Consider the following 131443-nt stretch of genomic DNA (forward strand, 5'->3'; position numbering starts at 1 on the left):
AGGGAACAGAATAAAGCTATGTGAAATCTGAGGACTGGATGTCTGGTCTCACCAGCATTACTGGAGAGAGCTACTCCACCGAGGTAGCTGTGTTAGCGATCGATCGATCGCCATGGTCCTTTGCTATTATCAAGGCTCCTTGGGGGTGGCCCCTAAACCATTTCCAATGAGAAAGGACTCCAATCACTCTTCAAGCCCAGTAGCCGCATCCTAAGAGGGCTGGTTCTCCTGAATCATTCGATAGGCTTTTCGGGTTAAAGTTGCCTTTCCTCCAGAGGGAAGGAGAATGCTCAAGGTCAGGTTCCCAGGAAGAATGAGCAAAGAACTGGGGTGGGGGTGAGAGGAAGAGTGGGGGATGGGGAGGGTGGGGTGTGAGAGTGGGGGATGGGAAGGGTGGGGTTGGGGGGCGGGGCATGGGGTTGGGGGTGAGGGTAGTGGTAAAAAAGAATAAGCATGAGATTCCAAGATTCATAGCTTAGATTTTTTTTCCTATTAACCCCACGAAAGCTCTCTGTGGACATTTTGAATTTACCACCCTAGGCTGTTCACAGCCGATCCTCCACCATGCCCCCCTCACCTAAGAGGCATCTCCTGAGTGCCCAGCACAGAGTTAGACACAGTGACTGGCCAGCCAAGACTCCTGAGGCAGCCATCTTCAACTTTTCCATCCTTTCTGTGCTGGCCAGAGGCATGTGGTCTGCCCACATCCCGTTCAGATTGGCATCGCACAAGATGAAAGGCTGCCCTGCCCTAATTCCCCACCCACCCCATCTCTCTCTCTCTCTCTCTCTCTCTCTCTCTCTCTCTCTCTCTCTCTCTCTCTCTCTCACACACACACACACACACACACACACACACACACACACACGGACTCATGCACATGTCGGGGTGGGTGGGGGTGGGGGGAAAACTCCTCCTGAGTAGAAACCAGCATTTTTTTCCCTGTTGCCCCAGAACCCAGAGCAACGAGACCTCGCACACTCGGTACTCCGTCAATGCCCCCTGTCAACTGAGGCCACCAGCTTCAACTCAAGGAGCAGCTATTCTCCCAGATGACTGAACAGGTCTCTGACACTCACTCTCACCCTTAGGCAAGACACCCTACCTCTCCAACCCACATTTCCTGGCTCTCCAGTAAAGGGCATGAAGTTGCGGCTGAAGGAAGAGTTGACAGAAAGTCCATCCTAGCTGGTTACTGGGACAATCAGAAGGAATCACTTGGCTAACAAAACTAGGACCTGTAGTGTTTGTTACCTGACAGGGAAAGTTCTGGAGAAAAGAGAGATTCACAGAGAGCTACCTGCTCTCTTCCGTGAAATTTTCCGGGTAGAGAAGGTGAATGTAAAGAGATATGGTGTCTGTGGGGAGATGTTTCTGGGATCCAGGATGCGAGCGGTGAGATGGACAGAGATGTCCCTTAGAGCCAAGTACCTGTCTGTATTTTTCCTCTAGTTCCCCGGTTCCTTCCCAACGTTTGACTCCTCCCTTTTTCCTCGTTCCACCCCCTCACCCCCTCAGCCAAGAAGGAATTGGCCGGCTCCACCCAGTCAGCCCCCCAGAGCTCCGCCCCTGCTGGTGGGCCAAAAGTTAACATCTGCACCTGCTGTGCTCTACCTGCAGTCGGCACCTGTGCTTCCAGCCAATCAGCGCCACCGCCGCAGGGGACCGCTGTCAGCAAAATCTCAACATCCGAAGCGCGACGTAGTGCAAACGCTTCCCCGGGCAGGGAGGGGATGTCTGTGTCAGAGGAGAATTAGAGACAAGCGGTCAGCGGCGCCTGCGAGCCAACAGGAGACGGATCGCTGGAACCTCGGAGAAGGAAGATGTCGAATGAACTTGAGTGAGTAAAGCCGCGGATGCCTGGCCTCCCGATCTCCCCAGCACACCGAGGCTGGCTGGGGTTTCCTGCAGAGGGAAGAGCAAGGGAGGCCCGGCGCCCGGATTCACACGGCAATTTGTAAGGGTGAATGAATGGGCTGCCGATCCTGCCTCGGCGTGTTGAGGCACGTTCGGCTCTCTATCTAGAGCTGAGTGTTTCCCTGGGAAAATAGTTTTTCTTTCTCTCTGCGCTGAGCAGTTTCGAGGAAGGCAAACACCGGGCTGCCTGAAACCGTGAATCTTGGCATCGCTTTTTGATACTCTGGGGGGGCCTTGGAAATCAGAGACACTCCCGCCCTAGGGAAGCGTTCTCTCCTCTTGCCAAAGGGAACGTCCTGGAGGTGGTTCTCAGAGCTGTCTCAGGCAAAGAGTTGAGTTTCTCTGAAGGTCCTGTATGTTGAGTTGGAACAGTCCCAAGCGATCTGGCTACTACAGTGTAGTGGCTGTGTATACGGACTCTGTAGTGACTTTCCTTAGGTTCAAACCCAGGCTCGGCCTCTCCTCTGCTGTTCATTCTTAAAGAGTCGTTGAACTTATCTGAGCTAAATTTTCCTCGTCTGGGGGGAAAATTGGAACATGAATGCTTTGTAGGGTTCCTAAGTGTGCTGAAACTGTAAAACACTTACCAAAGAGACAGGTCTGAAGTTGCGTTCAATAAAATGTGGTCAGTTTTATCCAGAGGTAGTTCTAACGCTGGGGAAGCCGAGGACTACATTTTGGTGAGGTCATCTGTGTTGCCTGGCAGGAGGCAGGTGCATTCCTGCCCACATCTGGGATTCAGAATCCCTTGACTGGCTGACGCTGACCTCACTCTCAGCCTCTGCTTCGGGTCCAGATGCAGGAGAAGACAGAAGTCAAGGGTGTGAGTCTCTTTAAATTGTGGGCAAGGAGCTAGCAGGGAAGTCATGGATTTCTGTCTTCTCCCCTCTTTAGCATGGACCCTTTCATTGTTTCCTCTCCTCTGTCTCTCTCTTCGGAGGAGCTTTTCCTCAGCAGGTTAAGAACTCAAACACTTACAGGCAGAAAAATTGATGGGTCCTGCTGAGCAGTGGTGGCGCATGCCTTTAATCCCAGCACTTGGGAGGCAGAGGCAGATGGATTTCTGAGTTCGTGGCCAGCCTGGTCTACAGCGTGAGTTCCAGGACAGCCAGGGTTACACAGAGAAACTCTGTCTTGAAAAACAAAAAAAACAAAAACAAAGCAAAAAAGAATTAATGGGTCCTAACTGCAGAGAGGAGCCTGTGTACTGGCTACCTCCTGGGCATGTCTGGCTTGGCTAGCCACGTCCACTGTCCAACCGCTATAGTTACAAGCATCAGATGTCTTTTTAAATAGATTCGCAGGACAATGTTTTGTCAGCTGGACCCCAACTAAAGTAAACTAAGAACACAGTGCTAGAGACTGGATTCAAGTCCCATCCCCTGCACTTAGCACCTGAGTGACTTTGGGTCAGTCACTTTACCCATCTCCGGAACCGTGTGACCAGTATTTACAGGGTTCAATTTTCTAACAGCGATTGATGTAAAACCTGGGAGGAGCGTGCTAATTGTGCCTTTCTCACTTCATGGAGAAATTACTATTTGGGCAGTTCTGAGGCTTCTTGCTTTTTATTTTTCTATACTTTGAAAACACACACACACACACACACACACACACACACACACCCCTCCAGCACACTTTGACATGCCAATTACAGCTTCTGAGGCTGCAGAGAATCTCTTCAGGTTACTCCTTAGTGGGTATGTGGAAGCTGGCTTACTTGAACAGGTTTTCTGCTTGTGTCCTGGATGGTTTGAAGTCAGATGGGCTGACAGTAGAAGCTTCTCCATTCAGGAAAGCCTGGAGCTGCTGAGTAATTGCAGGCCAACTTTGAAGCTACCATTTGTGCTTACAATGATTGACCCTGAGGGTGTTCGTGGGTGTCTGTGAGTGTGTATGAGTGTGTGTGTGTGTGTGTAAGAGAGAGAGTGAGAACATGTTGTGGGCATGTGTGAGTGTGTGTGCATATACTTACGTGTGTATGGGTGTGTACAAGTGTGTTGTAAGTACCTGTGTGTGCCTGGAATATCCTACTAAGCCAAGCAGACATCTCCAGCCCTCAGAGAATAAACAACTTGTCAGCCCTGGGGCAGCAATGAAAAGTCAGGTTTGTGTCTGCTTCAAGTCAGATTGAATGAGTCTGCCCTCCCTGACTCTCATGTCCACTGCGAACACACCTGCCTGACAGGGACACACTGAGCTCTGGTAGTGGGCCACCTGGCCCCCAGTCCCATTCCTAGGCCTCCACTGGGAGGTGGCCCAAGAAAGGCTGGCCAATGTAAGTCAGAAACCAGCTCCAGGCAGCTGGTGGGTGGTGAGCACCTGGCCTTTCATGTGGTCAGACCCAGCGCCTGGCACCTCTGCCAGCCGCCCTGGATGCTTCCAGCCCACAGCTTAGCAGTACCCCGTGGCAGAAGCTGGCTGCAGGGGTTCCTGGAGCTCCAGCTTCTGACTTCCCGGGAAAAACAGCCTAAACCTCCACACTGCCCACCATGGGCCTGGCTATGTGAGCTGGCTGGCACAGGCCCTGACCTAGTCTGAAGACTGTGGCTCTCTTGAGAGTCAGATTCTTGGTGACCACTGGCCTATTCAGACTCTCAGGAAGCGTCCTACTGTGTACAAGGCTGTCTAAGACACCTGTTGAAGGATGGAAGGTTTCACTACCATTCATACACAGTAGGTCCATTCCGTGGACGCCATGCCTTGGCGCCCTGGCCTCTGCATCCCACCAGCCCGGACCCTCTGCCATTGGTAACAGAGATTGGAGAGTGGCCACTGAGGGTGGCCCAAGGCTAAAGGGCTCACAACGCCTCCCCCTCCCAGGCCTGCAGCGCTGAAAGAGTTAACTCGGAGCGCCTCCCCGCTGCGGTTTTGTGGTCGAAACCATGATTGCCAGGAGCAAATTTTTGTCGTGCAGGAGGTGTGTTATTAAAAGTCGGAGTTACGCGGCTGGTGAATGAAAAGTTAAAAGCCCTCATTAAGCTTGGGCTGTAAAACGGGGCGGAGCGGGGGCGGGAGCTAGAGAGGCAGGGGATGGTGGCGGTGGTAACGGAGGCAGATGCCTGTGTGCTTGGTCTGGGAAGCTTGCTAGCCCCTTGCAGTCCGAACCAACTTCTGAACCCTGTGCTGGGTTCAGACAAAAAGAGGGACAGTGGCCCCGATCCCGGAGACCCTGACTGCACATTAGACGCTCTTGCAAGCGCTTAATCAGCTTTTGTTCTTCTTGGTAATCCCAAGAGAGGATGGGTGTGTATCAGGTGACTGATTAGCCAAGATTTCATGGAAGAGCCGGGCTCTCTTCTGGACCCCAACCGGGCTTAAGTTTCTAAGTCTAGACGTTAGGTATAAGACATAGATCGAGCCCCTGCTTTTCATTCTTCCTGTGGGCTCCTTGCTATGTGTGTATGTATGGTATGGGATGTATGTATGTATGTGTGTATGTATGTATGTATGTGTATGTATGTATGTGTGTATGTAAAAGAGGCCTTGCCTCTGTGCAACCTGTCTGGAATTCAAGTAGCTCAGACTGACTTTCAACTCATGATCCTCCTGCCTCGGCTTCTTCAGGGTTGGGATTACAGGTGTGCACCACCACACCCGACTCACATTTTATATACTTGAGTTTCACAAGCCTGCGTAACTTTTGAAATGAGGCAAGGGAAGACAGAGTTATTATTTGTGAGAAATAATTATTATTGGCTCATCCAGAACGCTATTCTCCAAATGTACTTGCTGTGAGAAGGGGGATTAGCTCAGTTAGAGCTTTTGCCTCGCACCTATAGGTGCTAAGGTCAAATCCTAGCCCCCTTCCCCCCCCCCGCCCCCCACTAAAAGTAAGTAAATAAATAAAAGAGGCCCCTGGCTCATCCTCCTGTGAGAACTTGGATATGCAAATTCTTAGCCCTGCCCTAGATGTACTGAATCCGAAACTCTGGGGGCGGGGCTGGCCATTCTTTGTTTTAACAGGCCTTCCAGGTGATTCTCACTAGTACTCAAGTTTTAAAACCTCCGGCCTGGGAGACCAAGTAGAGGACGGGAAAGAAGTCTCCCAGTCAGTCAGCCTCTGACCTGCTGTGTCATTGCTGAGTCAGCTGACCCAGAGCCCTGCGGCAGGGTCACACCTGTGTTAAAGCCCAGCTCCTCACAGATCTCAGATTGACGACTTCTCCCCCAAGTGCTTCGTATCAGTGTCTGCCTATATAAAAAGCGACAAGAATACCCACCTCTCAGGCTGTGGGTGAGGAGGCCAGGGGCTGGTTGTGTCAATCATTCACCTTTTTTTCCCTTTTCTTATCTCCCCTCCCCCTCTATCCTGTCTGCCTCCACCAAAAGCTCAATGAGCTAAGGCCTGAGTAGGATTCCTGAGCACAGATGGAAGAAGAGAATGCCTGTCACTGACCTCTGCCTACAGATGACATTGCACAGCAGGGGTGCGCATGCACACTCATATGCACACTTATATACACACATATGCATACAAGTAAAGAGTTACTCCCTAGTGTCTTCTCAGGGAGCCATCAAGAACTGGGGACGCCGGAGGATAGACTCAGGGAAAGAGTGTCCCCAGTCCTCTGCACACGCTCCATCACAGAGTAACCCTCCGTGACTGCTAACGCACCCATGCATAACTGAAGAGAGGCAGTTCTCTGTGAGGTAGAGCTCAATTTTTTTTTCTCATCCCTATTGAACGGTAGAGAAAGAAAGAAAACACAGTCAAGACAAGCAGCCAAGGGACTAGGGCGTAAAAGAAAAATTCCCACACGGGGGGGCGGGGCAGTTTTCAAAGGGCAGAAATGGAGTTTCTGGCATAATTAGGAAATGGCATGTAATTAACTCAGATGCAGCCAGCAGTGTTATCTGGAGCCTGGCCACAAGCAGCCTGCCCGCCTGGATCCAGAGGAGGAGGCTGCCTGGGCTCTAGCCACTTAGTACCAAGCTAAGGGCTAGGAAGGGATGGCCCCGTTTGACGGGCAGGGAGAAAGTGAGGCCGTGACTGGGCTGGGCTGGCCGCTCAAAGCCAGCATTCAGAGTGATAATATCGGAGCAATAGTTTGCATCTTATATGCTAGTGCTTGACCTACAGGATCCTGTTAGTGACGCTTCACAGAGTCGAGGTAAAAATGAAGACTGAGTAGAGGTTATTTAGCCGGTACTTGGTGCTTAGTGATCCCTGAATGAAGGATGCCTATCCTTCCTTCTCAGAGAGATTCTCACTTTCTTCCTACAGAGGCACAGAGGTGACAGGTGATGTGCTGAAAGTCACACAATGAGGAAGTAGCAAGTTTCCAAGGCTGGAACCCTCCTGTGTAGCACTGGGGCACACCCTCCACCCAGATACGCCTGCTGCCTCCTTCCAACTGGGGCCACCACACTGTCAGGTCCCGCACTCCGACTGAGAGCATCCCCAGAGATCCCCCTGGTTCATGTGGCAGGGCACATTTCACAACATAGGTAGCCAGAAAACTGGATGGTCCACTGGCAAGCACAAGAACCCTGGAGCGCCCCTGTCATCCTCAGAAACACTTTGCGTGGGGCTGCCTGAAAAATATTTCCTCTGTGAGCAGCCGTGGAGGCTGTCCCTGTGGGTGACGACTCTGAGTGTGATTGATCACAGCTGATGAAGCTGGGTGGATCACAGCTGGGTTTGGCAAGTCACTGACTGGGTGTATCTGGGTGTCGACACCCAGATCAGGTGGCCCCTGGAACTCTTCCTCCTTAGGCTTCAGGGAACTGGAACCCAGCTTGCCCAATCGATCCCGAGCTAGGTATCTCCAGAGGTGAGGCTTGAGGATGCCGGCTTTGGCAGTGGCCTCCCTCCTGCTTTGCTAAATGAAACACTGTATTACTGAGATGCTGGTAACGTGTACAGTTATTGATCTCAGAGCTAGGTAGGATGCTTGGGGCTCCTGCTCCGTGGTCTGTGTTTTAGGTCTCCCCACCGCTTCTTTGGGGCATCATGTCTAAGGTCTGTCAGTGCTCAGAATTGCCAGGATTCTAATAGTAGGAAATGAGATAAGAAAAGTCTAACCTAGCAGCCGGGGTGGGGGTCTACTTAGTCTCACTGGAAATCTGAAGCGGCTCAGCCCCAATACAGCGGCTGCTGAGTCAGAGCACAGCTGGGATGAAACCCCCCCGCTTCTCCACTCAGCTTCCTCTGGGTTGGAATGGGCTGGAGTCAAGACACGAGGCTGACTGGGCATGAGACAGCTGATACTGCACCCCTCCCATGCCAGGGAAAGGCTCCTTTCGCCTAGCCCCACCCCCACCTGGGAAGTTTGCACATCCCTGCTCCACAGAGACAGAGGTCTAGTTCCACCCTCTTGATCTGCTTCCCAGCTCTCTCTTCCGTGAAGTTGATACACTGGGAGGCTGTGGGATGGCAGCTTTGGGAAGGCTCCTGATACTGTGAGCTGGCGATCCCAGTTCCAGGCCTGATGTGTCAGTACCAACCGGTGGCCTTAGGTAAATCGGTAGCCTAGTCCGTGGGTGTTTTTCATGCTATCAAACAGGGACAGTCATCTCTTCCCTCCCTACCTCACAGGCACGTTGCGGGACTTCAGATATGACAGACAGATGACAGATACATGCTGGGAAAAAAAAACACGCTATGCAAATGAGAGGGATTGTCAAATCCTGGACTCCAGGTTCCTCCTCAGTCAGCTGGCCTTCCCTAAATCAGGATGATACATGCAAAGCACCTGCCTCACACCCAGCACACAGTAGGCCAGGCCCAAGCTGACACCTTTGCCTTTGGCTCTCAGTTGGAAGGTCTCCGGCCTTCCCACCCATCTCTCTCCACCTCTTTCTCAATAAACACCCACCTGTAGCAGGGCCTCTGGCTTCTTCACTCTCTTGATCTATTTGGTATTAGCTGTCTGTTTGAGGAGGGGGTCATGTCTGTCACCATCCTCCCTGATGACAAGGACAACCCTGTCTTGCTGTCCTAAGACAGGGGCTAGACCACAGCAGTCACTTGAGAAGTATTTACTACAGTGACCTGGAATACCTCGAGGGCTCCCTGGGCCCTGGCTTTTTCCCTCCGTCGCCTGGTGTAAAGGTGACTTATCACGAAATTCCCAGGCCAGATTCCCAGATCTCCTCCTGTCTCCGCTGTCTATTCTAGGGTCTTTAAATTAGAAATAATAACCACCATGTGTGTTGGGAGCCTCCACCAGATAAGGACCGTGAAAGTCAAGGCAAGGGGTTATTACACTGTCTCCATTGTCTTTTGACTAGAGCCTGTTCACAGCCCAAGGCTTGGAGGGGTGTGATCATTCAGGGACCTTAGGCAGAGTCTCCCCTTTACTCTCATTCTAGAGTGCTGGGAGGATGATGATGGTGGTGGGGATGATGGTGGTGATGATGATAATGGCCTATTTACAGTGACATTATTACTGACAGGCTCATAAGCACATTTCTTATGTTAATGCATGTAATTCCCCTAACAACCCCGGAGAGATTAACTCTGCCTTAAAGTAGCCACCCCTGGTGACTCTGATAGTACCGAGTTCTCATTAATATTCTTCCCAGCACTTATCAGGAACTAAAATTAACTCCCCAGCATGTTTACGGTCTGTCTGCTCCAATTAGACAGAAAGTCCCATGGGAGCGAGCCTTATCTCCCTTGGACTTGGCCGATTTCCCAGGGGCTAGACGAGCCCTTGATTGGCACGTTAGAAACATTCAGTCGGTCCATTTAACAGATGGGAAAACCAACTAAGGAAGCTAAGGGCCTCAAGAACACACAGTTCCCCAACGTATGAGCTTGTGTTACTTCTTCCCATGGTGCACTGTGCTCTCAGCCCTGTGCCCTAACTGGGATCTGAGGTCATCATACATGTGGCCCTAGGCCCAGTTCTTTCCCAACCAGCTCCCAGCTCCTGCTCTCCTCCCACTTTCAGGGGTTTTGTCCTAGACAAGGACACCAACTGGGAACCTGGGCAGAACCTAGGGAAGGTGACCTAACAGGATAGGTATCACTCCTTTTGTTCTAAGCTGTCATTCATTCATGAATAGGCCTAATTCCTTCTCGGAATCCCTGTCCATTGAGCTTGTAGCTCCTGAGATGTTTGACTCTGCCTCACCCACTGAGCTCTTGGTTTGAGTCTTTCAAAGAGCACAGACCCCAGTTCCTGATTTCAGGATTTGACCCAGAACTCTGCTGACCTTGTGCACAGTCAAGACTTCGAAGAAGCTAAATGCTTAGCCTTAAAGCACGAGGAGAACCGGTGGCAAAAGTGGGCACGAGTGCCAGGACTCCCTGGCTCTCAACTCCTGCCCAGAAAGCCCTCTTGTTACTGCCTCAGCTGCCCATGCCCCTAGCCTGTGTGGGTGGGAAATTCCTCTGCGCCTTGCCTTGTGGAGAACAGGTTCAGTGTATTCCAGAGGAGGGAACTCTCCAGATAGGAAAGGCATCTTGAGCCGGGCGGTGGTGGCGCACACCTTTAATCCCAGCACTTGGGAGGCAGAGGCAGGCGGATTTCTGAGTTCGAGGCCAGCCTGGTCTACAGAGTGAGTTCCAGGACAGCCAGGACTACACAGAGAAACCCTGTCTCGAAAAACCAAAAAAAAAAAAAAAAAAAAAAAAAAAAGGAAAGGAAAGGCATCTTGAAAGGTGATCAGGGGATTCAGAGCTGATACTTGGAGTTCAAGAGGTCTGAGTTCAAGTTGAGCTACTGGCACCTCCTGGCCTGGTGGTCCTTAGTAGATGACGATTGTTTGAGTCTCAGTTTCCCATTCTGTAAAAAGGGATGGTGACATCTGGGTCTCAGGGCTGCGGTGTGCGACAGGTGAGGCGCCACCCAGAAACTGTTAGCACAGTGTCTGCCTGTGGTAGACGCTTAAGCTACCTAATGGGGTTGTTTATAAGGGAACCAGACTCCAGGATGCAGAAAGAAGCACTAGAGACTTGTGAGCCTGCAAAGGCCCCCATTTAGAAACTCTGTTCTTTTGTTTGGGATATGACTCCATTGTCTTTTCAATTCTATTTTACAAAAGGGGTCGGGAGATAGATAGTCCAACCAAACTGAGACTGGCCATTTCTTAGTCAGCAGATCAAAGGCAGAAGTCTAGACGTGTGTAAGACCAGGCTGGTAACACAGCTGACTCTCAGCATCTAGCTCCAAGCCAGCCCTGAGCATTGGTATGGTATGCATACATTAGGCGCTTGTTATGTGCCGACAGGGTGTGTATGCATTAAGCATCTGTTACGTACCAGCCAGGGTTCTAAGCATTTTCTTATGAGTGTCAATCAAGGCACCCAGACTGCATAATCCTCCCTTTCTGACCCTTATTCAGAGATTAGAAACATTGTGAACCCAGGAGGATTTGTTGACCAGCAAGGGGAACAAGGAAGGTGGGGTCCCTCAGACACCCCTTGCTTTTCCCATGCCCCTGTAGTTAGGGAGTCGCCTATAGCCTGGAGCCTAACAGGGGAGGGGCTGTTCACTTAGTTCCTCTAACCCCAGGCTCAGGGGGCAGTGAGGAGTGGCCTCTTCACACCCCTTCGTCTTGAGGCCTCTTGATTTATAGCAACAGAAACTGGGGTGTGGCTCACTCTTCATGCTCCTTACAGCAGGAAGGTTTCTGTCATTTCTCTTTCCTGTGTGACAGTTCCTTCTACCTCCCTCTCACAGCCCAGTGAGAAGGCAGACAGTGGGGCAGTAGACACTCTTCCGGACAAAACTGCAGAACTGTCCCGTAGTCCCTACTGCCTGGGCACAGCTTGGCTGATGGTTCCATTCTGAGTGGAAGCCTGTACCAGGAGCCTCAGGCAGCAAGGTGCACACACTTCCTGCAAGTGGCTTCTGGAGGTCCCCACCCAGCTGTCTGGCCCCGTGCCTGCCACTTCTTCACCAGGGTAACCTCCCACTCAGGAAAAGACTAGCCACATGGCTTGGGAGCTAGATAAGCCTGAAGTGAAATCCTGGTCGTGGGCTGGCTATGTGGTTCAGTTAGTAGGGTGCTTGCTTTCCATACACAAGGCCCTGGGTTCGGCCTGGTGCCACAGAAGCCAGGTGTGGTGGTGCACGCCTGCAGTCCCAGCATTTAGGAGGTAAATGAAGGATTAGAAATTGAAGGTCGCTCCCAGCTACCTAGTAAGTTTGAGACCAACCTGGGTTACATGAGGCTCTGTAAATAATAATAGTCTTGGTTGGGTAGTTGACTGGCTGCTTGATCAGAAGCATTTTCTTTTGTGCTCCGATTCTCAAGTCTCTACACCTGTACAGGGGAGGCAAGATCATCCCGGGAGAGTGTCTTGTCAGGGGCAGAGCTGAGTGGGGACAGTAAAGATACGGTGGCTCACAGCATCTGGTGCAGTTCCTGTGACCATAGCATGGTGCATCAGTCAGACCCATGTGACCCTTATAGACAGGGATGCTCTGGGATGCCAGGAGACGGAGTAGGGGGAGCTCCCCACTTATCTTAGAGCTGGGCAGCCATTTTCTCACTCGCCACCTCTTCCATGTGCTCCGTGTCCTAAAATAATCACGAGAGCTTCCCAGGCAACTGCACGTGCACATTCCCAGACATTCTGCAAGTGTGGTCCCCGGCTGTGGCGGCTGTGGTGGCAGCAGCAGCAACAACAACAAGGGTGCTGTAACATATTCACTTCTCAGCTACTCTGACAGAGGGAATCAGAAAGTCTTGGGCTGGGGAGGAAGCTCAGTTATCGAGGTGAAACCCTGGCTTTTATCCTCAACAACACCTGACCTAGGCACACAGCTATCATCCCAATACTTGGGAGGTGAGGGTAAGAAGATCAGACATTGAAGGTCATCCTTAGATACATAAGTTTGAGGTCAGCCTGAGCGATATGAGACCCTTTCTCAAAAAAAAAAAAAAAAAAGACTCTTGGGATGGGCCCAGCAGTTGCATTTTAACCAAAAAGCCACCTCTTTCTCCCTGGTTTGAGTGTGGGAGTGTGAGGCCCTCAGTGCAGGGACCCTGGGAGGCTCCTCCACCCCCTCTGAGCCCTTGTTTCCTCCATGAATAAAAACATCAGCTTGCCATGAGGGGACACTGCATGGGGACACTGCAGGGACCCACCGTGCTTAGGAGTGCTTTGGCTCAGTGCCCAAAACATGTCCAGGGCAGAGCAAAGACAATATGGCATTGTCTTTTGTTTTTGGAAACAGGGTCTCACTCCATAGTCCAGGCTGTCCTGGAATTGCAATCCTCCTGCCTCAGCCTCCTGAGAACGGAGATTGTATGTTTGTACCTCCCACCATCCCCTGGTAGAGGCTAACTTTGCAATCATCACTATCCTCTGTAAGTCTCTGTCTCTTTCTTTGAGCCCATGCCATGCATACAGCTTGGCCCGGGGCTACAATGCCTTGTATTTAGTTATCTGCCCATCTCAACACAGTGTGGGGCTTCCCCTGCCTCTGTCTGGCCACTCAGGAACCTACACTACATGTCAGTCCAAAAAAACGCCACTTCCTAGGACCAGTCTCTGCCCATCGGCTCTCTGGCTCTGACATCCTGTCCTTTATTGCATTTTTCTCTGATTTGATAATGTGCCTTTCATGGTCTCAGGGAAATCCCAGTAGGCTTGCCGCACTGTCTGGAAGTTTCATTTTTCTGGAGACTGTTGCCATGGTTCCCTGTGGACAGTAAGTGCCACAGCAGCAGTCTGTGGAATTTTCTCAGAGCCCTTCTGAGGTTGGTCAATCCTATGGTCCTTGTGCAGGTGGTAAGGGGATCAGACCCAGGTCTGCAGCTTCTGCGTGGCAGTTTGGCATTGATCTGTATTTGATTCCTTCCTTTTCGTCAAGAGGCAGAGGAAGAAGTCTCCCATGCCTAGGGCTGGCACCTCTGAATTCCTATCAATGGCAGGAGCTGTGTCTTGAGGACTTTCTTCTGAGTCTAAAAGAGACACTTCTTATTCATGTGTGTGTGCTTGCACACATATATGCATATGTGTGTATGCATGTATATAGACATGTATGTGTATGTGCAGGTATATGTGTATATGCAGATACATGTGTATGTACATGTGTACAAAGGCCAGATGACAACCTTACCTGTTGTTCCTCAGAAGCTCCCCATTTTGCATTTTTTGAGGTACTTACCTGGAACCATTCCCACTAGGGAGTCCCAGGGACCTCCCTGTCTCTGCCTCCTCAGCACTGGAATTACAAGACCATACCACTAGCTGGGCATACTCTTACCTGGGGACTAGAGTCAACTCTTCATACTTATGTGGCAAGCACTTGACCGGTTCTCTGTCCCCAAGTGACCCTCCTTATCTGCCTGCAGTTTCAGATCTGTGCGGCTGCTGAAGAATGACCCTGTGGGCTTCCAGAAGTTTCCCTACAATAATGAGGATGAGGCCTGGAAGACATACCTGGAGAACCCTTTGACAGCTGCCACCAAGGCCATGATGAGAGTCAATGGGGACGATGAGAGTGTGGCCGCTCTGAGCTTTCTCTACGACTACTATATGGTAGGCTTGCCCCCTCAGACCAGGTACATGGCAGCTAAGTGTGTCTCCCGCTGTCAGGACTCTGGGCTTGGCAGCCCCTTCACCCTGGGCCTTTGCACATGCCGTTCCTCTCAGCCTGGGCCTCAGTCCAAATGTACCCTCATTTTCTCATGACACGGGGAGTCCAGAGGGTCTCCTGGGTCTCAGTTCTGCATCACCAGATCCTTCCACCCTTCTCTCCACCCCTCTCCTCAGAACACTGTGTGCCCACACATTTCTGTCTTCCTACAACACAGCTCCTGGAGCGTGGCTATCCATCATGGCCATGGCTGACATCCCAGCAGCCCATACAACCCGACACCTGGTGTACAGCACACATTGCTTGAATGGATTCCTGGCTTGGCCCAGCACGTTGTATCTCAGCTGTCCCCAGTAGCCATCCTTTCTGCCCTGTCCCTTGGGTCATCCTAGCCTCCTGCTATCCACATCCGCTGTTCTAATCCCACCACCTGTAACAGCCTCTCCTTGTCCCTAGTGTCTTCCTTTCCTTCCACCTCTGCCACCAGGCTACCTTTTCTTGTCCCTATTTCCAGGTCTTGGCTTTGACTCTGGGGACGATGTTTCTCACTCGTAGATGGGCGTTGGGAGCTTTTACCTCAGAACCAGTTTATCAGTCACCAGTCACCGATAGGAACTCACAACATACCACCCCCACCCCTGCAGTGATGGCACCTATGGCCAGACATTGCTAGTAGATTGCAGCTTACTTCCTCACAGAGCATCCATGAGACCTCAGTGGCTTTGCTAATGCAGAGCTCTGGGCAGCCCTGCCTGTTTGAGTATCTGAATTGCCACAGCGAGTAATGCTGTCCTGCACTGGGGGTGTAGGGGGTTGCTCCAATAAATCTGCCTGGATTTGTTGAGACAACAGCCTTGAATGTGAACATCCAAAGCCTCATGCAGGGGTTAAAGGTGGAAGTGTTTGTCCACCCTAATGTGGGAAAGAAAGTGAATTCTCTGCATGACTTCAGAGGTCCAGAGAAACCAAAGTTTACAGTTCCTGACAGAGAAGGCCCCAGGCTGTCTCTGGTCCTCATCCCAGGAGAGCTTGGCCCCCCTGCCTGCTGTCTACTTGTAGACTGGCAGTTTCTGGATCCTGTCTAGCTCAGGCCAACAGAATAGAATTTGATCGGCTACAGGGTCCTGATGGAAGCCAGGATTCTCCATCCATCTTCAGATCCCAGCTTGGCGTTCATAGGGTGAGGCTAGATTATAAAATAAACTCCATGCACGAGGTCATCTACAGGGCTGTGCCCCTGTCCCTCGATCCTGTTCTGTGTACCAACAGTTTTCTTTGAGGCTGGCACAAGGTCCAGAGGTGTTTAGTGCCTTGCCCACCGACACATAGTGCCAAGCCAGTATGTGGGTAGATCTGGGGAGGGAAATGGACTTAGAGTCTGTGTAGAAATGAGATGTGGAATCTACACTTCTTGAAGCAGAGTCTCTGCCCCTCGCTCTCCCTGCCTAGGTCAAACGAGTGACATTAATAGAAGTTCAGGGTAATGAGCGACATTAAATTAGAAAGCATTTTGTACAAGGTCTCACTTATAGGAAGTGGGTTTATTTTATTTTATTTTGTTTTGGAAAAAGCAACTGGTTTTGTTTTGTTTTTTAATCTATAGCTTTATGCTTTCCTTGAAGCAGGAGTTATAATCCCCTATTTAATGTTTGAAGGAACTGGGTCTCAGAGAGGTGCAGTCATTTAGCCAGAGTCACACAGCACTCTTAAGTGGTGAAGCACTGTCAGCCAGGCTAGTCTGACACCCAGTAGCAAGCTCTCAACTAGAATACGCAATGAGGTGCTGTCCAGCCCATAACCTGGGGCTCTGTCTCTGTGGTGGCCAGAAGCACCTGCCAGGTGCCAAGGCCTGGCCTCAGGCCCTGGAGGATGGGAGGGTCTTGATAGCCAAGCCTCAGCCAAGAGCCACCCATCAATCTGTCCCTCTTCTCCTCCCAGGGTCCCAAGGAGAAGCGGATACTGTCCTCCAGCACTGGTGGCCGAAATGACCAAGGAAAGAAGTAAGCTACTCAGGGCGATCTCTGTCTCTTTAGACCCTTACCTTCTCTGCTCCACTGGGAACCTCTGAATGCTGGTGTGCCTGCCTGTTAAGCATAAGGGGTACGGTGCTGGAACCCACTTATATTTTAACTATATTTTAACTTCCTTTAAGATCAGAAGGAAACAGTATGTACAACCCAGCCTGAATCCTGCCTATCTTTATGCTGGTACAATAGCAAGGTTTCGGAACAACCGATACTCAGCTGGAGGTACAGCTCGGTTGATAGAGTGCTTGTCTAGCAAGCATTAGGCCCTGGGTTTGATCCCCAGCACCCCATCAATCCCAGGTATGCTAGTGTACACCTTCGTGCCTGTCACCTCAGCATTTGAGAGGTAGAGGCAGGAGAATCAGGAGTTCAAGGTCATCCTCAGCTACAAAGTGAATTTGAGGCTAGACTGGACCACCCCATCTCCAAAACAACAACAACAAACCCTGATGATATCAAAAGAAGAGTTTTGCTAAGTTAAAATAAGGCTGTGGTTGAACACGTTATAAATACACATACATACACACACACACACACACACACACACACACACACACACACACTGTGGCCAACTGGCCTGCTGCAGAGTCCTGTTTAGAGTCTAGCTTCTCACATGCTGGGAGGGCCTAAATCTCACACAGGATCAGCATCAGTCCAGCCTAGAGAGATGGAGCATGCTCACTTTTATGGTCTCTCCCCAGGTACTACCACAGCATGGACTATGAGCCGGATCTTGCCCCCCTTGAGAGCCCCACACACCTCATGAAATTTTTGACAGAGAACGTGTCTGGAAGCCTAGACTACACAGACCAGCTCAAGAAGAACAACCTGCTAGGCTTGGAAGGGGCTCTACCCACCCCCGGCAAAACCAACACCGTCCCCCCAGGTCCAAGTAAGCTGGAAGCCAGCTCCATGGACAGCTACCTCTTGCCCACCAGCGACATGTATGACAATGGCTCCCTCAACTCATTATTTGAGACCATTCATGGGGTCCCACCCATACAGCGCTGGCAGCCAGACAGTACCTTCAAAGATGACCCACAGGAGGTGAGGGCCTGCCCCCGAACCCCTCCCTCATAGCACCCCTGGATATGTATATGCATGCACAGAAGGAGAAAAGACAGTATGAAGGTCAGAACTTTGCCGTGGATGGGAGAAAGTTCTAGACCTAAGGCCGGGCTGCCATGTATTGCCGTCCATTGTACCCTGAACAGCCTGTGCAGCTGTGTGTGTAGCCCTGGGCTGAGCCCCCTGCAGCCTGAATGTGGCCACTTATTTTCTTGTGTTTATGTTTCTCTATAGTCGCTGCTCTTCCCTGATATCCTGAAGACATCCCCGGAACCCCCATGTCCAGAGGATTATCCAAGCCTCAAGAGGTAACTTGGTTTCCTAGAACCCTTGACCTAGGACCTCTGAGCACGAGGCTGAAGACAGAACTCCATAGTAACCCCTAGAACATAGCAGAACCCACAGCCTGTTCCTGGGCAGGCAGGGGCTGTGGGCCCAGTACCCTGTTAGGAACACACATACCTGTAAGCTCAGTCCTTGAGAGTAGAAACAGGAGGATCACTGCTAGTTTGAGGGCTTTGTAGTATGTCTGAGGTCAGCCTGGACTATATACTGAGTTCCTAGCCAGCCTGGGCTACATAGTAAGATCATCTCTCAACACCCCTAGTCTCTCTGAAAAGGAAAACTGAGGTTCAATTGTATTGAGCCGCCCCCCCCCAACCCCCATGGCTCTGTCCCTACCCTGCATCTCCCTGGTTTCCTTTAGTGTCGTTTGTTCAGTTAGAATGTGATTCAACAGAAACCATCCCAGGTCAGGAGAATGACTTACTTAGGTCACACAGCAAGCCCGCCTCACACCCAGACCCCTACCCCATGCTCCCAGGACACCTCCAGCCATAGCCTGTCTCACCATCCTCTCGATCCCCACAGTGACTTCGAGTACACCCTGGGTTCCCCCAAAGCCATTCACATCAAAGCGGGGGAGTCACCCATGGCCTACCTCAACAAGGGTCAGTTCTACCCGGTTACCCTACGGACCCCAGCGGGAGGGAAAGGCCTCGCTCTGTCCTCCAGCAAAGTCAAGGTGTGTGGGGCAGCTTGGGGAGGGGTCACTGGTGAGCTTTGCTGGGGGATGCTTGTCAATTGAGAGGTGGGGTACAAGGAGGATCAAGCGGGACAGCCGGGCCATGCTCTGGGAGGGAGCCTGGTGCCTGGGCCTCCAGACCAGGGTGACATGACCGCTGTACTTACAGAGCGTGGTGATGGTCGTGTTTGATAACGACAAGGTCCCCGTAGAGCAGCTGCGCTTCTGGAGGCATTGGCATTCCCGGCAGCCCACCGCTAAGCAGCGTGTCATCGACGTAGGTGAGAGAGAACCCCGTGCCTCTCCTGTACCCCTTCCCTCTCCTACCCCAGATCAAACTCAGCAGGGCTCAGGAAACATCTTTCCTGCTGTGTTCTGGGATAGATGGGGCATGGGGCCCTGACAGTGTCAGTGAATGGGCCACCATGGGGTTTGGCACAGAACTGGACTGGACGGTCAGATGATTGAGTCAGATGCAGGAAGCCCTGCGTTGTGTCCCCAGCACTTCACAAAACTGGCATGGTGACACAGACTTGTAATTCCTGCACTTGGGAGTGGAGGCAGGAGCATCAGTTTAGGTCATCTTGAGTACACAGAATTCAAAGCCAGCCTGGGCTACATAAGACCCTGTCTTAAAAAAGAAGCAGGGGACGCCGGGCGGTGGTGGCACACGCCTTTAGAGGCAGAGGCAGGCGGATTTCTGAGTTCGAGGTCAGCCTGGTCTACAGAGTGAGTTCCAGGACAGCCAGGGCTACACAGAGAAACCCTATCTCGGAAAAAAAAAAAAAAAAAAAAAAAAAAGAAGAAGAAGAAGAAGCAGGGGGTGGAGGGGGCGTGTTCCTGGGCCATCCCATCCAGCTAGAGATCCAGCCCAAGTCCCGACTCCATCCTTTTCTGTCTGCCTTTATGACTTATGTCCCCTCCCCTCCCTATGCCTCAGTTTATCCAACTGTCAAATGTCAAGTGGCTAGCGGCTTGGCTGTGTGCAGGTTTGGGACTGGTCAAGGACTTGGCTGAGAGGCTGGACAATGGAGCAATTAGGAGACTGGACTTAAGAACCAAATAATATGCTCCTCGCTCAGCTTCTCATTTGCTGTGTGACCTTGGGCGAGAGACCCAACCTCTCTGAGTTCTAGTTTCCTCCTATGTAAACTGAGTGAGGCTTGCCCTGTATCAGTATTGCATTAATGACAGCTGCCAGGGTCCCTGCTCCTATACCTGCTGCCCCACTGCACACCCCTTGCCATGTGGTCCTTGCTGAATTACCTCAGAGACCATCTGTCACATGGCACGCATGTCCTTGTCTGGAGTGAGGCGTGGCTCATAGCACCCCTCCCCACAGTGCCCCGGTCTCTTTCCCACTGACCCTCTGGTCTCCTCCACTTCCAGCTGACTGTAAGGAAAACTTCAACACAGTTCAGCACATTGAGGAGGTGGCTTATAACGCGCTGTCCTTTGTGTGGAATGTTAACGAGGAGGCCAAGGTCAGTATGGGCTTGGGTAGGGTGACTGTGTCTGAGAAAGGCTTGAGGGGCCCAAGGGTGGTGGCACCCAGGTGGTGGTATTCATAGGCATCAGAAGCACAGGCTCTTGGCTGACAAGCTGGGCTGCACCCAACCCTTCCCCTCAGAAGCCATGTCACTGTGTTAGACTATGGCCCCAGCTGGCTGGTTGTCATGGAGATGGGGTGACTGGCAGATGTCAGCTTGTCAGCACAGCATCCCTGTTCTTCAGATAACTGAGCCTCACTGGAAGGGGCTCAAAGCTCCTGGTTGCATGCTGACACAGGCTCAGAAGTAGCAGGGGAGGGCTTGATCCCCAAAACTGCTTCTTAGATGCTGCTGGCTGTGTTGAGCTCCTGTTGCCATGTCTAAGAGATGAGAACAAGGCCTTGGGGTTGGTCGAGGGAGAAGCCAAGGAAAGGAAGCCCCACTGGCTTCCTTCATGGCGGCTTGAACCCCGAGCATTCTCTCTACCCAGGTGCCTGTGCCTGTCACAAGCCGGGCACTTATGGCTTTTCTGTGTTATAGAAATAGCACCAGCTTGGCCCTCAGGAGCTGGGTGACCTTTCTCCAGTCAGTCCTTCTACACCCTGAACAGGCTTACCACACCCACTAAGCCTGGGACCACTCATCCCAAAGGCATCTGTGGACCTCTGCTTCCCCTGGGGGGACATAGAGAAGATATGGGAGCAGGTCCAGCTGACATGGTTGTTATTCAAACAGAACTAGGGGCTAGAGGAGGAGCCTGCCAGTCATGGGAGGTGGGAGAGTTTCATGGGAAGGGAGAGGTGGGTTTCGATGGGGATTTTTTCTCACAGCTTTCATACCCTCAGGCCTGGGTCTCAGCACTAGCTGGGAGCCTGCGGGGGCTGCATCAGGTGAGGGGAGCTCCCACAAAGCCTGTGACCAGGGGGTCTGTGGAGATGCACCCCCTCACCCCCACCCCCACTGTTCAGGTCTAAGGAGAAATATCCCAGAGACTAAGCCCAGACTGGGGCAGTGGAGTCTGACCCTGAGCCTGCCAGGACTGAGACAGGCCTCAGGCTGGCCTTTGAGAAAACACAGGCTGGCTGTAGACTTTGAACCAAATCCTCATCAGACTTTCCAGCGTCCCTGATTGACAAGAAGAAGTATGAACTCTCCCAGCCTCCACGGGATATGTTTACCCATCCCCATCTGCAGATAAAGCAAACGGGGTCTGAGGAAGTCCATAGCATCTGTCCAAGCACAAGTCACAAGCTGCAAACTTCTCCCTGCAGATCAAGAGGTTCAGGTCCAAGCTCAGGTCCTGACTCCCTAGGGAACGGGCCGCAACAATTCTTTCAGCTCAGCCGCTATAGCTGTAGAATAGAGATAACCTGGGTGGCCCCTGGCCACTACTGACACAGGGCGATTGAATGGCAAGAACTGGGATCTCATGCCGGCTGTAACTGGTCGTTAGCGTGAAGTGTCGCCTCCTGTGTGCCTCAGTCAGCAGGGAAACTGTGTCCCTAACTTATTGCAAGCTGCACAGAAATAAACCTTCAGACCTACAGACCTCAAAGGATCCTTAGTGTCCCCCCCCCAGGTTGGGGTGACCCCAGTGAGTTAGAAGGGGGACACCAGCCTGGTTCCAGCTGTACCCCATCTTGTCTGTGAAAGGGAAGCAGGTAGTGATGCCTGCCCGCAGGGCCCAAGATGGCTGAAGGGTAGTCATTGAACTTTCAGATCTGAGTAGACCACTTATCCGCTCCCTGCTTTGTCCCCAGGTGTTCATCGGTGTCAATTGTCTGAGCACAGACTTCTCCTCGCAGAAGGGGGTGAAGGGAGTCCCCTTGAACCTGCAAATTGACACCTACGACTGTGGAGCAGGGACTGAGCGCCTGGTACATCGTGCTGTCTGCCAGATCAAGATCTTCTGTGATAAGGTGTGTGTGTGTGTGTGCGAGCACACGTGCATGTACGTGTGCATGTGTGCACTTTCGTGTGTGCGCGTGTGTCTATGCGTGTGTGTGTGTGTGTATGTGTGCGTGTGCTTCCTTGTGCATGTGCATGTCTGTGCGTGTGTGTGTGCGTGTGTGTGTGCGTGTGTGTGTGTGTGCGCGCGTGCATGCGTGCATGTGTTTGGAGGAGCATGACACACTACCTGCTTCTCTGAGAAGCCAGTCCCTCCGTGTACTCATCCTGTGCGTTCCTCTCAGTATCTCTCTCCACATCTGTATTTCTGCGCCCTTCTGCAGGGTCTGTAAATCTGGCTTTGTGGCTCCATTTTCTCCCCTAGTCCTCCTCATTCCTGCTCATTTCCCTCTTCCTTCCCTCCCAGCCCCCTCTATAAGCTTCCTTCTTCATCTCTCTCAAGACCTGAGCTGACTTCAGGGAGGCTGAGCCTTAGGGCGATACTGGTCCATTTCCCGCTTTCCCTGTGGCCTGGCCCATATTCAGGATGCAAAGCAGCAGCTGTGGACATGGCCAGCCCCTCTCCTGGCCCTTGATGAGCACCACCTCTCTTTGCAGGGAGCCGAGAGGAAGATGCGTGATGATGAGCGGAAGCAGTTCAGAAGGAAAGTCAAGTGCCCAGACTCCAGTAACAATGGTCAGTCAACAGTGGACGGTGGCCAGCTGGGGTAGGCCGAAGGAAGGAGGACAGAGAAGATGGTCAGGGGCTTGTGTGAAGGGACATCAGGGCTCAGTGACTTCTTTTTTTCCCAGCAGGCATCAAGGGCTGCCTGCTGTCAGGCTTCAGGGGCAATGAGACCACATACTTGCGGCCAGAAGCTGACCTGGAGACCCAACCTGTGTTGTTTATTCCCAACCTGCATTTCTCCAGCCTACAGCGACCAGGAGGGGTGAGGAGAGGGCAGGTGGGAGAGGGACTAGGTGGGCCCTGGATCCAGATAGGGCCTGTCTAACCACACCACTGGGTGTTAGAGTGTTTCCTGGTTCTGCTATTGAAAAGCAAAAAGAAAACTGCTTCTGTCGAACAGCAAAGTGGTTTAAAAATGCCCATTGACCATGTGGGTATATAGCCCCAGGGACCTGTCACAAGGAAAAGAGAAATGGATTCTCTATCCTGGAAACTCTCTGAGTTTGGGCTCACATGGAAGATGTCAGTTGGAGCCACACCCCAGCTGGGTGGCTGGTCCCTGGCACAGACATTACAAGAGCCCAGCAAACCTACAACATCTTGACCCTGTCTGCACCTCCATGAGTCACCAATATTGGGTCCAAGGGTCGGGATCCTTGGCCATGCCTGCCTCCCCAGCCAGGGATACCATCACAAAGCATCTGTAGCGGGAGGCTCTAGGCCTTACTGAGCTGTGTTATCTCCGCCTTTCGTGCCCGTCCTTTTTGAGGGAAACCAATCTGTTCCCTTTGCCAGACAAGGTCAAGAGCCGACTTCACTCTGCTCTGCTTCCGTCACTCTCGGCTGGCCACTTTCTTCCCTCAAAGGCTCAGCTCCATGGTTCCTTGGGAGCATTTGGAGGCCAGGCCATGGTGCCTGATTAAGTCCTCAGTGTGTGACATAGGAGGTGCATCACAGAGCTGGATATGGCTGCCAGCCCAGAGTAGCTCACACACACACATAAGCATATCCCTTCCTTTCTGTTCTCCTGGAAGCAGCCTGGTGGTCCCCACTGCCTGGGCAGTGGTATTTGCCCTTCTATAGTGGTTCCATCTATAGCCTGAGGCCCCAGGAAGAAAGGTGTTCACTTAGTGGCCTCACTAAGTGCTGGGCAGGCAGCTATTCTGTGGGAAACCAGCATGTGCACACAGTGGGGAAGAGTTGGTCCTGGGGAAAGAAACAGAACGAAGGGTGACCCTGAGCCATCTCCTGCCCTCTCTGGCCCTGAGTGCTCACCCCACAGGACCACACAGATGATGCCCAATGGGCAGCGCAGTGACAGTAGCACCAGGCATGCAGTGTGCTCAGAGGCATTGCTTCAGCTCCATCTTCCCATTATCACTGGTCCCCAGCTGCAGGCCCAGTAGCTGCAGCTCTCTCTGCCTCTGGGCTTGCTGGAATCAGGATGGGTCACCAGCCTGCCGGCAGCACTGCAGCAATTCCATTGAGTCACAGTTCAGCAGCCTGATGTGGATGGTTCCTGACTTGAGACGCCATCCCCCACCCCCCCAACTCACATAGGGAGTCCTCTGTGCAGAACAGAGACAGCTCTGATGTAGTACCCATCCCCCTTCCTTCCCAGGCTGCTCTATTTCTTTCTTCTTGTCCCTGACCAGAAATGTCTATTCTCTTTGTTACAGGTTGTCTCCTCAGCAGGACACAGCAGCTCTGACAGGTACAGGAACAGCAGCCAGGGGTCCTGTCCTTACCTAATCCTGTATGTCTCATATCGCCTCCTGTCTTTCCCCTGCTGCCTGGAGCCAGGCCTGGGTCCTCCCTCCACACTGAAACCACCTGGGTTTTTATGGGCTTGCTTTACATGGAAAGTTGGCAAATCTCTGGTTGAGGCACCTGCTTGTAAAAAAAAATAAATAAAGGCAAAGAAAAGCCTCTGAGATGGGGAGACACATTTGGGGGATGACAAAAGGGAGCTATGCTGGACACCCCTCTCCCCAACACATCACCTCCAGAGGCCACAGTCACCCATGCCCTTCCCTCTGTCAGTCAGAGCCTCTGTCCCAGCAACTTTGGAGGACCCCCAAATGTTTATAGAGGGTGAGGCAGAAGGGCGGGGCAGCGTGATTATGTAGCTGTAACTGGCTTGGCTTTGCACTCAAGCCGTCTGCCGGAATCCATTTCTCCCTTATAAACAGCATGTATGTTTCATATGAAGCTTTTCTCCAGATTCTCTCACCATGAGTAGTACAACTCACCCATATTCTCCAGCTACTAAGTCACAGGGACAGGACTTGAACCAAAGCCAGCTTGCTCCAGACCCCACGGTCCCCATTCCTTCCAAGGCTCTACCCCTCCCTGGCTTGCTTCTTCTAGAAGACATAATGTGGATGGAGCTAACAGTTTGCTTTGATTACGGCCACACACGCCTCGTGCCGTCTCCTAAAGCTCATGACAGCTCTCTCCATGGCCGGCTTCTCTAATGTATCACCTGAGGTTAAGAAACCCAGCCTGGCATGCTACCAGCGTGTATCAGGGCTGGGGTCTGACTCAGACCTGCTCCCAGTCTCAGGACTCCCCCTCTATCCTAACACTTTGTTACTCTTTCCTGGGTCCTTCCCTTCCCTAAGGGTCACGGGGTGGGGGATGGGGTCAGCTGTCCTCACCAGTCTCTCTCTGCTGCCCTACAGGCTGCCTCTGAAGCGGACCTGCTCACCCTTTGCTGAGGAGTTTGAGCCTCTTCCCTCCAAACAGGCCAAGGAAGATGACCTTCAGCGAGGTACACGGCGTCTCAGAGTCCCTCAGAGCCCTCCAGAAGCCCCCACCCACCCCATAAAAAAGTCATCCCTGAAGTCCCCCACCCAAGGCCTGATTCACTCCTTGGAGAGTGTTTAGGCCAAGATTTGGGGTTGCCTGAGAACACTCCAGGGCTTAGACAGATGTCACAAAGATGAGAGGACATCTGTGGCTTTGACCCTGTTTGGACACAGCTCTCCCAGGGCAGCTAGCACAGGTAACAAGCTTGTTAGGCTGGAAGAGGCTCTTGGTTCTCTAAGTAGATAAGAGTTGGATGGACTTCTATGTCTGATTGTCTGGCTTTGACATTCCTAAGTTTGTGACCGGAAGGATCCTGGGGGGTGAGGAACAGAAGCCCCTGGAGGCTTAGCCCACCTTAGGAAAGAGTCCACCAGCAGCCAAAATCCAAGGCCTCCAATGAGTCAGCAACCAAGCTTAGCAATGCGCTCAGGGTTCCCAGACACTGTTTCTGATTTCAGAAGCGGCTCTGAAGTACAGGGCAACGACCCCAATTCACATACACAATAAAGGAAACGGTGTTGAAATGACCGTTCCAAGGTCACTGGCTGCCAGGTCATAGAGCCAGACCCAAGATTCAAAGCAGGGCCGTTTAGGAAGTGCTGGATGCAAGCTCAACCCCCCCCCCCCATGAAGGCCGTGCCTTTTATGAGCCTTCTCCATCCTCCCAGATTCCTCCACCCCCCCACCCCCACCCTGTGCTCAACCTCCACTGTTCTTGGTTCTCAGTTCTGTTGTATGTGAGGAGGGAGACAGAGGAGGTGTTTGACGCACTCATGTTGAAGACCCCGGACCTGAAGGGCCTGAGGAATGCGGTAAGGTGCCTCACCTCCCACCGGAGGGCTCTGGTGGGGTCTGCTCTTCCCACCCCACAGGGGGCCAGGGCCCTGCCAGGGGGTGTGCCTCCAGATCTTATCACCCCGTCAGAACCCTGCTCCACCCTGAGAGTCACTCACACCATAAATCCTCCTTAATCTGATGGCTGCTGTCTGACAGCCCAGGGCTTTTGTTGGCTTTGCAAACCTGTTTCTGTTTTAATGGGAGTGAAAACCCCTCCACAGAAAGGCCAGGCCCCAGAGACGCTCATTTTTTTCCCTCCCAGGGTGGCCTCATTCCTTGGGCTTGCAGGACTCCAGGGTGGCTGAGGGTGAGGGCGGGACAGTATCTGGACAAGGAGACCTTCCCCACCCCCAGCCATCTGAGCACAGCTCAGTGGGGGCAAGTTGAGGGTCACCAGGGCTTTGGACTTGAAGGTGAAATCTCTTAGGATGCTATAAGCATGTGTAGCTGGGGGATCCTGGACAAGCTGCTTAATGGAGACCCACAGGCCTGGGTTTTGTTCTGTCTGCCATGCATGACTGCCTCCTCCCTTTCTCCACTGGGCACTGTTCAGCATCGCCTCACTCTGAGAACCAGGGACTGGCAAAGGTGGCATAAGAGCCAGGCAAGCCCCAGTTGCCTGCCCTCTGGACCGTCCTGCTCTGTGACAGGCTGCCAGTCTGCTTGGCATCAGCCCCAGGAAGTTGGGCTCACAAAAAGTCATTAATGTCACTTGAAAACAGATAGACTCTTTGGATTAAACGGCAACTCACAGCCGACTAGCTCCATCGGCTCCCGCTCTAGACTTCTCCGTCTCCAGGGGAGCAGAGCTTGCCACGTTTTCAGACAGTCCTGGCAGCTCCTGACTACGCTGCCATTAGAATAAAATCTAAGGGCATTTCTAGTTTGGAGGGATCTCTGAAAAATACCCAGGACACTGAACTCTTCCTCTTTCTTAGCCGCCCAGAGAGGACCACCTGCCACTGGCGTCCCCAGGCCTGGGCTTCACTGCAGCTCTAAAGCCAAAAGCCTCCTCCTGTTCCACCAGGCACCAGTATTTGTCTGAGGCTGACAGTGGGCCCCACGGGGTCCTTTCTTTTCATTGACTAAAAGTGAACTAAAAGGCACAGGAACACAGTTCTACAACTCCCTCAGTATGGTGGCACTCACTTTTTTTTTTTAAGATTTATTTATTTATTTATTTATTTATTTATTTATTTATTTATTTTATGTATATGAGAACACTGTAGCCATCTTCAGACACACCAGAAGAGGGCATCAAATCACATTGCAGATGGTTGTGAACCACCACGTGGTTGCTGGGAATTGAACTCAGGACTTTTGGGAGAGCAGTCAGTGCTCTCAACCACTGAGCCATCTCTCCAGGACCCACCCCACCCCTTTAACACCCCCCCCCCCCATGGCACACACTTTTAACCTCAGCATTCCAGAGGTAGGAACAGGCAGATCTCTTAAGTTTGAGGCCAGCTTGGTCTACATAGTAAGTTCCGGGGACAGGCAGGGTAATGTAGAGAGACCCTGTCTCAAACAAACAACAATAAAAAGTTATTTAACTCTAGGGCAGGGACCACTTGCCTTGGCTCAGCCAAGGTGCTCAGCCAAGCTTGGAGCCACGGCTGTCTCATCTACAGAGGAAGCTCTCATGTGGACCTAATGGGCTTTTAGGCTCTGAGCCAGGCTTGGGCACTTGGCGCTCAGTGGGCCAACCCCATCAACTGCAATTATTAACTCCTGCCCAGGAGAGGGACATGCTGGGTACTCTACCGTGCAGGTCCAGGAACATGCCCATTGCACCCAAGACAGTGACAGTGACACTCATGAGGGGCTTTGGTATGTGGCAGGAGCTGGCGTGAATGCATTATGCCATCAGCCAATCATTTAATTCTCTTGGCAGTCCTCTGGGGTGGGCATTCTTGCTGTCCCCACAAAGAGTCTGTATAAGGTCACCAACCAGTGGAAGTCAATCCTTAAACACAGATTCAAATGTCAGACCCTAGGTGAGAACCAGAGGAAACAGTAGATGCTTAACCAGGTATTTTATAGACACTAAAATGCAGTTTGCTAAGTGTTTCTTGTGATTTGACTTATCATAAGACAATACAAAATAATATCAAACCCCCTACGTGTGGTGTGCACGTATGCGTATGCGCCGATGCATGGCACACAGAGGGGAAGGTACCCAGAGGCCAATGATGCTTGGCCTAGGGAAACAGGATCATTGTAATTCTCTTTGTTTCCCCACAATGCTGATACATATCACTTTTTATAGCCACCAAAGTAAAAGGCGGTAGTATAAAGTGTATATAAACCCAGTTTTGGCCACAGGCAGTGAAACCCTACCATTTCCTTCCAGATCTCTGAGAAGTATGGCCTTCCTGAGGAGAATATTTGTAAAGTCTACAAGAAATGCAAGCGAGGGTAAGTGCCCCTTCAGCCCTCCCGTGGGCTACTCGGAACTACCAAGGCTGTGCTTGGCCTTGGAGTTACAGAGAGCATGCTCTGTGAGGGTGGAGAGTCCCCAAGTCAGGCCACAGTCATAGTCACCACTCCACCTGCAGGAACCAGGGTGAGGGGAGGAGGGAGGTGCAAGGGTCTTCTCACAAGTGACCCTCCTGGCATAGAGGGGGTGTGTCGGTCACTTTTCAGAAGACCCAGGTTTAAGTCCCAAAGCATTGGAGACCAAAGTTCCTTTCTTATTCTGATGTTAACTGTAGCATCTGCCATTCACCTGACTCTCCTGCTTCAGACATCAGACTGAGTCTATCTCATTTAACCCTCGAGTCACACTGGCACCCCCCTCCTCCGCCCCCCCCTCCACATTTTACACACAGGGAAACTGAGGCTCGGAGGTGATAAGCAGGGGTGGGTACAGGAGTGGTGAGCAAGGAGCCAGAGGCAAGAAGGCCCAGAGGAGCCTCCCCAGGCAGAGGGTGACAATAAGGGTGGTCGCACATTCTCTCATTGAGAAGGCCTTGCACCCCAGGCATGGCTTCCTCTAGCCCCGCCCCCTTTTCCTTCCTCTGTGGCTCCCAGCTAGCCTCCCAGGCAAAAGGCTGGAGTGTAGAAAAGGATCCATTTGGTTTGGGTTGCATGAGAATCAAGAGGGTTTTGTCTGTGTGTGGGGTCTCCCCCTCCCACCAGCCCACCCCCACCCCCCATCCCACCAAGTTTCGGTTTCATACAGGGGCTCACACTCTGTCTGGAGTAGACTGCTTCATGTCTGCTTTGCCCAGACAAGCCCGGCCCCACTTCTCCTTGAGTGCCATACCCACGTGCCCTGCTTCCTGCCCCTCCTGTGCAGGGCTCCCCTGCAAATGCTATCCCAGGCCAGACGGAGGGGCCAGGGATAGTCTGTGTACAAAGGGAAGCTGTGCGGCTCCTGGCTCGTTCGCTGGAGGTCTTCCCATCAATCCAGACAGCTGCTCAAACTGTAATTGTAATGACTTCCATCACGGAAGTTTTTCCCTCGGGCCAGATACTGTCCCCCGTGATGCCTGACATCATCCCACCAGCCCTTGAGCTTGGTGGGATCCTCCCCCTTTGAAGCTGAGGTTAGGGACTAGCAAAAGAGATTCTCAGTGGCCTAAAGTGCACTCCTCACAGTTTAATCACACACACACACACACACACACACACACACACACACACACACACACCCTGTTCTCCTGACCTCTAAGAAACATGCAAATATTCTTTGCTCGGCGCTATAGACCACATCACTCCATAGCCATGAAAACTTCAGCTCAAAGATGGTCTGTCTGTCAGGTCCAAAAGAACATATTTCCAAATACACATTCATTCAAATAAATGTCCACATCAGAGAAAGGTGGATATTCTAACCTAAAGCCTAGTTTATTCTTACAAACCCTCTCCAAAGTCCTCCAGACCAAGGTAGATAAAATCAATTTTACAAGCATCGAGGAGTGCTTGAAAGATTAACCAATACACTGTTTTTGCTGGCAGCAGGCCAGGGGGCTAACTTAATACAGGCAGAAGTGAGCTAAGAAGTAACAATAGCTGTTGACAAGCTCCTGCCACTGGCTGGGGACCCAGGTGGCACTGACCTCTTGCTGGAGGGCCACTTTCACACCACTGCCCTGCAGGCACTCTTACACAGCCCAACACCCTGAGGCTGACTCTCCGGGAAACAGACAAGCCAGCCCTGAAGTTGTCAGAGCACAACTCTCCTCCCCACCCAGCCCTGCTCTCTGGCTTGTCTCCAGCCTCCAGCCCCCAGGATAAAGATTACCTGGAATGAAGAGTCCTGCTAGCCAGCCCCCAGCCTCTGGGAGCCCCAGCTCCAACCTTTTTCCCAAAAGAAGGTGCTGCCAGCTGATGCTCCCAGAGGTGACAGAGGTAGCCCGTGGGTGGGTGTCTCAGGTTTCCTACTTTCCCCACCGCCCTCCTGGAGTCCTCCCAAAGGCTGGTGTCTACTGAGCTCTTGCGCAGCCATAGATGTTGGCTGCCTTCGGCCTCTCACTAACTGGTGTTTATAGGATTTTGTGGCTCCTCTCCTGAAAAGTGATATCATAGAAATGCAAAGGTCTGGATTAGATCCTGAGCTCTGCCATCTACTAACTGTGGCTATAAAAGCATTGCTTTATGTCTTTGAACCTTAGCGTCTCCATTCTATGAACTGGCATGGCATAGCTGTTAAGAACCCAGTCCTCCTTTCTGTGTGAAATTCTGGAGGACAGAATTCAGGTCCAGTTAATGTGTGTGCAGGAGCCGGGCAGTGGTGGCGCACGCCTTTAATCCCAGCACTTGGGAGGCAGAGGCAGGCGGATTTCTGAGTTTGAGGCCAGCCTGGTCTACAGAGTGAGTTCCAGGACAGCCAGGGATATACAGAGAAACCCTGTCTCGAAAAACAAAAAAAAAACAAAAACAAAAATTGTGTGCAGGAGCAATGTCCTGCACATGAAAGTGTCCAGCAAAGACTGAGGGACAGAGATGAATGGATATATAGAGGGTGGGTGGAGAAAGGAGATGGGGGGATAGATAGGGGGATGGATGGATGGGTGGATGGATGGATGGGCAAATAGATGGATGGGCAGATGGATGGATGGATGGATGGATGGATGGATAGATGGATGGATGGGCAGATGGATAGATGAATGGATGGGCAGATGGATGGATGGATGGATGGATGGATGGATGGATGGATGGATGGACAGATAGATGGATGGGCAGATGAATTGATAGATGGCAGGCGGATTTCTGAGTTCAAGGCCAGCCTGGTCTACAGAGTGAGTTCCAGGACAGCCAGGGCTACACAGAGAAACCCTGTCTCAAAAAAAAACCAAAAAAAAAAAAAAAAAAGATAGATGGATGGATGGATGGATGGATAGATGGATGAATGGATGAATGTGTGGGTGAACAGATGAATGCATGGGCAGATGGATGGATGGATGGATGGATGGATGGACAGACAGACAGACAATGAATGGTTGGACAGAGAGATGGTAAGTGGTTGACTGCATATGCCCAATTCTATTATCTGTTCAGAAGCTTAGCAGGGAAGGGACAAAGTGAAGCTTAGGTCACCTCTGGGTGACTTTTCATCAGAGAGGCAGCTTTTACAGGGTACTCTTGACATAAACTGACTTTGCCCCTTTCAGAGACTATAGCCATGGAGAGTATGCTTCTTGAGCTTCAAGACTCTCAAGGATCCTCTGACTTGAGGATGGGGGCTACATCCTTCCAGTCTATTATATAATCCTCTTGAGATTTTAGCTTGACAGAAATCAACTGAGAGGGGTGTTATATGGCCCCTGCCTCTAGCTTAGGCCAGCACACCCGAGTGGTTCAGTGTAGCCTTTTGTTAAACTCAGATTATTACACCTCCTGAACTTGAATTTACAGTCCGAGCCCCCAGTCTAATGACTGAGAACATAGCATCTTTCCCAGAGTTTCACGTTAGTCACTCAAAAGCATCCTCATTCAGCTCAGAAGGGAAGCAACCCAGCAGCAGGCATCAGTGTGGTATGGCTGGCAGGCTAGGCTCTGAGTTAAGACTTGGCCGCTGGGAGTCTTCATCTTCCAGCCTGGTCTTGAGGGTCACAGAAAGCTACTGAGGTGCCTGCAGCATTGCCATCAAACTTGTTGCTCTGAGACCACAACAGGGGACCTTGCCACACTGCAACCAACTCTCCCCTCCTCTCTCTTCCAGAATCCTGGTCAACATGGACAACAACATCATCCAGCATTACAGCAACCATGTGGCCTTCCTGCTGGAAATGGGTGAGCTGGATGGCAAGATCCAGATCATCCTGAAGGAGCTATGAGGGCCCAGCCTCAAGCACCCCATACACCGGGCTCAGCTCACACCACGTACAACCTCTTCTGTGTCAGCTGTTACTTGAAATGCCTTTCTCGGGGGAAGAGGTCTCCTCACAAGCAACAAACTCGGTGATGTCTGAGCCAGGGAGAGACTAAGAAGGTTCCAGGATCTAAATGTCCCACCCAGGCTTGAAGCCACTCCAGAGCTTCCTGCAACCCAGCAGAGATGGGGAGTCTGATCCACAGACCCAGCTGCCTGCTTTCTCGTCTAAGTCCTGCCACAAAGACCCTTACAGGGGATAGGGATGACACCATCCTCTCTCCAGGGCTATAAGAGCTGTCTTGATTGGTTCTGATGCTCACTCTGTATCCTTCCACCAACTTTAGACCAAAGAGTTCTCACACTTTGGCTAATTGACGTGAAAACTCGTGAGTTTCAGATCAAATGTCCTTGTGAGGCCTTTGGAAACTCTTCTTGACTTCCATGGTACAAGATATAAATCACCATCATTAAGCAAGAACAAATCCCCTTGCCACTTACTGTTGTACACATTTCTTATTTTACAGTTTTCATCATGTGATATATATATATATATATATAAGTATATATTGTGTACATATATGCAATATTTTGTATGTTCGTGTTACATTTTTATCATTTCAAAAATATGTATTTCATATTTCTTGAACTATTTTTTTAGCTGTTATTCGACTATGCATTTTGTATATCATAGGGTTTAGTAATAAAAGCCTACCTGTGCACACTTCCCTGGCTTTCAGGCGCTCTTTCCTTCTGTGAGACTCCAGCGAGTCTCAAAGACTCAGAAGAAGGGCTCAGGTGGAGGAGGCTCTTCCTCTTTCTTTCTTCACTGTGGCCTTGTCTCAAGGGCTTCTTGTCCTAGATGTGAAGGCTGGCAACGGGCGTGGCATATTCACCCCGACAGGCCACAGAATCCACATGTGGCCTCACAAGAGTCATGAGCAAGGCCTGGGAAGGTTCATAATGGCAGTGACGAGTCCCTCATAGCTGACCCAGTGGACAGAGCTCAAAGCCTGGGACCCATGTGACCAAGACCTGGGCCAATTCTGTCCCTACTCCTCAGGCTAACCCTTTCTCTGGATTCAACCCAAACTGCCCCCAACGGCAACTACACATCACTTCCCAACTGTACGGTAGTGACATCCTATTGGTATCTTGTATAGAGTCATGTGCCAGCGTCTAGGCCTCTGGGGAGGGGACAAGTTCAAACCAAGCCTTGAATCCTCCTAGGAACAGACCAAAAGGACAGCCTTCCTGCATCCCTCCTTCCCTCCCTTTCCTTCCTTCCTTCCTTCCTTCCTTCCTTCCTTCCTCCCTCCCTCCCTCTCTTCCTCCCTTCCTTCCTTCCTTCCTTCCTTCCTTCCTCCCTCCCTCCCTCCCTCCCTCTCTTCCTCCCTCCCTCCCTCCCTTCCTTCCTTCCTTCCTTCCTTCCTTCCTTCCTTCCTTCTTTCCCACAGCTGTATCTACTCCATTTCCTTAGCAATAAAATGTAGTGTTGTCCTCACTGGTCTCAGTGTCCCTCAGAGCCTCAGGCTCTCCAGTGAGTCTCAGAGATCCAGGCTGTGGGGAAGGTCAGCATCCCTGCCTTCAGTCCCAGAAGCTCCGCTTCCTATGAATTCGATTTTCCTATGACTGTCTGAACAAGACTTTTTAAAAATGTTATGCGTATGGGTGTTTTGTCTGCATGGATGTCTTTGTACGACGTTAGTGTACTTTTTTGTTTATTGGTTTGTTTTTAAAGTTCAAGAACCAAGATCCATTCCTTAAGAACTCCCAATTCCAACAGACTCCGTGGTCAGAGATCACAAGCCCTACCTACAGTCACACTGGGATGCAGGCTACCCAAGTGAGGAGCTGGCCTCGGGCATCAAGGACAGGATGCCAAAGGACTCAGCAATGCAGTTAGGTGATAGTTTAACACACTGGGGAGATAGTTGCTCTTTTGTTTTGTTATTAGACAGGGCCTCACTGCATGGTTCAAGCTCATCTTAAACTCACTATTCATAGCACATGGAGGGTGAGCCCACACAACCAATCCCAATCTAAAATCTTTTGAACATTCAGGCTGAAGATCTCGATGAACAAAATCTCAAGATTTTAAAGACAGACTCCCCAGTACTAACGCTTCCTCGTGCTTCAACATGGTTGGTATGCCCTGCTCAAGGGACACTGCAGCATTAGGGTTGCATCCTCCCAGTCCGGCCTCCCTGCTGCTGGGACAACCGCACTATGCATCTGAGCAGAGTCATGTATGAAGGTGACATGACAGGAGAACAAAGCAGCTGATAGTGCCAAGCACACCCGGGACTCCTAACTTCCTGTAACTGTTTCTGCCCAGAGCAAGGAGGAAACCCGGGCAGGGCAAGGGGGTGCTGCTAATCTCACTGGCTATTGGAATCATCTGGGCAGCCTCTACCCTGCCCTTGAATCTAAATCAGCGTTCTAGATCAAGGCCCAGGCAATGGCACCTTTTGAAGCTCCCTAGGTGATCATAGTGTGTAATCGAGGCTTGAGGGTCACTGTTCCAAGGAGGCAGTGATGCCTTTGGGTTTCTGCGGCTGCCACCTGTGCACAGCAGAATCGGCAGCCTTGGAACATGCCTGCTGCAAAGCATAGGACAGGTATTGGAAGCTTCTGCACTCTTTATTACAGCCTCCAGCGAGACACCGGGACAGAACTGAGGGTTCTCAAACTACAAAAGCTACTTAGTCCCCAAGGACAGCGCTCTACCAGCTTTGAAAAGATTGGTCCTGCCCTTCAATAAAGTCGGGCCTGTGGGGGACAGGGTGTCAATTGCAAGACTGCCATTCACTCCCTGAAACGAGAAACTAGGAAGAATGAAGTGAGCCAGGGGTGGTTTCTACAACTTTCATTTTTTTTTTTTGTTTGTTTGTTTTTGTTTTGTTTTTCGAGACAGGGTTTCTCTGTGTAGCCCTGGCTGTCCTGGAACTCACTCTGTAGACCAGGCTGGCCTTGAACTCAGAAATCCATCTGCCTCTGCCTCCCAAGTGCTGGGATTAAAGGTGTGTGCCACCTCTGCCCGGTCAGCTTTCCCTTTCAGAGAGCAGTTGTTGCCAGTGGGGAGAACACTACCTGTCTGCAGGAACCTGGAGGCAAGAGCTGATGCAGAGGCCACGGAGGGGCGCTGCTTACTGGCTTGTTCTCCACAGTTTGGTCACCCGGCTTTCTTATAGAACCCAGGACCACCAGTCCAGGGATTGCCCCATCCACACTGGGCGGGACCTTCCCACATCAATCACTAATTAAGAAAATGTCCTGCAGGCTTGCCCGCTGCCTGAGTTTTATGGAGGCGTTGAGGTTCCCATCTCTCAAATGACGCTAGCTTATGTCAAGTTGACGTAAAACTAGCCAGCACAGGTGTGTGTGGAGACAGGGATGGGGAGAGGGAAGGGGAGGAATTAACGAAAGGACGGATGAACACGTGAGAAAAGCAAGATGAAGAACCGAGTGCATATCTGACCCAGCTACTCTGAGCACTGCTCTCTTTAAGCTTGAAGCACTGAGGCATACGGAAGTGTAGTCTCTCTGGCCCCGCCCAGACCCATGACGTCAGTATCCGACTGCTACCCAAGGGATTTGCGTGTGCATTATCATTTGGGAAGCACATTGATAAAAGAGCCGTGTATCCCAGTTCTGGCTCACTCCACCCAGTCCCACACAAGACTTTTTAGATCAGCAATGCTGCTGCAGGGCTGTGATCCCGGCTACAGCGGCAAGAGGCTCTGGAGTTCAAGGATAGTTGGACTACAGAGGGAGGCCTTGTATTAGAAAATCAAAACCAAATAAGGGGAAAAAAGAACAACAACCTCTAACAGCTTTAAGAACACGGACAAGCCGGGCGGTGGTGGCGCACGCCTTTAATCCCAGCACTTGGGAGGCAGAGGCAGGCGGATTTCTGAGTTCAAGGCCAGCCTGGTCTACAGAGTGAGTTCCAGGACAGTCAAAGCTACACAGAGAAACTCTGCTCTGTCTCAAAAAACAAAAAACAAAAAAAAAAAAAACAAAAACAAAAAAAACAAAAAACAAACAAACAAACAAAAGAACACGGACAGTTCAAGCGTGTCTGTGAGGCTTGACCTGAAGATGGAAGCCTCGTCCTGAATGTGACAGCACCATCCCATGGACTGGAGGACCAGAGGACCAGACGGAATAAGAAGGGAGGAGAAAGCCAGCTGGGGGCCAGCATTCCGGTCTCTCTGCTTCCGGTGCCATCCTTAGCCTCCTTAGCATAGCCATCTTATGCTCACCCCTGCTAACACACCCTGAGTTGTCCTGACCATCCCATGGCCCCCACCATGGTGGACTGTACCCTCACACTCTGAGCCAAGATTCGCCCTTCCTCCTACAAGTTACCTCAGTCAGATAATGTCAACTGACAAGAAAAGTAGCTAATCCCATGCCCCAAATCAATTACGTCAGAACTTTGAGATTCAAGCTTAGTGTGATCTTGGTGTTAGAACTCTATCTGCTCTTAAGATAAGCCTACCGTCCGTCTGAAGGTTGAGGCAGAATCCTGACCAGCCTAGGACATCTTCTGGATGTATGAAGACTGTCACATGGACCATCTGAGCTTAGGGCCTCCGCCCAGCCTCGCCATCAATGGTGAATGCTGGCAGGTACTGTCAGCCTGCTCTCTCACCCCCTCGGAGTGGCCTGTTTCCTTGTCTACTTGGAGAGACAGCAATCACTTGGTAGAGCATCATGATGTCTGAGGAGGCCTGACGCAACTTCCTGTACATTACCAGTCTCCACCCAACATGCCCAGGACTAGGGGACTCCATGTGCTAAGCCTGGATCCAAGGGACCTGGATGGGATCCCCTGATCCTAGATCACTTTGGATCTGGCCCTGTTGTCAAGAATCTGTGGCCAGGCACACAGGCATCTTCAAGTTCTGAATGTCAGCTCTGAAAGGTCTTCTAGAACATCTAACATGGAAGTAGAGAGCCCACCCAAGACTGTCCTCTTCAATAAAGTCTAGAGTCAACTGCAGCCATCCTTAGAGATATCATGTCAAAAACACACTCTTAAAACTCCTGTGGCTCTGACACTCATTAATGTGCTGGATGCTGGCATGTTAGGTGTGACTCAGCTCACACCTGACCAATTCCACCCACACACCATAAGACCTGAAGGTGTAGACTTTGAAGTCCTGATTCTGACTGACTTCTGTCCACAGAGGAGAGCAGAGGATCAGAGCAGAAGCCCAAGGTCAGAATCCCTTATGCTTCCTGGGGTATACCAGGCTACCTCACCATTCCAAAGCCCTGGCTTGCTGGAATCTGAAGATCACAAAGAGCCCAGCTTCTGTGAGAAGCAAGAATTCCATTTAATTGAATATGTTTCTTCATCTCTCCCCACCCTCTTTCTCATGTCCTCCCTTCCCACCCACCCCTGGGGAAGAGAGCCAATCAGGGAGCCAGTCCAGATGGGAAGCCCAGGAGGCAGAGTTCTCAGAAAACGTCAAGGAAGGGGCCTTGGGAAGAGAGAAGCCCAGGCAGGCATTGTGGAAGGGACTGGAGGAGGGAAAAGGAAAGAGGAGGAGGGAAGGGGAGGAGGGAAGGGGAAGGGGGGAGGGGAGGAGGGAAGGGGAAGAGGGAAGGGGAGGGGGGAAGGAGGGAAGGGGAGCCCATGAGGATCCGTTTAGGAAAGTGGCAGACATTATCAGTGTCTGGGATAGGAGAGAATGTAAGGGGTGAGAGGAACGGGAGAGGTTAAGGGGCACATTTCATCTCTGTTCTTGGTCAGCTCTCTCTAGCCATTGCAGGCAAGCCATGATCTGTCAGGGACACCGTCCAACTTAGTAACCGACACCTACTCAGAATCCGAGTGGGAAGACAGGAAGGTGACAGAGACCGGGCAGAGGCAAGGTCTGGGAAGTGAGAACATGAAGACAGGGGACTGTGGTTCCAGGCCTCTAGCTCCAGCTAGAGGTTCTGCCTTGCCTGCTGATGACTGTGGTCATCATGACTACATCCATAGTATGCTGAGTGATTCTTGACTACTTTGCATGTTCTTGCTGTATAATAACCAGGCATAGCTGAGGGCAGGGGTGCCCAGGGAACATTCCTGTGCCTCTGCTGCAGGCACCTCTGAGCCTTCCTGCCACCCAGAAGACAAGGGCAATCTAGAGGACAGGGCCTCAGTACCCCGGCTGACTTGCTTCTAATTTGCCACAGGCTGCCTTGGCAGGAGACTCCAACTCCATATTAGTGTCAATGCTCCAAGAGTCCTTATGTCTGGAAAGGAGAGTCACCAGAACCAGCTTGGAGGCTGGCACAGAGGTAGCCAGGGAGCTCTGCTTGGGGTGAGGGGGGGTCATGGGAGGGGCAGGGGTGGCCAGTCTCCAGAAGGCAGCTCTAGACATTATGTGACCCTGGGCTGGATGACGCAGAGGAAAGGCATGTTCTGTTGATAGATGTCCTGGGAGCAGGGTCAGGGGGCCTGGTGGACTGAGCCTCTCTCTCCCACTGCTCTTGTAGCATCACTAGATCGCAGGAATCCATTTGTTGTCCTCGTTGTAGAGGAAGGACTGCTTCCCAGGAATCTCTGGCTTGTACGTGGCTGAAGGGAAAGAAAGAGAGAGAGAGAGATGACCGGACGGGTTGATCAGAGCTGGGAAGGGCTCCCTTACCCTCCTCCTGCCCTGCAGCCTGTGTATCTAGAGACAGAGAGGAAGCAACTGGCCTCGTGTTGCCTGACTCTTATTTTATTTTTAAAGGGGGCAGAGGCAGAGGTCACCTTTGTATGGTGTATCCCTCTCTAATTTTCCTTTATTTTGGGATAAGGTCTCTCTTTCATCGAACCTTCAACTCCATCTGCCTCCATCCTCTGTCACCATTGATTTTGGCTTTTGCATGGGAGCTGGGGATCCAAGCCTGGTCCTCACGCTTATATGGTAAGCCCTTGGCCTACTAGGCCATATCCCCAGCCCTGTGAGATGGCTCTTAGCTGACCAAGGCTGGCCCCTGGACTGTGGCTTCTGGCATTCTTTACCTCTTTATATACTTCCTTAACAGAGTCAACTTGATCGCTTTCTAGAAGATGTGAAATGGACACTTCATGTAAAATGGTACTCTTAAAGAAGGGAGGTTTAAGTTGGTAGAGTTTCCTGTTAGTTCAGCTGTTTCCAGAAAAACTGAAAGCTATCACCATCACGGACATATATCTCTAGCAAACAAGCCTTGTGGCACAGTCCCAGAATCTCTCCCATGTCCTCTCAGGAAGCTACAGAGAGGAGGTCATGGGTCGAGGCAGACCTATGCCTGCTAGAGGCACCACAGCAGACATGTTGTGCATCCTCCCAGCATGCCCTGGGGCTATTGTGATGGAGGTGACCACAGCAGGAGGAGTGGCCTGAGGTCCGTGCTTCAGGAATCCTTCATGTGCACCCTTCTCAGACACCATTCCAAGAGGACCCAGCAAACAGCTTGACATGAAGCCCCAACTATCCCTGGGCCTCCAGAACTCCTGTGTTAGACGCTGTTCTTCTGTCCTGAACAGATACCCTCTAAGGATGCCCATCAGTGCTTACCAAAAGGCTGAGTGTGAAAGACAAGGTGGCAGCCCTGTTCATTCAGCCTTCTAGTTCCTGTGCACATGGCACGTGCCCAACAGCTCTTGCCATTGTCAGGAAAAGGTAAGGGGGGCTTTAGAGAGCTGCAGAGAGGTGGGGAAGCCCAGAGACCACCCATTACTGTGGAGCAAGCCTCTAGGGACAGGAAACTGCCCATCTTGATGGCATGGACCCCTTAGGATGCTGACTCTCAGGAAGATCTGCGTTCAGCTCATGGGTAGGGAGGGAGGAGCTAGGTGGCATCAGAGAGCCACTCCCTCAGATCGGCTCTTGTGCCCATCACAAACAAGACATAGCAGCAAGAGACCTGTGGTGGTTTGAATAGGTTTGACCCGCATAGGTTCATCTGTTTCAGTGGTTGGCCATAGAAAGTGGCACTATTAGGAGGTGTGGCCTTGCTGGAGTAGGTGTGGCCTTGTTGGAGGACAACTTTAAGATCTCCTATGCTCAAACTCCGCCCAGGGTGGAATCGGAGCATCCTCCTGGCTGCCTTCGGGTCAAGATGTAGAACTCTTGGTTCCTCAAGCACCATGTCTGCCTGGATGCTGCCATGCTTCCCACCATGATGATAACAGAGTGAACCTCTAAAACTGTAAGCTAGTCCTGATTAAATGTTATCCTTTATAAGAGTGGCCTTGGTCATGGTGTCCCTTCACAGCAATGAAACCCTAAGACAAGACCCTACCTCTCAACCCCACCACAAATGTCCCAAGCAGTAGGCAGCTTACCCTTCAGGCCTTATCTGTTTTTAAAATTCCTTGGCTAGTCTAGCCTAGAGGCTTAAATATCTTTAAGAATAAGAAGGTTTCTGAGAACTTTATCAATGCTATGACTGTTTCCTTCTAAAACAATGTCTGGGGCTCGAAAGATGGCTCTATAAAGATGGCCACACAAGCCTGAGGTCCTGCCTCCAGCAACCTGGAACCCATGGAAGACCCAGGGTCGTGGGCATGCAACTGTAACCCTAACACTGGTGGAAAGAAGACAGGCAGATCCCTGAAGCTCACTGGGCAACTGCCGAGTAGAATCAATCTGCTTTCGGCTCAGGGAGAGAGACCTTGTGTCCAAAAAATAAAACAGAGAGGTTTTAAGATGACTCGCTCACTTAAGCCTGACAGCCTGAGTCCAACCCCGGGGTCCACAAGTTGTCCTCTGACATCCATATGGGTCATGGCATGAGAGTGCCATACACACACAAGCGTGCGCACACAGACACACACACACAAACACATGATAAAAGGAGGGATGAGAAGAGGGAAGGGGAGAGGAGGAAAGGGGATGAGAGAGGGGAGGAGACGTCTGTGTGGTGCACACCTTAGCTAGAACAGTCACTACCACCCAGAAGCTCTGAACTCTTACATGTCCCCAAGCCATGGTTTTAAATCCAAAGCCCCTTTTCCATTCAGAAACAAAACACTTTAGTATTCTGAACCACGAGCCAATGACCTGCTAAGCCCACCTCACCCTTGGAACCTGTTTAGCAAACAGCCCATAAACTGGTGGGATTTGATGGCCTCAGACTAACACAGTGTTGTGGAAGAGTTGGGGGTCTCAGTTCTCTGACCTGGGCCAGGCAAGTTTGGTTTGGATGACTTCAGTGGCCACCGGCTGGTGTTGGACACAAACGATGCACTGGAGATGAAGTGCTTAGGGGGTCCCTGGTAGTTCACGATCTCGTACTGACCGGGACCAGGAAGAGGTGGCTTTGGGGGCAGAGGCAGAGGCTGGGCAGAAAAGTTCAGGAGCGTAGTTTTCCTTTGGAAAAGACAAAATGGGAAAGTGTCACCACAGCAGCCTCATGGGGAAAACAATAGTGTCTATAAAGCACAGGCAACACCAGGGGTCCCCCAAGGGTCTATGAGGGGCTTGCCTCGGACAGTATCCTAGCTCAGTTGCTATGAGCCCAGGACCTCTGGGCCTCAGTATCCTTATCCGTACAATGGTAACAAAACCACACAGGCTTGCCTGGGTTAAATAAGGTGTAGTATCTAAACCATGGTCCCTGGGCAGGGAGAGGACAGACACACTTCTGTCCCAGACATCTGTCGCTGAGCTCATTGGGATAAGCAGGTAGCATTGATTGTATGCGCCGTCTGTGATTAATTACTTTAGTCTGGCTGGAGCTCTGAGAACTGATGCCTGGGTGAAAAGAGGCTTTGATGAGCCATTAGTGATGTCTGTACTGAAGCCTGGGTGAGAAGAGTCTTTGATGAGCCACTTGTGATGTCTACATAGTCAGAGAAGAGGAAGCCTTATCTTTCCTTCCAGGGATTTGCTGGTCTACAATGAGCAGATTTCTACTGACATTCCAGAACCCTGCTAGCTCGTTTCCCTTTAAGGCTGGAGGCCAGAGTGGACAGGGACTGGGCTGGGATCTAGAACAAGGTACTCGCTGCTAGTATAGTAACTGTCTCAGACTATAACATCTTTGCCAGTAAGTCATTAAACAAAGCTAAACTAACCCATGCTGGAGTCCAAGCCCACTTAACAATTCTGGTAGACCGTTTATAAGCTGGCGGAGCTTAAGAGAGCCTTTGAGAACTGTTCGCGCACTGCAACCCACAGTATAATGGTTACCAGGTGTCCTGGGGCCATCTGGGGAGTCAAGCCACTGCCCAGGAAACGCCTCACACCCGAACTTTCTCCTGGAGGGACCACTGTGCCGGAAAGCAGTGCGGGAGTCCTGCTGACCTGCAGAACCCCAGTGAGCCAGGACACCCAGAGCTGTCTACTGAACTTCCTTATTTGCTGAGGGAGCTGGTGTCCAGAGAGACCGGAACCCATGTACAGTCAGAGGCCATTACAGGGACCAGTCCCTTAGTCCCAGCAGTGTGGAGAAGCGCCATGACAGAGGTGTCTGCGTTTCAGGGTCACCCACAAGGAGTCTGAATTCTAGTCATGCCACTGACTGGCTATGGGGTCCTGGACAAAGCCCTGAATCTGGAGCAGGAAGTGAGAAGCCCTGCTCTTATAGGGAGCCGTAGAAACAACAGAGAATGTGTGAAGCATCTCTCAATGAGCCAGTGCGTGTTCAGCGCTCACACGAGGGCCACTCTGCCGTGTAGGGAACTGCCCACTGCTGGGGAGCCATGGTAAGCCATCTCACTCTGCCTGAGGCTCGAGCTTTGCAACAGCTGGCTTGAATGTTTATATTAGAACAAAAAGATACCCATGGGAAGGAGGTGGTATGTACCCATCTGATCCACACAGAAGGCCTGGCTTTAGGAAGACATACCCAACTTTTCTCTGTAGTTCAGCATGGGGCTAGGTGCCTCAAAGCTGAGTAAGGCAAAATCATCTCCCCTAAAGCATGAGGCAAGTAGAAAGAAAGAAAGCACAGTAAGCGTGTGTGTGTGTGTGTGTGTGTGTGTGTGTGTGTGTATGCACAGATGCCATGTGCATGTGTGAGTGTATGTGTATGTTTGTGGATATGTATATGCATGCATGCATATGTCTCTGTGTATGTGTCTGTGGGGAGGTTATGTATTTATGTGGGTGGGTAGGGTGTGTGTATGTATGTATGTATGCATATATGTCTGTGTGTATCTGTGTCTGTGTGTATGTATCTATGTGTGTGGGGTTATGTATGTATGTATCTGTGTGTGGGTGGAGTATGTATATCTGTATGTCTGTGTATGTGTGTGTCTGTGTGTGTATGTGTATATATTTGTGTGTATATGTGTGTCTGTGTGTATGTGTCTCTATGTGTATGTGTCTGTGTGTATATGTGTGTCTGTGTGTATATATGTGTCTGTATATGTGGGTGTATATATGTGTGTATTCGTGTGAATATGTGTGTATATGTGTTTGTGTATTTGGGTGTATATGTGTGTACGTGTGTGTATGTGTGTGTATATATGTGTATATTTGTGTATATGTATCTGTGTATGTGGGTGTATATGTGTGTGTATATGTGTATATATGTGTGTGTGTGTGTGCGCAGAGTGGAGCAGAGGAATAGGGACACTGCTCCTGCAGGAAGGAGGAGCAGGCTGGGAGCAATGTTATTCTGGGTCTTTCTGGGAGGCAAATGTGACTGAAAAGCCATTAATAAGAGAGCTCCCTTTAACTTTACACTGGGCCTGGGGGTTTGGGGGGAGAATGGTAAGAAATGAGAGAACAACCCAGAAATGACGGAGGGATGAAGAGCTGAAGTCAGTTACTGTCCTCTTTTCCTATGTCCAAAACCCTGGGGGAGGGGTACAAAGAAGGTGATCCTCCCTCCATCACTCCCCCCCACACACACATACAGGTGGTGAGGAGCAGTTGTGAAATCACTGAGCTTCAGTGGCCACACCCAGGATGGCTAGCAATGCAGTGTGACCAGGCTTTGATGGATTTCATGGCTTAGTAATGAATGAAAACATCTATTAAACTCTTCCAGGAGCCACAGCAGGATTGAGCACACTCCGGTTTCCAATGGACTCCTCTGTCAAAGGCCCAGAGATAATAGATGTCTTCAAGGTCACAGCAGGTCACTTGCAGAAGGCACCTCGGACCCCTGGGACACTCCCAGACACAGGTTCTCTGCCCCAGGGATTCCCAGGTTTGGGAGGAATAAAGGGGGCAATTTCTAACAATTCTTCTCCACTTGAAAGAGAGGCCGATTGCCTCTGGGGTGGAATGCAGTATCTGTTCAGCAGGGTTGGGCAGTGACAGATAGCGGCCTGGGAGGATGCGTCCCACAGTGAATGACAATCCCCATTCCCCAGGGAACCTAAGGTGGGCCCAAGCATAATTGGCCTAGCACAATTACTGAACTGGAGACTGGCCAAGGGGCTTGATTGTCTCGAGCTTTCCTGGACAGGATAGCATACTGTGCAAAGCTGGGAATTAGAGACTCCAGGAAGTGGTCAGAAAGGAGTCTCTGGGGATTCCTCTGCCTGGCAGCAAGGACACTAGAAGGACCCCATCCTGATCTCAAAGACTTTACCTTGCTCTGCCCCACCTCACTGAGTCACACCCCCAGGATGGGAACTGAGGAACTCAAGAAGTGAAGTGCTGGCTGACACCTGCTTTTAGAAACCAGGTTTCGCTGTGTAGCCCTGGCTGTCCTAGAACGCACTCTGTAGACCAGGCTGGTCTCAAACTCAGAGATCCACCTGCCTCTGCCTCCCATGTGCTGGGATTAAAGGCGTGCGCCACCACCGCCCGGCTCTTGCTTCACAACCTAAGACAACCCACACAACAACAAATCCTCTTGGCTCTGAGTCCACTGGGCAGCTGAAGGCTGAGAACACCCACGCCACGTGCCTCAGCCATGTCTCTCTCATGAGGCACAAGTGGCAACCTCTGGTGTGGCATTGCCCTACAGCCACCATTCTGGAGAGCTCAGAGGTAGCTCCTCCTCATGGAAGCTTCCAGATCCTGGCTGTGGGTTTGAGCCACCAAGTCAAATGGCAGCTGAGTCCTATTTCGGCAGCATACAGCCGAATCTAGGTTGTAATGACTGAGAGCCAGATGTCTGGGGCAACAGACACTTCTCTCAGTGTGGACATTAGGTAATGCACCAAAATATCACACGATCTCCACAAATATGTACGGCTCTGATGCGTCAGCTGGGAAAAAAAAAGTAAGAACTGTTTCCAAGTTCTGTTTCACTGAGCCTCTCAGGAGCCACAGCAGAGAAGGTCCTCACCTCTGCTCAGCAATGAGGCAAGGCGGGGAGGTTCCATAAGGGACAATCCTCTGCCCACGAGCCTATCCCTTAATGCAACATTTCCCCAGCAGACTAAGGAAAAGTTTGTGTGCAGAGGGAACTCAAGCCAGCCTGAAGGCAGGAGTCCCTGACTTTTAGGGAGGGACCAGCCATCCTGGTCCCCTGGGAAGGACCCTGCAGAATCCCACAATGGGAGCACCGAGGGAACTTCCAGGAGCACCAAGGGAACTTCCATCTGAGCCTGAGTCCCTTCTCCAGCTCCTATTTGACTTGACAGAGTCCTGCCTTCCTGCCCTGTGCCCCAAGCTGATGGCCAGATGGTGCCCAGTGTTTCCAGCCTCCTACCAGTTGCCTGGGTGTCTAGCCCACTGCAGCAATGGCCCTGACACCAACCTTGCCTCTGGGGAGGGGCTCAGGTGTCCACACACTTAGTCCTGACCCTGATGTCACCCTTCCAATGGTTGGACCTGCAAGAGAGGCTCAAACAGGAGGAGAGGCCTCTGACGGTAAGATCAACCTTCTGTGCAGTTGGTTCTATAGAAGCTCTATACCCATCTGAGGAATTCTTAAGCCCTGAATACCTTTGAGTCTCTTAGATGAAAATAAGATTAGAAACGGTGTATGGAGAGGCTGGAGAGAGGGTTCAGAGGCCCCAGGCAGTGGTGGCACATGCCTTTAATCCCAGCACTTGGGAGGCAGAGGCAGATGGATTTCTGAGTTCAAGGCCAGCCTGGTCTACAGAGTGAGTTCCAGGACAGCCAGGGCTACACAGAGAAACCCTGTCTCGAAAAACCAAAAAGAAAAGAAAGAAAAGAGGGTTCAGTGGCAAAGAGCACTTGTTCTTGCAGAGGACTGGGGTTTGTTTCCCAGCACCCACAAGGCAGCTTACACCCAGCTATAGCTACAGTTCCAGAGGACCTGTCGCCATCTTCTGGCCTCCATGGGTACTGCAGACACATGGTGTACAGACATACATACAGGCCAAACATTTGTACACATAAAATAATAATAAAGAAATTCAAATGGTTGTCTCTTTCCGCCTCTCACTTCTGCTTTGGTGAAGCAGGGTCTGGCTATGTAACCCAGACTGATCTTGAATTCTCAATTCTCCTGCCTCAGCCTCTAAAGTGCTAGGATTACAAGTGTGCAGTAACCTGCCTAGTTCTGTCTCTTTTTAACTTTGTGTGAATAGTAAGTCACCATTTGCATCCACTGTGTGTCTGACAGATTTTTAATTCTGAAAGCAGCCCTGTAAGGGATGAATTAAACCCATTCAGCTCTACAGAAGGTACGGGAGCTCAGAGTATAGTGCACGATGCTCAGAGGTCAAAGGTCAAATCTAGCAGTCCCCTTCAGTGTACCTCTCCTGGATGTGTCCCCACTCCTGCCTCTTCCCCAGCGCAGGGAAGACTCCACATTATAAAAGCAGAACTGCCATGACCCCGGGAGAAGCCAGCTTCGTGGGGGACACCAAAAGAGCCTGGCAGCCCTAAACCCAGGTCTCTCTATGAGCTGTGAAGACTCAGGCAAATCCCTCAACCTTGCTGAAGATCTTTCCTCTAGGAAATGAGGACAGTGACTCCGCCGCTGGCATGGGAAGGGTCCCAGCCCGGACTGAGTCCCGTTAAGTGGTGCCCTTCTCATCCTGACCCTCCAAGGGTCCCCTGGAGCTGCCAGAGAAAAAAAATGCAGGACTCACGGAAGATGGGCTTTTTTCAGAATCTTGGTTTGATCGTTCGGGTTGTAGTAACCAGGCCCTGGGCCTGTTGAGTTTGGTTTTGATCCACGGCCAGTTTTGGATTTGAAGCAGGACATTAAGAACTTTGGCGACTGCTTTACCAGGGATTCATTGACATTGTAATGCCCTGAAAGAGAGGAACAGGGACACAGGATGAGACACTTCCCAGATCAGGGAAAAGCAGCGCCTGCCACCAGCTCCTCACCGCCACAGGCACCTCATATCAAACACAGTGACAGTGTCACCTCAGCGGGTCAACTGGAAAGGTTGCCTGTGTGGCTGATGGTTAGGCCTGCCACTTGAAAAACACACTTCAAGCCGCGGGCCTCAGAACAACCTGGCCGGGTAGGACTCACTCTACACTTACCCACCCTGTAGCCCAGAGACAGGAGTTAACTAGCCAGAGGACTTCCAGCCAGCCAGCCACTTAAGGAATGCCCCAACACTGCTGTAGCCCATCCCAACACAGCTTCCCCCTCAATAGAGTAAGAACACTCAGTCTTCTGGGGACAGGGTGGTTCCAGTAGCTGAATGCTATCTTCATGGCTTGTATATGTCTAGTAAGAAAAGAATGTGTGTGTATGTGTGTGTCTCTGTATCTATGTATCTGTGTGTATATGTCTATGTATCTATATGCCTGTGTGTATATGTATGTGAGCGTGTTTATGTCTGTTATGCATGTATGTATGTGTAGATATGCATATCTGTGTGCACACAAGACCAGAGATGTTCTTCCCATGTCTACCATGCTCTGCCTTATTTCCCTAAAACAGAGATTGCACACTGACTAGGCTGGGAGCCAGTAAAACCCAGCAGTTTCTCTGTCTCTGCCCTACACAACACTGGAGTTACGGGTGCACGTGTGAGCACACCCAGCTTTTTACCCAGGTAATGGAGATTCAATCTCAGATCCTCATGTCTATACAGCAAGTACCCCTACCTGAGAAGCCACCTTCTCAGCCCCCAAGCAATAGGTTCTTTAAAAAAAAAAAGTCTTTTATTTTTAGGCATCTTTATTTGCATGTGGGCATGTGAGTTCAGGTGCCCCTGGAGGGGTCAGATCTCTTAGGGTTGGAATCCCCAGAGGTGTGAGCCACCTGAAATGGGTGCTGGGACCTGAACTTGGGTCCTCAGGGAGAACACCAAGTGCTCTTAGCCACTGCATCATCTCTTCAGCCCCTGCACAGTATCACTGAGAATCTGCTGTTTGGAAGAAAAGTCTAGGGCCCTCTAAAGCTTCTCTACCTGTGGGTCTCCACCCCTTTGGGAGTCTAGTGACCCTTTCACAGGGGTCACCTAAGATCATCTGAAAACACAGGTATGTACATTACGATCCATGACAGTGGCAAGATTACAGTTATGACGTGGCCCTGAAGATAATGTTATGGTCGGGGGTCACCATGACACGCAGAACTGTATCTAAGGGTCGCAGCATCAGGAAGGCTGAGGACCACTGCCCTAGAGCCCGTGCCCGATGCTCCTGTCTTAAGAAACCACAATCAAACCCACTTCATTTGTCCACACAGCTCCAAGGAGAGGAGAATGGCCTGAGCTGGAGGGGAGAGCAGGGAGCCGTATCACTCCTAAGGCTGTCACTGACACCTGGTCAGGTTGCTCCAGACTTCCCATCAGTCAGAAATTAGGGGAATTACTCAAAGGAGGGTGTGCTCTAGGCAGTCGGGGAGCAGGCATGCGGGGAGCAGGCAGCACTACAGGGACTAAGCCAGCAGGGGAAGGCGAGCTCCAAAGTGACTCTCGAGTGCCAGGCCGCTTGTGCATGGCTTGGGAGTTTTGTTTGTTTGAGTGTACTTTTAGTTATCTGTATGTGTGCTTGCGCTTGTGTTAGTATGTGTGAGCCTGTGTGTGCTGGTGCACGTGCAAGCCAGACTTCCACTCCTCCATCCCTCACTGCTTTGTACAGTTCTTTTCATTTGTTTACTTAAGGCATATGTTGTGTATTTACGAATTATCACAGCACACTCGTGGAGGCCAGAGAACAACTTGAGGGAGTTGGGTCTCCACCATTTGGTCCTGAGGACTGAACTCAGGTCAACAGGCTGGACAACAAATACTTTGCCTGCTGGGTGATCTTGTCAACCCTCACGTCATCGTCGTCGTCAATGTCATCATCATCATTGCATGATCTCACTGGACCTAGGGTCCTAAGTTTGGGACCCTAGGTCCCAGACTGGCTGGCTGGCAAGCCCCAAGGATCTTTGGGTCTCTGCCTCCCCAACTCTGGCATCACAGGCACCTGCCTCCCCACTAGGCTTTTTCACTTGGTGATAGAATCCCGGTCCTTGTGCCTGTTTTCAGCAAGAGCACCTCGCCAAGAGAACTGTCTCCTTAGCCCCATGCACTTTAAAAAACAGAAACTCATAACAATTCTCCTGCCTCAGCAGTTTCCCAAACATTGGCACCACAGGTGCCACATACTAATATATTTTGAAAGATATACATGAATACATACACACAAAGCTTGAAAGTCTGTATGACATCATGACATCCATGTCTAAGTGACCAGGACTAATGACAGAGCGAGGCGGGGCCAAAAAGGGGTCATGCCAGGGAAGAAATTCAGTAGAATTGGTGAGATCCAGAAAGGTGGGAACAATCTTAGTAGTGTGTCATCAGAGGGACGATAGTTCACGTTTCTAAAGCACTGTAGATCTGACTGGGTTCTGTCTGGCCTTTTGTTCTAGAGACAAGTCTTGCTCTGCAGCCCTGGCTGGCTTCACCCTTAAGGTGATCTTCCTGCTTCTGTCTTCAAGGGGTTGGCTTTGCTCTAAACAGATTTCTTTTTCTCTTGACAGAGTGGTGAAGGGAACACAGCTGATGCTGTAGAATGTCAGCACTGTCATCTCCAGGTAAGGCACTCGGGAGGAGGCAGGATGCCCTCTGTGGGAACAAGAGGAATACTTCCTCTGTCCCCATTCCATTCTTTGTTACAGGGAATCCTGGGGAGCCTCTGAGACGGCGTGCTGACTGTGATGCCCTGTCCCAGGGCTCTGTGGTGGGGCCTCTGGCTAAGCCCCAAGGGTGCCAGCTTTGTTCTGCTGTATAAACAAACAAGGAGGGGCTTTGTATGGATGGTGCAAGGATGGGGGTGGGGGGCTGAGGCTGCACTGAGCCTCCTAATTAGCGCTGGTTTTGTTACTCAGCTTCAGCCTGATCTTCTGGCTTTAATCTGGATTTGCTGAAATCTGACATGCCCTGCAATCTTCTCCACACCCTACGACTCCCTGCCCCTCCTCTGGGTTCTGGGGCCTACAGTTCCAGGCTTGGCTGGGTAAGGCTGGGGAGGTCAGGCTGTGTGGACTCTTTTGGAGCCCTCTGAACTAATCTACTAGGGCGAGTGCTCTAGGGACGGAAGTGTGGGCACACGGGGGTACCGCCACCTTTTGGAATACAGCAGACAATAATACAGACAAGCTCGCCTGTGTTCCTGGATCCTGGTTCCAGAAGGCACCAAGGATCCTAAGGGAAGTTGGATTCTGGTCAGTTACCTTTGGACTCAGGCGTGCTATTCAGTGTCTGTGACACTGGGGAAGTATTTGTAAACTCTCTGAACATTTTATTCCATATATGAGAAAAACCGGCCTATGGACACAGGCAGACAAAATGCTCCCTGTGGAATAAATGCAACCAGCACCTGACCATTTAGGAGGAGATGGTGAAGAGACCTCTGAGGCAGTGTCACCTTCTCTTTCCCTCCCTGTTAGTGGCCTGCCGAGGCCACTTTTCCACCAGGCTGCCCGAGAGCTGCTGTGCCTGGTCCCAAAAGGCTAAGACGACTAAGGCCAAGATGGCTGCTTAATGGGCATGCGCAGAACCACCGGGTCTCTTAGCCTCTGTTCAGCACTTTCTCTGCCTCCATGACCCCACAACCAAGCTCCTTCTGAACAGGCTCCCTGTAGGGAGATGGGCGCCCAGAAAACCGAAGCCATAGCAGGAACCCAATGTGAGGGCAAAGCCAAGCTGCTTACCTGGTGCTGGCCCTCCTGATCCAGTCTTGGGGATGAATCCTCTCGGTGTTTTCGATAGAAACCCGGCTCGAGCGCAGACATTGTTTTTCTGTTTGCAGCTGGCGATGGAGGCCTATGTGGGAGAAAATCCACCCCGCATGCTCAGTGCCCACCCGCTCTCTGTCATTCTGTCATCCTGCCTGGGACAGGTGGCAAAGACGAGCCACATTTAAACCTGTCCTTCTTGGATGGAGAATTGACGTGAGCAAAAAAAAAAAAAAAAAAAAAAAAAAAAAAAAAAAAAAAGGCGGCTCTGGCCTTATCATCTACCTAGTCCAAGTAGTCTGTGACAAACATGCGCACGCGCATGCACGCACATGCACGCACGCACACCAAGGTAAAACAGAGGAGAATGGCTAGGCGTCTAAAAGAGAAACCTGAAGACCTTGCCAAGGCTGTGTGGCCCTGCTCAGATGGTCTCTTCTCTCTCAGCCTGAGTTTTTCTCTCTGTAAAATGCATCTGATGATCCCCACTCTGTTTTGGAACATTGTTGGGGGCGGGGGACGACATCACAAACCATCCAGAGAAAGTTAGAGGTTTGTTTGTTTCTTCTCAGTGCTGGGGTCTTGTGCGCCTCGGGCCAGCTGCCCCCACTACCCTGGGGGAAAGTTTTTTGCTGAGTGTGTGGTGCTGTTACACATATTTTTATGTCGTTTGCCGTCATTTTTTAAATCCTTTCCAGGACAAGTCCTCATGTCCCCCACCTGGTCCCAGGCTACATTCTTCTCTGTACAAACAGTGCTTCTAAACCACGGCATCCGGGGTGGCTCAGAGTCCTATCGCTCAAGATTCTAATCAAATCTGCAGTCACTTTCTTCTCTCTGCCTTTCTGGACCGACCAGAATTTAAGAATTTTGGCTGATCCACGCAATATACACATGAGAGCGTCCCATGGGTTCAGAACTCTAGAAATGATAAGGGGGGAGGGGTTGGGTCTGAGGGGTGGGGTGGGAAGGCTGAGATCATTCTTCTGTTATGCACGCATCACAAATATTTGAAGTACCAATTTGTAGTCAGTCTCCTGTATTCGTTAGATAACAGAAGCAATAAAAATCGTGTTCAGGAGTGCTGGGAAATATTTGCTGAATGAGTGAAACTATTTGCTGGGGGCTGGGATGGCTTGATTCGATACTTCTTTGTAAAAAAAAAAAAAAAAGAGTTTCTTGAGAAATGCAGGTGGCATTTTGGTTTTGTGCTTACAGCGGTGGAAGAATGTAGCTTTTCCCAGGGTCCTGATGGCAGGTTGCGTGCAGGGAGCTCCTACACAAAGCCCAGATGGGCAGGCTAATTACGGGACAGGAGAGGACCAGGCCTAGAGAGAAGATAATAACAGCTCCCACAGCACAGACTCCAAAAGAGAGCCCAAGCCAGAGGCCAGGCAAGCTGTTCCGAGAACAGCATGGCTAACGGGATTAAGGCCTTCGGGCCTCTTGCCTGATGCCCGCTATTGTTCTCTGGGCTGGGGAAAAGCCTCCTGCAGACAAAACAGTTCCCCACCTTTGTTCTTTACCCAGACAGAAACCTGTGGAAAACGCAACATGTTAGTATACCTGTGAGTCCACGGGAGGATTTCTCCATTAGACTAAGAAAATACTCAGCAGGAAAACACAGAACAGAGCTCAACTGTGAACTCTCAGAGAGGAACTCCAGACGGAGCTGAGCAGAAAATACACCTGGACCCTGGACAGAGTGACTTCAAAACTGAAGGGAGGAATGCATGGGTGAGTGCGTGCGTGCGGTGCGTGCGTGTGTGTGTGTGTGTGTGTGTGTGTGTGTGTGTGTGTGCATGCCTGTGTGTGAAGCCCCTGAAGAAATTGTACCTGGCTCTTGGAGACACCCACATTATAAGGAAATTGGCATGGGGCGGGAGAGAGGCTTCAGCAGTTAAGAGCACACACTGCTGCTGCTGAGGACAGAGTTCCCAGCACCACATCTAGTGGCTCATTACTTTGCCTGTGACTCCAGCTTCAAGAGATGAATGTCTCTGGCCTCCAAGGGCACCTGCACTAAGGTATACACACACACACACACACACACACACACACACACACACACACTTTATTAAGGAAGAGAAGTAGAATTACAATATACTATATTCTAGAGCTCTAATATACTGTATCTCTGTATGCTGCATTTCCATGGGGCTTAATCGTATATTCTTCAAAGTATAGATGTGTTACCTTCAGTCACCTTAAAACAATCATGAACAAAATCCATGCACTCCATGGAGCTGGAGAAATGGCCAGATAAGGCTCGCTGCATAAGAGCCCAAATTCATATCCACAGCACTCGGCATAAAAAGTCAGACACAAGCTGGAGAGATGGCTCAGGTTCGAGCACTCATCCAGAGGTCTCAGGTTCAATTCCCAGCAACCACATGGTGGCTCACAACCATCTGTAATGGGACCTGATGCCCTCTTCTGGTGTGTCTGAGGACAGTGACTGTGTACTCACATATATCTTTAAAAAAAAAAAAAAAAAGTGGCACACAGTAGTCAGGAGGATCCCTGAGACTAGGTGGCTGGCCAGTCACCAAAGACCCCTTCTCAAAAACCATCATCACCATCATCATCACCACCACCGCCACCATCACCATCATCATCATCGGTAGACAGCAATCGAGGAGAACACCCTCATGTGTACACACTGGCCTACACACACATAAACACAATATCCATGTATTGGCAGAAAGAAACGATTCTGTCTGGACCTTGGTCATTTGCAGATTCACAGCTGCATGGGCCCAGAGGCCACTCATTTGATGAGAGACATTTATCACATGCTGCTGTGTCCAAGGCCCATGGGGAAGTACAAGGATTCACACAGAGGACTGGAAGCATCCAGGCCAGGCTTGAGCTCTGTCACCCTTCTGCTGCAACCGAGAGGGACACAAAGGGGTGCTCACAGTGACAGAGGTAGCCTGGGCTCTCTCTGAATGCCTTGTGCCTCTGCAGATCATTCCTGAACACACACTTCCTTTCTCTGAAAACCCTAATCCTCTCCTCTCAGAGCCCACAGTGCAGGCTGGAGGAGGCATTCTAGAAACTTCCTCAGGTTATGTCCCAGCCTTCCCACTGCCCATGGGGGGGGGGGGGTGCTCCCAGGGCACAGAGAACAAAGTCCAAACTCTCCCCTGGGGTCTTCAGGGATATACTGAGACAGTTCCCGCCTGCCTGTGTGCTTTCCTCTTTTCTTTCAGCCTCCTGGCTCACATCACTCTCTGACCCTACAGTCCCTGACGAACTAACTCTTCCCTCTAGACTTTCGTCCAATCTGTGGTTCTCAGCCTCTGAGGTTTCTCTGACTACTCAGTCTAAAGGGCATAGGTGCTCTCAAGCCCTGGACCCTGTACATACCTTCTCAGGTCCCAAATGTTTATCTCCCTTAACTCTCTCTCTCTCTCTCTCTCTCTCTCTCTCTCTCTCTCTCTCTCTCTCTCTCTCTCTGTCTCTCTCTGTCTCTTGCTCTCTCTCTCTCACTCTCTCTTCTTCCCCTTCTTCCCCTTCTTCTCGCTCTCTCGCTCTCTCTTCTCTTCCCCTTCTTCCCCCTCTTCTCTTTCTCTCTCCCCCTTCTTCCCCCTCTTCTCTCTCTCTCTCTTGTCTCTTCCTCTTCTCTTCCCCTTCTTCCCTCCTCTTCTCTCTCCTCTGTCTGTCTCTCTCCCTCCTCTCTCTGTCTCTCTCTGTCTCTCTCTGTCTCTCTCTCTGTCTCTCTCTGTGTCTCTGTGTGTGTGTGTGTGTGTGTGTGTGTGTGTGTGTGTGTGTGTGTGTGTGTGATGTTCCTGTATATGTATTCATGTGTGGAAGCACTGAGCTGGGAAACTGAAGGCAGGGATACCTCTACGCCCTACCCCCACCCCCATCTTAGCATCTCCTACTGTGAGTTGGAATCAGGTGATTCATTAAATACAATGTTCTGATGATCTGTTAAGAATGAATGCAAGGACCACGTGACCCGAGGTCCAGCTGACTCCTCCCATGAAAACCCCTGCTGCCACCATCACGTGGTCATCATTAGAGTTCAGCAATTCCAGGGGAACATTCTAGAACAGCATGTCTAAGACAGTAGCCACAGTCTGCCCCGGAAACTTGACTGATCCAAACTTAAGGCAGGCTGTATAGAGCAGACACGCATTAGACTCCAGTGAGATAAGGGTCCTCCCGAGATAGCTCATTAACAGTCTTATGTCATCTCTATGTGATTGGTGTTAAACAAGGACATTTGGATCTGCTGGGTTAAAAGTGAGCTGTAGCTGACGGGAGTTAAATCCTCCTGCTCCGCCTTGGCTCTGCATGCTGCTACTAGAAACTTCTAAGTGACACAGCTGTCCCTCATCAATTTACCACTGCCGAGTCCCAACCTAGCAGCCCCCTCTCCCCTGCTACCTGCCTCTCCAGCCTGAACTCCGCTCTGAGCACGTTACAGTGGACCAACCTACTAACACAGAATGGGCAGAAGCCACGTAGATAAGGATGACTTACAAACCTTGTTTCAAAGAGGCACTTGAGAAGAGGTATCTGAGACCAGTCTTTTGAAACACAGCCCTTCTCCATGTTCTGTGTGGGCCACGCCCTGACTTCAGAACTCTCGCGTGAATTTGTGGTCTGCCTGACTTTTCCCCTCAGCCTCGCAAGGCAGGTGCTATTGGTTTTGGTTTATAGTTGTGGCTCCACAGACCCCATGACTAACCAATGACAGCTCCCCCGCTTCCCTGGGGCTACCAAGCAGGACTGTGTGCCAGGTGCTGTTCTCATTCCTTAACCTAGGTTCTCCCATTGAGTATCCCCATCAAATCTGGAAGGCGCCGGGCAGTGGTGGCACAAGCCTTTAATCCCAGCACTTGGGAGGCAGAGACAGGAGGATTTCTGAGTTCGAGGCCAGTCTGGTCTACAGAGTGAGTTCCAGGACAGCCAGGGCTATACAGAGAAACCCTGTCTCGAAAAACCAAAAAAAAAAAAAAAAAAAAAAAAAAAAAAAAAAAAAAAAAAAGGCCTGGAAGGCAAACATATATACCCCCATTCTACAGATCAACAAACTGAGTCCCAAAAAAGCCTGGTAGAACATAGGCAAGGCACAGAGTGTGGCAGAGTAGAGACCTGAGGCAAAACTTCCTGCAGGCACCCCTTCCTACTCATCCTATTCTACCTAGAGCATAACTGTTCACACACACACACACACACACACACACACACACACACACACACACAGAGAGAGAGAGAGAGAGAGAGAGAGAGAGAGAGAGAGAGAGAGGCAGAGAGGCAGAGAGAGAGAGAGAGAATTCCAGACACTTTTCATCTCAATACTGAGAAGACAGGGACAGGAAGAGATCTCTATTAATTTGAGGCTAGCCTTGACTACATAGTAAGTTCCAGGACAGTAAGAGTTACATAGTGAGATCCCGTCTCAAAAACAAAGCCAACAACAACAAAAACCATTGGCAACTTTCAGATAATAGAAAGAAGTTGGTTTTTTTTCTTATCAGATTCTAGAAAGTAAATGGAGAATGCGGCTGCTGAAGCAGTAGGTGTATAGCTGCTATGACAGGAAACAATCACGCCCCTGACAGGCGACTTTATGCAGGGCTGAGTGGGAGAAGTGGGCTCCTTGCAGCTCCCCGTCACTCTCCACTGTTTCCCACCCTTCAGATTCTCACAACCACGGTCACCCCGCCCCCATCCCAGCTTGCTCACAAATGCTCACCCGATGACCTTCGGTGTTAAAATACTGTTTCCTCGTGCCTCACGCCCCTCCCTGCCCCTTGGCAACCCACCCTCTCAACACAGGCACTGGACAGGAGCAGCTGATGACCTTACATTGTAATAGTTTGGGGCAGGGGTTTCAGATTTGACCACTTTCATGAAGCTTGGCAGCTGGAACATGCTGGAGCAGGAATTGCTGAAGTCCTTCTTGGAAGCCAACTCTGACCGGATGGTATATGCGTTTGCAGCAGGATTTTTAGAAATGACGGGGCCCAGCCGGGCACACTGAGAAAAAAAGAGGAGAATTAGCATTGACCCAGGGGCTGTGAAGGACAGGTCAAAAGCAAAAGCCCCGGCTCCCAGTCCACTGTTGTGTGATTGTTGGTTTGCTTGTTTATCAGATTATTTGTTGAAGCAGGGCCTCAGTCTGTAGCCCATGCTGGCCTAGACCATACAGTATCTAGCTCAGGCTAGTCTCAGACTTGCAGCAGGCTAGCCTCAGATTTGCAGCCTTCCTCCTGCCTCCCTTTGGGAGTGCCGGGGTGCTGGCCACTAGCCACCATGCCCAGCTTACAAGCATGTTTTTCCTTAAGAGGTGAGACTGTAGCAAGTGCCAGTGGTAATCGGACCGCGAGCTTTTAGGGCTCGCTCTTGGGAAATGCAAGTCCAGACCCGTTCTGACTTCTGTAAACTAACTCAAAGTACTCGTTACTTGTTTGGGACCTGGAGAGAGTGATTTTTCCCCAGCATCACATTTCCACGGTGTCCTGGGCCCCACCACTAAGCCTGCCTCATCAGCCATGGGGCGACTCCTGTGACAGGAAAGGCAAGCCAGGTCCCCATGCTGTTTTCAGGGCACTGCTTCTGGGAGGGCCAGGGAGGCTCAGAGAAGGCCACTCGCTCATGCCTCCTCTCCCTACTGTGTTCTTGCCGGGTGTAGTGGCACACACATGTGCCTCAGGATTCAGGAGGCAGAGGAGACAGTATGACGGCAAATTTGAGGCCAGCCTGAGCTACACAGTGAGACACTGTCTCAAAAATAAATAAATAAATAAATAAATATCACCCAAAACAACAGCAAATCACTGCATCAATAAAATCCTAAAATACTTATGTTTCAACAGAACCGATTCCAGCCCTTCCCGGAAAGCGCAATAAAATATTTTCAGTTCAAAACCAAACACAGTCAGTGTTTGCCAAATGAATGGGGGCAAAAGCCATAGAAACTTGACGATAACATCTCTTTACCCTATGACAGCACGGCTGGTATTAGAGTCTGATAAAACAAGAAAGTTCCCATAATTTTACGGTGAAAAGCTTGGGTACGCTGCCGTGGGGTTTCTCCACTGTGGAGGTCAATAACCCCACAGGCGCAGGGAGCTGAGCCATTCATTCCCTCACCTGCTTTGGGAGTAGGGGTTTCAGCAGAAGCAGGGCCGTGCTAGTCTGGATTCTAACCCGGATTCAAACCTAAAGTCCAGTTGCAAAGCTCAGACTAAGCCACCACCAGCAGCCTTTGGGTTTTGACCAATTGTTTACCAAGAAACTCAGCTTTGCTAGAAAAGTGGTGTGGGACCAACATGTTCAGCCAGGCAGTCTGCCTCCACCTGGTGACCAAGATCAGACATGACACTCAAAAGAGAAACGGCCCTAGAGAAATAGAGTCTCTTTCCCATCCTGGTATCTTTCTTGCTTTCAGAGACTTTCTGCTTTTGTGTTTGGGGGTTGGGTTAGGGTGTTCTAGAAACTTCCCGGTGATGCCGAGCTCTCTGAGGCACCGTGACAGCAGCACCCACTCCCCAGCTCTGCACCTGCATTTATCTGCCAGGCCTGTGGTTGCCAATCGGCCCGTGCCAGCACTCAAGAACTTCTCCCGAGACATACCAACTCCATTGTGCAGTGACAACCCAGAAAGGCCACCAAAGTCCCCACCCATCCGCTTCATTTAGCTTCCTGGTCAGAGCTGTAGAAGGTTCTAGAATAAAGACTCTGAGTGCCTTAATGAGGCGCTTTATATCACTTGAACTTTGGGGGATGACAAGTCTTCTCAAAGGGCTGGGTGTTGTCGCCCTGATAGTCATGAGGAAGTGTGTAGAATTTATAAGCCCATGGACATTTTGGGGCGGCCTCACCCTAAACACATTCCTCCTGGGCTCTTACGATCTCCCTTTGGGGCAGGAGTCTTGAATTCCCTGAGTCTCGGGATGCACAAGTGGGGAACAGGCTCTCTGTCTCTCATCCAGGTTGGACAGTGTGGGGCTACAGTCAGGAATTACAAACCCTTAGAACCCCCTTCCCAAGAATAAAGGAACGCAAGCGTTTACAGGTATAAAGCTGGGTTGGAGGGATGGCTCAGACATCCTAGCACTTCAGGAGAAGACTAGGATTCTATTCCTGACACCCACATCAAGCAGCCAGTCTCTAGGGACCTGGTACCCTCTGCTGGCTTCTGCAGGCATCTGCAACTCCTGTGTGCACCACCTTCTCCGACCCTCCCTGACCTGGCACACATAATTAAAACAAAAACAAGCCTTGTATTTTTTCTTGTTTTTTTTTTTTTTGGGGGGGGGGTTTCGAGACAGGGTTTCTCTGTGTAGCCCTGGCCGTCCTGGAACTCACTCTGTAGACCAGGCTGGCCTCGAACTCAGAAATCCACCTGCCTCTGCCTCCCAAGTGCTGGGATTAAAGGCATGCGCCACCACTGCCCGGCTTACAAGCCTTGTATTTAAAACAAAAAAATATAAAGTTGAATCTTAGGGCCATCAAAGGGAGGGAAGGCCCCCATCTCCTTTTTTCTGGTCATATTTTTTAAAGAGGTGAAAGGCCTGTTTGGATTCTGTAACACTCAGACCTTCCTGTGCCTTCCCTCTTGGATGGATAGTTGAGCTACTCAAAAGCCACAGCTAGTGGAGTCTGGCAAAGCCTGATCCACTGTGTCACCGATCCAGCCCCTTCATGGTGGTGTGGCAGTGCACGGTCTGGTAAAGGAGCTCTCGGGAGAGAAGCCAGGCGCTTCGGGCAGTCTGAAGGGTAACCTGGGTACTGACAGAGTCAGCTCCTGCTTGTTTACACTGTTCTGCGATTTCAAAGTCTTTCTCATTGCAATTTGCTCAGAGCCTCCAGGGAGTCTCTGAAGCAACTGGTACATGAAGGGTGACGTGCTTGAGGTCACACTCAGGCTCCACAGCCGAGGAGTCAGGATCAGGTCTCCAGGCTTGTGGCCAACGCTGGGGCGTCCTGACGCAACAGCTTGATGGCTGCTTTAGGTCTTTCTCCTGAGGCGGAGCTAAAGGCCTGGCTATCCTGTGACTTTGCTGGGGGATCTGAAACAGTGAGTCTTCACTTCAAAGTCAGTTTGCTCCTGAACATCCCCCACTGCCAACCCAACCCCCAGCAAGAGGTGGCTGCGTTTGGTGGGCCCTAAATGGTCCCTTTGTGTGAGATTAATAAGAAAATTATCCCTGGTGTCAGGCATCGTGCACATCTATGTAAGAGGCTGTCATAACCTTTACAGGGACAGGCAGGCACACGCATTCTACTGATGTCAGTCTCTGGCCCTGCTTCCTCCAACGCCTGCTCCACGTCAGGCTCGGCTCTTTCCCTCCCTTGCTTCCCCTAAGGCTGAGGATGTAGCTCAGAGGTAAGAGCCTTGGGTGCCACCCTCGGCATACACAGCAAAACAGAAGACAGCAGAACGCAGTCTTCACCCACGTCTACTCAGGGTCAGAGCTGTTTCATTTATATGTTTGGCCATAAGAATCTTCAACAAAGAGAGAATCCCAGGAAGATTCCTGTATTTCAGGCCCAGTGTGTGTTCTCCTCCCCCAATCTCTCTCTCCTCTCTCTCTACCTCACTTTGTGTCTGTGTCTCTACCTCTCTCTGTCTCTGTCTCTCTCTCTCTTGTGCATCTGGACTATGTGTTCTCTTTCTGTCTCTGTGTGTCTGTCTGTCTCTCACTCTCTCTATATATATCTGTCTGTCTCGCTTGCTCTGTGTATCTGTATGTCTCTCTGTCTCTGTCTGTGTGTCATATGTCTGTCTGTTTCTGTCTCTCTCTGTGTGCACATCTGTGTGTATGTACATATGTCTGTCTGTCTCTGTCTTTCTATGTGTCTCTCTGTCTCCCTCTCTGTTTCTCTGTCTCTCTCTTTACTGTGAGGCAGTGATATCCATGCCCTGAGTCCAGTGAAGAGAATGTGGAGGTCAGAGGTCAGCTCTCTCCTACCACATGGGTCTCAGCAATTCCAACTCTGGCCATCAGCTTTGGCAGGGTACCCCTTATCCTCCAACCTGTCAAACAGTCCCCTTAGTTTCTGTTTTGTTCCATCCAAATTCCCAACGATTTGAACAACCCAGTTATATGAAGCAAGTGTTAAAAATCATTTTCCTTTCAGGGCAAGACATGGCAGTTTCCCTGGCAAGCCTCACAGCCTCATGAAGACACCTGCTTCCTTCGCTGGACAACCAAGGCCTAGTTTCTCTTCCTACCTCGACCATAGGCATCCATGGAGATGAACGGCATAGGGTCATGGGGTCAGATTTACCTTTGTGAAATCTCGGGAAGTGGTTGCTGTCTTAATCAGGACAGGGATGATTGGAGAGAAAGGAGCAGCTGTCCAACATGTCATTATGCAGTGAACAGGGGAAATTACTGACTGGCCAACACCCCGGGGCTCTCACCGTGGAGGGAAAAGTGCAGGTTCCTCTCTTGGAAAGAGAGACACTGTTGAACACTGGAGACTGGTGGATGACATTGTAGAATCCAGGGCCCGGGATGTCATCCTGAGAAGAACAAGAATGCAGTGTCACTGGGGATGGCAACTTGAACATGCTTTTCCACCAGCCTTCCATCCATTAGCGCTAAGCCTCTCTCTAATCCTCCAGGGCTGGCTGCACCATGACAAAGGTGACAGCCTGGCTTCCTGTTTCTCTGACTTGCCCAATATCTACCTTAGAGACCAACAGGAGGGGCCGGAATTCTAATCCAGGTCGGGTCTCCCAAAGCCCTTGCCCTTTCCAGAGTTGCCATCCTGAGTTCTAAGGCGACGTTGCTTTGGGGAGATTTTGTTTTTCATGTCATCAGGGAAATGTACTGGTGTGCACGTCAGCCTTCGTGGACTGGGTCAGCCAAGCCTGAGGTAAGGGGAGGGTGACCAATTTTACGGTAACCACACCCCACCTGACTCAGCTTCCTCCTGAGGCCTCTAAGAAGGGAAATTGGGGAGTGTTTCTGTTTATAAAGCAAAATGAAACAAAAACAATCTTCATTGCAAACGAGGCCATCTTGAACTTGGAGACAAAATGAGCCACAAGGGCAACTTGAGGCTGGGGGACGAGGGAGCAGGCAGCAGAAGCCATGCTCAGAGCCAGCGCTGCTGCTGCTGTAGCTCCGTGAGCTTCCAGAAGCTTCCAGCTCCTTTCTGGTGCTAGTTACTAAGGGGATACCAGTGCTGACAAAAGCCAGAGGAGCAAGTGACATGAAATGAGGAGATACTTCATTGTCACACAGAGCTTCCTGGTCCTGCCCGCCGCTGGGAGCTGTTCAAAGTTAATCTCATTTTTCACCATTACCCAACGAGGAAGGAAGGGATCACAGTCCCCATTTCACAAAGGAGGCGCATGCAGGTGACTTTGTTCAAAGTCCAAATGCTGACTGCATGGTGTGTGTTCTCAGAAGTGGGCCTGTCACCAAGCCACCTAAAAAACCAGAAGCCAGACATGTGGGGCCACAGACAGTAAACAGTGAACCCCAGATTTGAGCCAGTGGACCCTGATTGCAGAGTTTTTAGTGCCACTCTGTAATCCCAGATACATCCTAACTCTCCTGTCCTGGCTGCTTCATCCAGGTGGGGAGCTTGATGTACCACTGGTGCCTTCCAGAACTTTCCAATCTGGAAAGTGGGGACAGAGTGACTGGAGATGATTATTATTATTATTATTATTTTAGTTTTTTGAGACAGGGTTTCTCTGTGTAGCCCTAGCTGTCTTGGAACTCACTCTGTAGACCAGGCTGGCCTCAAACTCAGAAATCCACCTGCCTCTGCCTCCCAAGTGCTGGGATTAAAGGCATGCGCCACCACTGCCCGGCTATTATTATTTTTTTTGACTGGAGTTTATTATAAAGAAGAGAGGAAAAGGTGCTGTTGGCAGAATCCTGGGACAGATATGTGGCACGTACACACGCATATACACAAATGGACACTCATATGTACACACACATATACACAAATGGACACATTCATATGTACACACACATATACACAAATGGACACATTCATATGTACACACACATATACACTAACAGACACACTCACACACACATACACTACTCACATACACACCTACATACACATATGTACACATATACACTCACACACACACAACTTACACACACACATACATACACACATATACACACTCACACACATAGACACTCTCACATATATTCACATACACACTTACATACACCCTACACACAGATGAGACATACACACACACACACATAGACACACATACCACCACACACATACACTCACACACACATATGCACACACATATACACTACACACACAAATGAGACATACACACACACTCACACACACATAGGTGAGACACACACAGGTCACACAAACACAGGTCTCTCTCTCTCTCTCTCTCTCTCTCTCTCTCTCTCTCTCTCACACACACACACACACACACACACACACACACGAGGCAGACAGTGAGAAGAAGAGCAGAGGGTTCAGCCTCCCAGGCCAAGGGTCAGAAGCAAGGTACTACAGGTCAGTTCCCCAGGGTGTGGTTTGCACACGTTCCCTAGTAGCATCCTGAGACTTCACAATGGCTGGCTCACTGAGAAGGTGGGGTCAAGAGAGAGATGGCTAACATTGCACAACGGGCAAAGACCTAGATAGTCTCAGGACAGTGTCTTCTAGCCACGGACACTCGCTGCCTCTCAGATGAGACTGTAAGGATAAGGAAAAATCCTTCCCCAGGGTTGTGAATTGGAAAGTCTGTTCTCAGTGCTGGTCAGCTCCATGATCTTGAGTAGCTCGCCTCACTGGGCCTCAGTTTCCTCATCTATAAATCTAAGGTGCTGGGATCGTCGTGAGGTTCCAGGGTCCCCATCTGCAGCAGGAGTTGTAGTGCTACTAATTATAATAATGATGTATGTGTTTTGTCTGCTTGTATATATGTGAAACACGTGTGTGCCTGGGAGCCCACGGAGGCCAGAAGAAGGTACTGGATCCCCTGGAACTGGAATTATAAACAGTTGTGAGTTGCCAGCTAGATGCTAGGGATTGAACCCAGGTCCTCTGCAAGAGCAAGTGCTCTAACTGCTAAACCATCTCCCAGGCCCTGATATGTGACCTCATAGGTACAAACAGTGGGCAGGGAAGATATCTCCCTAGCTTCCCGGTCTATCTGCACACGCCTACTGCTGTGTCCCCACCTACCCAGTTACATTAGAGTCACAAACAACAACTAGCTGTTTTTGCTTACATACAGCCCGTGAAGTATTTGGGACATACTTGTGCTAAAAATAATTACCTATTTGCCATTCAAATTTATCCAAGCACCTGTATTTGTCTTTGCTAACGCTGACTTTACTGGACAGCCATCAACTGGGTCAGACTGTAAAGTGGCTACGGTCCAGAGCAAATGAGAACAGGGCTGCCACCGTTTAGCCTGTGGGGACGAAGTTTACTCTTGATGAAGGTCCAGGAGAGAATCTTTTGGACCAAAGCGTGCTGGAGCTGACCTGTGACGGGGGCCATTAAAATCCTGACAGTGGTCATTGAAACTGGCTGCTGTAGGGATATTTACAGTGGAGAAACCACCCAAGGCTACAGTGGAGGGAAGAGCTGGATTCCTTCTCAGTATCAGGCCACAAAACAACCAGGGGGACTCCACAGGCACAGAGAAAGAACCGAGGTGCAGAGGGCCCTTGGGAAGCCTGCCGGAAGTGGGGCAGGACTCATCCATCCCCTCGGTCTCTTAGATGAGACACCTCAGAAGGCAAAACCCAAATCATCAGAATAGAAGTAACTGCCCACCACAGCCCCAGAGCCGTAGAGACAGGGTGACCTGTGGGCATGGGACTGAGCAAGCCATGTGTGGTAGATGTGTTCTCCTCCTCTCGGCCAACACACACCTTGGGTGACACTTGGTAGAGAAGCAGGTGGGGCACTCATTGGACTGGCAGTCTCTCGGGTGTTAGGAGTGGCAGATGACCCCTATCCATCTGACCTTGGGATGGGCCTGAAGATGTCATGAGGGAGCCAGCATTCAGACCCTGGGCCTGGGTATCTTCCCAGGCTTGTGGGGAAGGTCCTACTGAAGAGTCTAGAGCCAGGCATGGCTTCCTACAGACTGGGATTTCCCTAAAATATCATAAATTCTGTCTGAGTTCCTCTGTAACCTTCAATGGTTTCATCACAATTTAAACTCTGGTTTCTGACTGGAAGGGTAGGTCTCCTGTCAGACCCTGTGTGGAACTACAGTTGGCTAACTGGTTTGTTTCTGAAGTGCTTTTCTATATCCCGGGCTGGACTTCAACTCATCGTATAACCAAGGATGCCCGTGAGCTGCTGACTGTCCTGCCTTGGCTTCCCGGATGCTAGAATTGCAGGCGTGGGGAAGTACACTCAGTTTCATCATGCATTTGGTGAGCTACCATATGGGTGCTGGGAATCGAACCCAGGTCTTCTATAACGGCCACAGATGCTCTAAACCACTGGGCCATGTCTCCAGCCCTTTCACCATGGGACTTAAGTGTCTCCCCACTTGGAAGACACGGTGTCCCTGTCCTACCAGTACCTGTTCATTCAAGTGGAAGGCATCGGGTTTGGCATCATGCAATTGTCACCCCCAGGAAGTGCTAATCTAATGTAACATCCTAATTTTTAAGGGGAAGAACCAGATACAGGTGGTGCCCTTACAGCTACCTAGCTTGGGAAACTGAGGTATGATGGAGCAGAGGCTGCGTGACAGGGAAGGAAATGTCCAGTGGGCTGTCACCTAGAGGCATGTCTCCTTGTGAATGTTAAGTTGGCTACACGTTTGTAAACAATCAAAATTTACTCCGCTTAGCAATCCAATTTAGACACAAGTCTGTGCTGGACCCTCATCCTCTCCATGGTGAGATTAAAAGAAAAAAATATCTTGCTGGTAGTGACAGAATCCTTTGATCCCAGAGCAGAGGCAGGTAGATCTCTGTGAGTTCCAGACCAGCCTGGTCTACAGAGCAAGTTCCAGGAGGGCCAGGGCTACACAAAGAGACCCTGTCTAAAAAAAAAAAAAAAAAAAAAAGTGTCAAGGGGACACACATGAGCCATAGCTTGAGAGGAGAGTCAGAGGACAACCCAAGGGAGTCAGTTCTGGAAGTGGGTTCCTTTAACACCACCCCAGCTATCACACTGGCACCCCACAAGCGGGATTCTTACAGGGAGTGTAAACTGGGTCGGAGGTTCAGCTGCAGCAAAGGTGAATGCCTGCCTCAGAGGGCGCCATGTTAAAGCAGGGCTAAGTGGGTCAAGGCTCCAAGGTGAGCAGCCGACCGGGTGTGGGCTCAGCACAGGGCGTGTATGGCTCCTGTCTTAAGCAGGGGAGGTTTCACATCTGTTGTTAACTCGAGTTGCCTCACTAAATTACTGGGTGACGGTGCGCAAGCGTGTTGCTTCTCTGTGCCCATTTCCCCCCAGGAAATATGAGGTGGGCACAGAGCGTGGAATGAGTGGGTTCTCTGAGCTTAGGACGTGGGGATTATATAACTCCTCAGTAATTAGACAATCCTAACTTTCATGTTGCAGAGGAAGAAACCATGTTCACAAAGGACACAGCGGCCACTCTCGAGGCTCCTGGGTAGAGACAGGGAACAGAGGGATCTCTGTAGAGATACCATGCTTCTGCAAAATAAAAAAATGCTTTCAAAGGCATAGATGAAAGGCTTCCCATCAAATGGATGCCACCACGCTGGAAAATTTGGAACCAAACTTCTGGGCGGTTTCTGCCTGTATCTGATGCTACCCTGCAGTTCTGGCTAGTGGCCATGCTGGCACCCCTGGGGAGGGGACAAGATAGGATTTCACAGGGTACTTTCAGCTCCTGGATCAGAGTCTTCAGAGCTTGTCGTGTGGGATGGAGGCCCGGCAAAGAGCACTTAATGCCCTCCCTGGAGATTGGTCTGTTTTGCCAAGATGTTCCAGAAGCATGCTGACTTTCATCAACCAAATTTACAGCCTTGAAGGCCACAAAGGCAGGCGTGGCTCGGTGTGGAAACAGTGAGAGGTTTAGGAGTAAGCTGCGCCTGGGTTGAGGCCTAATTCTTTCAACGTTGATTCAGCAAATATTTACTTAGAGCCTCTTATGTGGCAAACCCAGGCTGTGTGACCCAGGGTGGGTCACTCAGCCTCTCTAAGCCTCGTTTTCCTCTTATGTTAAATGAAGACACTGAAGCCTTTCTTCTAGTATTGTTCTGGGGGAGCGGTGATACGATCTAAAAATGCTTTAACCTGTATTAGGGATTGGCCGGCGACAGCTACTATTCTTTTTATTGGAAACTGAGCTGCAAACACTCTGGACAAGGACAACTTACACACTGTCACTAAAGCAGATCAATGAAAACACACACAGTAAGTGGGGAGAGAGCCTGACAGCTAGAACACAGAGACTAGAGGAGGAAGGAAGGAAGATGAAAAATGCCAGAGCAAGTTTTTATCATCCTGAGGAAAGGCGCCTGTGATTTTAAAATGTGTGTGCTATGGTACTTAGTGCCGGCTTCATAGAATCCGGAGGTAATCAGGTTAAAAGAACTAAATCTGCTCTATAGTTCCGAGATCCAGCTCACAATGGAAGAGCCAGGCCTGGGGCTGCAGGCCTTGCCAGGTCTCCTCACTGACCGTACCTCACCTGTGTTCCGAGCCTCCTGCCCCTCCTCCGCTGCCTTCTGGGGGAGGTGACAGCCACCTGCAGAGGGCGGCAGGAGGTAGCCAGGATGACCCCTGCTTCAGAGGAATGTCACTGTCAGGTCCTACTTAAAAGAATTAGGGATGTGGGGATGCCTTGAGTTGCTACTGCCCTCTGCTGGTGAGAAGGAAGATCAACACCTAGGAATAAGTTAAATAAAGGCTTGCCAGCAAACATCCAGAACTTTAGGGGTTTGGAGATCTGAGAAAGGGGAGTTGGATGGAGGCAGCACAGGTATAGCATTATTTTTAATTGCATCTATGTATTTCCTTGTGTGTACATACCATGGCATACACCAGGAGTCAGAGGAAACTATTAAAAGACTTGGCTTCTCTCCACCAAGTGGGATCAAGGCTAAGCAACCTTACCAGCCCCCATAATATTCATCAGACACCGTTTAAGGAATCTATCAAATAGGGGAGCTCATTACTAACACAACTATAAATTTATTAGAAACGTGTTTTCTCATATGTTATCTGGGGGAATTTTGTAATTCCCTCTGATGGATCAGAGTGGGTGGTTTTTAATCTTCTACTATATATACATAGGTTTGGAAGGGTCTTTTTATTCTTTTCAAAATAAAGATGATTTTGGCTACAGGGTGAGGAGGCAGAATTCAGGTATACAGGTGGCCAAGGAAAGGGGACCCTGAGTACAAAGCTAGCCCGGCTATCCAGCAAGACCCCGAGTTATGTTTCCGAAGCACATATTATATATAAAATCCTGGGGTAATCCCCAACACAACAAATAAGTCAATGAATTGATCTAATGACCAATCAGTCAGTCAATCGATCAATTTCAAGCTTGTTCTTACCATACTGACAGTGTGCCTCCTTGGAGGATGGTACAGCCCCTTGGGTGATACTGCCCTCTGCTGTTCATAGAGAAACACAACAGCTAAAACCCAAGCAAATAATTTTGAAGGCAACTGCCATTTATTTACCTTTTTGCTATAAAATCTCCTGGCTTGGCTGTTAAATCCCTTTTTTTCTGATTCTGGGATTATTGAGGTCCTGCATCTATAAGGGATGGAGGATGGAGTTGGGTATGCAGCGGTAAAACCTAAACAACAACAACAAAAACATCCATTAGCGCCACGCGGCTAGTCTTGGCTAAACGCAACCGGTAGGAAAACTGTGGAGTCATCCTAGGCTGAGAAATGTGGCTCAGTTGGTAGACAGCGCATGCGCAGGTCCTGGTTCCATCCCCAGCGCCACAGAGAACCAGGTGTGATGCTCACACCGGTACTTGCTGCGCTCAGGTAGTGGAGGAGGAGGAATTAGAAAGGCAAGGTCACCTTTGGCTACATATTAAGTACAAGACCAGGCTGGGATATACGAGACACTGTTTCAAACATAAACAAATAACCAAATGAACAGTTATCTCCATGAGCTAACAAAGAAGAACACAAAATAGGCAGTCCCTCCCAGGGGCTGTGAGGCGCAGCGCGTCTGCCCACCTTTGTGACTCAAGAAGATACAACCTTTCCTTTTGTTTTGTGTTTTCTCTTGGATGCTGGCTAGAATCAGAGGATGTTTATGTTGGCAGTTGAGACTTCCTTACTCTTGCTCTTTCCCCGCCCCGCCCCCACGTGTGGCTGGCTGAAGACACTTGGCGAACTCCACAGCCAAGGTGGCGCTTTCTCCTTCTTTTCTCCCTTCTCCCGGCAGCTGTTTAGATTTACAGCTTGTCTGCTCTGTTTTCTTCTCTCTTTAAAGCTCTAACAAAACTGTCTTCTTTGAATTAAAAACAAACATTCAATACAGGGTCAAAGGATGGCTCAGTGGGCGAGGGCTCTTGTTGCCAAGCCTGATCCTCTGAATTCAATCCCCAAGATCTCCATGGTGGAAGGAGAGAACTAACCTCCAAAAGTTGTTCTGTTGTCTTCCACGTGTGCTCCATAGCATGCAGGTACAAAATAAATAAGTATAATTTTGGAAAATTAAAATAGAGACTGAAGAGGAGGCTCCAAGGTTAGGAGCACAGGCTGCCCTTCCAAAGGACCCAGGTTCAATTCCCAGCACCCACTTAACAGCTCACAACCATCTGTAACTAAAGTTCCAGAAGATCCAAAACTCTCTCCTGGCCTCTTCAACTGTGCATACCCAAACATATAAAAACAAAATGTTTTAAAATTAAAGTATTCAATACAAAAAGTTAACAAATAAAGAACAGGCAGATAGGGCACACAGTAAATCACAAACCGGCAAACTTACACTTAACACAGTCATAACCACATTAAATGTTAATGGTCTACACATTCCAGTTAGAAGACAGGGATTGTCAGACTGGGTAAGAAAGAAAGACCCAAGTGTATGCTGCCTACAAAAACAAAACAAAACAAAACAAAACAAAAAAACCCACATTTCAACTACAGAGCCAGAAAAAAATAAAGTAAAAAGAATGGAAACTTGCAATAAGAACTTAGTTGTCAGAAATAAAACAAGTCCTGTTACATATTTAAAACTGAAGAACAGGGTTCTGGCTGGACACATAAAAATAGCATGTTGTTTTTTGCTGTTGTTGAAGGGACAGACACCCCCCTTCCCATCATCCTTTCCAATGGTTTCTTCCCATCTACACCCTAGGGTCAGCAAGGAAGGACTTGTGGCTGGCACCAGGATTTACTAACTGTTGCACCTATGCTGTCAGGTACTGGAGTGGACATGCTGTAATTTAAATTCACCTTTCTGTAATTTGTCATCGTACTTGTTAGATCTGCCAAGGTCTTCTCTCAGGATAATGTTGTCCATATTAACAAATTTCTGGGACATGTTCTGTCTGTTTGAGGAGAACCACAGCTTCCCGTCCTTCTAAATACCTGAAACAAGACAGGGCATTTGCAGGGGCCATTTTACCCTGCGGGTGACTCTGTGCTAATGGTGGGTTAGGTTGAGAGATCTTGTGGGGCAGAAGCCCACCAACTGCTGCGATGTCCCAGGTTTCAAGCACACAGTAGTGCCAGAATTAAGGAGGCCACCCAAGATCACCATCACTGCTGGATGTGGCTATGGAGACTTTAGATCTTATGTTCATTGTTAACTTACTTAGCTTGGCTGAGATATAATTTACATACAGTGCAATTCATCAGCGGTGAAGGTATGAGTCTTGACAGTGTGTACGGTTGGGTTATGTACCACCCTGGCTAAGATATTAAGGTGATCTGTACGCCACAAAGTTGTCATGTGCTTGTGCGGTCTTTTCCCTCAGGAACTGGTTTCTGCCAGTTTCTGTCTGTGCTTCCTGTCACAATGGCTGCCTTTCTACATTGCTGCACAAATGTGACCATCAGCTGACCCAGCGCTACTGACCCAATCCTCCTGGGGCTGGAGAGGCAGCTCAGTGGTTAAGAGCTTTCACTGCTCTTGCAAAGGACTTTGGTTCACTTTCCAAAGACCCACACATGGAGAAGGTCAAACTGCCTGGAACTCCAGCTTTGGAGAATTGGATGCCCTTTTCTGGCCTCCACAGGCACCTGCACACTTCATATGTGTAAACACACACACACCTAAAGAAAGAAAAAAGTTACTTGTTTTTTTTTTTTTTTTTTTTTTTAAATCTTCCTAGATTTTGATTGGGATTGCATCAAAAATTCTGTGAAAATATCTTAGCTTCGTTGAGTATTAAGATCCACTAATAAGGCAGCTCTCCCGTTTATTTTGACATACTTACATTTCTCAGCAGTAGCTCGTACTTACGAACGTGTAGCTATTGCACATATTTGTGAGCCTCTGTGAGAGAGGGGCATGCATACGCCACACTGCACACGTGAAGGTCAGAGGACAGCCTTAGGTATTAGACCTCGCCTTCCTCCTTGCTTACTGTGTCTGGTTTTCATGGGTTCTGAGGATCCTAACTCAGGTTCCCGCCTTATGTGCCATCTCCCCATCTCAACAGACTTTCTTAAATGGAACCCTAAGGGCTTCATATTCCTGTGTCATGAAAATGGACTCTTTAAAAAAGTTTTGACATTAAGGATCGGTGCTGGATTTTGGAGCTGAGAGTGATACCAGGCAAGCAGTCTACCCCTGAGGGCACCCCCAGCTGTCTGTTTCCAATTCTCCATTTCTGGTAATTTTTATATATTGATCCTGTGTTCTCCAACTTAGCCTCGTTATTCAGTTCTAAAAGCTTCCCTCCAGATTAAGAATTCTAATAGAAATAACCATCTGTACATAAAAGACCGGGGTTATTCCCTCCCTTTCTAACGGATGGCTGTTACTTTTTCCCTTCTAGCATTGCATGCCTGGAACACCCAAAGCCACCCTGAATGTAGCTGACAAGAGCAGATATTTATCTTAATACCTGCTTGAGTAGGGACACACACACAGCCCTTCTGCATTAAGTATGGTGTTACTTATAAGGTTTTTTGTTTGGTTGGTTGGCTGGTTAGTTGATTTTGAAGACAAGGTCTCCTTATATATTAATAGCCCAGGCTGGCCTAGAACCTGTGATCCTCCTGCCTCAACCTCCTGAGTGCTGGGAATGAAGGTGTGTACCGGCACATTTGGCTCTAGGAAGTTTTTCTTTCTTTAATAGAAGATATTTTTCATTTTTAATCCTAATTTCCTACAAGTCTTTTTCCTGTGTAGTGCCAGATATTGAATTTGATGGAATTCTTCATCTTTGTCTGTACATTTGACCCTGTCATTATTCTTTGTGGGTATATTAACTGACTTACACTAATTAAACTTTTTTAAATCTAGAATTTCTGTAATCAGTGCTACTTGGTTGCAATGTAGACTTCCAGACCTTGTAATGACTACTAAATGGTAGCTTTCTTCTAGTCTTTTTAAAATGTCTTCACTTTTGTTTCATAAACTGAGTTTAAAGGTATGTATTTTTTCCATTATTTATTCATTTATGTGTCTGTGCACGCACACGTGGAAGCCGAAAGGCAGTTTGTGGGAGCCCACTTTCTTCGTTCATCTATGGTTCCCTGGGCTTGAACTCAGGTCACCAGGCTTGGCAGCAAGCACCTTTCCCTGCTGAGCCATCTTGTCTACCCTGCTTCCCTTTTTATTTCCTGGTATTGGTATTATCCTCAAGTGTTGGCTTAGGACTCAAATCATTTCTTCCTTCCATTTACTGATGAAGTCAAGGCCTGATGTTGAGGGGAAGGTTCTCAACAACCCACTGTGTAACTAAATGCTGTCTGCTTCTCCTTGAGGGTGCTTTGGTAATGAGCACATTTCAAAGAAATGTCTTCATTTCATTTCCACGAGGTTCATTAGCATAGCGTTGTTTGTAAGGGTCTTTGATTGTCCTTGCTTGTTTGGGGACAGGGTCTCGCTAGGTAGCTTTGCTATACAGACCAGCCATCCAGTGTCTCAAGGGCATTACCACACCTGGCCAAACCGTCCTTCTAATATTTATGGACGTGTGTGTCCCTCCTTCATTCCTCACACTAATAATTTACATTTTGTAGGCTTTTGTTGACAAGTCTACTAGAGCTTTACCAACCATCTTTTCAAAAGTAAACATCTTTGCCATGCCTTTCTTCCTGTGGGTTCCATGTGCTTTCCTCTTCCTCTTCCTCTTCCTCTTCTTCTTCACCTTTAGAAGAAAGCCTGGGCCACTAAACTCAGAGCTCTCTTACCACTTAGTATAAAACCAATATGTTACTCTTAAATATGTCCATAGGTTCCGTCTTAATGGCATCTCATATATTTGGATGTGCTACATTTTTATTTTCTTCTCAGTTTACACCATTAACCCCAGTCACTTCTTTTTGAAAAGTGGAGGTCGGTTAATTAATTTCCAAGCCGTCGGGGAATTTCCCAGACTTCTTCCTGATGTTTTGAGTTTTCCTGTGTTGTCTAACACACGCACCAACCCCGAAGAACTGCTCAGCGTTCGAGTTCCAGCTTTTTATGCCCGATTTCCCACCAAGTCTGGCAGTGCAGAGGGACGTACCGACCCCCCCCACACACACACACACATTACCGTTGGCTCATCTTTATTTTTCAAAATCTCCCTTGTGCTCTATGTGTGTTGAAGTGCTGTTCGGGATACCTGCACACATGTGATCTATAGGTAGTTTTGAAATGTCTCTCTTTAGCCCTGGTAATATTCCTGTTCTGTCTTATTAATATTGTTATATTATTTCTTACCAATATGTCCCCTCCAGCTGTCTTTTAATTAGTTAATATCTATACCCGTTCCCAGCCTTTTTTTTTTTTTTTTGAACCAACTGTTCCTTCCTATTTAAAGGTAATTTTTTTCTCTTTTATTTTTTTTTTAAACTGGAGATCAAACTCAGGACTGTGCAGTGAGTTATAGCCCCAGCCCTAAATGTGGTTTTCTGCTGTTTTGATTCTGAAGTCTGAACTCGGGGCTTGGAGCACACTAGCCACCAGCTCTGCACGCTACATCCTACCTCCTGACCCCCATGGTTAGAGAGAGGTTCTCGGTAATTCTTACCTCGCTTCCTCTGTACACTCTGTGCTTTTTCTTGTCTTGTTTGAGGAGCTGTTTTGCCATTTGAGATAGGGGCATCACTGTGTAGTCCTAGTTGGTCTGGCACTCTCTCTATGTAGACCAGGTTGGCCTTGAATTCACAGGGTTTTTTTTTTCCACACCTAATTTTTGTTTCCTTGTTTTGTTTTGTTTTGGAGAAAATAGCTCACTATGTAGCCCAGGCTAGCCTTGAACTCGCCTCAGTTTCTCCAGTAACAGGTTTTAAAGAGTGCATGACAACAGCTTCCACCTATTTTTTTGGTTGTTGTTTTGTTTGAGGCAGGGTCTCACTACATGGCCCTGGCTGTTCTGGAACTCACTATGGAGTCCAGGCTAGCCTCAAACGCATCTCTGCCTACCTCTGCCTCCTGAGTACTGAGATGAAAGGCGTACACCACTACTCCCACCTAGGTTCCTGCTTTGACTTCCTTTCATGATGGTTTGTGATCAGAATGTAAACCCTTTCCTCCTCAAGTAGCTTTCACACAGATCTTTATCACAGAGGTGGAAAGCAAATCCGAACAAAGGCATTTCCTCCATGGCCCCACCACCACTGTGCTGCCGCCTGCAGCTCTGCCCCTCTGCCCCTCATTGATCTGATTTCAATGCTCCCTTGGCATGATTTTCTTCAGGACTTTTACTATTTGTGATTCACTGCATTTCCTGAAGGTTTATGGTTTCCATTAGATTCTGAGAACATTTTGTATTCCTATTAATTAATTTTGTTAATTCTCGCTCTTTTCCAGGGTGACGTTATATGTGCATTAGGGCACTTGTGTTTTCCTAGAGGTTGCTGAGAGTCTATCTTTGAAGCTCAGCCTTGTTTAACCTCCATGCTCCACCAGACAACCTGGACTGTTCCCGCTTCAGACTCACCGAGCTAGTCTCACCTGAGGAGCTCATCAACTGTTTTCATTCTAATTGTTACAGAAAGTGGAAATTCCTGGTTTCTTTGGAGACTCGGTTAGGTTATAATGATGTTTTGCTGGGACAGACAGGTGAAAGAATGTTTTGCTGAAGCAGACGTAGGTGAAAGGATTTTTTTTTTTTTTTTTTTTTTTTTTTTTTGCTATAGCAGACCCATGAAAGGACACATGGAATATAAAAATGACCTCACAGACAGTGGGAGCTCAAGCAGGGTTCACCTTGCTCCACCTTGCCCAGCTTCATTGACGACAGGAATGTATTGGTTCCCTCACTGTTGGTTGCTGATCTTCGCTTGTGGTGACATCATAGAGAGAAACTCTCCAAAGAACTTCTGGTGAGATTCCTGCAGTTTTGTGTGGCTTCCCTGCTATTATTGAGCCTGGTCATTTCTTTTGGATGCAGTTGCCACTAGTGATTGGTGTGTGGTGTCTGCTAGTGGACTGGACTGAGAACGGTGAAGATTTAATCACTCCCAAAGAACTATTTCTAAGCAGATCCACTTCCCCTGCGTCCTAATAACCTTTCTTTCCCACTCCCTCTGGTGGGTGGTGGGCTGGAGGGGAGGATGAAGCCTTATTAAAGTAGGCTGTGAAAAATATATGCCTACAGTTATATTTTTTCATTTCTAGATGCTACGTTGTGACCTGTGTGTGTGTTGGTGTGTACACATGTGCATGTGTGAGTCTGAGGCGCCACACCGGATGTCTTCCACCATTCCTCCCTTTCGTTTTTCTACTTCTCTACTACCTTTTACAGCTTTAATCAGCAGAGAAAACTAACCCATCCCTGCACCCTTAGGCAGCATCACTTATCTTTCTGTTTTTAAAAAGACCTTCCCCTGTCCAGCCTCATGGTGACCATGCTGTCCGTCACCTTCCTGGAGCAGCTTCTGCAGTCTGTAATGGCTGCTCTGGAGTGCTTTTCTGCTGGTTCTGTGATATCTGCCATCGCATTGACTGCTCTCCTGGTTGGGGTCCATTTCCTGGATCTTTGTGCTGGGTACTAGATTTGAAGATTTGACTCCTTCAAGCTCTCAAACTTCGAAAGATTCAGAGCAGCTTTTATTCTGGAAGTGATTTCTCTTCACAACTAAGGCATGATACTTTCTTTTCTTTTAACAGTATCTCTTGCAGACTGGACTGGCAAAATCATTAAGGAGCTAAGGATGACCTTGAACTTCTGGTCCTTCTGTCACCACCTCCTGACTGATGGATTGCCTGCATACATCACCATCCATGACCCCTGGATTTGGTACAGGGAGGTACAAGCATGTAAGCTAAGCAAGAACTCTGCCAACTGAGCCACACCCTCAGCCACTAGGCGTGATGCTTGGGTCAAATCATCCTATCCCCTGTCTAACACAGTGACACTCCAAGCTGGCTTATGGGAACATGAAGTATCATCGGCTCTATGATGCCGGGAAATGCCCTGTCTCCTCCTTCCTTGATGGATTCTTCTCATGCTTGGGCAGGTCATTCTGCACCCAGTACCCTAAGCGATCTCTTCAGATTGCCAGCTTTTTCCTATGCCACTGTCTCCTCTGGCATTTTAGATCATAGTCTGGATTCTTTGGCTTCCCTGAACTCTGACCTCCATGTCCTTATGTCAGGTAGCATTCTATCACTTAAACAAAATACTTAAAGACTTGTATTGGCTCACGGCTTCCAGGGTTTCAGTCCCTCATCACTGGTCCCACTGCTCAGTGCCTATGTCAGCATTGACCATCATGGAAGTGGGGGCCTCTCCACAGAAGCAAATAAAAACAGGAAAGGGCTGGGTCCCAGTAAATAGCACCTCCAGCAAGACACACCCAGTGACCTAACTTCCTTCTACTAGGCCCTACCTTCTAAAGGTTCCCCAACCTCCCAGTACCACCAAAGGCCAGGGACCAAGCTTTCAACAAACAGGCTTTGGGGGCCATCCAAGATGCAATCTCTAATGCAGGTCAATTCAGAAGGCTAGAGTTTCCATTGCCCTCCTGCCTGCATGCAGTCTGGAAATGACTCCCTCACTGAGCAAGGTAACATCCCTTGGGGACTGCATTACTGGGCCACCTGCTGACTAATATCTAGAGAGTTTTCTAACCTGTGTAGCTGGGGCTATTCTGTTTTTATTTTTTGTTTTTTTTCTTTTTTTCCCCTTTTTCCTTTAGTTGTCAATAGCATGTACACAGTTTCATCTCCAGAGCAGTTAATTTTTCATGAGCTGACTCTGGATTCATTTTTCCCATTCACCCTAAGGAACTCAGCCTGGCTCTAAATCCTAGTGAATGGGGGCATTGAGTAAACAATTTTACTTCTATCTAGAACTTTCTTCCTCAATGTGTGTTCCTTGCTGGATTCATCTCCACAAGGGCAATTTGAAGCCTTTTTTTTTTTCATAATCTAAGATTTTAATATTTAATAAGATCATGGGAAACTATGGCTTTAAAACATTATATTTCCAGACAGCGATCAATAATGACCAGAGAACGGTGTCTTTTACTGTCTCTGAAAGCAGCCGGTATTCGCTTACCACACTGCAGTGTGACCTTGCTGTTTTAGTAAGGGCCATTTTTAGCCCCACCTTTAAGGAAACTGCTGTCTGAGGATCCTGGGAATGTGGCTCGTTTGATGTCCAATGAGCACAAAGCTCCGGCAGCAACAGCAGTGGGAGTTGTAATCTACACACTTTAGAAGTAGAGGCAAGAGGATCACAAGTTCAAGGATAACCTGATCTACACACTGAGTTCTAGGCCAGCTTGAACTATATGTCAAGACCCTATCTCAAAAACCAAAAAACAGGGCTGGAGAGATAGCCTAGTGGTTAAAAGCACTGGCTGTTTTCCCAGAGGACCTGGGTGGAGAGATAGCCTAGTGGTTAAGAGCACTGGCTGTTTTCCCAGAGGACCTGGGTTCGATTCTAAGCATTCATGTGAAGCCTCAAAACCATAGGTAGCTGCAGTCCTAGGAGAGCCAGTGCCTTCCCTCTCCTGGCCTCCACAGGCACCACGCATGGACATGGTGGTACAGAGACATACATGCAGACAAATTATCCAGAGATATAAAATAAATAAAAGTTAATTCTTAAAATGACAACAAAAAAATTTTTGGAGTGATGTTTTCTCCTTTAATGGCAGTACGCAGCGGTAGATGGATCTCTGTGAGTCTGAGGCCAGCCTGGTCTAAGTAGAGCATTCCAGGCTAGCTAGGACTACATAGTGAGACCTTGTATTTAAAAAAAAAAAAAAAAAATTCGGAGAGATGGCTCAGGGGTTAAGAGTTCAATTCCCGTGAACATGGCAGCTCACAACTGTCTATAACTCCTGCTCCAGGGGGAATCTGTCACCCTCACAGAGACATATATGCAGTCAAAACACCAGTACATAAAATAAAAAGAAATTATTTTTTTTAAAAATTGCAAGAGATTTTTTTTATATAAAAGTATGCTTCTCATGCAAATTATTAAATTTTTGGAAATTTTTAAAAAATTATAAAAATGTCAAGTAGTATATTATCCTACTTGACAAGATTGGTATCCTACAGATCCCAATCTTGCTTTCCAGTCTTCCATGGAATGCTGGCACGGTTGATAAAGAACAGATATAACCTAGCTCTGGACAGGATGCTGCTGGCCCGTGAGCCTCCTGCATCTGATGTGTCATGACGGGTGGTTCACGTTGTAGACTCTGCACCAATTTTCTCCAATTTGAAACATCCCTCTTGGAGGGTAGTCGGAGGTACATGAGATTCAGAGACTTTTGAAAGCCTCAGGAGAATGACCCATTAGGTATTTTGCTTGGGAGCATGTGTCGGAGGCCTAACATGGAACTGTACCCACTGGTTAGAGGCTCCGAGAAACCAGTCTCACCCTTTCATTTTATAGATGGCCAAAACGGGGCCCAGAATAAAGAAATCTTGCTGAGGAAGACCCGGAGTCCCAGAAGGGTTCTGTTAGAGCTGTTGGTGGTCCACCCACCGCCCAGTTCTGATATCCCTCAAAGACCGAAGTAGAGAGTGTCAGATGTCCAACCACTCATGGAGTCCAAGGGGAAGCTCTTTTCAGATTAGTACACTAAGGCTTACACTGACACACTCCCACCCCATGTGGCACCTTCTGGCCCCCACGGTACCACCCAACTGGGCACAGCGATTCCACACGCACCCGGAGTATGGAGGTCTCAGTGGATGTCCCATGGAGTGCGCGGAGTCCTCTTCAGACCTCAAGGACTGGCTCTTATCAGGAACTGGTTCCTAACTAGTCAATCTATCCCTCTGCCGCCCAGTCGCTATGACAACCACTGGCCTAACATTCCAGAGTCCCGGACAGGCAACTGGCTAACTCTAGCCAATGGCCTCCTGTTTCTTTAACGTGAAAAGCTGTTGACCAATAGTTAGAGCCATTTCGAAAACCAACAACAACAAGCCACCAGAATTTTGGGTTTCGGGTTGACAATGCTAGGTAGAACCTGTGGCAGGGAACTATTAGGGTTTTTGTTTCTGGGGGTTGGTTTCTTTGTTTGTTTGTTTAGTTTTTGTTTAGTTGTTGGGTTTGTTTGGTTTGTTGTTTTAGTGACTCATCGAAGGAATGAACCTGAGCGTTTCTATCCATCTACGCCCTGTGTGTGAGAGCAGAAAGGTTGATGACATAATTCCACAGGGCAACCGTGCAGTATTCCAAGAGCCCCTTATCCGTTTCACCGTAGCCACAGCGCCTATTCAGTCCAGGTTAAACCCACCAGTGTGTCCTTTAAATTTATGGGATAGTCCCCTGTTATAAACTGTCCCCAGTGCGTTTCTCAGATCACAGCTCCTGCCACCCACACCTCAGGGGGAAAAAAAAATCTCATACCGGCCCAGCTAGTCTTTGGGCATCTCCCATAACACAATATGACAGCTCCATCTTCTCTTAAATGCTCCTCTCAGCTCTACCACGTTTCCAGCGCTGAGGTCTCCCCCACGTCACATCCTCGTGAAACCTGTGTGATCTCAACATCTCCCCCAGAGGTTGCTGTGAGGCTCGGAACTGAACGGCGCGTGCAGGAAAATGAGCGCGCTGGAAGCTTCCAACGCGCAAGTTCACGGTCACAGCTGAATCCCTGGGAAACAGGGGGGTGGGGGTGGGGGAGGACTAGGATGATTGACAGCCGCCCGGGGCTGCTGAGCTGCAGGCGTGCTGGGAAATAAGGACGCCAAGCAGCCAACAGGTGGGACGCAGGCGCAGGAAAGAAGGGGTACGCACCGTTCCCGAGACACGTCAGGGTTCTGCTGGGTTTAGATATTAGAGCTACCTGAAGGAAGCAGCAGGGGCACCGCCCCGGACGGTCGGTGGCAGTTCGCGCAGGATGCGGGGAACACCAGGCGGGCTGCTCAAACCCAGCCTACCTGTCCTGCAGGTAGAGGTGAGCAGCCATAACCTGGGGACCAAAGCAACCCGGCCTTCCTCCTTTGGCCGCTAGAGGGGACTCCTCCAGGTGAGTGTCAGGTCTCGCCCCTACGCTTCAAGCGAGCTTGGCGACGCAGCCAATTCTTTCAGGATGTCCCGCCCATTCCCTCCCGACAGCCACTCGCCTGCGCAGAGGCTTCGCCGTCTCGGGACTGGCAGGCAGTGTAACAAATCAAGTCGTGACCTTTGAAAGCAAAACACTGCAGCCCCTTGGCAACCCGGCGCTGGGAAGGGATCCAGGAGGCTGTACCTAGAGGAGGCACGGAGTGTCCGGGTCGCTTCTCCGGAACCTGGAATAGGTGGATCTAGAAGGAACGTCCCGGGTGAGTCACGGTCAGGACTGAGGGAAGGGGGCACTTGAATTCAGGCTTGCTGTTTTAGGAAAAGCAACGCATTTTTAACTATCCAACAGCCCCCTAATATAAATATGGTCTCCCTTGTTGTTGCCAGCCTTGTCAGTTTGGGTCCTGTCGCCTCCGATTTTTTTTTTTTTTCTCTTCCATATTTTCAAGGAGGGTGGGCACGGGTTTGCCTTAATGAAGGTGATGCTGGACGTTACCAGATGAGGAAGCGGAAGGCCAGTACTGCCGGCTCCAGCATGCTGGAAATAGCCGGTGCAGCTGGCAGGTGGATGGAGAGAGCTCCGTGCTTGGTACTGAAACAGAGGTGTGTCTCCCCGAGAATGTCACCCTTCGGTGCTCAAAAGCCTTGGGAAAGGAAAGCTTGGCATGAAATCGGCGTTCTCTAGTCAAACTGAATCGTCAGGTGGTGACAAGACCTCCATGCACGGGCGCGCGCGCGCGCGCACAAACACACACACACACACACACACACACACACACACACACACACACACACACAGCCTTGTTTTCAGTTACAGCCAATTTCATGGCCGTGAGGCTGTTATTCTCGCTGGAAAACTTGCTCGTTGGGATTAATGGAGTAATTCATTTAGATGAGGCCGGGGGATTGGAGTGGAAGCAGGCACTTGGTGAATTCTCTTGGGTCAGTGACCACGGGCTGTGACTGATTATCAGCACTGAGTTGGCTGTGTGCCTCTTGGACATATGTCAGCCTTGGAAAAGTGCTTTGAAACCAACAATAAACCATCACCAGGCCAAAGTGTGAGCCTTATAAGGGAATGCAACTTGCAGAGTCCACGGAGGCTTTTGGGTGATACTACATGCCAGCCCCGGCCCCGGGGAGGATCTTCCTCTCTCTGTCTTTGGGTATTCAGAGCTCCGGGGGTTCCCTGGTAGAGAGAGAAGCTGAAGCTGCTGTTTAAAAGCCAGTGAACTCAACACACACACACAGAGAGAGAGAGAGAGAGAGAGAGAGAGAGAGAGAGAGAGAGAGAGAGAGAGAGAGAGAGAAACCTCCTGTCCTCCCTCCCTAGCTGGTCCCCAAGGCCTGTTTGCATTTTCTGACATCCTGTGGGTGGGGCTGGGTATATCTGTTTCTGGCCGTGGGTCCTGAGTAAAACATTCTTTTTTTTAAACCACAATGTACCAGAGCTCTACATTTGGTCAGGAGTGGGCATCTATGTAAGTCACCTTGCCAGGCTCTGAGCTAGTTTTCCAGGGGACCTGACAGGTGTCTTCAATCCAGGGCCCCCTCGACTCCAGACTGGAAGCAGCCCTAGGTCTCTCCCAGATACAAGGAGCCCTAGAGCACCCCCATATTAATGATGTCAAGGCGGAGATGCAAACATTTAACACAGAATTGTTTTCACACACATGCAATCTAACCCAAGAGTAATTATGCCTTCCCAGTCTTCCCAGTCTTCCCAGAAAAATATGGTTCCCAGTCAATCCTATATGCATTGGGTCTAACACATCAAAAAAACATGGAAGGAAAATCAAAGAGTTACCCAGCGAGGGCTTCTTACAGGAATATTGTCTCAAACGACAGCAGCAGCAACAACCTAACTTTAGGTCCTTTGACAAGGTGCTACCTGGGCTGAGAGGTCTTCATGGCTGCCCTGTACTAAGGCAGCATTTGGTATCTGGGCCTGTCTGTCCTGTGACTTCAGTGCACGCTGCTGCTATTCCTGGGTGTAGAACATGAGGCACAGGGAACTAGGAACTATGGGATATGCAGGTTTTTGAAACCTGGGCCCTCAACTCTTTCTTGGGTAGATGTCTGGGAGCTAAGAACATATATGTATGAATGAACTACAGGGTTACACTGGGGAGTGGGCCTACAAGATGGCTTAGTGGGTCAGGGTACTTGTGGTTAAGCTTGATGAGTTGAGTTCAATCCCCAGGACCAGTATGTAGGATGGAAAGAACTGGCTCCACAAAGCTGTCGTCTGACATCCACACATGAGCTATGTCATGCACACATATGTACATGCATATACACACAATTTTTTAAAATGAGCATTAGAATTAAGAACTAAATAAGGTAATACTATTGCCTGTGGCCCTTGCCAGTCATCTACTGCGTGCACCCCTTTGCACACCGTATCCCACCAGGTTTTTACTGCAGCCTATGGCATGGAAACATGAGTCACATTTTACAGCTAAGGAAACTGGCTCTAAAGATGGGGGTAACCTGGCCGAGATATCGAGATATCGCATGGCAGATCAAAGGCAAAAATGTGTTAAGAGGCCAGTGGGATGTCTCAGCAGGTGAAGACACCCATCACACAAGCCTGGTGACCTGGGTTCGATCCCTGAAACCCACCAGAGGACTGACCCCCACCACCTCCATAACACACAGCGGCCCTCAGACACACATCCATGACAATGACACATTAATGATTATAACATGAAATACAGTAAACAGTTTGTACGATAGAATATAAGTTCATATGATTTTTGTTTGGTGCTTTAGGTGGGGCTATCTTGTTTTGTATGTTTGAATTTTTTTTTTTTTTTTTTTTTGGAAAGCATAAGAAGATTGCACGGAACCTTTTAATATGGTGGTACGGTTTCTGCCGTGAGCCCTTGGTGTAGATTTACTCTTCTCTGTTTGGGAGAACGCCAGTCCAGTTAAGCCAACAGGGCGAGCATCATCCCTGTTTCTGCTCAAAGCCACACTTTACCGATAAGATGCTGACTCACTCAGAGCCAAGCTGACAGGGGCATCAGGCCCCTCCCCCGTGGCAGCCGTCTTCTCATATTCTTTCCTTTCTAAGGTGTAACTCCCATGATTAGGTGTTTGGTTTGGTTTGGGTGTTCAATTGTTGTTACTGTTGGTTTGGTTTGCTCTAAGACAAGATCTTATTATGTAGCCCAGGCTATCCTGGGATCCTGCATCAGCCTCCCCTGAGTCCTGGGCTTGCAGGCATACTGGGCTTGCAGGCACGTGCTGCCAACCTGATGGCAGTTCCTATGGGATCTATTGATTCATTGATTTCGGAGACCTGGAGAATCGGATATGGATGGTCTGCTGTCTTGTCTTCAAGCTTATGGGGGAAATGGGAGTTTAAATCAGGATGTAATCAAAGGGAGGAAGGGGGGGGGAACAGGTGTCTAAGGGCCAGGAATCGAGTTTTAGGAAGTGTTTATTAAGGGGGTCAGAAGCATGATAATCATGCCACCATGGTCTCCTTCCGTGTGGCCAGTTGTACTTTGTGGGAAGAGCTTTCTCAGGCAGTAAAGCTGGGTGCTGTGTCTCATGTACATGCATTTTTTATGTCCTTCTCCACCACCCAGAGCTTGGCCAGAGTCAGAAGACACGCCCTCACCCGTCTGCTTGTGGGAGAGACAGGAGCCGCTTCCTTCTCAGGGAAGCTGAGGAGACAGCTGTAAATCAACCAAAAGAAATCAGAGGATTCATTTGGCTGAGGAAGGGAGCTGGGCGGCTTCTGGAAGGAGGTGAACCCCGGGAGACATGGCTTCCAGTTCACACCCTGCCTAGCTGCAGCTCCAGCCTGGCCTGTCAGGATGTCCCCCTAGACAGCCATGGACGGAGCCCACAGTGCAGGCCTGCAGCTGCAGCCACTCCCACCCACCAGTGGTGCCACCTCCACCAGCCTGAGCAGCGGCGAGGGCTCCTTCTCCTACAAGGCAAGCACTTCACTTTCCTTTGAGAATTTTATGGTTTTCTAATAGAAGGGACACACAAACTGAATGACTTTGCGCGCCCAGGGTCTGTATGCCCATCACTAGCAGAAACAGGAAGGTCCTCCACAGACATGGGACAACACGACAACACAAGAAAAGAAATGCTTGTTCAACCAGATAGAAATAGGGCTAGAGAGACGGCTCACTCCGGGAAGTACTCTACGGGACAAGGGTGAGGACCCGAGTGGATCCACGGCACCCAAATAAATGCCAAACAATTCTGGCAGGCTGCCTATAATCCCAGCAAACAGGAGGCAGACACAAGGGAATCCCTGTAGCAAGCTGGCTAGCTAGACTGGCCGGATCAATCAGCTCTGAATTCAAGAAAAAAGAAAAATTCTGCTTCATTAATAAGATGGAGAACTCTAGAGGTTGACCTCTGATCTCCACACACACACTAGCGTGCGCACGCATTCACACGTACACACACACACACACACACACACACACACACTGAAATAACATTAATCAAATAAATACAAATGTTTAAAAAACAGCGAGGTAGAGCCATATCTTAAATGCAGAGTTACAAAGGAGGACTCTTCCAGTTAGGAGATGTGGATTTGTTTATTTTTTTAAGATTTGTTTTATTGTATGTATATGTCTGTCTGTGCCCAGTTCCCAAGGGGGTCAGAAGGTGTTTCTTCTGGATCTGGCATTACAGATGGTTGTGAGCCAGCATGTATGTACTGGGACCCAGGTCCTCTGTAAGGGCAGCGTGTACTCTTAGCCACTGAGCCATCTCTCCAGTCTAGGTTTGGGTTTTAGCTGAAGAGCCTCTCTGTTCATGTCTCCGTCTGCAGTGTCTTTTTTTTTTTTTTTTTAATATTTTAAGATTTGGGCGCCACATTGTTTGCAAGGTTTTGGATCTTGGTTGTTTGGGTTCCCCTTCCTGGTGGACTCCTCCCCCATGGCACTGACAGTGCATTACTCCCCCAAAGTGCACTTCTGGAATGGCTGACTGTGCAGTTGCTCCATGGGAATGTGCATGACGGATACCCTGTTGTTGGGCACTCAGGTTGTTTCGAATATGGGATGATGTGAACTGTGAACATGATCGAGGACCAGACCTGGTATTCATCTTTGATTATGTCCCTGGGTGTGTTTTAGATTGTTCCCCGTAAGTAGGTAAGAAGTTTTACCGTCAGACTTTGGTGTCCCTAATGAAGTATATAGAGACTGAAACCGGTTTTGAAACTTGTTTTTTTTTCCCTGAATTAGTTAATTTCTTAGTTTCGTTTCCTTTCCCTGTGATAGGGGAGAAATTCCTAATTCCAGGTTACCACCCATTATAGTTACAGCAGAGAAGTAACAGTGGCAAGAACTTGAGGGAACTGGTCATATGGAATCCCTAGTCAGGATCAGAAAACAAAGAATGTTCGAGGTCAGTGCTCAGCTTGCATTCTTCCTCTCTCCAAGACTCAAATCCAAGGAATGGTGCCACCCACAGTGGGCCGCTCTTCCTGCATCAATTAACGGTAAGGCAGTGTCCACAGACAAGCCTGCAGGTCTAACAGTCCTTCACTGAGACTTTCATCTCAGGTTGCACTGAGCTGACCCTTAATAAGAACCATCACAGGGGCTGGAGAGATGGCTCAGTGGTTAAGTTACTGCTCTTACAGAGACTCAAGTTCCGTTCTTAGTACCCTCATGACAGATGCAGGGAATCTAGCTCATCTTCTGATCTTCCTCAGGAGCTGCATACATGTGGTACACAGACATAGACTCGGGTGCACATAAACACACATAAAGTTAAATAATAAAAATGTTAAGGTAGCCCACATAGTCAAGACCGATAACACCGTGGGCTGAAAGGGATTTAGAGATGACCAGTCTAACATCCAGACTTTATGGGTTGGGGAAATGGGGCCACATGACAGGAAGTGACATACTTGAGATCTCGTGGCACACTGACAGGAAAAACTGTGACTATCATTAGCTCTGAATGATGTTAATAACCACAAGGAATAACACGTCTCGACCTTCTGTTCTGCCCCGTGCTGTGCTGGGTTCTTCACGTGTTTTCTTCCAGGCCGTCTTCTTAGCTGCACTAAAAGTATGCACCTTTTTCTTCATCTATAAAGTGGGGTACAGTTATGCCTGGCCCCTGGCAGTTAGGAGGGGCAAATGAACTCGGCCATATGAAGCTTAGAACAGTGACCCACATACAGCATCTAGCTTTCAGCAGGTACCTGCTAAAAGCATCTGCATCCCCACTTTGGGGACAAGGAAACTGAGGCATGAGGTTAAATGGTTCCCCCTCACTGGCATCGTGGCTTCTCAGCTAGTGTCCCCTCTGCTTCAGCACACGCCCGAGGGCCCTGTCACCCTGTAGGCCAAGGAAGGTGCCAGGCAGAGAGACACGAGGAACGTGTAAGGACTGTCTTCATTTTAATTCCATCCCACAAGGAACGCCGATACATACACATGTGTGAGTGTCATGAACATCCGCCTGGAGTGGGCTCTCTGTAGACAGAGCAAGGATTGGCTGTCACTCTCGTGACCAGTTCCAGCCACCTAGGACACTCCCATGCAGAGTTGGGTCTATCTCAAAGCCAAGGTGGCTTTTCCTGCTCTTTAATCTTCTTTGCATGGAAGCCTGTCATGTCCACCTCCTCTCGTGGCCGATGCGGCCTTCTTGGAGGGAGGGTGGGTGATGGGCAGAGCGCCTACATGAAGATCAGCAGGCCAGCTCAGCTCCATCGTCACAGTTGACCTTAGACAAGGCAGGCCTCTCTTTCAGTGCCTCGGTTTCTGTCTCAGTCACATGAAGGAGTAGAGTTTGTGATGGTCCCCAGTCCTGGCTGAGTACCAGACGTATCTAGGGGCTGTCTTAGCCTTGAACACAGCTGTCTGCCTACAGTCTCGCCCGACCCCTTTGCTCTCCCTTTGCAAACCCTGGTTCAGTAGACCTAGGCTAGAATCCTGGAGGCTGTGGTTTATAAAGCAACCTCAGGTGAGTCAGACTGTCAACCAGGGCAGCTCTTCAGATGAAAGAAATGCATCTTCCCTGGGATTCAGGAGAGAAATTTAGAAGATAGGTCTCCACATGACCTGTCATTAAGAGAAAAAAAAAATGTGGCACACACCTTTAATCCCAGGACTTGGGAGGCAGAGGCAGGTGGATTTCTGCAAGTTCCGGGCCTGCCTGGTCTACATAGTGAGACTCAGTCCCCATATGAAAGAAAGAAAGAAAGAAAGAAAGAAAGAAAGAAAGAAAGAAAGAAAGAAAGAAAGAAAGAAAGAAAGAAAGAGAGAAAGAGAGAAAGAGAGAAAGAGAGAAAGAGAGAAAGAGAGAGAAAGAGAGAAAGAGAGAAAGAGGGAGGGAGGGAGGAAGGAAGGAAGGAAAGAAGGAAGGAAAGAAGGAAAGGGAGGGAGAGGGGCAGGGAGGGGAGGAGGGAGAGAGGGAGGACTACAGCAGAGAGATGGCAGAGCAGAGCCAAGAGAGACCTCACTTTGGACTCAGACAGGCTGGCTTCAATTCCTAGCTTTGGTATATCTTGAATTAAAGCCTGGGAAACTCACAGACTCTCCCGGCAGGTGAGGCCAGCATCCACCCTGTAGGGTGATTAGGTGGATGTCGGGAAGCACAGAATGAGGAACCCCAAGCTTCGTGAGTCACCCATTTTGCCTGGAAAACCCTCCCATCTACCCAGCTTCCTCATCACCTGTTCCAACACTTGCCAGCAGGGAAGTATAAACCCTTTACCCATAGTCAATCAACAGTCAATGCCATATGCATCATAATAGCAGCTAGTGTGTGTTGAGTGTTGACTGTGGAGTAGGCCAGGGCATAGAATCTGTTAAATATCATTTTACTTGTAAGGAAACTAGCACAGAGAAGTTCATGAACTTGCCTGAGGCCACACAATCTATATAGTCACAAAGCCAAAACTGGAAGCCATCTCCTTGTTGCCTGGGTCCAGGGTCCTGGCCACCATTTTACGCTTCTGTATTGTCCCAGGCAATTTGCTAGGCTCCTGTTCCTGCCACAGGTGATGAGTGTAGACATGGCTGTCACAAGGCAGGGAATGCCTCACCTGTTAAAGACAGTGTCGGGAAGGTGGCCTGAAGCCAAGTTGCAGGCACGACAGAACCTGGTTGGCAGAGGTTCACTCTTCGGAATGCCAGCCAGGGTGCAAGGCTGAACCTTACCTGTTTACAGCTCTTTGGAGGGAGGGTGGGTGATGGGCAGAGCGCCTACATGAAGATCAGCAGGTCAGCTCAGCTCCATCGTCACAGTTGACCTTAGACAAGTCAGGCCTCTCTTTCAGTGCCTCGGTTTCTGTCTCAGTCACATGAAGGGGTAGAGTTCATGATGGTCTCCAGTCCTGGCTGAACACAGCCCAAAGCATTGTGGGAGGTGAATTGAACCAACAAGCGATGACTGTGATGAGGGTGGTATTTAAATGGATGCTGGTGGGACCAGACCTGAGGGGACCTTGGCGATGGCACGTGGACGCTGCCTCGCTTGGATGCCGATGATCCACACACAGGGATCACGTCTGGCCTGCGGCTCCTTCCCGGAAACACTGCATTTTCTTTCAGAGTCATAGGGGAAAAAAAATCCTTTTGGTTTAGAAAATATCAGCTTTGGACTCAACTGTTCAAGGCTCAACTGTTCAAGGCTAGGCTCACAACTAAAAACATAAGAAAATATCAGCTTCGGAAGGATGCCGGAGCCAACTCTAGCCAAGACGGTGGTAATGGTGAGCCAGAGACGCTCACAGGCTTGGTGGCCTACTCAGGAGTGTAGGCAGGAGGACCAGGAATTCAAGGACATAATGAATTTGAGGCTAGCCTGAGCTACAGGAGACACTGTATCTAAATTTAAAAAAAAAAAAAAAAAGAAAAAGAAAAGAAAAGATCTTTTAAAACAATAGCCATAGCCAGAACCAGGCTCTCCACTGTCTCCCTGATACTGAGGTTTCCCAGAGCTTGAAGCTATGACAAGAAGCAGTTTGAAATCCTGCTGCCTCTGCCCAATGGTGCCCTTCCAAGTTTCACTCTGAGGACACTCTAGTCCAGAGGCCTCAGGGAATAGGTGACCGGGACTCCTAGCTTATGCCACATGAGTCTTCAGGCTCTGAGGTTGGAAGAGGAACGTCAGGCCGGATCCTTCTTGGCTTCTGTGTGCCCCATGCCAAGCCCTGAGGGCAGCTGGTGGATGTGTGTTCAAACTGTGTAACCCCTGGGTGGTGGCAGCTGTCCATGACTTGAAATGTTCATAAAACTAGACCATGCACCACTTCACAAAGGTTCAGGGGGCGTAATTAGTGCTGATGGGGCCCTTGGAGACGCTCAGATCCAAGGGCGTGAGTGGTGTCTGCTGTTATTCAGTGTGTCTGTCTGGAACCAGCTATTAGATGTTAAGATTAATGTGCTGCGTAAATGGCTTTGCAGAACAAACTCAGCCGCCTGCGTAACACGTCAGCACAGAGGAGTGCTTACACACTCTCCCCGCCCCCTCGGTTACTTCTTACCTTCTGAACAAACTCCCCAGAGAACACCTGGAGACCATGTGAGCCAGCACCGTCATCAGGAGGCTAGAATCACGATTCCATTCGGACCCTCCTATCTGTACTTAGTCTTCCATGAGCTTCCAGCTCTGGTACAGAGAAATTCAGGGGACTACCACAACTTAGGGCTGTTTGAGGCGTTTGCTGTCTGGTTAGTTTAGGGGTTTTGGTTTGGTTTGGTGGGTTGGGTTTTTTTGTTGTTGTTGTTTTTTTTTTTTTTTTTTTTTTTTTTTTTTTTGGTGTGTATTATGCACACCATGTGTGTTTATGTGTGTGTGTTTGGATGTGTGTGTCTGTGTGTGTGGTCTGTCTGTCTATATATATACCATGTGTGCTCAAGAGCCCTCAGAGAGGTGTTGGATCTCTGGAACTAGAGTCTTCTACAAGAACCCTAAGAACCACTGAGCTATCCCTCCAGCCCCATAGGTTTCGAATTTTTTTTTTAGGATAAGGTCTTGCTTGCTACGAAGCCCAGGCTCACCCTGAACTCACTGTGTAACCAAGGAGAGGGTGTGGCTCACTTCCCCAGTGCTGAGATCACAGGTGTGTCCCTCACCAGGCCCAGCTCTCCTTTGGTTGTCCACAACCCAGAGGGAATGTGTGGGGAGGCCCTGTTTTCACCTGTGAGCACCCTGTGGATGAGCCTTGACTCACGGAACCCCCAACTGTGAGGTTTTCTGGTGTTCACACTGGTTCCGATTTGTCCTTGTGAGTTCTCTGGTTTTCCCCGCTCAGAACCTTCTCATCAGCCCTCTCTGAAGCGGCATAGGCTTGTCTGTGTGGCAGGAGGCTTTCCTCTTCTTAGCTCTTAACTTCCACTTGGCATAAAACAGGGCCTTCTCAGCAGCTCTGTTGTATCGGTCAACGAGGCAACAAAGGATGACGTGGTCTCCGTGCAAGTAATAGTAGTTCAGTTACAAGCTGAACCATATGGAATTACCATGTTTGCTCCGTCAAAATAGTCAGGTAGGGGGACTGGGAAGATGGCTCAGCAGTTAAGAATGCTTGTTTGCAGAGGACTGTCTATAACTCTAGTTCTTGGGGATCTGGTACCCACCCCAGCTACCCCCCACCCCTGCCTGTGCATGTGGTGCACATACATACATTCACGTAAAACATTCATGTACATAGACACAGATGAAATTTTAAAAAGGTCATCTGGGGCTAAGGCTGGAGCTTGAGTTGCCAGGGTACCTACTGACCTTTTCAAAATGATGAGTTCACTGTGCCTGAGACAGAAACATGTACACAGTACGCTGGGCACATAAGTGCTTTTGGGGGTAGGGCAGAGGCTTCAAGTCTCCCAGAGCTAGAACAACAGGCAGTTGTGAGCTGCCTCACACAGATGCTGGAAAGTGAGTTCAGATCCCCTGGGAGAACAATATGCACACTTAACCATGAAGCCATCTCTCCAGACCCAGGGTTTTGTTGTCTATGGTAAGCTCCTAGGATGACCTTGAACTCCTGATCCTCTGCCTCCTAAGTGCTGGGGTCACAGCTGTGGCCGTCACACCTCCTCTTATTGTTATTTTTGTCCCCTGTGTTTCCTAATTATTCCATAATAAATATATGTTGGCTGATTTTTTTTAATTAAAAAAAAAAAAAAAACAACACCATGCCAAGGAACCAGTATCTTATCGCTAGAGAGATGTAAATGAGGTTTTTTGTTGGTGAAATGACTGAGCGTTCCCAGGGAAGCTGGCTAGTTGAGAGGCTCTTCCTGAACCATCAGAAGATGATAAGGCTCCCCTGGCAAGACAGTGATGGCAGAAGCCCCAGCCTGAGTTTCCCTCATCCTCACTGGTGTCTACTTATCGCCTTTCTGTACAAGATGGTGACAGATGAATGGATCTCAGGGGTCAGCAGGGTAGGTTTAGACCTGCTCCAGTCACAAAGGCAAGAACAACCAAAGATGGTTCCTTCTGAATGTAGCCAACTCAGGCCAGTGGGCTGCGAATCTGTAAGGCAGCTGGGTGACTGCTGGGTAGCAACCTTCCAGGTTCAGGTAGAGGCAGGGGTGGGGGGTGTGAACCTTGTTCAGTTTTGTTTGGGGGTAGACTGTTGCATATCACATATGTCCCCAAACTCCTTGGCTTAAGTGCTACTCACGTCGGTTCTATGACTCTTCCTTCTAGGAAAACCTGATTGGCGCTCTCTTGGCGATTTTCGGGCACCTTGTGGTCAGCATCGCCCTTAACCTGCAGGTGAGTCTCAGATGCCAGCCAGGGCTGTCCCAGGCAGAGGAACAGCAGGTGAGCCAAGTCTGCAGTCTACTCTCTGGGGGGCCTGTCTACTCCCTGAATCTCTCCACAGTCTCTGTCTACCCCCCCCCAGTATTCCATAGGTCAGAACCTCCAGTGTTCCTTACATGTGTGCATGTGTGCTATAGGTATGTGTGTGCACACATATGTGTAGATGTGTACACCTGCCCATGGAAGCCAGGGATCTGTTGCGGCCCGAGCAAAATGTTGAGGCCCGGGCTGCCCCAAGTTTGGCGGCCACTGTATCCCGGCCCAAGCTGCCTCTCTGATCCGCAGGTCGGGGTTCAGCAAGAGAGAGAGTGAGGACGGACTCGAAGAATGGAGACCAGACAGAGTGTGTTTCAATCCCATTTATTCTTCAGTCTCTCTTCCTGGTCCAAGTCCCAAGTCTAGCTGTACTCTCTAAAGAGTCCCCCTAAAGAGTATATTTCCTCTAAGTGTCTGATTCTCTCTCCGATCTACTCCTACTCCTAGTGTCTGAATCTCTGTTACTCCAAATTGTTCTCTAAGTTGTACTCTCTAAAGTGTCTGATTCTTTGATGTCTCTTCTGTCTGCCTCTCACCTTTATATGTCTCACTTCTAAACCATGCCTTTTGGTCATTTAATCGTGCCCTTAGGTCTTGTCTCTAAATCTGATCTCTACACTTCTAAGTCACACTCTTAAGTCACACACCTTTAATCTCACACGCCTTTAATCTCACACACCCAAGGTATCTAAACCAAGATTATCAGAGTGTGCTCAGCTGTTGTAGGCTATTGTAATCCAAGTCTCATGTCAGGGTATATGGCTCAAGATGGCTGCAAAGCTGATAGCCGCTTTCTGCTAAAAGTCGGCCCCCAACAGGGATCAATGGTGGGCACCTTTCTCAATTGCTCGCCACCTTATTTCTTTTGTAAGATTTGTTTTACTTTTGAGTTATGTGTGTCAGAGTATATGCTTACAAGCACAGGTGCCTACAGAATCATCCAGTTACCCTGGAGCGGGAGTTTGGCTCAGTACCCGATGTGGATGGTGAGACCCTAGCTTGGGTCCTCTGGCAGAGTGGTGGCACTAAGACTCATCCTGCCACACTGAAGTTTTCTGAGACAAGGTCTTTCACTGAGCCTGGAGCTCAGTGATAGCAAGAAGCACTTTCTGTCTCTGTCTCCCTAGTGTGGGATGACAGGCACCTACTGCCATGCCTGGCTTTTTACATGGATGGTGGGGATCCAGACTCAGGTCACATGCTTGCACAGCAGACACTCCACTAATAATGTCCTCTCCCTGCCCAACCCCATCTCTCAAGTCGTTGAAGGCTTGGGATTTTCTACCTGTATCTAGTTTCCAAAATAACAACTCTGAGACTTAATTATTTATGAATACATACCTAGCCCATAAGCTTTGGCTCGTTCCCCGACTAACTCATAACTTATATAACCTGTTTATTCTACATCTGCCACATGGCTGGTTACCTCTGTTAATTTCATATGTCCAACTTCCTCCAAGTCCACGTGGCAAATCCTCCCTCTCTTAACTCTTTCCCAGAATCCTCTCCCTCTCTCTGCTGGATGTCCCACCTTCTATTTCCTGCCTCAGCTAATAGGCCATCAGCTTTTGATTGACAGGTGATGCTTCCACATAGTACGCAAGAGAGTCTCTCTCTAAGCTGTGGAGTGGTACCCTAATGACAGGCCCTGGTCTTGTCTCCCCTTAAGCCTCCTGTGCTTGGACTGTCATGGTGCTGTCACCTTCAGCTCTGATTCTCAGACTGTCCTTGCTTCAAGTCTCAGGGAAGGAGGCTGCAGCAGTTACTCTAGAGCCTCCGCAACACCCAACCTGATAGTGACCACAGCTGTGCTTGAAGAGCTTCCTCTGACACCTGTGTCCCAGGAGATAGGAGGGTCCCCATGCTGGTGGCCACTTTGGTGGGTGGCAACAGGAGGCAGTGGTTAAATGATCTCTGTTAGATTTCTCAGAGGTTCTCCGAGGCCCCAAGCCCCAGGAACCTTAAGGACTAAGTCTCATCAACACAGCCCTCATTGGTTAGCCTGTCTCCCCACCCCCTCCTCACTTACACCTTCTGGAATCATCTCCCATGTATACTTCCCAGGTCTCAGGGGCTGCTCCTGGGAAGCCAAGTCATAGACCTGGCACTGCTAACCCCAAGAAATCCCATAATGCACCAAGTGTCCCCTGCTTCTAAGAGCCATGAGCTGCCTCCTTCTGGGTCAGGCTTAGGGCTGCTGTGTCCTTAGCTTCCTGCCGTGGAAGAGTCTGCGTTTCAGCCATGTGATGTCGGAGCCACTGGTCTGGCTTATTTTCTTCTCCCCAGACCAGTTGCCCTGAACATCCCTGTGTTCTCCTGTAGTCTAATAGCCCCCAAGTTCTTCTTTCCATCTTCTTAAGTTACAGTCTCAGTTTCTATGTCCCAAGTTCGTATTTACAGAAGAAAAGAACAAAAGTTCATGCTGGAGCCTCTTATCTGCTGTAGGAGGGCAGACTCCCTGTTATCCACAAACCCACCGAGCGGGAGGGTGTGGCTCACCAAGCATCTAAATGCAGAGATTCCTGGGGATGGCAGCCAGCAGGAGGTCAACCCAAGGGCCCAGCCAAAGCAGGGACCTTAGACCTAGACTGCAGTTTACCTGTGGAGTGCCCTAGGGGTGCTTGTTTGTAACCCAGGCACAGAGGCTCCTGCCTGTAATCCCAGCATTCATGAGGCACAGGCAGGTAGATTGCTCTTTCTTTTCTCTTTTTTAGATTCCTTTATTTTTGTGCATGTGAGTGTTTGTCTGTCTTTATGTCTGTGTACCACGTGTTTGCCTGGTGCCTGTGGCTGTCAGGAAAGGGAACCATACCTCCCGGAACTAGAGTTAAGGGTTGTTTATCAGCTACCACATGGGTGCTGGGAACTAAACACAGCTTCTCTGTAAAAGCAACATGTGCACTGAGTCATCTCTATGGACCTAAGGGTTGAAATTTCAAGATCTTCTTGGGCTACCTGAGGAGGGGGGGGCTGGAGAGAGAGCTTACTGGGCATCTTGCCTTGCAGGCATGAGGACCTAAATTCAATCCTTAGAACCCATGTATAAACAACCCATTGTGGTGGCATGCATTTGTAATCCACAGAAGAGTGGCTGGCTGGAACTCATTGGCAAGCCAGCTGAGCCTACTTGTTACGCCCAGACCACTGAGTCACTCTGTCAGCAAAACCATGATGAAAGACTGTTTTCCCTGGCCCCCACCCCACACTCACACGCAAACACATACAAATGTGTGTGTACACCCACATACCTATGAACATGTATCCCCTCCATACATATCCACATACATGTGGCTGCATGCCCACACTCACGCACACACACACAGACATACACAAAGCTCCATTTCAAGGTCCTACCCACATGTCCCCCAAACCCCACTCAGACCCACATATATGGTTTTTAAAGGTGGAGTGTCAGCTTGGACTCCTTCACCAGAGCCTTTCGTTTCCTGGAAACCTCTGGTCAAATTGCATTCCTTCTTGGACTTGTAGAAATACTGCCACATCCGCCTGGCAGGCTCCAAGGACCCCCGGGCCTACTTCAAGACCAAGACATGGTGGCTGGGGCTGCTCCTGCTGCTGCTGGGGGAACTGGGTGTGTTTGCCTCCTACGCCTTCGCTCCGTTGTCACTCATCGTCCCTCTCAGTGCTGTCTCTGTGATAGGTAAGCCCCAACCTCATCACCCAGAACCCACTCTCTGGGACCACCACTGGGACCGCCACTGCGGCACCCACCTTTAATCTCAGCACTTGGGAGGTAGAGACAGGGTGGGGTTTGGGGTGCCCTGTGAGTTTGAGGCTAGTCTGGCTCTCTCCTGCTCACAGGAAAGCAGAGAATCTTGGTGACTTAGTCCTCCTTGAACTCAAAGGTCCGCTTCACTGAAGGGAGGGGCTGTGTATGACCCATGGTGGCAACTGCTTCTGGGCTCAGGGAAGAAATCATTCATTAATCAATTGCAGCTCTCCTTCCAGCCAGCCTAGGAGGGGGCTCGGGATTCTTTGCTCTGCAGGCAGTCACTACCAGTGATAAGAAATTGGCAAAGTGGGGAATGCGGTTGGATTTCGGAATTGCTATTAGAAGAGCCTCCCTTTGTTGAGCTGGTAACCTGACAGTCTACATAAGCAGAGCTGAGTTTTCCCCACCCAGTATCTTCTTTTAAGTGTTGAGGATGAATCCTAGGTCCTTATGCATGCTGGGAAATTGCTTTGCCGATTAGCTACTAGGCTGGACCATTTTTCTCTTTTTCCAGTGTCTTTTTCTAAGGTGGTTTGAATGTCTCTAGTTAAGTTTGGCCATCCCCTCCTTCCTCTGTGGTCCTCTAGATTACTTCCTGCATTCAGGCCCCCACCCAGCCCCACTGATAGAGTTACATCCTTGTCTCTGTTCTGCCTGTTGCTGGGGTCTCCAAAGACCCCTTGAGGCCTTCCTTCACAGTGAGGCAGGCTTAAGTGACTGAGGGGCCAACACTGTGTATAGGAGTCTTTGCTTTCAGATAAGTAACCAAATTCCTCAAGCTTAGAGGCCAGGGATGAGTCTGGTTTTGAACCCCATTGCCACAATAAATAAATAAGTAAATTATGGCAAGATTGGGGTGGGGGGGCGGTCAGCCACTGGATTTTAAGGGGCTCTTTGAGGCCACCCAGTGAGAAATAGATTTAACACAGTGACAGTTCATCTGTTGGCCACCTGTGAGTTTTCTGTCACTGTTCAGTAACAAGAATTGTTTTCATTAAGAGCCTTTACTGTGATAAGTGATTTGCATGTAGAATCTTATTGTTTGATAACTCCGCGGTAGTTGTTTTCAGTGGGGTTTGTGGACTGGTTCTGGGGTGGGAAGGGAAGCGGAGAGGAAGGTGGCGATGGGCGTGTTCACTGAGACCTGAGAGAAGGGCCCCTCTCTCAGAGTGCCGAGCTGCATGGTGTAGGTGTATCTTCTCCGCCTCGGCTGATACCAGTAGCTACCTGAATGTATGGCTTCTAGCGGGACCCAGAACCCCTTCTCACAGAAGACTGCCACTCGGGAGGTGACTGACCCAGAGTTACCCGGCCAGCAGAGACAGAGCTGGCCTAGTAATGGAATCATTCACAGTGGCTGCCAGGCCTGCCCAGTGGGACGATCACAGGAGTTGAGAGCTGTGTCCCTGCAGTAGTCAGGGAGCGACAAGCATCATGGGAGAGGGAGGATATGGTGGAAGAAGAAAAACTCCGGACCCCACAGTCCTGAGTTCAAACCTTGCCTTTTCATACCAACTTCACCCCCTTTGCCTCAGTATCCCCATTTATCAAATAAGACTGCCAGTAGTGCCAAAAGTCACACATGTAAGTTACCTTTTGCACAGTGGGCTCTCTCGGCCCAGGGCCCTGGCTTATGGGAACTCCCACAGAAGGCTCTGGAAGGTCCCCTCTCCCAGATGGAGTGGCTGAGGCTGAAGGAGAGCGTGCTCTAAAGGTCTCTGGGGAACATGTGGAACATGTGTTAGAGGCTTCGTGCAAACGAGCCACCCGGAGAGTGGATGAGAGGTGCCCTCTGCCTGGCAACAGCCTCACTCCTCTGTGCTTGGCTTTTTCCAGCAAGCGCCATCATCGGAATCATCTTCATCAAGGAAAAATGGAAACCTAAGGACTTTGTGAGTAAGTCTCTGATGGAGCCCCTACCGTCCACCCCTCCCACCCCCTCCATCCTGGTCCCTGCCATGGAGAGATGCCTTGACCCCCGCTCCCTTCTGGGTTCCATGCTCCTGGGATGTCACGTTAAATAACCCAAGCCCAGCCACACATCAGAACTGTCTGTGTCCCAGTTGAAATTATCCTTCCCTCATTCTGTGCAGTCAGTACTGATTGGGCCTTTGTTGTTGGAGACTTAGAAAACCCAGCAGTGACAGGCACACACACACACATCCACACACACACACGCACACACACACACACACACACACACACACATGCACACATACACACACACATCCACACACACACACGCACACACACACACACACATGCACACATACACACACACATTCACACACACACACACACACACACACACACACACACACACACCCCATGGAGTTTTAAATCCAAGGGAGTCAAACCTAGAAGCCAGAATCCCTTAGTTCATTATGAGCAGAGCAGAATTTGAGCTCGCAGCCCAGGGAGCCTGCTCATAGTCCCCCCAAAATATCCCTCAGCTCAGCTAGACCTAGGCCTGGTCCCCAAGCCCCAAGGTAACATCTGGGTTTACAGAGTCAAGGTATTGGCCCAGGAGTATTGTCTCACACTATTTAGAAGCACAGAAGGGAGAAAAAAGATGAAAGTCTCCATGTTTAATTTTTTTATAGATAATTCTGACCAATTGAGAAACATGGACCCTGTAGATGGGGGGTTTAGTGTTGTTAGTTGAAGTCCCTCCACCAGACACCATTCACACTGTGTCGTAGGGTGTAGTGGTAGGACCACGGAGTGCTGTTCTCGGGGAACCGTAGTCTAACGTGGGTACAGTGTGTGCTAGCCAGGTCTAAGCTGGACCTTCCCCATTGGAATATGACAGGACACCAGGGAAGAGGCATAGGTCTCTTACCCTCCACTCTGTCCTGGGTCCCACTGATGGTCCCCAATGGGCCTTTGGGCAGACTAACAACAGCCCCGAGGCCGCTTCTAATAAGTAGGTTAAGTAGCGGGTTGAAAAGGGACAAAGTCTTTCTTAAAAGTTACCCTTTGGACTTTGAAGTTTGCTTTGGGAGTTTTCATTTCCCTCTTAGCTTGCCCACAAAGCGGTTCTAGGTTGGAACTTCCCTGTAAAATGCACATAAGAGCCACCGTGCAGGGGCTGTCGGTATGGCTCGGTGGGAGAACGGGGAAGCTTGCTCTAGGTTCCGGGTTCCTCTCCCAGTATTAAAAACCAAATAGTGAGCATAGTCTCGCCCCTGCCCCCACCCCCAGCATGGCTACAAAACATTAAGAGTAACCAAGAACACAAACAGAGCCCTTACACCAGGGTTCTCAGTCTGTGGGGTCAAATGACCTTTGCACAGGGGTCACACATCAAATATCCCACATGTCAGATATTTACATTATGATTTATAACAGTAGCAAAATTATAATATTAAATAGCAATGAAATAATTTTACAACTGGGGGTCACCCGCAACATGAGGAACTGTTTGGATATCAAGGGTCAAAGAGCCGGGCGGTGGTGGCGCACGCCTTTAATCCCAACACTTGGGAGGCAGAGGCAGGTGGATTTCTTGAGTTCGAGGCCAGCCTGGTCTACAGAGTGAGTTCCAGGACAGCCAGGGCTACACAGAGAAACCCTGTCTCGAAAAACCAATAAAAAAAGAGGGGGGGGGGCGGGTGTCACAGCATTAGGAAGGTTGAGAACCCCTGCCTTACAGGATACCGTAAGTGATCCCAGCTGTGTCACGGTAACCACCAAACCAAACATCACCTACCTGGCGGTCCAGGGTTCCAGTGCATATTTTATACCTAGTAGAGCTGCACATAGACGGGGGCGTCCACAGCTGCATAGTCTATACAACCCAAGGGTACAGACAGTGCCCAGCAGAGGTACAGTGGACACAGGTCGCTGTCACATGGGCTACTGCTAGGCAGGTAAGTGTGAATTAGCCCAGTTGTCACAGGACACAGATGGGCCTCACAGACACCTGCTGAGTGACCCAGAGAGACCCCACAGGTCCATGTCTATAAAAGGCCAAAGCAGTCCACACCTCAGTGTTGCTCAAAGAGGGGCCATGCTACCCTGTGACGGGCTGTGGGAATTGGGGCTGATGTCTCCTTTTCTGTCTCCAGTGTTGAGGACATGGGTGTGGTGCCCCTGCTCACTTTGAGAATCCTTCTAGCACTTCCTGTGTGCATGCACATGTCAACCTTCATCAGAGTTTTGTTTTGTTGGTTTGGGTTTGGTTGGTTTTCCAAGACAGGCTTTCTCTGTGTAGCCCTGGCTAGCCTGGAACTCACTCTGAAGACCAGGCTGGCCTCGAACTCAGAAATCCTTTTTCCTCTGCCTCCCAAGAGCTGGGATTTAAGGTGTGTGCCACCACAGCTGGTTTTAAGATTTTTAGAATGGCATTTAAGGGAATGAATGTGCACAAAGTTCATGATCTGCATGTGTGAAGGGGCCCTGATGTACCTCCCACAGTAACATTATAAAAATACTCCAGGCATGATGACACATACCTGCGATTTCATACAGGTGGTATACAAATACACGCACATACACATAAATAAAAATAAATCTTAAAACAATGGACTGGAGAGATGGCTCAGTGGTTAAGAGCACTGGATGCTCTTGCAGAGGACCTGGGATTGGTTCTAAGCACCCACATGACAGCTCACCACCATATGTAACTCTGTGTAGGCAAAACACCAACACACACACACACACACACACACACACACACACACAATCACTGACACCGGTGTTCTTGTAGAGGACTTGGGTTCAATCCTCAGGACCCATATGGCGGCTCACAATTGTCTGTAACTCCAGTTCCAGGGGATCTGATGCCCTCTGACCTCTGAAGACACCAGGACTCTTTAGTGCTGCTAACTGCCCTGCTCTCTGTGGCTTGTTCAGTCTGCTTCCTTATAGAACCATGAACCCAGGCATGGCCCCACTCCCAGTGGGCTGGGCCCTCCCTATCAATCTCCAATTAAGAAATTGCCTACAGGCTTGTCTACAGCCTGATCATACTGAGGCATTTTCTCAATTGAGGTCCCCTCACTTCAGACGACTCTAGCTTGTGTCAAGTTGACCTAAAAGTAGCCAGCACACAGGCCAAGGCTGCCCTGACTTGCTAAAACCTCTCCTATGCACCTGGCCCATGCCTGAGCCTCTGACTACCCTCCCTGCTTCCCCCACAGGGCGCTACATCTTATCCTTCGTTGGCTGCGGTTTGGCGATTGTGGGAACCTACCTGCTAGTGACATTTGCACCCAATAGTCATGAGAAAATGACAGGCGAGAACATCGCCAGGCACCTTGTGAGCTGGCCTTTTCTCCTGTACATGGTAAGTGAAGGTGCCATCCTTCCGCCTGGGCAGGAGTCAAGTCCCAGTCACTGGACCCCAGGAGGGGCCCTGCAGTTGGGATCACTGAGGCATGGTATGACCACTGAGCTTATGGGGACATGCTTGGTTCACACACCATGCTGGTGCCACATCTGCCAGCCTTGGGTCTTCAGAGGGCTGTGAAGGTGTGTGCACAACCTGTGTCTATGAAGGGCAGATAGCAAAACAGAAATTCTGGCTAGTTGTCTCTGGGAGATGAAATTATGATGAACATTTTACTTCTGCTTTATCTTTCTATATCCAAAATTTTGCCAACATACACCTAATTTTTTCTTTTTTTGGGTGGGGGGTGGTACTAGAGACGAAACCTAGGGATTCACACACACTAGGCAGGTTTCCCTGATGAGCTACACCTCTGGGCCACTTTTTTACTTCTTAAATTTTAAACCAGGAACTTACTAAATTGTCCAGGCTACCCTTAAACTCGCTATGTAACCTAGGCTGGCCTTGAGGTCTTACTCCACTTGCCTCATGGGTGAGGCATGAAGAGTCATTATTTCAGACAACAGCTGAAAATTGAGGAGTTACACACACACACACACACACACACAGAGTCTCGGGAATGTTACTGTGTCAGTCTGAGTACACCTGATTGGGTGTCCACCAGTAATCATGTGGAATCCTGTATGACTCCGCCCTAACACGAGGCTAGCTTACAGACTGACAACAGCCTGTGACAGCTAGGTAAGACACACCCATGGGACCGAGAGCAGGACCTAGCAGACACTGCTGACCTGGAGTTACTGGCCTCCAGTTAAAATCTCCCTCACCTTGGAACACTCGTTTGCTGGTATTCTCCCGTTAGTTTGGGGAAAGAGTGGACTTTAGTATGGGTTTGGGGCTGGCAAGGGAGCTGAGCCACTATTACAGTTTCCTGCCTTAGTATTGCTGGGCGCTGGGTGCTATGTCTCCCTTAGCGGGAGGCATCTAGGCCTTTGAGAGTGCCGGGTAGAAAGGGCATGGGTGATGGTGGACAGGTAGACCTCAAGCTGCAAGCTTAGAATCAGCTCCCAGGAAGTTTCTGCTGCTGAAGCATCTTTGCCATGCAGGGCTTTATGCTTCCAGCCTCATACAGCGTTCTCTATTGGGGAAGAATATGGGCCCTTAGACCGGCAGCTCAGGTTCAAGTCACTGGCTAGGTGGGTTGTGATGCGCCTTGCCTCACACTTCCTGCAAGGAGCTGTCCGTGGTGGCCGTGCTGAGCGCTGTGTCTGGCCTGTGGGAAGATTTCACCCAGCATAGCACTGTTTCTCTGTGAATGGAGTCATCTCTGCTGTGCAGAGGACGCAGCAGAGGTTTGCCCATGGTCACATAAGCAATTTAGAGACCGATGCAACTACAGCCTGAATCTCCCAGTCTAACTCAGTCTCACTCAGTCTCACCACATAGCCCAGGCTAGCGTACACCTCAAAATCCCCCTGAGTCCCTGGATTACAGGCATGGACCACCACACCCAGCTCTTGGAGTCCTCCATCTACTCTGGGAGCTGTGCCCAGCTGAGGCTTGGTGACAAAGAATGGACACCTGTTACTTGACCAAATGGCTCCTGGAGTGAGTGTCTCATTCTGGGGTGGCATTTTGCTTTTTGTTGTTGTTGTTGGTTTGGTTTGATTTGTTTGGTGCAGACAAATGGCAGAGCACATTTTAAGACGTTCCAGGCCCTGGGCTCTGCCATTTGTCTGCACAAAACCGCTTTGTACTTTGTTATTCTGAGACCTAAGTTACCCAGGCTGGCCTTGAACTCACCATGCAGTCCAAGCCTGTCTTGAACTCTCAACCCTCCTTACCACAGCCTCCATCCTAAGTTGTGCCAGGGGGCCCAACAGGTGCCTTCCTCTTTCTCTACCCAGCCACACACACTCGGGGCTTGGTTGGGCCGGGGGACACACCCTGAATTCCCGACTAAACGCTTGGGATCACTGATGTCCTCCGCAGCTGGTGGCGATCATCCTGTTCTGTCTGCTGCTGTACTTCTACAAGGAGAAGAACGCCAACAGCATCGTTGTGATTCTCCTCCTGGTGGCCCTGCTTGGTAAGCAGTGTCTGGATCATGGGGCTCGTGGGGCTCTAGGCTCTGGCTACAGACAAGTGTCCAGACTTGAAGTCCAAAGGGGGCACTCAGAGAGGGCTGTCTGCAGCAAGATAAAAGTGAGCAGACACAGACGGGGTCGAGAGCCACGTGAATGTGGGCAGTGACCCAACAGGAGCAGGAAGGACGCAGGGTGAGATAGGGGAGGTCAGAGGTCACTTCAGAGAGACCCCCGAGCTGTCCAGCAGCACCCCCAAAGGGTTGTACGGACAGAGGGCAGGAATGGAGCCAGAGCAGACAGATTTTTCTTTACTCTAACGGGACGGGTGGGGAGTGGGGAGATGGTCCTCAGACTGAGACATGATGGTACGTGTCACCCAGTGCCTAACAGGGAAGTTGTCACCCAGTGCCCAACAGAGCAGGAGAAGGACACCACTTCCTGTTAGCCCCATGGCTGTCCAGTGGCTCTCCTTTATACACCACTACACAATGGACAATGAAAATACACAAAGGTTGGGAGGAAGGCTAGCTCATACAGGGAGGAAGGCTAGCTCATACAGGGAGGAAGGCTAGCTCATACAGGGAGGAAGGCTAGCTCATACAGGGAGGAAGGCTGGCTCATACAGGGAAGAAGGCTGGCTCATACAGGCAGAGGTGGCCACATGTGCTATTCTTCCCCCAATCCCACCTTGGGGACAGGACCCCCAAACCACATGGATACCTGTCACTGGCTGGAATTGTTTGGTCTGCTTTTTAAAATAGCTTCATTGAAATAGACTTCCTATGCCACGTGGTAAGCTGATGTGCGGACTTCACTATAGCCACAGGCTTGCACACTCTAATCCCAGAATACTTTCACCCCCAAAATAACCCCTGGACTCAGTACTGGTGGCTCCCATCCCACCTCTCCCTAGCCCCAGGCAACCACTAATCTACCTTCTGTGTATAAATGCACTTTTGTGACTCTTATAAATTCCATAGGTGGAATTACATCCTAGCATGGTTCTTTGTCTCTGGTAGCCTAGGCTGACTTGAAATCCCTCTGTTGACACCTTGAACTTCTGATCCAGCTGCCTTTTTTTCTTTTTTTTTTCTTTTCTTTTCTTTCTTTCTTTCTTTTTTTTTTTTTCTTTCTTTCTTTTTTTTTTTTTTTTAATCTTCTTTTGTAGATAGCTGGCCTTGAACTCTCAATTCTCCTGCCTTGGCCTCCTAAGTGCTGGAATAGTAGGTGCACCCCTGGCCCTATGAGGTCTTTTTGTAACTGGCTTGTTTCAACAAAACGTTCTTAGGTGTGCCCACGTTGCAGCCTAAGCCACTCCCCGTTCCTTTTGACTTTGGTTTTGGTGGTTAGGACCCGAGTCGTCACCATCTCTTCCCTCATGGCCCATCTGCTGTTTGGTGACATGGACAGTGTGGTGATGAGTGCCTGTCATCAGTGGCTGCTGGTGCCCACAAACTAGCACACTAGCCGAGGGTCCCAGAAGGCACTGTGTGCTGTATGGTTGGCATGAGAAAGCCAGTGAGGCAGCCGGCAGAAAGAGGAGGCAAGCAGTTTAGCCTTCCATTGCTTCTCCTAACTCTTTTGGCAGATGTGACACTTTGCAAGCTGAAGCCACTTTGGGGTCAGCAATGGGTCTCTGTAGTCTGGTGGTCACGATAGTCATGGATGTATAATAGGCAACACCATCTTCCTTCCACCTTCGCATCCTGTTACATTTCCTGTGCGTGTTGTATACCACACAATGTGCATGCACTCAATCATATACGTGTGTAGCTATGATATAGTCATAATCTTATGTAGCTATAGCTTTGAAGCAAGTAGAGATCCGTTGGATGTGAACTTGCATGTGCGTAAGGCTACGTAACACTAGAGACTTCTGGGAGTGAAGAAATATATGGAAGGGTCTGGGGAGTCGGTTCAGACAATACAGTGCTTGAGGACCTGAGTTTGGATTCCCAGCACCACATAAAAAGCCAGGCACAGGGCGTGCCCCTGTAGTCCTGGCACTAGGGAGGCGGAGGCAGGAGTGGAGGCAGGAGCATCACTACTACTCACTAGCCAGCCAATCTAGCCAAAGTGATGAGCTCCAGATTCAGTGAGAAACTCTGTCTCCAACAACAAACAAACAAACAAACAACGGAAAAACACTGAAAAAAAAAGAAGGAAAAACCACCCCATGTGTGTATGATTGCTATGAAGGCCAGAAGAGGGCATCACCCCCCCCCCCAGATCTGGACTTACACATGGTTGTGAGCTGTCATGTGGGATCTGGGAATTGAACTGAGGTCCTGTAGAAGAGCAGTCGGTGTTCTTCACCACTGGGCCATCTCTCCAGCCCCTAACCAAAAGAAAAAATAAAAAAATGTGCCAGGCGGTGGTGACACACGCCTTTAATCCCAGCACTCGGGAGGCAGAGGCAGGTGGATTTCTGAGTTCAAGGCTAGCCTGGTCTACAGAGTAAGTTCCAGGACAGCCAGGGCTACACAGAGAAACCCTGTCTCTGAAAATAAATAAATAGATAGATAGATAGATAGATAGATAGATAAATAAATAAATAAATAAAGTGGGGAGGGGTGAAGAAAAAATGCACACCTTTAATTCCAGCACTCGGGAGGCAGAGGCAGGCAGATTTCTGAGTTCAAGGCCAGCCTGGTCTACAGAGTGAGTTTCTAGACAGCTAGAGCCACACAGAGAAACAAAAAACAAACAAACAAACAAACAAGTACATGTGACTGAGGGTTATGAAGTCCCAGTTCCTGACTTCTTTCCCTACCTGTTTTCCTGAGAGTATCATCAAGTGATACTCGGGGGAAATCTGTGTATCCCCATTCCCTGCCATGGTCTGGGGACAGAGACCTGATCTGGAAATTGCTGTGGGCACTTCCCTTCCTTTGACTTGTCCGCCCAGACATGGGAGTCACGGGCAAGATAGACCTCTTCAATGGTGACTTCTTACCAGGGGAGCTCCGTGACCCTCCACCTCTGTCCCCAAGTCCATTCAGGATCTGACTCCTTACATTCTCTTGAGGCATCCCACAACCTCGCTTGCCCTTCACAGGTTCCATGACGGTGGTGACGGTCAAGGCCGTGGCAGGGATGCTGGTGCTGTCTATCCAAGGCAACCTGCAGCTGGACTACCCCATCTTCTACGTCATGTTCGTGTGCATGGTGGCCACTGCCATCTACCAGGCCACGTGCGTTGTGTTTCCTCCACTCTGGGCCTAATTCTGATCCGTTCTAAAGTTACAGGGGAGACAGAACATCCAGGTAGCCAGTTTAGCATCTGGGTGGAGATGAACTCCTGGGACAAGGGCCAGGGGGGAGACTGAGCTGCCCCTCCCCGCCTCCCTGCCCTAAGTGTGCCTTCTACCTCAGAGTATGAGGGATAGCCTCACTCCCTGTCATATGCCCTGTGGGGACTTGAGGAGAATCCTTGTGGTCATCTTAGAGGCACGCTCTTGACTGCTTGGAAGGACAAGTTGTCATTTCTCATCCTTGAGAACTATCCCTGATCCTCACAGGGGGAAGAGTACATACTCTTTTCTCCCTCTGGACCCGGGTGATGTGAAGCTCTGTAATCCTGAGGCTTATGTCCTGTCCCCTCAGAGTCCTGCCAGTGGCACTCCATGAACAGTGTAGGTGACCACTTGAGTCAACCTGACGGTCTCAAGGTGGTAATTGAGGCTGAGCCAGCTGGAAAGTCAGGCTCCGAGCTCTGGCCTGGCCCCAGCATCCCCAGCCACCTGACCTCGAGGGCCTTAGCTGCTGCTGCTGGTGAGATCCATCTGCGGTTCACCTGTGCTCACAGCACCTTCTGGGGTGTGGGGAGGACAGAAATGGTGTTATCTGTCCCAGGCTGCAGATGAGGCAGACAGATCTTGGAAGTGACAGGTTGAGAGCCGAACCCAGACATCAGGCTCGCAGGCTGGGCCCCGCTGCACCTGCTCCTCCAGTCCTACTGGGCTTTTCTGGGGCTCAGCTTCACTCTGAGACCCACAGTTCTGCCTGAAGTGACCCACACGTGGGTCCACACACAGTGTCAGCTTGGTCACTACTGTCGTTTTGATTATGACTTTTAACCCTTTAATACCATTATTGCCTTCCCACAGGGAATCCCTGCCCAGTCCACAGTTCCGTGCTGTGAGATCAGGGTGACACAGGCAACCAGGGGCTCCTGCCACCTCTCAGGAACTTCTGGTCTCCCAGTCAGGACATCCCCCGCCCCCCAGCACCCAGAGCTGTCCTTCCATGGACTTAGCCCATGCACAGGTGGTTAGCTGACTGGTTAGCGTTCATGTGGGTAGCTGTGCAGCGCCAAATGGAACATCAACAGAGAGAGGACAGGATGGGTTCCCATGTGAAGGTGGTGTCTGTCACAGACACAGAGATTAGGAACAGTGCTGACTTCCCCTTTTTCCCGTTTATTGCAGTAACCACTAATGTATGTTTCTAATATTTAAAAAGTTACAATGTTGGGCTGGATGGGACAGGTGTTAGGAGAGAGTCCTGGGATGTGTGGACCCAGAGGCAGCTCTGTTCTGTGAGGTGGGGATCAGGAATGAGGAGAAGGGTATGGCATTGGCCAGAGTCACACAGCCAGAGGCACACCACAGGCAGGCCTGTCTGTGGGCCAGGTACAGACCCCAGATCTTGGGATACATGGTACCCTGTAATAAGGAGACCATTCTTACAGACGTAGAAACTCCCGTGCCTTACCTCCCATCCCCAAGTTTCTCTCTTCTTTCCCCTGGGCCCACTGACACAAGCGCCTGTGTGTTGCAGATTTCTGACTCAGGCCTCTCAGATCTATGACTCCTCCTTGATCGCCAGTGTAGGCTACATCCTGTCCACCACAGTGGCCATCACAGCAGGTAAGAGTAACCCTTTATTGGGATTCTGTCTCCTGCCTAAGGAGTGGGTGGGAGGTACCGCTCAGCTGATTCTGCTGTCTGGTTCCGCCCTGGGCTTCCGTGGAGGGTGTGGAATTTAGACATGGATGCTGCCATCCATTAGACATGCTAACCGTGCAGCTCAGAGGATTCTCTGAGGCAGGCTTGGCTTTACACTCTGATAACACCTCCCTTCTAGAAGTGCAAAATGTGCATGCAAAGATGTCCTCCTGCTTGTGGGTCTGCGGCTAGGGCTTCCTTAACAGTTTGGCTGGGGCTGGGTTCCGTTGGTAGAGTGCTTGTGCACACAGACCTCTGGGATCCATCCTCCAACCTGAGTTAACCAGGTCTAGCTGTGCATGCCTGACAACCAGCACTTGGGAGGCAGAAGCAGGAGAATGAGAAGTCCAAGGTCGTCTAATAAGGAGTTTGAGGCTAGCCTAGGCTACATGAGACTCTGTCCAAAAAAAAAAAAGTGGGATGTGGAAAAAGATGAAGGAAGAAGCCAATCAACCAGTAATGGAGACTTGAGCCTGTGATCCCAGCACTTGGGAAGCTAAGGCAGGAAAATTATTGTGAACTGTGGTTAATGATAGGAGATAGGAGATGTGATCGGAAGCTATTTGGAACTGTTTTGAGAGTGAGAGAGAAAAAGAGGGGGAGAGAGAGGGAGGGAGGGAGGAGAAGAAAGGAAGGAAAAGAGAGAGAGTATGTGGGTTTGGGGGGAGTGTGGTTTGTTTTGTTTTGTTTTGTTTTGTTTTGTTTTTAGGCAGGGCTTCTCTGTGTAGCCTTGGCTGTCTTGGAACTCACTCTGTAGACCAGGCTAGTCTTGAACTCAAAGATCCACCTGCCTCTGCCTCCCAAGTGCTGGGATCAAAGTCGTGCGCCCCCACTGCCCGGCTGGAACAGTTTTAATATTATCCAAAAGACTTTGTTGGTTTGTTTGTTTTAATATGGAGCTAGAAGAGCCTGGGAGTGCTGGCAGAGAAGACCATCTGCCTCCAGATGTTTTAATCCTAATGTTTTTGGTCACTTCGGTGCCCTGTAGGGAAGAGCAGCTAGCCAGAGCATGACCAGAGCCAGGTGGGCACGGAATCTGGAAATGCTTACCGTCTTTTGTCTCCCTTGTTGCTGCACAGGTGCGATCTTCTACCTGGACTTCCTCGGGGAGGAAGCTCTGCACATCTGCATGTTTGCACTGGGGTGAGTCACACCCTGTCTAGCCAGGACTAGGGGGAGCCTCCCTCCAGGCCTTGCCCCTGGCCTGGAGTTGAGAGAACATCGAGCTGGAGGATGCTGCCCCCCAGAGTGAGCAGCTTGCTCCCCCAAAGCCTTGCACTCTTCTCTCTCCTTGTCACTTCTAAAATCAGGTAAATGTAACTCATGGGGGTGAGACGCCAGGTGGTAGAGACTCTGGGGATGGTAGAGCCTGAAGAGAAGAAAGAAGATGGGCCTGGGGCTCATTTGGTAGAGGTCTAGCCTGGATCCCCCAGCACTGCAGGAAACCAGGCCCTGTGGCACACACTTGTAATCCCAGCACTCAGAAGGTGGAGGCAGGAGGATCAGAAATTCAAGGTCACCCTCAGCTTTCATAGAACCTTCTAGATCAATGATTCTCTACCTGTGGATCACAACCCCTTTGGGGTTCGAAGGACCCTGTCACAGGAGTCACAGATATACATATCTAATGCATATCAGAGACTTACATTATGATCCATAACAGTAGCAAAATTACAGTTATGAAGTAGCAATGAGATAATTTTATGGTTGGGGGGGTCACGACAACATGAGGGACTAAAGGGTCTGAGCATTAAGAAGCTTGAGAACCACTGCCTTAGAGAGAGAAAAATCTTTCGATCTTGATCTAGAAGAGGAATATAGCACAGTTAATGTAAACAAACCGTCTGTCTTTCTTCTTGGGATTCATACATGCCTGCATGTAAATCTCACCTTGATTTTGAGAAATGGCTTGTTTACACAAACTGAAAGAAAGGAAAAACCAAGTGGAGGGCACACACCTTTAACCCCAGCACTGGGGGTGGCAGGTGGGGCAGAAGCAAGTAATCTGTGCGTTCTGGCCAGCCTGAACTACAAGGCAAATTCCAGGCCAGCCAGAGCAACACTGTGAGACTGACACACACATTCTCTCTGTCTCTGTCTCTGTCTCTGTCTCTGTCTCTGTCTCTGTCTCTGTCTCTCTCACACACGCATGCACGCACGCACACACACACAGTCACAGGGGTGAGGGTGGGAGAGAACATTTGAAGACAATCCAGCTCCTAGGGACTTGGACTAAGGAGATGCAGGGACCCAGTGTTCATTCATGCCCAATGGTCACTCGTTTTGCTAGCCCTGTAGACTGCCTGCATTCAAGTCATAGAGAATGTTTTTTGTTTTAAAAAATGCAGCTTTTGGGAGTTGGTGGCACACGCCTTTAATCCCAACACTTGGGAGGCAGAGGCAGGTGGATTTCTGAGTTTGAGGCCAACCTGATCTACAGAATGAGTTCCAGGACAGCCAGGGCTACACAGAGAAACCCTGTCTCGAAAAACCAAAAAAAAAAAAAAAAAAAAAATTCAGCTTTTGGTCTGGAGAGATGGTTCAGTGGGTAAGAGCACTGACTGCTCTTCCTGAGTTCAATTCCCAGCAACCACATGGTGGCTCACGACCATCTGTAATGGGATTGGATGCCTTCTTATGGTGTGTCTGAAGACAGTGACAGTGTACTCATATACATAAAGTAAATAAATAAGTCTTTAAAAAAAAAAAAGAAAGGAAGGAAGGAAGGAAGGAAGTAAAGAAGGAAGGAAGGAAGGAAGGAAAGGAGAAACTACAACTTTCTAAAAGGCAAGCTTCTGAGAATGCCGGCTGAAGGACAGTGGGTGAGCCACACACTGCAAATTATTTCTCCTGGGGACTCTAGTCCACCCTGATCCCAGCTCGTGGGGACTGTGGATGCGTACCCCCGCCCCGGACACTCCCCCCCCATGGCTGTTATTACTCAGGGTATCTGTTCCTTGTTGGTTTCAGGCCCCACGATCTCAGCCTTCTTTCCCGACGGCCCTTGAGTACCCCTCCTCATGGTTGCCCGGCCTCATTTCTCCTCTTCCTCCTCTGTCTCCTGTCTTCAGGTGCCTCATTGCCTTCTTGGGAGTGTTCCTAATCACTCGAAACAGGAAGAAGGCCATTCCATTCGAGCCCTATATTTCCATGGACGCCATGCCAGGTAACGATCAAACTCCCTGTATCCTGCCGGCTGCCCTTGTACAGTGACCGCTACTTGGTGTTAGTAACTAGACAGCCAGTGCTGGGCCAGGTGCAGAAAGGTGTGCTGTGGTGTGAGTTCTAGCCCTGTCCTTGTTGGTTTGCATCTCTTAATCTCTTCTTTCAAGAGGAGGTTATGGCTGAGGCATCTCAGTCGGCCTTGAGAACCCCTTGCCAGTTCCCTGGTCTGACACAGAGGCTCTTCTAAAGAAAACCCCGATTCACACCGGGTGTGTTTCCAACCAGCAGTACCAAGCTTTGAGCCTGCAGAGACAGAGTGCTCACAGTGGGGAAGAAACATGAACCCTATAACCTCGCTCCTGGATCACTTTTCCAGGGAACTGAGAGCTCACACAGAGAACACAAGCTCAAAGAGTGTTCAGCCCCATTGAGAACAAACACTTACCAAATACAAGGTGTTAAGGAGGAGCGGGGCTTGTGGTGAGCTAGAAAAACTGAGAGGCAGACCAGTAAGACTGGACCAGGCTGGGTTAAGTTAGCTGGCGTAAATTCTGCCGACTAGCGCAATACCACTTGAACCCAAAATAATCTTTATTTTAAATATATTAAAATGGGCCTCTCTCTGCCGCTGACACTGGGGCATCCCAGGACAAGACAGCAATGCTTGGTAAAGGGTGAGGAGATGAACCACTCAGGAGAGGGTTTCAGGGAACGGCATCTGCTTTAAGTGAGCAACTACTTATTACAGTGGAAGCCAATCGGCTGTGGTTGGTTAGCACCTTACCTCAGATTGGACAGCGAGAGCTCTTACTGCCAGGTCTGTATGTGGAAGAAGTGCATTAAAGGAGACATGGAGAATTCAGACTCAGACTCTTCTGTGGGCCAGCTACCGGCTACTCACGCTACTCCAGAATTCAGTGTTCTGACTTCAGGAGCACTGTGTGCCATGTTTCTTACTGAGAAGTACACACAGTGTGCCAAGTAGGCCGGCCGCCAGGTCATGCCCGCTTTCTCTCCTACATTTCTTCACAACATAATCGCGCATTCTTCAGTCACGTAATCTGTGAAGAAAGCATGACGCATACGTCAGCCACATAACGCACTGCCTGGTCTAGAGCAGTGTCTAAATGTTCACAGTGTCATGCACCTAGAATCCCAGCGTTTGGGAGGCTGAGGCAGGAGGATCCTGAGTTTGAGACCAGCCTGGGCACCATAGCAGCAGGACCCAGGTTTGAGGCTTTGATGCCATGACCCAAGTGTGTTCTCAGGACTGATTGACGTGCTCCCATGCCGAGTGGCCCCGGCAGCATTCGCTTACTGGTTTGTTTGTTTGTTTGTTTTATCTTGCTCCACGAAAGCTGCCATCTGCCCTGCTTGCTGTGGCCAGCCTGCCAGAGCAGGCGTAGAGAACCCCAAGTCAGCATTTGCATTTGACCCAACTCAGCCACATGTGGCTAAAGGCAGAGTGGCTGAGTCGGGCCCTGAGGTCTCTCCTGGCAGTTGAGGGCTCGGGCTATGAGTTCGTGGACTGTGTTAACGTCGAACCTGGCTGCTCAGACGCCTTTTCTGCTTATTTCCTTGTTTCTCGGCTGTGTTCCGGATAGATGAGGGCGCTGGATAGCTGAATCCCAGATAGGTGAGGTGTCAATTCCGTGTGTGCGAGTATGTGTATGTCCCCGTGTATCCGTGTGTTTATACACTGTGTGTCTGTCCATACACATGTTCCTATGTACATACATATAGATGTATTTTTCTGTGGGAAGTAGGGGGTGATATCAGCTGGTCCTAGACACCAGGACTGTGTGGTCAGTTTGGGAGCGTGGCTCTTGTACCTCATGACCGTTAGGAAATGAGGCGTTGAAGAACAGAGACCCTGTCCTGTTGGCTGTTGAGACAATCCTACTGGACACACAGAGTTCACGTTCAAACTCTGGGTCAGATTCCAACTCTGCCACCTTCCCACTGTACGGTGTGTTCCCCAGGCGTAAATGGGGAATTCCTTATTTCTCGGTTGTGGGCCGCATGTGTCAAGGATTCTAGCACAGTGCCTGGGATGTGGTAGATGCCTGGTTAACTTTGCCTTTCCTTCCATTTTTGCCTTAAAAAACTGAAGTTTTGGGGTTAGGCAGATGGCAAGGTACATAAAATGTACCTTGCTATGTGGAATGAGGACACATACACATACACACAAACACACACACACACACGCACATGCACACGCACACACACAGTCTAGCAGCATCTGTAGCACTTGCAGGAGCAGTATACACACACACACGCACACACACGTGCACACACACACACTCATTTAGTATTTCAGCTGTTGGCTGCCTTAGTCATCAACAGAGCCACTTCTCTGTGTCACTTGCATTCTCTGGCCTTGTGGTCTGGCTTTTGACTGTCTAGTTTGGTATCATGACAGACCAGTGGCTTCTGTTCAAGGAGTCTTCAGGATACATCACAGTTGGATGGGCTTGATCTGTCCAGCCCCCAGAATCTTCCTAAATGGATACAGAGAGCAGCAGCTCCAGGCATCAGGATCAGTGGAGCCTCCGTGGGCTCTGTTGTCCCAAGCCCAACAGAGACCATTTCTCAGAGCATCAGAGTAGGGCCACACTCATCCTGACAGGTAATTATGTGGACCAGATACCATATCTGAACACAGACCCAGAGTGAACGTGGTCCTGACCACAAAGAGCAGAGGCGACTGGTCAGTGCTGACTTAGCATACCTGAGTGTGTCCAGTCTTCTATCAGCAAGGCTCTAAGGGACAGAAACTTACCCACTTCCTAACAGTGTCAATTCCAAAGCAAGGGCTGGCCTTCCTGAACCCTCCTCAGGCCCTCTAACCCAAACCTGAGACCCCTGATAAGTACTCCTAACACCCCACGTTCTACAAGGCGAATCCATACCCATCAGCCTCTTGTGGACTAGTGAGATAAAAGCTATGTAGTACTCTGTAATCATGGACACTAACTCTCCCCTGAGCAGCAGACACCTTTACCTGCCCCACCACACTCCTGAACCCAAAACCATAGACTTTTTATTTTTTTATTTTAGAGACAGAGTCTTATGTAGCCCAGTCTGCCTCTGGACTCTCTATATGGCTGAAGATGACCTTAAACTTCTGAACCTGCTGCTTCTACCTCCCAAATGCTAGGATTATAGGTGTGTGCCATCACCCCAATTGTATGCCATGCTTGGGAGCCAACCCCAGGCTTTGTGCATGCTAGGCAAGCAAGCAAGCAAGCAAGCAAGCAAGCTGCTGATGGAGCTCCAGTCCCAGCCTGGACCATACACGCTTAAACTGGCCCTTGAAATAGCCATCCATTGAATCTGTGTCACATGGAGGGTAGAGGCCTTCCCCAGCTGGCATTCAAAGCTGCAGGATCTGTTGCTAAGTCCCAGCTGCTCTTTAGCCCTTTGCAAGGAGGCTCCTCTACCTCTTGGAAATTGTTTTATTATCCAGGAAATGAGGGTAGTGGTTTTCTCTGTCCTAGCGCTGTTTAATGATTAAGTTCTGTCTACAGGGAGACAGGATACCACTGCAGTTAAGATCGTGGGCTTTAGAGTTTAAACACCCTTGTGGTAAACCCTGTCCCTGCCTCTCAGCAGCTCTCAAGGCTCTCAGGGAAGTTGCCTCTAGATGTGTCTAGTCCTTCTCCACGGCCTTAAGGATCAGATGAAACAAAATTGGGTGAATGTCTGAAGCAGAATATGTTGCCATCTAAATCCCCGCACACCTCGGCCGCTGCCGTGACTGTGCATGTTGGTCTCCAGTGGTAGAGTGTTAGCCAGGGCAGAGGGTGCGTCAGGAAGTGAGAGGGCAACTGTCATCATCCTTCACTGGGGACACTTGGCATTTAGTTAGGAAAGGTGTTGGCCCCCAAGTGATAGGTGCTCCTGCCTGGAAGAATTGTAGACGACGCAGGAACAGAAGACTGAGTTCTTTAAGCCAGGCATGGAGATGCATGCTTATAGCACAGCATGTAGGAGAGGAGGTAGTAAGTCTGATGTCCATAGAAAGTTCCAGGACTGACAGGGTTGCCCAGTGAGACCCCATCTCTAAAAACAGCCGTAACACAACAGTACCAACAGCAACAAAACCAAACCAGGGGCTTTGTTTCCCCTAAATGTAAATTCAAACGCAACATCAGTGTGTCCTAAATCCTGAGACTCACACCTCACCCTGCAGATAGATACGGAACATTAAGGTCAAAGATCAAACACTCCCTCCCTCCATCACAATGTTGGGTATCCAGGATGCAAAAGTCACCCTATTTGTTTCCTCGATTTATTTCCTCCTGGCTCCTGAGTTAATTCAACAGCCAAGTGGCATCTACCACACCCAGGGCACGGTGTTCTGTCCTGTCCACCTGCCACCAGGGATACACACATTCCTTCCTCCAGTGTAAATCTGAGTAATTCCTCTTAAATCTAAAGCATCAGAGAATCAGTAATACGCTTGAGCAGCCCAAGAGCTCCGGTGGGTCTGTGGTGGGAGAGAGGGAAGTTCAGTGTCCCTTTCTACACGATGACTGGGGACATGGATGTCATTTCAGGTATGCAGGACATGCATGCAAAAGGGACGACGGTCCAGCCTGACCTCAAAGCTTCTTTTTCCTACGGAGCCTTGGAAAATAACGACAACATTTCTGAGATCTACACCCCGGCCACACTGCCGGTCATGCAGGAGGAACACAGCTCTAGAAGCAACCCTGGCGTTCCCTACCGCGTCCTGGAGCACACCAAGAAGGAGTGATAGGCCTCCCTTGGGAGGGGGGTGGGGTCACTGCCCATAGGCCACCCATGGTTCCACTCTTCATTGCCCAAACTGCCTTTCACGTATCCTGGTTTCAAACGGAAAACTGTCCAAGATGACCTTTCGAGGCCCCCTCCCCCTCTCGGACAGAGAAGCCATTCAGTGACCTTGACCTTGGAAATTGCAAATAGTGGGGAGAGTACCCAAGATGGGGTGTGTGACCCGTTAAGCTAGTGGGAGCCATTTTACCTCCTTGGACAGTCAGTGAGCATCAGGTAACAGTCACAGGTCACAGGCTTCCACACATTCCTTGGAGTGAAAGCAAGACAGTGAAGAGTCTGCTCCCTCTTTGCAAACACAGCAAAAGGCTGGAGACCTCCACAGTGGGTCTTCCTCTGCCCCGCACGCATGCCTCAGCTCTACCTGGTTCACTCACCATTCTATAGCTCTGAGGATATTGCTGTCCTTTCTGCCAGGCCCAGCAGGGCCAACCCTATGTGGAACAAGCTGTCGTTTGCACCTTGCTGGCATACATGGGGCGGCAGCCACCCCATCACCCGTGCCCTTCTGTGAAGACCTGGCGGTGTCTGCTGGGTCTGTTGTAAAAACTGGCTTCGTTCCAGTCCTTGAAGATTATTTCATCACTTCCTCCCTCCAAAGAAGCCAAGGGAACAGAGGTGGAGGGAGAGAGGAGCAAGGCGGGGAGGGGAGCTGCCTTCAGCTGTTTCCAGCTGGTAAGAAGGGTTCTCGTGATTCTCCTGTCCAGCCCCAGAGGATGTGGCGGAAGCTCTCTCTAGGGCTGGCTACTCTTCTTCTGCACCTCTGGCATTCCAGAAGAGTCACAGCCTCCTGTGGATCCACGTTAGTCTCCTGTCCTCCCCTAACCTCTGCTAAGCCTCAGCTGCCGCTTCACAGCCTGGTTCAGGCAAAGCAGGTCTGCACACATGCAGGTCTGCAGCTTTCTTCCTGTCTATTCCGTGAGTAGCTTCCCCCTCTTTCTCCCCCACTCCTCAACCAGTGCACACATTTGAGAGGAGCTGGCAAAGGCTTGCAGGCTTTGACGGGCATTAGAATTCCAGAGGAGTTTATTTAAAATGAAAGTTCCTTGCTCCAACTGTAGTGACCTGGATCAGCGGGCCTGGGATGGGACCCAACAGCCTGCATTGTCACAGGAGATCTGCGCCCCCAGAGAGCGTACCCCCTCAGAAGCCTTCTCACGGGCCTCTGAATCCCAAGGGACCACACAGCCCTGCTAGGAGGTTTAAACCTCCAGTTTCTTACCCTCCCAGGGCTCTGTAGCAAGCTAGATGGCCCCGTCGGACCTGCAGCAGTCCCTACCCAGTGACCACCACTGGAAAGTGACAGTGTTACTAGGTCAGTGTTGATAAGTCATCCTCAGCACACCCAACAGAGCTCTGACTTCAGAACCCAGCCGTTGGCTACAGAGCCTACCACCACTTCCGTATTTCGTCTTGACCATGTCTGTATTGTGGCTTGCATGCCTGCGGTTGAAATGGCAACAGAGGAAGGGCTGTTCAACTCAGCCCAACAGCACTTAGGCCCCTGGGTGTTTTTCTTAGGTTCTGGGGGCTGTTTTACCATATATCTTACCCACAAAGCTACAAGCATTACACATAGTTCTGCCCTCCAGGACTTCAGGGGGATACACACGTACCAGGAAGGCAGGGCAAGCTGTGTGGCAGAGAGGCAGAGAGTTACCTGAACTCAATAGCTCTTCAGATTGGAGACAAATTCCGTGCATTCATGGTGGAAATACAGCTAAGCTTAGAGAGTGGGTGATCACACCCTCCTCTGACCCCCACAAGGAAATGGGCAGCTCTGGAAAGTCAGAGGTTGGGGCCAGGGTTGTCAGAGCCGGGGAAAGTGATAAGAGATGAACATCAAAAGACAAGCAATGGACCTGAAGCATAGTGGCTCACACCCGTGACCCCAGTCCTTGGGAGATGTTGTTATTTTCTTCAGGAGGATTGCCACAAATTCGAGGCTAACCTTGACTACCAAGTGAGACCCCGTCTCAAAACAAGATTAGCAACAAAGATAATTAAAGAGATGTGACTAGCTGGCAAAGGCAAGTATCCTAGAGGGTGTGGGAGCTACTGAAGAGTCACGAGGAAGAGTGTAGCAGGATGAGCACCTATGGGAAAGGAGACCCTGTTCTGTGGCTGGAGAGAAAGATGGAGCGATAAGTCACCTGTCAGGGTCAGGCTCCCGGCCCCGAAGAACAGAGAATTAAAGCTTCTGTTCTGATAGCTGGTGGGGATTAGGAAGTGGGTGGTGTATGCAAAGAAGTGAGCAGGGAGACTGTTTATTCGGGGCAAACCCAGGCGGGCACCCATCGTTTTGGCATAGTATGTGTGCCAGCCTCATTCTGCCCCTTCCCTCCTCCTGTATGCTGTTTAGCCCTGGCCAGCCTGAGATACAGGTGTACTGTAACTGCAGGTGATGCAGAAGGTGTGGGTAGTGCTACCCAGACACTGCTTCCTGGGCAGCTAGATGGCTTTCAGGTTGGGGACAGTAGCCACCATCGTCCAAACGAAGCCATGAGGGATGAACAGAAAGGCCTTTGAGCTCCTGAGTAGAGATGGGGCAGGGCAGTCGGGCAGTGGGAGACCAGTGTCCCCCACCCTGTCCTAGCTGCCCTGCTTGGCCCCAGGTGTCATTGAATTGTCAGCTCACAGCAAGGCTTCCCTGTTGTTACAATGAGGAAGAAGAAGACCAACTTTCTACTTACAACCCTATTTTCCCTTGTGGCTCTGACATCACCCACCCACTCCCATCCTTCCCCACCCTCCATCCTAAAGACAGGCATTCAGTCTGTAGTCCAGGCTGGTCTTGGAATCTCAATCCTCCTGCCTCGGCCTCTGGAGTGCTGGGATTGTGGGTGTGTACTACTGTGTCCAGCTCCCATCTGAACTCCCCTGGCCACATTAAATGCCATACAGCCTCTCTCCCAGCCACAAGGCACCTCCCACAGGGTCACCAACCAGGGTTTAAACTTCATTTGTTCATTTGTCTTCCTCCCCGACCCCCCACTCGGAATCTCTGTTCCGTGGGTTGGGTTCCTGATTAGACATTACAACAGATGTTCTTGCAAACTGCTGCTTTCGAAGGGGGAGTCCTGACCCCACACTGCGGCCTGATGGTACCCTCACTTTCAGCACTAGGATTTGGGGTTCAGCATGGATCTGAGTACTGGTGGGGAGGGGAACTTAAGATCTCTGGTTGCCTTTTCAGTGGACCTAGACGGCTTGAGGGTATCACGGGAACAGATGCAGGTGGCCATCAGAGAAGGACTGGGCCCTGCCCACCCTGCAATCTTGCAGATTTCAAATGTGACCCAACTCTAACTGACACTGAAATGGCTGTGTAAATAAAGTCACTAGAACATAGTCTATGTAGATGCTTATATTTTGTTAATGTCAAAACTAATACAGCATGTGTTATTTTGCAAAAGTGTGTATACTGTGTGCAGATAACATTGTAAAGTGGTATTTAATTAAAAACCCAAGCAGTACGTACAGTTTGAGTCCTGTGTTCCGCTAATACTAAAGCAGCAGTCTCAGAACGGTCCATGGCATTTCTGCCTAGTAATCCACATGTTTGTACTTTGCATGTGCACACACATGAACACATGCATGGCCCCCCCCCCAGTGGAGTTCAGAGGACTTTGGGGTTCAGTTCTCTCCTCCTCCCATGTGAGGTCCTTGCATCAAGCTCTGGTCATTTGGCTTGGCAGCAGGTGCCCTTACCTGCTATGCCATCTTACTAGCCCCGAAATGTTCTGCCACTGAGCCATACCCCTGTATGGTCCCTTTCTGTCACTGCACTAAAGCACCATGGTCAAAGCAGTGTGTGCAAGTCTGTTTATTTTGGCTTATGGCTCTAGAGGGGTGAGGGTCTGTCATGGTAGAGAGGCGATGGCAGTAGGAACAGGAAGCTGATTCGTCACATCAGGAAGCAGAAAGAGCAAACAAGAAGTGGGGCAAAGGTATAAAGTCTTCTTCTAGCAAAGCCTCCACCTCCGGAAGGTTCCAGAACCTCTCCAAAGAGCGCCCAACTGGGCACCAAGGGTTCAAATATCAAATATTTCTGTCAAATTACTATAACTCCCAAGTCCCATTCTTTCTCCTCCTCCTTCTCCTCTTCCCCCTCCTCCTCCTCATCCATTGTAGAATAAATTCAGCTTTATGTAGACAAAGATTGTGCCTGGCACAGCAGCCCCAGAGTTCTGCTGTGAGTGTGTTAAATCTCAAAACAAGGGCTGGAGAGATGGCTCAGTGGTTAAGAGCACTGGCTGCTCTTTCAGAGGAGTTCAATTCCCAGCAGGAATTCTTTCAGAGGAGTTCAATTCCCAGCAACCACATGGGGGCTCACAACCATCTGTAATGGGATCCGATGCCCTCTTCTGGTGTGTCTGAAGACAGCTACAGTGTGCTCATATACATAAAATAAATAAAAATTTTAAAAATCTCAAAACACACCAAGCAGAATGCCCGCTGGCAAATACAAAATACAGGCCAAGAGACAGAATGTTTTTTCTCATTGTGACACCACAACATATTCATTCCTAGAGCAGGCTGGTCTCTATGGGCCGCTGGTGTGGATGATGGCAGGTGGCCCTGAGAACAGCACCCTCCCTTCCCCAGAAGTCCCAGTGATGCTCTCTAGAAGTGTTCAGACCTTCTCTCAGATTACTTTCTAGTTAGAAGCAAAACCTCCAAGTCCTTCTTTAGCTCCTCTCAGGTGTGTTTGATCATAACCCAAAGGCACCAGAAATGCAGCCAGGCTGGTATCTCCTGTGCTGACCTTACAGCGTTTAGCAGTGCCAGCCACATCCGCTGCCGAGTACTCTCAGGAAGCTGGGGAGCCATGTCTTATTACACTGCCAAAAAGTTACTGAGTATAATTCTATCAGGATGCTCAAGGCACGGGGCCGGTGGCTGGAGAGTTTAAGAGCACTTACTGCTCTCAGGGAGGACCTAGGTTTGGTTCCCAGTGCCCAGTTCACAGTCATAGGTAACTCCAATTCCAGGAAATCCAACGCCCTCTTCTGGCCTCTAAGGGCACTGCACACATGAGGTGCACAGATAAAATACAGGCAGAGGCGCATTCACATAAGACAAAAATCATTTTTTTAATGTTTAAGTTGGTCTGGGAATGCAGCCTGTTTTGTAGTTTGTTTGCTTAGCACTAAGTCTTTGGTTTAGTCCCTAGCACCACATAAACAAAGCATGAGAATCCACACCTGCAATCCCAGCAGTAGGGAGGTAGAGGCTGGGGGATCAGGAGATTGGGGTTATCAATAGCTATATAGCAAGTTCCAGATCAGCCTGAAATACATGAGACCCTCTTGAGCTGGGCATAGCAGGCGGTTCAGGGCCAGTGAGAAGGCTCAGCTGGTAAAGATGGCTGCCACCAAGCTTGCTCTCTTCTCCTGCTTGCTTTCATTGGCAAGTCCATTCCTTCACTGGCATCAGAGCCTACTTCTTCAGCATGTTGACATGCTGGAGACCAGCTGAGACTTCCAGCCTCGTGGACTGAACAGCTGCTGGATTCTTGGACTTTTCATAGGTAGTTAGAGTCATGGTTGGACTAACTGGACCACAGCCTATAAGCTACTGTAATAAATCCCATAAATATGTCTGTGATAGATAGATAGATAGATAGATAGATAGATAGATAGATAGACAGACAGACAGACAGACAGACAGACAGACAGAAGTATATAGATAGAAAGTTCTGTTCCTTTAGAGAACCGTGACAAATACACTCAGGTATTTGCTGTTTTGTTAAGTGCGGGTGTTTGTTTGTTTGCCTGCCACACATGGTTACTCTAACCTGTATCTCAACATTAAGGAGGTAGGAGGCAGGGGAGTGATGCTTGAGGCCACTCTGGGCCACGTAATGAGTTCCAGGCCAGCCTGGGTTACAATAACATCCTGGCTCAAAGAAAGTCTACTTTTACCCCATTTTATGTATACAATTGAATTATCTCTATCTAGGTGTTTATGTATGGAGTTTATTACATAATTAGTGTCTCATGGTTTCTGAATTTTGACTCATCATTTAAAGGACCTGTGAGAGTCACTCAGTTTATCTCTATGTACAGTGCAAGCTGTAGATCCAAATGTGCCCCATGCAGATGGCCACCAGGATATCCTAACACCTGGAATGAACTCCACACCACGTGCATATCTTGGGGACTCTGGCTTGTGTCCCATCATACACAATAACACACTACATGAATTACCAAGGCTTTCCAGCATGCTCTAATGGTTGCTAAGACAAAGGCTTGAGGAATCGTTCATGGGTATATTAATTGTGTTTCTCCTTTCTGTGAAAAATATTGAGTTTGAGACCAATCTGGGCCAGCCTGTACATAGAGAGACTCTGTCTCTCAAAAAAAAAAAAAATGGAATTGACCATATGATCCTAGAATTCCATTTCTAGAATTGGAAATTCTATGGGGAAAAAATGAAAACAGGATCATTTTTTTAAATTGTGTTTATTAGCCAGACAGTGATGGCTCGTGCCTTTAATTCCCAGTACTCAAGAAGCAGAGTCAGGGGGATCTCTGTGAATTCAAGGCCTTCAGAGCAAGTTCTAGGACAGCCAGAGCTACACATAGGAACCCTATCTCAAAAAAAGTGTTTATTTTTCTATTATGTATTTGAGTGTTTTGCTTACATGTATGGATGTATACCCCATATATGTAAATCTCCTGGAACTGGAGGTGCAAACGGTTGTGAGCCACCATGTGGTGCTGGGAATTGAACCTGGATCCTCTGGGAAAGCAGCCAGTGTTCTTAACCCCTGAGCCATCTCTCTAGTCCCAAAAGCAGGATCTTAGGCAGATGTTTGTACCTGCAATAAAAGCTGTGCGTCGGGGATGTAGGAGAGTGGCAGAGCACTTTGCTAGCTTGTGCTGAGAAGGAGTCCAAGTCCCAGCCCTACAAAACAGCCCACACGCCCCTCGATGATGAGGGGTGAACAAAGTGTCCTGCAGCATACAGTGGACTATTCTTCAACCCCAGAAAGAACATTCCGAGTGCTGCAACACAGCCATGAGCCTGGAAGATACTCTGATAAGTGACTAAACAGGATGCAGCGGGACACATATATGGTCCCAGGTATATGAGGTTCCTTGGAGTGCTAATATTCATGAAGGTAGAAAGCGGATAACCACTGGCTGGGGGCAAAGCTTGTCCTAGTTTCATCTTATTCCTGTGATAAAACCCTCTGACCAACAGGAAGGAAAGGGTTTATTTCGTCTTATACTTCCAGGTCACAGTGAGGAAAAATCAAGGTGGAACTGCTTGCCATTCCATGCATGACCTCCAACCAGGACACTCACAGCTAAAAAATACAGCTGAACCTGTGGAGGATGCTGCTTGCTGACTCACTCACAGCCTCACGCTTAGCTAGCTTCTTATGTCACCTAGGACCACTGACCTAAGGAATAACACCACCCATAGTGGGCTGGGCCCCTCTATACCAATTAATATAATCAAGGCAGTCCCCCACAGACATGCCCACAGGCCAATCTGATCTAAGCTGTTTTCCTGACTGAGGCATCTTCTCAGATGACTTCTCAGGAGGCACAAGATCCTTGGGATCACAGAAAAGTACTAGGGGATCCTGGAATGTTAGCATACACGGTTGTTCCTTCGAGGGAAGAAGTGCATAACTTGTTATCCTCCCAGAAGGCTGGGAGCAGACATATTTGCTAGTCTGGTGACATTTGTCTTTCTGTGTGGTGGGAGAGCACATCAGACCCTCCCTGAGGAGGGTTCTTTATCATAGCTTGCTGTTCCCAGTCAATCTACAGAATTTATCTTTATGGAAGATGTCAATGTACTTTACAAAGAGTTTCTATGCAGTCACGTCCAATCTTTATTTAGCTTACTTTGTTCCTCAGAGAGGTTTATGCATGCGTTATTGTGCACACGGGATTGAGTTAATTACCGTTAGAAAACTTATCACCAAATTGTGCTGGGTTTAAATATGCCCAAAATAAACCACTCGGGATCCAACTTCAGAAGTTTGAAACAACACTGGCTACTTAGTCTTGCTGAACTGAAATACCTTCCTTCTGCTTATAGATCATCACTCTGGTGGCCATGGAGGCTGCAGAGTCACCCCCCAAGACCCTGCCCCCCCCCACAAAACTCACTAGAGTGTCAAACTGATACTTAACGCCAACGTAACACAACTTGATTGAGCAACTGCCTAGCATGCACAGAGCCCTGAGTTCTAACCCCAGCAACATATAAACCAAGTTAACTCCCTAAAATAACTACCTAAAAAGGTCTTTAGGGTTGGGGTGCAGCTTAATGACAGCATGACAACACTCTGGGTTCCATCCCCAGCACCAAAAATAAACAAAAACAGGTAAATACTTATCCCAGCTGGTATAATGGAATACATGGAAATACATGGAAAAAAATATGAGGTTTTTTTTTCCATGTATTTCCATGTATTCCATGCATGTCTATGGTGTGTGTGTATATGTGTATGTGTGTATGTATATGTGCGTGCATGTGTATGTGTGTATATGTGTGTGCATGTGTGTATACATGTGTATGTGTATATGTATGTGTGTGCATGTGTATGTGTGTTTATATGTGTGTGTGCATGTGTGTATATTTGTGTGTGCATGTGCGTGTGTGTGTATATGTACGTGTGTTATATGTGTGTGTGCATGTGTATGTGTGTTTATATGTGTATGTGCGTGTGTGTGTATATGTACGTGTGTTATATGTGTGTGTGCATGTGTATGTGTGTATATATGTGTATGTGCATATGTGTGTATATGTACGTGTGTTATATGTGTGTGTGCATGTGTATGTGTGTATATATGTGTGTACATGTGTGGAGGGGGTGGGCAGGGGGCTCCTTCATGCCGCAGCACATTTGGACCCAGAGGACAACCTGCAGGAGTTGGTTATCTTCTGCCACCATGTGGGTTCCAGAGACTGAACTCAGGTCCCCAAGCTTGGCAGCAGACACCTTATCTGCTGCACCATCTCCCTGCACACTTTTAAAGCCTAGTTACTTTTCATTTTAACAGAGATAACAAAAGTACCTTCTGCATCAGATGGTTTTAGACTCCAATAACTGTTTCTGGAAGTTTCTAATATAATTCTTAATTAAAAGCCTGGTTGATTAGTTACTATTACATTTTTATCTTTTTTGTTGTTGTTGTTTTTGTTTTTTTGTTTTTCAAGACAAGGTTTCTCTGTGTAAGCCTGGCTGTCCTGGAACTCACTCTGTAGACCAGGCTGGCCTCGAACTCAGAAATCCGCCTGCCTCTGCCTCCCAAGTGCTGGGAATAAATACAAAATGAAAGATTCCAACGGGGACACCACAGAGGGAAACTTTCCAACAAATGCAGAGTGTTGTGCTCAATCACACCCTGGTAATCGCTCAGTAAACTTCAGGTTTCTCCTGAGGAGCAGTTAGGAACAGCTCACCCAACCCTCCATGATCCAAAAACCACGTTACCGTTACCGCTGTTGTTTGCTTTCTGTCTGTAGAACAAGAACTGGAAAGCCTCTTCAACAACTCAGCACTATGGGGGATGCGGCGAGGTACACACGGAGGATGTGGGAGGGGCGGACCCTGGGGGAGGGGCAGACCCTGGGAGGGGCGGGCCCTGGGAGGGGCGGGTCCTGGGAGCCTGCTACAATGAGTCCCACATTTCCTAAGAAGTTTGTGAATGTTCCGGCTCTTTGGCCTGCTGCCCTCTTCCGGAACTCTGAAACAAACATGGATGCAATAATATACAAGACAGTCACCGAATGGTTAATTATACAAATGAAAGTTCTCAGGAAACCCTGAATCTACCAATTAGCTAGGATAATTGCACAGGACAAAGTTTTAGATCATCATTTTAAAACATTTTAAAATAGTGTTTGGAACGCAGGACAATACTTACTGGCATTAAGCGAACAGAGGGGAGGTCCAAATTGAATGATCCCATCAGTAAGTCTAATTATAAAGAGGAAATACACACAAATACTGAAGAGTGGCTAGCTCTGGACAGCAGTTGATGTTAGTTTTCTAATTTTTATTTGCTTTCAAATTATCTATAAAGGCCAAGTCTAATTTTGATAATGAGAACATTTAAAATATTTCAAGTCTACAGGATGCATCTCCAAACCAACGTTAAAGTGGTGCCTTTGAGAAACTACTGGATGACAGGGCAGGTGAGGCAAGTTCAGTGGGTAAACATGGTTGCTGTCAAGCCTGACAACCTGAGTTCAAGTCCCAGGTCCTGACTACCTGAGTTTGATTCCCAGGCCCTACAGTATGGAAAGAATCAACTCCTGAAAGTTAATGTCTACCCTTCATATAGCTGCACACCATATGATGTGCACACACAGGTACACCAAAATAAATAAGTATATGTTTCATATATATACATATATGTGTGTGTGTTTGTATGTATACATATACATGAAATCTCTGGATCACATTGTAGCTCCTCATGGGGAAATAACTGATTACCCACCCAGGAGAAGTAGATACAGGGTATGTTACCAGGGAGACAGGTTCACCTCAGGAGCTTCATCTATGGTGTGTGGTAGATGGTGAATTTAAGCAGGTAGCACAGGCAGGAAGTTGGGGGATGAAGGGTGGAAGTGTGGGTGGGGCAGTTTTGATTTGTAGAGTTTGAAGCAGGCCAGCTCCCAGCTCTCAGCTTCCTATCTCAATGTGACACCTCTCTCTCTCTCTCTCTCTCTCTCTCTCTCTCTCTCTCTCTCTCTCTCTCACACACACACACACACACACACACACACACACACACGCACGCGCGCAGCAGTAGCAATGGTGTCGGTGGCAGCTTCCTCCCTTCCCTTTTTTTTCCCACTGTGGTTGAACCCTTATTCCCTGCCAGCACCAGATAGTGTTATAGGAGCCGGGACCCCCTCATCGAACGGGCTAGTCCTACACCTGTTCTAGACCCCTTCTCTTTTGAAGCCAACATCCCACATGTGGCTGCCATCTTCAGAGTTACTTCCTGGTCCATCATGGCCACTGTAACTCCAGCCGTCATGTTCGCAGGCTAGAGCAAAAGAGGGATAGCAAAAGACAAAGAGTGTGCCTTCTAGTCAAGACAAGTTCCTTCTGCTCATACCTTCCTGGATTTAAAAAAAAAAATGTTTTTTTGTTTTTTACTTGGGGGCTGGAGATGTAGCTCAGTTGGTAGTGTTTGCTTAGCATATACTTAGCCCTGAACTCGTGTCATCAATCAGGTGTGGTCATGCACAAATGTCATCCCAGGAGTGGAGCAGTGCAAGCAGGAAGGTCAAAGGTTCAAGGCCATCATCGGCTACCTAGACGGTTCATAGCCAGCCTGGGCTAGAGACTCCATCTTAAGAAACAAGAGAGTGGGGAGAGAAAAAAGAAAGAAAAGCCTTGGTTCTGTTAACCAACTAAAAGAACTAAGGCCAGCACAGGTGTCGACTCTGCCTTGCTCCTCTTTCAGCTGATGGGTGTATGAGATCTTTCCAACCTGGAGATAATATTGAGTAAACTTGCCCAGAGAATTCTTAAGAGAAGTCTGTTTGGAAAAAAAAAAGTGTGTGGTGTGTTTTCGTGTACATTCATGGATGTGCCTGCAAATTCCTGCATGTCTCTGGGGAGGCACAGGGACAACAACGTCTTCCTCAACTGCTTTCCACTTTGCTCACTAAGGCAGGGTCTCCTAAGTAAACGCAGACTTCACCTAATACAGCTGATCTGGCTAGCCAGCTTGCTCCCGAGATCTGTCTCGGTCGTCAGAGTGCTGGTCTTATAGGTCAATGCCACACCGTCTCAGAATTCACACGAGTGTTAGGGGTCTGAACACCAGGGCAATACACACTTTACTCACGGATCCATCTCCCTACCCTCTTTTCTTTCTTTTTATTTGGGGGAGGGGAGCCGGACATTTCTCCTCCGTATATACCCGGGAGTGGAATTTCTGGGTCACTGGTTAGGCATCCATTTGGTTGATAAAATGGCAAAGCATCTCTGGAGACAGCCGCAATCATTTATATTCTCCAAGCCGTTCCATCAAGGATATACTTTCTGTGTGCTGACTGGTTAAGCCACACACATCAGATGAGAAATTCGGAAATGAGATCGCACATCTGGAAACTTTCCTGCGGGAGCCGTGCCACTGAGGAACCAAGGCATCGACTAACAGGCTCGCCTTGAGTTTTGTGGGATAGGGACCGCTTATCAACCTTAGCCCCAGTTTCAATGGATCAAGAGATCATTTTCTTTCAGCCTGTAACTCAAACCACAGAGATGAGGCGAAGAAAGGCGTCCTCGGAAATTGGAGCCTGTGCCAAGCTCATTCATAACAAGTCTCCCTTACCCACAATGCCCATCGCCTTGCCAGACACAACGGGGAAGAGGAAGGATGTGGAAGATTCCGTTCCTGTTCTCTCAATCTCTTGATCTCAGTCTCACTCACCATACCGGCAACAACTCTTCCTTTGATGTGAAGGCAGACTCACAGGTCTGACGTCTGCCTTTTAACCTTTGACCTTTGTGTTCCATTCTGCCTACTCCCTCTGGGCCACCTCACCTGAGCCAGAGTACATGGGACTTTTGGAAGCAGTGTAGGAGACTACAGTGATGGAGGAACCAGCAGAAACTTCCTGGCCCAGAAACCTGCCTCTCCCCCTTTTCGTGCCTGAGATTGAACATGGGACCCAGAACTGGATTGTTAGAATATCCCAGGCACCCTGTCAAGAGAGAGATTTAAAGATGTGAAACTTTTGCAGACAGCATGGAGGAAGAAACCAGTTAAGAGATGGAGGGAAAGGGTTAAGAGCCAATGGTGTAGCCTGAGGACCTGGGCTCAGCCATTCCTGAAGCCTAGGACTTTCTTGTTAATTCATCCAGTGTTCCATGTGTTGAATTACATGGAGAGAGACTGGGGGAGAGGATGGGAGGGAGGAGGAAGGAGAGAGTAGAGAGAATGCCCAGTAAGACTTGTTAAATTCTTACTGGAAAGATGGCGTTCTGTCTGTGGACATATCCATATGCCTCTAGTCACTATTTTTGTGCAAAGCCCTTCCCATCTCTACTACCTACAGAAACCCTCCACGTGTACCTTCTCCCTCTATTTACCAGCACATCATTGGTACAGGTAACAAACATTCTGTAACCACTGTCTCCTCTCTTGGTAGGCTCCTTGAACTGTCCCTACAAGTGTGCAAGCTTGAGCCAGGTTTTTAACTTAAAGTGGCTCAGAGCCCTTCCTAAGCCTCTAGATCTCATGCATCCCTGAGCAGGGCTGGAGAATGCAGCCGTTCCCAGACACATCGACTTAAAACTCCATCGTGTATGTGTGACATATACATATCTGTGTCTGTATGTGCGCACTCGAGTGTGTACATACACACGTGTGCGCACACGCATGTGCAAGTGCTCGTGCACATATGACCGTGGGGGTCAGAGATTGATCTTGGGTGTCTTCCTCAACTGTTCCCCATTTACTTTTTATTACTTATTTTGAGACACCGTCACTCACTGAACCCAATATTTAACCAACTGAGTCATCTCAGAAACTGTTCAGAGAAATCCTAGTGTGAGTATAGAAGTCACTCTCCATAATTCTTTGAGGAAAAAAGTGAAGCACTTAACCTGTTAAGGTTGGTCAGGAGCCTCCGGGTGGCAAGCTGCAGAAACTACCTAAAGTAAAAGGGATACAACTCTGTGACCCTGCTGGGGACACTATCGGAACCACTCTGATGAGGATGCTACGCCCTGCATTTTGTGCCCAATGACTCTCAATGGGTGACAACACTGTGTCCTTACTTTGACCCCCTTGTTTCATTTGTCCTACGAAGGGTCTTGAATAAGTGATAAAAACTGATTTTCTATTTATTATTTGTTTATTATTTGGAAGGGCCGCCGTGTGGAAGTCAGAGAGGACACTTGCAGGAGTTCTGTCTCTTCTTCCATCACGTGGGTTGGTCCGGGGTTGGGAGCAAGCACCCTCAGCGCTGAGCCATGCCGCCCTGCTAGCAGAGCAGATTCCTTGTAGCGGGAACTGAGAGTTTTCCAGCTCTGTACCATTCACCCAGTCTGTGAGCTGGAGGAAGACACAGCTCCCTGACAGGCTGGTCTCAGCAACAGTAATTAAAATTAAAATGCCAGCCAGCCTCGGTGCTACTACTCGCATAAACCTCGACCTAGACATAATTAATGTTCCATTATCTCCAAGGGAGACAAGCAAGACTGTGTGGAAAGGCAAACGCAAATATCATTAATATTGCACATCTGTGCTGGGTGCATTGGAAGGAGAGGTGGGGCGGGTGCAGTCACACACCTGGTGACACCCACAGCTCGGCCACGTCGCCGTCGCCTCTGCTGGGCGACCGGGGCTGCGAGGCGCGGTCGGGCACATCCGGGTGCCGGCTTCCCAGGAGGCTACCCCGGGTGAAGCTCACAGGAACCCGCTCTGAGAAGTTCCTAGTATCCCC

At 49.5% G+C, this 131443-nt stretch overlaps 3 protein-coding genes across 14 annotated transcripts; 2 read left to right on the forward strand and 1 right to left on the reverse strand.

The window, feature by feature from the left end:
* Positions 1–1605: 1605 nt before the first annotated feature.
* Grhl3 (grainyhead like transcription factor 3) lies at positions 1606–33301 on the forward strand. 2 transcript variants are annotated; one of them, XM_034501641.2, is made up of 16 exons: positions 1606–1840; positions 14179–14365; positions 16362–16423; positions 17152–17497; positions 17753–17826; positions 18389–18542; positions 18712–18823; positions 19932–20026; positions 21793–21951; positions 22538–22616; positions 22733–22869; positions 24287–24321; positions 25292–25380; positions 26145–26230; positions 28609–28673; positions 32425–33301. In XM_034501641.2, exons 1-16 carry the CDS (start codon positions 1824–1826, stop codon positions 32537–32539), a joined length of 1812 nt encoding a protein of 603 aa, XP_034357532.1. In that variant the 5' UTR covers positions 1606–1823; the 3' UTR covers positions 32540–33301. The 2 variants fall into 2 exon arrangements, with proteins under 2 accessions (XP_034357532.1, XP_034357533.1); XM_034501642.2 differs by having other exon boundaries at positions 22736–22869.
* Positions 33302–36579: 3278 nt separating this feature from the next.
* Stpg1 (sperm tail PG-rich repeat containing 1) lies at positions 36580–81057 on the reverse strand. 9 transcript variants are annotated; one of them, XM_076933976.1, is made up of 11 exons: positions 80913–81048; positions 80474–80720; positions 71569–76885; positions 70944–71078; positions 69201–69319; positions 61970–62071; positions 57403–57573; positions 51553–51664; positions 47528–47693; positions 41734–41924; positions 36622–39157 (listed from the first exon to the last, which is right to left on the reverse strand). In XM_076933976.1, the coding sequence occupies exons 4-11, from the start codon at positions 71029–71031 to the stop codon at positions 39081–39083; spliced, it is 1026 nt and encodes a 341-aa protein (XP_076790091.1). In that variant the 5' UTR covers positions 71032–71078; positions 71569–76885; positions 80474–80720; positions 80913–81048; the 3' UTR covers positions 36622–39080. The 9 variants fall into 9 exon arrangements, with proteins under 9 accessions (XP_076790095.1, XP_076790094.1, XP_076790091.1 ...); XM_076933974.1 differs by having other exon boundaries at positions 79787–80720; XM_076933979.1 differs by lacking the exon at positions 41734–41924 and having other exon boundaries at positions 36582–39157; positions 79787–80720.
* On the forward strand, positions 80956–120477 carry Nipal3 (NIPA like domain containing 3). Of its 3 annotated transcripts, XM_034502242.2 has the most exons (14): positions 80956–81095; positions 81185–81390; positions 84730–85083; positions 92795–92863; positions 96437–96608; positions 98517–98576; positions 101825–101970; positions 103966–104062; positions 107119–107254; positions 108843–108931; positions 110089–110152; positions 112081–112175; positions 113779–113810; positions 116737–116872. In XM_034502242.2, the coding sequence occupies exons 3-13, from the start codon at positions 84979–84981 to the stop codon at positions 113793–113795; spliced, it is 1050 nt and encodes a 349-aa protein (XP_034358133.1). In that variant the 5' UTR covers positions 80956–81095; positions 81185–81390; positions 84730–84978; the 3' UTR covers positions 113796–113810; positions 116737–116872. The 3 variants fall into 3 exon arrangements, with proteins under 3 accessions (XP_034358133.1, XP_034358131.1, XP_076790088.1); XM_034502240.2 differs by lacking the exon at positions 113779–113810 and having other exon boundaries at positions 116737–120477; XM_076933973.1 differs by lacking the exons at positions 80956–81095; positions 81185–81390; positions 84730–85083; ... (1 more) ...; positions 96437–96608; positions 113779–113810 and having other exon boundaries at positions 98517–98572; positions 116737–120477.
* The last annotated feature ends 10966 nt before the right edge of the window (positions 120478–131443 follow it).

This window comes from Arvicanthis niloticus, chromosome 5 (genome assembly GCF_011762505.2).
Source record: "Arvicanthis niloticus isolate mArvNil1 chromosome 5, mArvNil1.pat.X, whole genome shotgun sequence".
NCBI lineage: Eukaryota > Metazoa > Chordata > Mammalia > Rodentia > Muridae > Arvicanthis > Arvicanthis niloticus.

Coding starts and splice junctions, on each gene's coding strand:
- Grhl3 (XM_034501641.2), top strand. Junction 18,824..19,931: donor GCAGCGTGTCATCGACGTAG/GTGAGAGAGAAC, acceptor CTCCACTTCCAG/CTGACTGTAAGGAAAACTTC. Junction 25,381..26,144: donor GGAAGATGACCTTCAGCGAG/GTACACGGCGTC, acceptor CTTGGTTCTCAG/TTCTGTTGTATGTGAGGAGG.
- Stpg1 (XM_076933978.1), bottom strand. CDS start 71,031: ATGTCCCAGAAATTTGTTAATATGGACAACATTATCCTGAGAGAAGAC. Junction 62,072..69,200: donor GGAGATTTTATAGCAAAAAG/GTAAATAAATGG, acceptor TGTTCTTCTCAG/GATGACATCCCGGGCCCTGG. Junction 51,665..57,402: donor CTGCCCCAAACTATTACAAT/GTAAGGTCATCA, acceptor TCTCCCACATAG/GCCTCCATCGCCAGCTGCAA.
- Nipal3 (XM_034502240.2), top strand. CDS start 84,979: ATGGACGGAGCCCACAGTGCAGGCCTGCAGCTGCAGCCACTCCCACCC. Junction 85,084..92,794: donor AGGGCTCCTTCTCCTACAAG/GCAAGCACTTCA, acceptor TCTTCCTTCTAG/GAAAACCTGATTGGCGCTCT. Junction 96,609..98,516: donor CAGTGCTGTCTCTGTGATAG/GTAAGCCCCAAC, acceptor GGCTTTTTCCAG/CAAGCGCCATCATCGGAATC.